Here is a 104,600-nt window from a genome sequence, read left to right as displayed (position 1 = left end):
ATCTACACTAAAGGGGAAAGCTGACTTAAGGTACGCAACTCCAGCTATGTTAATTATGTAGCTGGAGTTGACGTATCTTAAATAGTGTTTTCAGACTGTCCACACAGTGGAAGGTTGACAGGAGTGTTATTCCTCATGAGAAGCAGGACTACCGGTGCCAACGGGAGCACCCACTCAGTTCGAATTAGTGGGTCTTCACTAGACCTGCTTATTTGGACCCTGGTGATCAACTGCAGCAGCAGCATTGATCTTCTGCATAGTGTAGACGTGGCCTTACTTGAGCATCAACTAAAAAGCAAAGGAAGAGAGAAGTGGAGAAGACCAGAGGACAGAGAAAGAGGGTGAAAGGAGATGATAATTAAGAAACTAAAGAGGAGGAATGGGTGGAGGGGTGGAAAACGGGAAATTTTTAAATGTAATTCAGTCTGTTGCCTGCACATTCTCCCCCAGGAGTTTCCTGGCACATGGGCAGCATCAGCTTTTGTTTATTTTTAAGGTATCCACAAGTCATAAAGGGCCTGAACTTACAAATGTTCAGCACCTCCAGCAAAGTAAGGAGCACTCTCAACTCCACTGAGTGCCAGAGGAGCATGAGGACTCAGCCCCTGGTACAATCCAGTTCAGAGCCTGTTTGTAAACGGTCAGTCACTTAACTCTGTACCAAGGCCCCTAAATATCCATTTTGGACATCTACAATAAGTGCTGGCACTTACCACCACAAAATGCTTGCCTCAGCCTGCTCTCGTCGACTAACATCCGCATGGAGCTCATGCTGTACAGAGTCATTCCCACAAAAGGAATGCACTTGAGTGCTGAAAAGAAGGACCAGAAGAAAAGGAAGACAGACAATTGACTGTTATCTGCCTTCTTACTATCGCATTTAGAAACACCGCTGGGTCGGATGCTATGGGCTCCTAGGTCATTTTGTGCTGCGTACACAAATGATAAGGCAGCAGTAAAAAATCAGTGGGGGATTTACTCTGAGGAGGAGCATTCTCCACCAATGTGCAGCTGTGCCAGATGCCCAATCCTCTCCCAGAGTAGGAGAGAGAGCACTGGGGAGGGATGAGAAATGGAATGGAGAAGAGCTCCACTAGACCTGATTTTCCTCAATCCTGTCCTTTAAGAACTTCAAATGGGGCATAAGAGCTTGCACCTTGGTGTGGATAGCTCATGGTCTAGCAACTGGAACCAGCCACAGCAGTTCATCTCATACCCCCCAGATAGCACTTTGTGTAGCTGTACAGAGCGTGAACCTCTATCCTTAAATGGAAGACAATAACTTTGAAACAAAAGATGGAAGTTGACATACTATAGGCTGATGATAGGTTGCCCAGTGTAATCAAAGTGAACTCGTCAGACAGCTCCAGTGGTTTCAGATGACATTGAAGCTCATACATCACCTCATTGAAATAGCAGCGTGCCAGAGCCACTAATGTGTTGCTCGCTGCCACTTTTAGTTCATTTGTTGCTTCCTTAAAAAATACAAAAAGAGAGAGACTGAAGTGATTAAAGCCAACTACACCAGCCAATGCTGCTCAAATGAATCAAGTTTTTATTTCTGTTTTCCACCCAACTTTCTGTGAACAGAATCATTAGTCATAAATAATCATTGAATTGTTTGGCTAAACACTTGTCAGCCTTTCAGTTGTTTGCAAGCTACTTAGACTATTCGCTATTAGCTATTTGTGGTGGATGATTGGCTATCATAGTGACATGATATTTTTCCCTCAGAGGAGGTGGGCAGCTTCAAGATATTCAGAGAATTTTCCTGAATAAACTATACCCTAAATCCAAATACTGCTACTTTTGGAAATAGCTCAGATTCTGTTTTAAGGTTTCATCCTGCTGCTTAACACCATACTATCAGAGCACCTTCCACAGAAAATCAGTATCAATAATGAAATCCCTAGTAGACTTCACAAAAAACTTGCTTGTTAAGAAACGGTAGGCCTCTCTGCATCTGATATATGTCACAATATCCTGACCTTAAAAAGCACATAAGCACATGTGTAACTTGAACAAGATGAAACTAGTCACATGCTGCTTAGGACCTGGGATTTCTGGAGGACGGTGTGGGGATCTGTGGGCCCCTAGCAGTCATCAATCCTGGAGTTTCAGTATATAGTTTACAAAAAATGTTTTAATTAGTTTAAGCTTTCATTCCTGTCATTAGCATATAGGGAAAACTAACTTACCTGAGTATCAGAGAGGTAGCCGTGTTAGTCTGAATCTGCAAAAGCAGTGAAGTGGGTCTTTGACCACAAAAGCTTATGCTCCAACACTTCCGTTAGTCTAACTTACCTGAGTCTCTCTCATGTGGTTTGAGGCAAGTGTTATTATTTTTCTCAGTAGCCTTCTCTCTAGGACCTGGCCATCCTGCTGAAATACTTTCTCCAGGATACAGTACATGTCTACTCTGTTTTTCTGGGGACAAAACATAAAAGAACAATTGGGGAAAATGTTTCCTTGATGACAATATAGTAATGCTATAAGCTAATATAGTAACACAATATAGTAACACTTACGCTAATAAGCTTCTGCCCAAAAGAGTTTACAATCTAAACATGAAACAACTAGCCCAGGCTAAAAGAGCAGATCAATAGCCAGGAAAATAATTCAGGTCTTCTGATTCACTATCTGGAGTCCTCTCCACTAGACCACACTGATTCCACAGCCTGCATACTCACTCAAGTAACCCCTAGTCTTCATTTGTGTAAAACTTGCTATGCCCTCCACAATCACCCCAGCTAGCAGCACTTCAGAAGAAGCTGAGCAATTTACAAATTTTTTAATCAGAATAAGGGCCCTGCACTGCCCCCTTATCTAATTTTGTTTATTATTATTGTTATTGTTATTATTATTGTTATTGTTGTTGTTGTTATTATTAGCATCTTGCCCTTTTTTATCTATTCCAGACAGAATTTGTAAATACAATTATAAAATACCCAACTCCTGCAGTAAATCTTCTGCAGCTTTTAGGGAAAATTAGCTCAGGAGTTACCTCTACATTGACAGTCGCACATTTGAAGGTCTCTTTTATGGGGTCCATCAAAGTTGAAATTCACAGATGATACTAAATATGGAGGAGTTGAAGGTATGAGTTGTGACAGAGAAATAATAAAGAGGGGCACAGAGAAATTAGAAACCTGAGCAGAACAAGACTGATTTCAGAGAACTGCAAACTAGCGCACCTAGAGAGGGGGTCAATATAACTGACATAATGAGAGGGAGAAAAGTGGGAAACAACAAGTGACCTGGAGTGACAGTGAAAAAAAAAGTCAGCCATCTGGGTTGGGTTTGTTACATACAGGAATCTTGTCATAAAGCAGGAAGTTTCTCATTGTTCATCTGAGGTGTGACTGCTTCTGGTTTATTTCACTTTTTTGGCACCACATTCCCCAGAAAAGATCAACAGATTGGAAGTAATTCAGGAGAAAATTTTAAAAAGTGCAGGGAGGCCAGCAGAACTGACTTTTAAATAGAGACCTGCAACCTCTATGGGATCTGACCTCATGCATCAGGGTGAGGTTGGGTGGGTGTAGGGGAGCCTGCCTTGACAATAAATGGCCATGTCTCCCTTTAACACGTGCAGATCTCTAACAAGCAAAACCCAGGCCTGTCTCAAGTCTGGTGCACATAAGCATGCAGGCAAGGTCATGGGAGAAGCTGTGAGAGGAAGGAATGTTTTGCATAACAATGCAGATGAAGCATGGTACGTGAGACTATGTCAAGAACACATGGCAAGCAATCTTGTACAGATACTTCTGTTTCTGATAACCACAAATTACAGATGCAGCCATACAACTGTCAACTATGCACATAGCAGCAACATCCTGAGTGACAGGATGTACTCCAGATAGGGTATTGGGCATGTTACATATCCTACACAATACGTAATCAATTGGTAAATATTATTAGAACAACCAAGTCTCGCTTTGCTATAAAATGGGCTTAGTAAGAACAATCAGTGGGAGGGAATGAGCAGGATTGACCCACAGGTACTGCTCGATGTAACTAGAAGTAAATAGGCCCTTCACACCGGTGATCCAGTGCATGGTGTTCCAATGCATGGGAAGAAAAGGAACCATGACCTCCTGCCTGCTACTGTAGGTGGCATACGGGTGAAGTGTAAGTGAACTAGTCTTTATTATTGTATTATAGTAGCTCTTTTATTAATTGCTTTTGCATTGCTTTGCACTATATTATTGCTTTAGAATGTATGGCATTTAAGGTTTAAATTGTGTAGTAATTGTTTTTAAGGCTTGTAAAACTTAAACAACTGTAATAACTGCTTAAAGCTTGCAATAAATAAGAAAGTGGTTAAGTATCCCTGGAGTGTCCTGGTTTCTCTTGGATCTAAAATAAATCGAATCACATCACAGTGGGAAAACAACTGGACTCCCCTGGGCTCAGATCAGGTCAGCTCTCCTCCACAGAGTCAGCACAACCGTGACTGCCTACTCCAGCCAGCCACCACCTCCTTGCTGCATAGCATGCACTGTGGAGTGAGGATGCTTAGGAGTCAGTGTTTCTTACCCTGCAGCACGTACATTGCACAGCAGGGGGCAGTATCAGAGACATAAAATTTAGACTTTAACATCAGGAAAAATGCCCCAGCTATAAGACATCTATCAGGTTATTACATAGTCTTCATTGGAAAGTGGTGGAAACCCAGTCACTAGGAGCTTTTAAAATTGGTTTGGCCCAAAAAAATGAAAAAGGCACTGCTGGGAAATTGGATGATCCAACAAGCCTTTCCCATCTGTCTCCTGTGAGTCTATAACTCTGAATTCAGGCAGCTGAAGGTGTGAACTGCCTGCTAAGGTCATAAAGCACTTTGGAATGTTCAAAGCCAATGGTTGGCTACACATTCCAGTGGTTGTGCTTTTAAAGGATGCTGCTGCAAACTGCTATTATTACTGCTCTAGTGGGGAGAGGCTCTGCCTCTTTCCATTCATTTTTAAATGTAAGGAGGATTTTTAATTGAAAATCATAATTGATAACTTATGAATACAAGAGCCCCACACTATTCAAGCGAGCCAGAAATGAACTGCTTGTCTTGGCTTCCTGGTACTTGAAACTAAAATCCTTCTGTGTTGACCCTTAATAGAGAAATGGACTTTGCTGGATGCGAGTATTAATAAAAGAAAAAGGGCTTTGGATTATTTAAGAACCCTTCAAAGCTATAGCCCAATCATATGTCATTATAATTAAGAAGTGTTGTCTTGGGTTTAGAGCAGAGAGTCAGTTCACATGGGTTTTATTCACCATTCTTCTACTAACTCACTATGTGGTGTTGAGCAAGTTATTTAATTCCCCATGACACAGCCCATCAGTAAATGGGGATGTTTATCACTCTCCCAAAGGTGCTGTAAAACCTAATTCATGAGTAAGTAGGTAAGTGCTTTGAGGTTTTTGGATGAAGATGCTAAAGGAGGACAAAATACTGCTATAAGAGATTATAGATACCCCTACAGTGCACTTTTATAATATACAGCCCATGTACTCCAGTGTGTACAAAAGGACAGTGCTCCTCTGAGTGTCTCTTTATTATATCATCCTGATCTGTAACAGAATTTTGCAGGATGAGTTTTGCATGAAGACAGAAGGGTAAATACTGATTACACTGAAGGTGGGCTGAGCCAAGTTCTGTATTGAATTACTTCCATGAAGTCAAACAGAATTTGGAGTGGAAACATGGAAAACAGATGTGATTTGATGAAACTGCCCTACCTCATCCTGCTGAAGTTTTTCTAGCAGAACAGTCACAACGACAGCCAGTTTGGTCTCAGCTATCTTGACAATCTGAAGGGCAACAGAGGCCTTATCTTGATCATCCATATGGTCCAGGAGGAAAACAACCTCGCTGTAAACAGCTGAAATTAAAGGAAAGGATTCTGCTGGTTATCATTGATGTTGGGATTCAGTGCTTGTGTCTTTAATTCACTATCTAGTAAAGACTCTGTAGGAGACCAGACATGGTGATAAGTGGACCTGGGTATCATGCAAATCCTTTTCTTCCCTCATGGTGACCATGTCTGTTTGCAGAGCTATTGTGGGGGGACGGATTATAATAAGGAAAAGCTGCTCCTTTTAAATAAGATCCCCACATAAAATAATCTTTTCCACCTTTACTATTAATTTAGGCATTTTGATAGCACACAGAATAATTTATAGCCAAGATTTTTAAAACTGGGTGCCTAAACTAAAACTCCTAAATCCATATTAACACGCCTACATCCTGATTCAACAAATTAATCACATGCCTAACTCAATGCCAACAAATAAATCTAAAGTTAAACACATGCTGAAGTGTTTTGCTTAGTCAGGGTGTCATTTCCAAAAGTGCTGAGCACCCAGAATTACCTATGGATGGTGCAAAGAACTTCTAGGGGTTCAGTATCTCTTGAAAATCAAGCCACTTTTTAAAGACCCCACTGTATGAATTTAGAAGTCAAACTTTATGCACTCTGTTTTGAAAAAAGGCTTCAGTTTTATTTTACGGTAACTTAAATACTTGCAGAGAAGACACATGGAGTAGGTATTTGTCCAGTTGCCTCTAGAGACCCTAAATGATTTTCCCCCAATGCACAACATAAGAACATAAGAACGGCCGTACTGGGTCAGACCAAAGGTCCATCTAGCCCAGTATCCTGTCTGCCGACAGTGGCCAGCACCAGGTGCCCCAGAGAGGGTGGACCGAAGACAATGATCAAGCGATTTATCTCCTGCCATCCCTCTCCAGCCTCTGACAAACACAGGCCAAGGACACCATTTTATCCCCTGGCCTTTTATGGACCTAACCTCCATGAAATTATCTAGCTAGGTGTTTTCCATGGGTAGGGTGATTGCCCCATACCTTTATGTGAAGCCTCAGAGATTAAGTCTTGGTAAGTCTTGCTCACATAGTCAGGATCAGTGTTACCTGTAAACTGAGCACTTGGGTGGCAGACATGTGTTTCTAATGGTTGTACACATCCGTACATGCCTCAATGCACATAAAATGTATTCTACACGTAGAATTGGAGAGAACATTGGTCAGAATGCAATTGATCTCCAGATCTGAGGGTGGGGAGTAATTTTCCCTGGGTCAGACTAGCAGGGATTATTGTTTGGGAGGTTGGGAATTTGTCTTCTTCGGGAGTATGGGGCACTGATCAACCACCAGGATCATCAGGGCTTTTCTGACCTAATCATTTCTCTACCATTGCAAAGGCCTCAGGCATTGGTAGCATTTCAGTTTCTCCTATCCTCTGTCTGCAGCACACAGCATCTTAGTCTCCTAGGCCTTGGGCACATCTACACAGCAGGGCTAAAGCAGAAATAAGCTACACAACTTGAGCTATCAATTGTGCAGCTTAAGTTGAAATAGTTTATTTCGGCTTTTGGCGCTGTCTACACAGCAGGAAGTCGGGGAAAGAGCACTCTTCCTCCTACTTCCCTTACTCCCCATAAAATGCGGGTTATAGGAGTCGGAGAAAGAAGTCCTCCAGCTTGACATTATTTGACATTATGTTGAAATAATGGCTTGCTGGGTAGATGCGGACTATGTTATTTTGCAATAACATCAGTTATTCCAAATTAACACTGCTGTGTTGACATACCCTTCAAGAGTGACAATTTTTAGTCCAAGACAAGTTTTGGTTTCAGCATAGGGTTGCTAGGTGAAACGTAATGGTTTGTGACATACAGAAGATTAAAGTACATGATCTAATGACCTACCAGCCTTAAACGCTATGAAACTGTGAAATAGTTGATGTATTAATAAAATCAGGATTTTATCTCCCATGTGTCTCTCAGCAGAAATTCTCCTGGAGACTTAATATTTAACAAGAAATCTGAAATGCCATATTTATCTGTCTCCATTGTAACAGCATTCCAAGGCATGGAGGAGGAATTGATCAGAATTTACCCTTCCCATGAAAGATTGCTCAAGATTAGGCGATTACCCATCCTTACCCTTCGATTCCAACACCCAGATGCAGATGGAATCAGAACTGTAACTTACATTGCCCATACAGTTGCAATAGTAATGGTGAAGGATTAAGAGCACTAGTGTTGCTAAGAAACGCTTTGTTATCCTCCATTTAATATGCTAGCTATCCACTTAATATCTTAAGTAGACAGCAGGTACATCTAGACTGCAGAGTTTTTCCAGGATACCAGAGATATCCCAGAAAAGCTCTGCCACGTCCGAGGAATGCGTCTGCTTTTCCAAAAAAATATTGGAAAAGCAGACATGTTTTTTCAGCATCTCAGTAAACCTCGTTCTACGAGGAAGAAGGGATGTTCTGAAAGGGGCTTTTTTTCTGACATTTGGCCCAGTGTAGACGGGCCAACTGTCAGAAAAGCCTCTTTCAAAAGAAAAATTGATAGAACTTTGTAGTCTAGACACAGTCAGCTAGAAGAGAAGTCCTTCTGTGTTTTCTCTTCTAATTTCTCCCATCTCTGATGCTTTGCACCACTAGATTTTGGCTCCAAGGATGCAGAAGTCATAAAATAAGGACCCATATTAAACATAAAACAACTGGAGAAAGGAAAGAAGACCTTCCCCATAACATCCAATAGTGACACAGGTTGTCAGGAAAGTTTCCAGGTTCAGAGGCTGTAGGCCAGTCCTTCAACTCAAGTCAATTAAAAGGGAAGTCAGTAGAGGCTCACTGGATTTACAGCAGCTAAGGATCTGGTCATATAAATGGAGACTATTACACGTTTCTATGCACCCATGCTCTTGAATGTGTATGTGTGGATACAGGTTGGATATAAAAAATACAATAGTGACCCTTACCTCTATCAATTACCTCCTGTTCACTCACAAATGTATTCATGGTTTAGTCTTTCCTCTACACCTTCTCTCAATCCTTTCTCCAACTAGCTCCAGTACTGAGAGATAGATGGCCTCTCAGTCTGTCAACCAGAACTTCCAGTTAAACTTACACAAGCACTATTGTGACATCCTTGTGACCAAAGCAAATTCCATAAACTGTTGATGACCAGTTAGGCACACAGGGACTCTGTCACTTTGCTGGAGAGAACTATGGTTAAGATGACCTGTCACCTGTCTATGACTTTTACTAAAAATGGCCCTAAATAAATTTTAGGTGCTGGGGAAAGGCAGCACTCCAGCAGACTCCACTGCTCTGAGAGCAGGCTAGGGTGCCACTACTACTTCCACTCCAGGTGGGTGAACTGCCCAGGGTACCCTGACTGCTCTCCAACCAATGCTCCAGCACAGCATCTGGCCCCAGGGATGCCCTGAGATGTACCACGCCAACTACTGTGGAAGTCACAAAGGTCCCAGAAAGTCACAGAATCCATGATTTCTGTGATAGAAATGTAGCCGTGTTAGTCTCGTGTAGCTGAAACAAAAAACAGGACTATGTAGAACTTTAAAGACTAACAAGATGGTTTATTAGGTGATGAGCTTTCGTGGGCCAGACCCACTTCCTCAGATCAAATAGTGGAAGAAAATTGGCACAACCATATATACCAAAGGATACAATAAAAAAAATGAACACATGAAATTTGATTTGTCCTTTTCATATGTGTTCATTTTTTTGATTGTATCCTTTGGTATATATGGTTGTGTCAATTTTCTTCCACTATTTGATCTGAGGAGGTGGCCCACGGAAGCTCATCACCTAATAAACCATCTTGTTAGTCTTTAAAGTGCTACATAGTCCTGTTTTTTGTTTCATGATTTCTGTGATTCACAGCCTTATTCATGAATGAATGATTCACAGCCTTATTCATAATCACTTTCTCCCAAATAGTCCTCTACCTACAGGTTCACAACCATCTCCTCCCTGTTGGTCAGAATCAATTCTTAAATGCCTATGCCCTGGGTTACTTCCTTCAGTTTCTGAAACAAAGCATTGTCCCCATGACATTCCAAGAACTTATTGGATATTTTGTGTTTTATCATATTACTTTTCCCACTGATGTCTAGGTAGGTAAAGTCCCTCATTACTATAAGGGTCTGGATATTTGTTTTATTTGTTCTAGAAATGCCTCAACTCCCTCCTCCTCCTGGTTTGGATGTGTTTTCCCCACTTCGTCTTTACCCAGAGACTTTCAGCTGGTCTGCCTCTTGCCTCTTTCTGGAACTCAGAACAAGTGTACAATACAACACCACCTCCCTTTTATTCCTACATGCTCTTCCTGAACAAGATGTACCCCTCTATGCCAATACTGCAGTTATGAGATTTATCCCATCAAGTATCTGAGATGCCACTTAAGCTCAGTTATGACTTGTCTATTAGTACTCCCAATTCTGACTGCTTAGTCCTGTTATTCCTTGAATTTGTGAGTAGACGTCTAAAGCAGTGATACTCAAAATGGTCCATGAAACCACTTTGAGAAAACTGCTAACTGGCTACCCTGGTGTGTTTATTTACTGGTGCCGCAGCCACAAAGCCTCGTGGCTCCCATTGGATCCGATTTGCTGTTTGCAGCCAAAGGGAGCCATGGGAAGCAGCAGCCACAGCTCCTTTTGCTATGACTGGCTAACCAGAGCCAAAGGGACCTGCAAGGCTCCGTGGCCTCAGTGCTGGTAAATTGTAGGGTAAACTGAGGCAGCCCTAAATGTGCTAGTAGGCCTCTAAACAGCATAACTCCATTCTAGGATTAAGGCCTGGGAACACCACAGTCAGGATAAGAACTGCAGACAGTAAAAGACCCTGGGCACCATAGCAACCACGTTCTAAAACACTCGAACTGGGTCTCAGTTGGTAACGTAACACATTTTGCTTGAGATAACATTCATAACATTTGCTTAAACTGTCTTGCTTCACTCCTAGATAATAAGCCTGAGAACCAAGTGCTGCACCAACTCAAGGCCATACCCGCCTCCTATAGCAACATCATCATCTATGGAGACTAAAATGTTATTACTGTTTTGCTGACATGTTTTGGCATTTGAACAATAACCACCTGTATATTAATTAACGAGCTGTTACTTTGCAATGGGCAAGATATTATGTAATCTTGAGTAGTTCTATTGGCTTATGTGCTCATTTCGTCTTGCTGCTAGACTTATCAAATCATTTTTCCTCCGTCCACCTGCTGACTATATAATCTATTGTATTGTGTTAATTAACCAGTGTTCACCAGGGTAACCCCTGCGTGTCACTCCATCAGCTGATGTATAATAAATCCTCTGCTTGTTTTCACCTGCATCCAGAGTGTCCTGGCTTATTTCCAACATAAATAAACACACCGGCGCGGCCAGTTAGCAACTTTCTCAAAGTGGTTTCACGGATCACTTTGAGAAACACTGATCTAAGGTATTGATCAAATTCCCCCCAGGGATTTCCCTCTTGTTGCTCCTGTAATTCTCCTCTAATTTTCCATATCTGATTCTCCCCAAAGAACTAGTCCTCTATTAAAGATACCTTTTGAACCTAGTTGCCTTTTGTCACCTGCCCCTACTCAACTTAGTTTAAAGCCCTTCTAATAAGATTGGTGAGTCACTGCATTAAGATGTCCTTCCCTTTTGTGGTCAGATCCACCCTATCTCTTCCCAGCAAACCTCCTTCCTGCAACAGTATGCCATGACTAAGGAAGTCAAAACCTCCCATCCATCCATCTTCATCACACTATTATGTGGACATGCTTACCATTTAGTGTAAAAAGCAGAAAAAACACTCAGTGCAGGAAACAAGGGGACTGAAACTGAAGCTGTCAAGTTCACATGCTTCCATTTTCACTAACTGATACATCTGGATCTCTCAAGCTAGTGGGGATGTCCAAGGCAGAAAAATATTTCTGTAGATCAGCATGTGATTATTTGTATTGCGGTACTGCCTCATAGTCCCAGTCATAGGCCAGAATCTCATTGCCTTACGACCTGTACAAACTCAGAATAAGATGGTCCTTAACTGTCATTAAGTAATATTTATTCACAGCACAACAGAGAAGATAATTAAGCAAGAAGATAAGCCTACTTTGACCAGGTACCAACATGAAACTAGTGTAATAATACTACATATTTAGGAAACTTTCTCCCTGATTCAGGGTCTGTTGTGGCTAAGCCCCAGTTCCATACCATTGTGCAAACTGGGGTCTTATACAACTGCGCTAGCTAGAAAGTGTACAGCAGTACAGTTCAAGAGTACTCCATATTTAATACATGCACAGGAGGTCACTTCCACAAGAAGCTAAGGGCATGGTCATCACAGAGAGACTTCCTGTCTCTGCTAGTTTTATGCATCCCTCACTGTCTACGCCTGCTCCATAAGTTCAGGCCTTTCAAAAACACCGCATCATGTACAGGTAACTGTAACAATGCTTGTTCGTTGTATCTGTTCACATGAGGGCAAGGCATCCAATATCAGTCCACTATGGGTGGATCAGCAATAGGAATAATGTTTGTGCATGTGACAAATAACCCCAGGACCACAGAACAGATTAAGGACACCAGTGTGTGTGGCAAAGTCATCACAAAGACCGTGCAGACGTCAGGGAACTCATAAGTTAGCATATAACCTTAATTCAGATCTTGGTGCAATAGTATATCCTCAAAAGGAAATTTTACTTATTAATTGGTTGTATTTTACTTATCAGTTGGTTGTATTTTACAAGATAAAAAGCTGAATCGTTGGTTGAATGTTAGTTTATTTGCCCAGGGCCAGATTTTTACAAAAACAAGTCATGTGCACATACACAACTAAGAGTTCTGCAGCAACGCACACTGTCCTGCAGCAATTAGTAGTGGGATCCTGCCCTTAGCAAGTCCTGGGCTTACAATTCACATGCTTATCTCACTAATAGGTATCAATTGATCAGCCTGTACTGAATATGGCTTGACAATTTGCCATCACTCAAAACACATTACAGTCAGAGAGGATGATAAATATACCATTTATTCACCATTATGTACAAAGTCCAACATGTCCAAGGAGGCAAGAAAATAAAACTGGTGAATACAGAAAAAACATTACAGCCTCTCTCCGAGTTACAGACCAAACACTTGGCTGTAACTCGATCAGTTTGTAACTTGGACCCCATTGAGTTACACGTGACCGCGCTGTTTGTAAGCGCGGGTCACATTCGTAACACGGGGACTGCCTTTACGACTGCTCCATGGGAGCTTTGGTCGTAAGTGCGAACGGTCGTAACTCGACCATTTGCAACTCGGGGAGCAGCTGTACTGCAAAAAATAGACTGATAGCAAGAAGCTTTTGTACAATGTGCAGTAAGATGCACACCTTAATCCCGCTCAGTGTTTGACTGACTCTAATTCAACCTAAGTTTTGTCAGAGTAGGGTATGAGGCCCAGATCTTCAAAGGTATTTAGACTAATTTCCATTGAAACCAATGGGAGCCAGGAACCTCAATACCTGGGAGGATCTGAGCAAGGATGGCAGAATTTGATGCAACAACAATATGCATTTCTAGAGAGATTTTCTTTTTAAAATAATTTTACTAACTCTCTGATTCAAATATAAGCCATTATTAGCAAATAATTTTATTTTTTCTATCCCTATTAGAGCACAGACAAATAGGAGAGTGGAAATAACATGATTTATTTAAAAGATTTTAACCAGGTTCTTTCATGGAAAAAAATTAAAGATCCAGCACTGTACAGATCACTCTGCTGAGATGTGAGCCAAATGACTTAAAGCAGAATTCCAATATTACTTCTCTTTTTTGAAAGTTTTCACACAAACTCCTCAAAATATCTACCTCCACCTAGTGGTGTGGGTTTGCATAACTTTTGTTATTTATATTCCCTGTTGTAGAAATACATCAAATTATACTCCGCATGATTCTATGATTCTATCTGTAGGGACAGGGACAGGGACAGGGATAATCCTGGGAAGAGGCTCTTTTTTCCTTCACTACTCTATAGAGGTTCTTATACTGCTTGTTGTCAGCAAGACATGAGAAGTCATTCTTCCACTCTACTCTGCGCTGGTTAGGCCTCAGTTGGAGTATTGTGTCCAGTTCTGGGCACCACATTTCAAGAAAGATGTGGAGAAACTGGAGAGGGTCCAGAGAAGAGCAACAAGAATGATTAAAGGTCTAGAGAACATGACCTATGAAGGAAAGCTGAAAGAATTGGGTTTGTTTAGTTTAGAAAAGAGAAGACTGAGGGGGAACATGATAGCCGTTTTCAGGTATCTAAAAGGGTGTCATAAGGAGGAGGGAGAAAACTTGTTCATCTTGGCCTCTGAGGATAGAACAAGAAGCAATGGGCTTAAACTGCAGCAAGGGAGATTTAGGCTGGACATTAGGAAAAAGTTCCTAACTATCAGGGTAGTCAAACACTAGGGCTGTGTCTAGAATGCATCCTTTTTCCGTAAAAGGGATGCAAATTAGACACATCACAATTGCAAATGAAGTGGGGATTTAAATCCCCACCACTTCATTTGCATAAACATGGCTGCCGCTTTTTTCCGGCTCGGAGCTTTGCCGGAAAAAAGCGCCAGTCTAGATGCGGATCTTTCGGAAAATAAAGCCTTTTCCAAAAGATCCGTTATACCTCTTAAAAAAAGGAATAAGGGATTTTTCGGAAAAGGCTTTATTTTCCGAAAGATCCCCGTCTAGACTGCCGCTTTTTCCGGCAAAGCTCCGAGCCAGAAAAAAGCGGCAGCCATGTTTATGCAAATGAAGCAGGGGGGATTTAAATCCCCGCTTCATTTGCAATTGCGATGTGTCTAATTTGCATCCCTTTTACGGAAAAAGGATGCAGTCTAGACACAGCCTGGAAGAAATTGTCCAGGGAGGTTGTGGAATCCCCATCTCTGGAGATATTTAAGAGTAGGTTAAATGAATGTCTATCAGGGATGGTCTAGACAGTATTTGGTCTTTCCATGAGGGTAGGGGCCGGGATTCGATGACCTCTCGAGGTCCCTTCATCCATAAACATTTTTACAGACAAAGGGAACGTGATGCAATTGACCTGACTTTGGGATCCCCTCCCGGAGGCCCTATGGTCCGACCATACCCTGCCTAGAGAGACAATAGAAAAGTCCTCCAGGCAGACTGGAGTGGCTGTGGGAGAAGCAACCAATCAGGGCCAGGAAAGTCCTATAAAAGCAGCTGAAAGACCAGTATCAGTCAGTGTCTCTGGAGGCCACAAGGTATGCAGAACCAGGAGACAGGCTGCCTGAGAGAGTGGCAGCACTGCAGACAGCTCCTTGTGAAGAGCTATTGGCGAGTGCTGGACTGTGATGGGACTTTGAAATAAAGCCCTGAGGTAAGGGCAAAAATGCTGTATTTTGGTGGGGTAGCTCTGGGGACACCACTCTCTTTGAGTGGGGAACAAACTTGAAAGGACATAAGAGAGCTAACCAAGATAGGCTCCGATTAGATGTGTACCCTGGAAGGGGTTTTGATGAGCACACACAATGAGTGAGACTCGGCCAGAGACTGTGTCACCGAAGTCAGACAAGAGAGTGCAGGCACATGTGCTTAGCCAGAAGGGGTACTCAAGAGAGGTGAATGCTGCTCTGTTACAGAGAGCAGTCCAATATTGTCATTAATTCCTGTTCATGGCTTGTTCCTTCATTAAAACCAGTTGTGTCTCTGCATATGATGTCCTTTGTGGACCCCGGGTGAGGTGAAGGGACATGGCTTCGCACATAAGGGGTGTGGCACTCCCTGCCTCCGAGCTACCCAAAGTGTGTGGTGCTCCAGCAGCAATTTATAGGGTCTTGGGCTCTGGCTCCTGCTGCATTAGCAGCAGCCCTTATTGGAAAACTTGAGAGCCCCAAGCCCTCTCTATCCCTTCCCCCAAATCCCACTCCTGCTTCACCCCACTGGGTACTGAGACTAGGGCCAGGACACTCTGCTTCCCGGCCACCACCATAGTGAAGTAGAGCAACCCAGCTGGGAGATGGTGGAGCACAGTAGGCTGTTGGTTGTTCCAGTTCCCACCACTGTGGTGTGTGCTTGGGGGCATGACCCCCTCTGACCGCCCTGTGCTAGATTTCCCCAGATAATTCCCTGGGCACCATGGGTCCCATCCATCAGATGGTTGAGGCATCCACTGTGGGGCCTGGACAGCTCGCATGGGCCAATACAAACTGCCTCCTGTGTTGCATCATTTAATGAAGCATCTCTTGTACACAGGCAAGACTAGGAAGAGCTGACAATTACGCTTACCATTTTTCCCAACTGGATGGACTGGACGCCATTCACAGCGATGGTGTCCCATCCCTCTGGTCAGAAAAGATGATAACCCTAAGCTGAATCAATGCAATGGTAGCCACGTCAGCTGACAGAACAGTAGCACAAAAGAGTGGCAGGGGAAACTCAGAACAATATTTTTTTTAAAAAAAAAAGAGAAAATTGAAAGTTTCAGTAACAAGACAAAAAACAGGAGAAAATGACTCAAGTGGAGAATTAGGTGGGAGTGAGGGAGTGAGGGTCCGTCTACACTACAGCGCTAATTCGAACTAACTTAGTTAATTCGAACTAAGGTAATTCGAACTAACGCATCTAGAACTAAAAACTAGTTCGAATTAGCGTTTTGCTAATTCGAACTAGCATGTCCATATTGAGTGACAGGGCTTCAGGATGGCCGGAAGCAGTGCCGGCAGGGCATCAGAGGAGGACTTAGAGCGTGGAGATGCTGTCTCAGGCTAGCCGAGGGCTGCACTTAAAGGGACCCGACCCCCACCCCGGACAGACAGTTCTCAGGGGTGCCCTGGTTGAAAACCAGTCCTGGCTTGGAGTGCCCGGAGTGCCCACACTGAGCACATCACAGCACTCGGCCATCAGACTGGCTGCACTTGCCGCAGGCTGCCATCTGGGGAGAGGGAGCAATTGGGGGGCTGCAGGAGAGCTTCCACCCCCAGAAGTCCGCAGAGCCAGCCCAGTCCTACCCATCGGTGGCTCGTACCCCATTCCTCCCTCACTTCCTTCCACTTACCCCTCCTTAGCCCCCCTTCCTGATGTACAAAATAAAGATAACGTTTCTTCCAACATTGACTCTGTCTTTATTGAACAAACCTGGGGGAGACTGGGAAAAGGAGGTGGGAGAGGAGAAGAGAAAGGCTGGGAGAAGGGAGGGCAACTAACATGATCAGGGGTTGGGAACAGGTCCCAGATGAAGAAAGGCTACAGAGACTGGGACTGTTCAGCTTAGAAAAGAGGAGATGGAGCGGGGACAGGATAGAGGTCTCTAAAAGCAGGGGTTGGGTGGAGAGGGTGCATTCAGAAAAGTTCTTCCTGAGTTCCCATAAAGAAGGACTAGAGGACACCAAAGGAAAGGAATGGGTATCAGGCTTGAAACTAGTAAGAGAAAGTTGTTCTTGACAAAGCAAATAGTTAACCTGTGGAACTCCTTGCTGCAGGAGGCTGTGACGGCTACAACTAGAACAGAGTTTAAAGGGAAGTGAGATCAAGTCATGGAGGTTGGGTCCATGGAGTAGTCTTAGCCAGGGGATAGGAGTGGTGTTTCTGCCCAACGTTTGTGGAAGACTGGAGAGGGATGGCACGAGACAAATGGCTTGGTCACTGTCTTTGGTCCATCACCTCCAGGGTCCCTAGGGTTGGCCGCTGTCGGCAGACAGGCTACTGGGCTAGATGGACCTTTGGTCTGACCCAGGACGGCCATTGTAAGCTCAGAGCTCAGGGTCAGGGGTCTCAGTGGACCCCCTTGATTATCATGCACACCTGCTCCTGGGTGGCCAGGCTGGCAGCTCTCCTGCCCTAGCTGGCCACTTTCCTGTGCCTAGTGCGGAGATCGTGGATGAGATCCACGATGTCCGCACTAACCCAGGAAGGTGCCCGCCTCTTGCGGTCCCGGGCAAGCTCCCGGGAGCCGCCAGCCTGGTCCCGGGAAGAGGGGGTGGGCTGGGGGACATCGGGTGGGTGGCTCTGTGCCATGCCAGGTGCAGGGTCTTCCGGCTGGGTGCTGGCAGGCTTGCACCTGGAACGGGCACCGTAGCCAGCCTGTGCCCCTTTAAAGGGTCCGGGGCCGGGAGGAGGGCATAGAGTTTCCCTGGTGTTGGCCAGAGTGGCCACCAGGGAAAGCTGGGGAGGGCTAGCCTCCCACTAGTTCGAATTAAGGGGCTACACACCCCTTAATTCGAACTAGTAAGTTCGAACTGGGCTTAATCCTCGTAAAATGAGGTTTTCCTAGTTCGAACTAAGCGCTCCGCTAGTTCGATTCAAATTCGAACTAGCGAAGCGCTAGTGTAGCGGCTATGAATGTTAGTTCGAACTAACGTTGTAGTGTAGACATACCCTGAGGGAGTCTTTCTTAGTATACCTGCGGGGCAGGAAACCCTATTCAGACCTAAAGGGCAGACACCAAGTCTAAGGGCCTTATGCCCAGAACCTCAGAGGTATTTAGGCTCTTAGGGTATGCCTACGCTGCAGTGTTTTTCCAGAATAACTGCCGTTAGTCCAGAAAAAAAGACTTGCGTCCATACTGCTATTGCATTCTTCTGACAAAAAGTTGAAAGAACGGAGGGGTTCTTTCACGAGGAAGACGTCTTTGTCTGAAAGAGCAGAAGAGGGAGTTCTTTTGAAAGAAGAGGCCTCCAGGAAATAGCACAGGTGCCCTGGTGGCCACTCCGTCCAAACTAATCAGAACTCTATAGTCCCTGTCTCCGGCCAGCTCTTAAAGCTGCAGGCACCTGGGACAACACTTGTGGCAGGGGGCTGGCCCAGAGAGCTGCACCTCACTGCGTGGCTGTGACTGCCACACTAATTGGGACCCATGGCCCAGCCACAAGCCTCCTGAGACCTCTCTGGCCCTCACAGGGAGCATGACCAGGGCTCCCAGGACTCAGCCAGAGGCCCGAAGAGGTTTGTGCCATCGTGGTCCGGGGCAGAGATCCTGGCCTTCCTGTAGGTGTGGGGTGAGCAGGAGACCCTGCAGGATCTCGGCTCCCAGTGCACAACGCCGACATATATGGTCGGATGGCCTAGGCTCTGGCCACAAGAGGCCACCACTTCCAGAACCTCATACAAGTATGGAGCAAAGTGAAGGAGCTCTGCCAGGGCTATGCGAGGGCAAGGGAGCACAGCTCTCTCTCTGGGGCAGGACTCCACTCCTAGCCCTACTACGCTGAGCTCCACCACATCCTGGGGGGTGGTTCAGCCCCTTCCTCACCCCTGGTGGTGGACTTGGGGCTGGAGATGCTCATCTTTGCCAATCCAGGGCTCCCAGGACAGGAGGAGGAGGAATCCGACCCCGTACCCCAGGGCCTGGATGTCTTACACGCATTCTCTGAGCACGGGGAGGAATCATCAGGTGAGTGCTCTGTTTTTCACACACACAGGGCAGGGAAGGCGGGCGCAGAAGGGATGGGATGCAATCATCGCTTGGTCATCTTGGCCTGGATATTGGGCTACGCTCCGTGCACGTGGAACTACATGCAGCGCCAGTCTGCAACATGCAGCCCCAGTAGGCAGCCCCAAAGCACCTCCAGGCATGCGGCGCCACCCCCAGGGCGCTAGGGCGCTAGGCGCATGCGCGAGCTGGTCACGGCCATTGGCGCGCAGCCTGGGGCCTGCCCCCAGGGTGCACAGAACATGCGCTGCCCAGCCTGTCCCGGCCAGCGCTGCTGGCACGCACGCCGGGCCGTGCAGGGCCCCGCAGCCATGGGTGGAAGGGTGCTGTTGGCCAGTGCTGCGGGGCCGGTGCTGCGGGATCCGGGCACATGGCTCCTGATGGCAGGTGTAAGGGATGCCACGCACCCCTTACAGCTGCCATCAGGCGCCCCTCATCGGCTGGCGCCTTGGGCAGCTGCCCGGCTCACCCATGCCTCCATCCGGCCCTGTCCCCAGGGTCCTGTTCACGGGCTCTGGGGAGGCCACACACACATCTGACCCCTGTGGGAGATGGGGAGATGCCCTCCCACCACGAACCACTGCTGGAAGCAGGCTGGAGACAAGGGCACACACATGGCTGCACACAGACTTAGGAGTGCCGCACACGACACACGGGAATGCCTGCACACGTGAGGCACCACCCACTTCCACGGACAGCGCTGGCAGGTCTGCGTGCAGCCCCCATGGAAGAGTAGACTGCTCCAGGCCCCGCTCCTGCCCATGGCATCCCACTGTGGCCGACCACTTCCCTTGCCCTGCCTGTCTGTGGGACGAGGATGGGGGGGGGAGCAAGAAGCATGGTCCCCTGGGCACCTCAGGGCCTCTGTGAGGCAGGGCCGATGTCCAGGCCACACATAGCCTTGCTCCAGGAACATTCCTGCCCTCTCTCCTGAGGACTCTTGTTCTCAGCTCACAGAGGAGGGCACGGTCTCAGGGACAGTGTCTGCATGGATGACTGACCGCCTCTTCCTCTTTATTCTCCACAGCCGGACTAGCATCACTAATGGGCGATCACCGCCAGCTGAGGCAGCCACCTGACCCTGGGGGAGCCACAAGTGCAGGAGGGTCCAGGGGGACCTGATGAGACAGCACGTGGTCATCCTCCAAGGCATGCAACGGATCCTGGCCCAGAAGGACCAGGAGGACGCTCAGGGGCCGTGTCTACATTTGCGAGATTTTGCGCAAAAACTTGCCGCCTGTCTACACTGGCCGCGAGTTCTTGCGCAAGAACTATGATGCGCCCGCTCAGGAATAAGCCCTCTTGAAGAAGTGTTCTTGTGCAAGAGGCCAGTGTAGACAGGCAACATGAATTTCTTATGCAAGGAAGCTCGATGGCTAAAATGGCCATCGGAGCTTTCTTGCGCAAGAGAGCGTCTACACCGGTACAGATGCTTTTGCGCAAAAGCACATCTCTTGCACAAAAGTACATGCCAGTGTAGACGCTCTCTTGCACAAATACTTTAATGCAAAAACTCTTGCATTAAAAGTATTTGTGCAAAATCTTGCCAATGTAGATGTAGCCAGGGTGTGTCTAGACTACAGGGTTTTTTCCAAAAAAGTGGCCTTTTTTTGAAAAAACTTCCCCTGCATCTAAACTGCTGCCATGTTCTTTTGAAAGTAAATCGAAAGACCATGGCTGGTTTTTTAACTATGGAAAACCTCGTTTTACGAGGAATAACGCCTTTTTTCAAAAGTGCTCTTTCAAAAAAAGGCACTATGTATTGCAAACTGTGCTTTCTCGAAAGAGAGCATCCAGACTGTCTCGGTGCTCTCTTTTGAAAAAGTGGCTTGCTTTTTCAAAAGTACCGGTTGTAGTCTAGATGCTCTTTCGAAAGAGGCTTGCAGTCTAGATGGGACCCAAATATGGGCTCAGATGGTGCAGCAGAGCCAAAACATGTGTGCTACCATATATGAAATGATGGCACACCCAGCTCCTGTCCCTGTCCCTGTCCCCGCTGCTCCCACTGCCCTCCCTGCTCCAGCTTCTCCTGTTGTCCCAGGCCCCACCCACCCCCCGAGGTTGCCGAGGTCCTGAGACCTGAGGTGGCACTTCCAGCTGCACCACGCACCACTCCCAGCCCTGAGTCCCCCTCCTCCTTGGCCCTATCCAGAGAAGAAAAGGAGGAGTTGCACTATATGTAAGAGAGCACTATGACTGCTCTGAACTCCAGTATAAAGAGGGAGAAAAACCTGTTGAGAGTCTATGGGTTAAGTTTAGAGGAGCAAACAACAGCAGTGATGTTGTGGTTGGTATCTGCTACAAGCCACCGAATCAGGTGGATGAGGTAGATGAGGCTTTCTTCGGACACCTGAGAGAAGCTTCCAGATCTCAGGCCCTGGTTCTTGTGGGGGACTTTAATCACCCTGACATCTGTTGGGAAACCAATATGGCAGTACACAGGCAATTCAGGAAGTTTTTGGACAATATTGGGGATAACTTCTTGACCCAAGTGCTGAAGATCCAACCAGGGGCCATGCGCAGCTTGACCATCTGCTCACAAACAGGGAGAAACTAATAGGGGAAGTAGAGGTGGGTGACAACCTTGGAGGCAGTGATAATGAGATGGTAGATTTCAGGATCCTGACCAAAGGAAGAAAAGAGAGTAGTAAAATACACACCTTGGACTTCAAAAAAGCAGATTTTGACTCCCTCAGAGACCTGATGGGCAGAATCCCCTGGGATGAAGGGGAAAGGAGTCCAGGACAGCTGGCAGTATTTTAAAGAAGCCTTATTGAAGGCACAGAAAGTAACCATCCCGACACGTAGCAAGAGAGGCAAACATGGTAGGAGACCGGATTGGCTTACAGGGGAAATCCTTGGTAAACTTAAGCCCAAAAAGGAAGCTTACAAAAAGTGGAAACTTGGACAAATGACCAGGGAGAGCTATAAATGTATAGCTCAAGAATGCCGGGGGGTTATCAGGAAGGCGAAAGCGGAAATGGAATTGCGATTGGCTAAGGATGTGAAGGATAACAAGAAAGGTTTCTATAGGCATGTTAACAAGAAGAAGGTGATCAGAGAGGGTGTGCGGCCCCTACTGGATGAAGGAGGTAACCTAGTGACAGATGAGGTGGGGAAAGCTGAAGTACTCAATGCTTTCTTTGCCTCTGTATTCACGGACAAGGTCGGCTCCTGGACTAATGCGCTAAATGACACAAGATGGGATGAAGATGGACAGCCCTTGGTGGGTAAAGAACAGGTTTGGAACTATTTAGAAAAGCTAAACGTACACAAATCCATGGGTCCAGACTTAATGCATCCGAGGGTACCGAAGGAGTTGGCAAATGTCATTGAGGAGCCTTTGGCCATTATCTTTGAAAAGTCGTGGAGGTCGGGAGAAATCCCGGATGATTGGAAAAAGGCAAATGTAGTGCCCATCTTCAAAAAAGGGAAGAAGGACGATCCAGGGAACTATAGGCCGGTCAGTCTTACCTCGGTTCCTGGAAAAATCATGGAAGGGATCCTTAAGGAATCCATTTTGAGATAGTTGGAAGAGAGGAAACTGATTAGGAATAGTCAGCATGGATTCACAAAGGGCAAGTCATGCCTGACCAATCTGATTAGCTTCTATGATGAGGTAACTGGCTCTGTGGACGTGGGAAAGTCAGTGGATGTGATATACTTGACTTTAGCAAGGCTTTTGATACCGTCTCCCACAATATTCTTGCCAGCAAGTTAAGGGAATGTGGATTGGATAAATGGACGGTAAGATGGATAGAAAGATGGCTAGAAGGCCGGGCCCAGCGGGTAGTGATCAATGGCTCAATGTCAGGATGGTGGTTGGTTTCTAGCGGAGTGCCCCAAGGTTTGGTTCTAGGACCGGTTTTGTTCAATATCTTTATTAATGACCTGGATGAGGGGATGGATTGCACCCTCAGCAAGTTTGCAGATGATACTAAACTAGGGGGAGAAGTAGATACGCTTGAGGGCAGAGAGAGGGTCCAGAGTGACTTAAACAAATTGGAGGATTGGGCCACAAGAAATCTGATGAGGTTCAACAATATGGAAGAATCCAAAGCATAGTTACAAGCTGGGGACCAACCAGTTAAGTAGTAGTTCTGCAGAAAAGGACCTGGGGGTTACAGTGGATAAGAAGCTGGATATGAGTCAACAGTGTTCCCTTGTAGCCAAAAAGGCTAATGGCATATTAGGTTGCAATAAGAGGAGCATTGCCAGCAGATCCAGAGATGTCATTATTCCCCTTTATTCGGCTTTGGTGAGGCCACATGTGGAGTATTGTGTCCAATTCTGGGCCCCCCACTACAAAAAGGATGTGGACGCATTGGAGAGAGTCTAGCAGAGGGCAACCAAAATGATTAGGGGGCTGGAACATATGACTTATGAGGAGAGGATGAGGGAGTTGGGTCTGTTTAGTCTGCAGAAGATAGGAGTGAGGGGGGATTTGATAGCAGCCTTCAACTTCCTGAAGGGAGGTTCCAAAGAGGCTGGAGAGAGGCTGTTCTCAGTAGTGACAGATGGCAGAACAAGGAGCAATGGTCTCAAGCTGTGGTGGGAGAGGTCCAGGTTGGATATTAGGAAAAACTATTTCACTAGGAGGGCAGTGAAGCCTGGAAGGGTATGTCTACACTAGAACGTTAATTCGAACTAACTTAGTTCGAATTAGTTAATTCGAACTAAGCTAATTCGAACTAACAGATCTAGACTAAAAAACTAGTTCGAATTAGCATTTTGCTAATTCGAACTAGCATGTCCACATTAAGTGGAGCCTGAACCAGGCTTAAGGATGGCCGGAAGCAGTGCTGGCAGGGCATCAGAGGAGGAATTAGAGTGTGGAGATGCTTTCTCAGGCTAGCCGTGGGCTGTGCTTAAAGTGTCCCTACCTCCACGCCGGACAGACAGTTCTCAGGAGTGCCCCGCTTGCAGAGCAGTCCTGGCTTGGATTGCATGGACTACCCACACTGAGCACATCACAGCACTCGGCCATCAGACCGGCTGCACTTGCCGCAGGCTGCCATCTGGGGAGAGCGGGCAATTGGGGGGCTGCAGGAGAGCTTCCACCCCCAGAAGCCCGCAGAGCCAGCCCAGTCCTCCCCATCGGGGGCTCGTGCCCCATTCCTCCCTCACCTCCTTCCACTTACCCCTCCCTAGCCCCTCTTCTTGATGTACAAAATAAAGGACACGTGTCTTCCAAAATGGAATCTGTCTTTATTGAACAAAAGTGGGGGAGACCAGGAAAAGGAGGTGGGAGAGGGGAAGAGAGAGGGTGGGAGAGTGGAGGGCAACTACAATGATTAAGGGTTTGGAAAAGTCCCATATGAAGAGAAGCTAAAGAGACTAGAACTTTTCAGCTTAGAAAAGAGGAGAGGGAGGGGGGACAGGATAGAGGTCTCTAAAAGCAGGAGTGATGTGGAGAGGGTGCATACAGAAAAGTTCTTCATTAGTTCCGATACTAGAAGGACTAGAGGACACCAAAGGAAAGGAATGGGTAGCAGGCTTCAAACTAGTAACACAAAGTTGTTATTCACAAAGCAGAGTCAACCTGTGGAACTCCTTGCTGCAGGAGGCTGTGAAGGCTAGAACTAGAATAGAGTTTAAAGAGAAGTGAGATAAAGTGATGGAGGTTGGGTCCATGGAGTGATATTAGCCAGGGGGTAGGAGTGGTGTCCCTGCCCCAAGTTTGTGGAAGGCTGGAGATGGATGGCAGGAGAAAAATGGCTTGGTCATTGTTTCGGTCCATCTCCTCCAGGGTCCCTAATGTTGGCCACTGTCGGCAGACAGGCTATTGGGCTAGATGGACCTTTGGTCTGACCTAGTACGGCCATTGTGGGCTCAGGGTCAGGGGTCTCAGTGGACCACCTTGATTTTCATGCACACCTGCTCCTGGGTGGCCAGGCTGGCAGCTCTCGTGCCCTAGACGGCCACTGTGCTGTGCCTAGTACGGAGATCGTGGACGAGGTCCATGATGTCCGCACTAGCCCAGGCAGGTGCCCGCCTCTTGCGGTCCCGGGCAAGCTCCCGGGAGCCGCCAGCCTGGTCCTGGGAAGAGGGGGAGGGCTGGGGGGCTCGATCCGTGCCAGGTGCAGGGTCTGCTAGCTGGGTGCTGGCAGGCTTGCACCTGGCACGGGCACCGTAGCCAGCCCGTACCCCTTTAAAGAGTCCGGGGCCGGGAGTGGGGCAGACGAGTTTCCCTGGTGTTGGCCAGAGTGGCCACCAGGGAAAGCTGGGGAGGGCTAGCCTCCCACTAGTTCGAATTAAGGGGCTACACACCCCTTAATTCGAACTAGCTAGTTCGAGCTAGGCTTAATCCTCGTAAAATGAGGGTTTCCTAGTTCGAACTAAGCGCTCCGCTAGTTCGATTTAAATTCGAACTCACGGAGCGCTAGTGTAGCGCCTATGAAAGTTAGTTCAAACTAACGTCCGTTAGTTTGAACTAACTTTGTAGTGTAGACATACCCTTAGAGTTCTTTGAAGAGGTTAACAAACATGCGGACAAGGGGGATCCAGTAGATATAGTATACTTGGATTTTCAGAAAGCCTTTGACAAGGTCCCTCACCAAAGGCTCTTGGGTAAATTACATGGCCATGGGATAAGAGGGAAGGTCCTTTCTTGGATTGCGAACTAGTTAAAAGACAGGAAACAAAGGGTAGGAATAAATGGTAAATTTTCAGATTGGAGAGGGGTAACTAGTGGTGTACCCCAAGGGTCAGTGCTGGGACCAATCCTTTTCAACTTATTCATAAATGATCTGGAGAAAGGGGTAAGGAGTGAGGTAGTAAAGTTTGCAGATGATACAAAACTGTTTAGGATAGTCAAGACAGAAGCAGACTGTGAAGGACTCCAAGAAGATCTCACCAAACTGAGTGACTGGGCAACAAAATGGCAAATGAAATTTAATGTGGATAAGTGTAAAGTAATGCACATTGGGAAAAATAACCCCAACTATACGTACAGTATGATGGGGGCTAATTTGGCTACGACAAAGAGAGCCTTTCTTGATCGGCACAGGTATGCCTCGTGAGACCAGGTTTACCTGTGCCCATCAAGAAAGGCTTCTTTGTCGGTGCGGCGCGTCTAGACTGCCCCGATCTGCCGACAAACAGCTGATCGGCAGAGCGGGGCAGCCATTTAAATTTAAATGAAGCCGCGATTATTTTAATCGCGGCTTCATTTCCCTCTGCCGATCTGGCTAATCTACATGCCTCCGTTGACGGAGGCATGTAGTCTAGACATACCCTATGATATATTGTTTTGTCTGCCGTATTGCTTTAGCCCACAGAAACAGAAGCCACAAAGGACATTAGAATGTATACCTCTTCCCAGCAACCCACATTCCACCCATGTTGAAGATAAAGAACTTTGCCCTATGAGACCCAAGATACCATCATTCATTTGCCTGAGGCAGAGATGAGGAAAGAAAAATCTCCCATAGCCAATATGAAGACACAGAGGGTATGTCTAGACTACATGGCTGTTTGGCGGCACAGCATGGTAGTCTGGACACTCCGCGGTTGACAATGGAAGCCTTTGTCGACCACTCCCGTAAACCTCATTCCACGAGGCATAATGGAGCGGTCGACAAAGGCTTCCATTGTCGATTGCGGAGCGTCCAGACTACTGTGCTGTGCAACCAAACAGCTGATGGGCACAGCACGGCAGCCATTTTGATGTAAATGAAGCAGCGATTATTTAAATTGCTGCTTCATTTTCCTATTTCTAGTAAACTCATCAACGTGGCTCCGTCGACGAAGACATGTAGTCAAGACATACCCAGACTCTGAACACGCTGGTGTTATTATGGAGTAATTATGTGAACTGTGTGGCATGGCTCCAGGTGTATAGTTTACTGAGATAACTGACATTACAATCTGACCCAAATGTGTTAATTTTTGTAACTGATTCCACAGAAAGACCAACTATTGAAACGTCCCTTTCACTGACGTCTTTTCCATTAAAATTAGAACTGTTCATAGAACGATAGCTTCACAATTGTGAATTATAGCCCAGTTCATTGTTATGTAGCCAAAGAAACATCCCTGTTACTGAAGTGTTGCTGGAAGTGGTTTAATTGCAAGTGTAGACAAGATCTGTATTCTTGTGTGTATGTTAATTAATTCTGTTAGCATCCAATTAAACATTCGGGTTTATTTTCAGCTCACTTCCATTGTTGCTTAAGCTGATTCTCTAGCAATCTTAAAACATCATGTAGGAGAGGTACCCTATAATATCTATTATTTGTGTTACTCTAGTGCCTAGAAACCAGTCACCCTGCAGGACTCCACTCTGCTAGGTGTAATACACAAAGATTGAGCTTGCCCCAAAGACCTTACCACATAAAAGGAAAGTTATAGAAGAACTCCCTTGTTGTTATGGCAATTAGCCACTTTGGTTGTATATGGATGCTTCTGCTCTGATTTTCTGAAATTTCATCTCCTTTTTTTTGTGACTACTTGATTTCTTTAGGGCCTGATAGTGTGGCCCTTGGCCATGCTAGTGAGCAGTTACATACTCAGTACCATTGAAGTTAGTCAGACAGTCATGAATTACTGATAGAAATGTAGCCGTGTTAGTCTGGTGTAGCTGAAGCAAAATACAGGACTATGTAGCACTTTAAAGACTAACAAGATGGTTTATTAGATGATGAGCTTTCGTGGGCCAGACCCACTTTTTTTTTTTTTTTTAATCTGAGGAAGTGTGTCTGGCCCACGAAAGCTCATCATCTAATAAACCATCTTGTTAGTCTTTAAAGTGCTACATAGTCCTGAGTATGAATTACTGTTTACTGTTATAGGGGCAAGTTGCACAACTACTCCCCAACTACAGTAGTTTAAAACTATGGCTCTAGGTAGTATTCCCTGGCCTACCCTTATAGAGAACAATGTGCCATCCAGAACTTCAGTGAAGAGAAGAGTCACTCTGAGTCGAGTTCATTTGGAGGGTTTTCTTCTTCATGCTCCTCTGCTCTCTCTAGAAATTCGGGAGTGAGATCTAGGAATCTTTCATTGGATGCTGATCAAATTAATGAAGCCGAATTTAGTTTTAGCTCCTCAATTTTCTAAAAATAAAAGCCCCATAGAATTTTTCAGAATAAATTTCACAACATGGTTGCCAATCAGGATAGTAGGATTAAAAGAATAAATTAAAATGGTGTAACCAGATCTCCGAATGAAAAATCCTGCAGCCACATACTAAAAGTTCCATAGCACTCTCAATATTCACCTTAGCAAGCCACACACTTTGTCTCTTAATAGACAAGCCCAGATCCTCTAGGGTAGGAGTTAGGCCCCTACAGAACTTTCAGGCTTTGGGCCTCTGTGGCTGATTCTGACTATTCCGTATTTGCCAGAGTCTGTAATTTATTTTTGCATTATTATTAATGGTATTGCGGTCATGCCTACAGCCCCAGCCTTAGCCCCCACTGTACTAAGCACTGTATAAACACAGAATCAAAAGGATGCTCATGACCCAAATAACATACTGTCTTTATTTTAGATGAACAGATTTATTTGGACATATGTTTTTGTGGGCAAAGACACACATCTGATGAAGTGGGTCTTTGCCCACGAAAGTGTATGCCCAAATAAATGTTAGTTTGTGAGGTGCCACAAGATTCCTTGTTGTTTCTGCAGATACAGACTAACATAGTTACCCCTCTGAATCTTTATTTTGTAATTTATTTTTAATTACATTGGTGAAATTCCTAATGTGACTCTATAAAGACTAAGAAAATGCTTGCAACTTTTAAAATATGCCAGTTACTTGCTGTTTGATGCACAAAGCTATTTTTAAAAAATTCCAGTATGTAATAGGTACTTTCCAGGCAGAAAAGAAAGAATCATCCCTGCTCCAAACAGCTAATAGTCTAAGCTTAGGTTATTGGACAAATAGACATTGAATTATAGATTCTTTACCATTCCTGCCAATCCTTTTTTGTGTGGCTATTCTTTCTGCTTCCAAATCAAATTTAATACAACAAAAATTGCTTTCCAGAAAAAAAAAATCGTATATAACGCTGGTATGGGTCTGTCACCATGAAATAAAGAGATTAGATGTCTATGTAGATCAGGGTCTTGCCTTGATCTGGCCCCAAGACTCAGGGTTCCCATCTTCCTTTTTTTTTTTTTTTTTGCTTCTCTCTTGTCTGTAGTTCCCAGCTGGCTTTTCTGTGGGTCAATGGCCCCAACCCAACTGTAGATGATCAAGGAAGTACAAAATGAAATAGATAAAATATCAGATCTAGGTATAACGTAGGTAACATTTTCAGGAATGCACATCCTGTTGTGGTTTATTGCTTAATTTGATTATTGCAAAAAGATACTGCTGTATTTAGGCATTTTGTTTTATAGACAAAACTCACTTGCACTGCCATACCTCCATTAACAACAAATGACTGCAAATACGATAAGAAGATTGTGAATCCATAGGGTGAAAGACATTCTGCCCTATTGCTTAATTAGTGAGGGCTCAAGTGTTTCTCCAGTGTCATAGTAACAGGAGTGGTCTCAGAGAAGATTTTGGGGCCTTATTGCAATAGAATGTGCAGAAAGAGGATTTAGGGGAGGCTAGAGGATTTAGGGGAGAAGGTGGCCTCCTTACTAGCCCCCAAACTAGGCAAAGGACAAGCACACTGGCCCATATTCTCAAGATATTTAGGCACCTAATTCCCATTGAAATCCAAGGGGAGTTTGGCACTTAAATATCTTACACAAGCAGGGACAGTGCCTCCAAGCCTTCTTGAGGGAAGGTGACTACTAAACACCTTTCTAGAAGATGAGGCATGTAATGTAGTAAATAATGATGGTGAGAGACCAGCATTGCACAACATCTTGGCTGCATCTAGACTGGAAAGTTTTTCCACAAAACCATGTGCTTTTGTGCAAAAACTTGCCAGCTGTCTACACTGGCCGCTTGATTTTGCGCAAAAGCACTGACGTCCTACATGTCTTCGTCAACGGAGTGCTTTTGTGGAAAAGCGTCCGTGCCAATCTAGACGCTCTTTTCCACAAATGCTTTTAACGGAAAAACTTTTCCGTTAAAAGCATTTGCGGAAAATCATGCCAGTCTAGACGTAGCCCTTCAGCAAAGGATTCAAATCAGTCTTGAGCTTAATTTAGTTAGAGCACAATGACACTCTCTGGTTCTGCTAGCAAAACAGACTATAAAGTTGACACCCTGTTACTTGTCACCTACAGAATCGAACAACAGTAGAACCTCAGAGTTACGGGCACAGTCTGGGAATGGAGATTATAACTGAAATATTCGTACTACTGAACAAAACAATATGGTTGTTCTTTCAAAAATGTACAACTGAGCACAGACCAGTATAACTTTGAAAATTTACTAGACAGAAGAAAAATGCTGCTTTTAATCATCTTAATGCACATGAACAAGCACAGAAACAATTTCCTTACCTTCTCATTTTCTTTAATTTCCCCCCTTTATTGTTTTAGTCCTAAACATTTTTCATGGTACTAGACTGTATTCTTTTGGGGGGGGAGGTTTGGGGGGGGGGGTTTTTTGTCCCTTCTGCTGCCTGATTGAACAGTTTCAGTTCCAAATGAGGTCTGGGGTTTGACTGGTAAGTTTGTAATTCTGGTGTTTGTAACTCTGAGGTTCTACTGTATTTCTAATTGTTAGATAGCTAGAAATGGGCATATCTGCTGAAAGAATGTGAGTTTGAGAAGACAGCTGTCCTTTCCCTCCCTGAGAATCCTTTGGTGTACAGTGAAAGTCAGTGTTAAGTTAATTTTTTTTCCCCCAACATTACTATGAGGTGGTTTACACTAGAATATTAGACCAGTTTAACTACTTCAGACAGAGGTGTGAAGAATCCACACTTCTGAGTGGAGTGAGGTGACAGAACTAGCTACTGCCTCATGGGAGGGCGGATCACCTACTTTGGCACCGTAATCCCTTTGGTTGGCATAAGTAGTATCTACACTTACCTGCTACAACGGGTCTCCTGCAGTGGTGCCACTATAGTTTAAATGTAGACAAACTATTTAAAAGTGCCTCCACACTCATCTGTTCTGTCAATCTGTCCAGTCAAAGCAATATTCACTTCCTTACTTCCCAAAATACATTTTTACCATCTTTAACACCAGGTACCACTGCAATACCAATACAGATATGGGAGAGTCTAATGTGGCTGCCCCGGCTCATCCACTTCTAATGGAGCAGTTAATTAAGTTTCCTGTGCATGTGCTTAGCTTTTCCTTCCCAGCTCCAATAAAGACAATGAGCTTCTGTGGGTGTAACTGAACACACATATTGAAAACAATGGTATTGAATAAGTGTAGCAGAGTTATCATCAGACCTGCAAAGTCTTTATTACTGGAGACAATGAGCAAACTAGAAAGAACATAACCTGAGTTCCTATTCCAGGATAGAATTTGTATGGATGGCAATTAGGAAATAATATATGTACTCATAATTGGCATAAAACCGACATGAAAAACTTTTATTATTAACAACAGCATCCCAGTAATGCCTAGAGACCCCAGATAAGATCAGAGACTCATTCAAATAGGAATTGTACAGGTATGGAAACTACACCTCGCCTGAGGAACTTTCAATCTAAATAGATCAGCGGAAGTGAGGGAGAAAAGAAGCAATCTGATCCCTATTTTACAAATGAGGAACTGAGGCAGAGTCATTTAAGTAACTTAGTCTAGGTCACACGGGAACTTTGTAGCAAACCCAGGCATCAAACCCGGAAGGCCAGGAACAATGATTTAACCACATGCTCAGACTTCTTAGGTAGATTCACCATACTGAAAAAATTACCCCTCCCACGTCATTTATTTTAAACATAGATTTTGTTCAGTTCCATAAAATCTATGTGGGTTCTTGAAAGTCATGAGCTTCCAAAGGCTGCTTCTACACTGTTCGTTTTTTGCAGAAAAGGAAATGCAAGTGAAGTGCTCATTAGCAAATCTTGCACTCTCATTTGCACATTCTCTTCCGATCCTTTTTGTGGAAGAGGTTTTTGAAAAAAAAAAAAAAACCCACAGTGAATAGGAATAAGGGTTCTTGCGCAAAAGGTTTTTTTTTTTTCCAAAAAATGGCCCCATTTACACTGCATTTTTTCCATAAAAACCTCTTCCGCATATGCAAATGAGAGCGTAAGATTTGCTAATGCACACTTCATTTGCATTTCCACTTCCGCAAAAAACGAATAGTGTAGACGTAGCCAAAAGGAAGCTTAAAAACCTGTTAAAAAGGGAAGAATCCTACGCACTGGGGTTATAATAGTGGAGATGTTTGCAACAAAGGGAGACAGTTTACATAGAAGCTGAAGTTAACCTATGGAATTCACTCTTGCAAGAAATAAGTCTGATCACAGACTTCTCCCCACTTGCAGCAAGAAATGCAAACTCATTTATTTGACTGAGCTGCTTGTGACAGATGCAATAATCACAAACAACAAAAAACCCATAAGCCAACTAAACATTTTCTCCTAAAAAAAAGAAAGAAACATTTTGCATACCGTGATAAGGATTAGAAAAACAAACAGAGTAATGAATAAGTGGCACCCAGTGTGAAGTTAATGCATGGGAAATCTTGTGGGGGTTGCCTCTGCTGAAATAAACTTGGTTAAGAATAGTTAGAGAGCACAAAAGCAAAAGTGAGTAAAAAAATTAACAGAATAAGTTCTTCATTTCAGCCTATGGAGGAAGTTCTGAAAATGAGTCACTTTAAACAGGACTCTTGAGTTAAACAGTACTTCAGCCTCTGTTTCAAATATTGCCAGCGCCTGCCTTTAAATATGGGACATTTGAGCCTACCGTAGGTGTTAAAGTAAAGTTCCTGCACCAGGGTCTTTCTAACTAACCTGACAGGTGTAAAAGGCGTGGTCAGGTAGAAAGTACTACCAGTCCTTTCCTAAACTATCACTACACAAATCCCAACTGCAGGAATCAAATTTTCCCCCTTTAACATGGAAACTCAGGTCATTCAAGTAGCAGACTGGCAACCATCCTCCACAGCACCTCAGAGCTATTCAGAGCACACAGGCAGGTGTAAGGGCAGGCAGCCCAGAATGAAGCACTAATAGAGCCAATAGCAGCCTCTGTCCTCATCAGGTCTGGGGTACAGGTTGGAGGAAGTGTCTTACAATCACCTGAATGTAACTGCCTCTCTGTCCATGCCTGCGTACTAACCAGACAAGTGGATCTCTCCTGGTGGTGCAGAGGTGAGCCCTTCCTCTTCAGTTTTCACAGCCAGAGAATGCACTCTCCTGGTCAACGAGAGGACCACATGTACTTTGCCCCCGGGGCTGTGGAGCAAGTTCTTCAGCTGTCACCTAGGACTTTGTGTGGAAATTCTGGGGGAGAAGGACCCACTAGCAGTCCTTCTGGGATTTGGCTTCACATTGTGCCTTTCACAAGGAACCCATTCTGGAAACCATTCACATCTAGTTTAAGGCTAGTTTTTGCCCTCCTCTTATGTGGCCGTGCAAGAGACAGTAAGACCCTGTCTACTCTCAAATGGCCATGGAAAGGGCCACACAGAATGGCAGCCTCTATGCTGAGGCTGCACCCCTTAAAGGGGTACGGGGCATCAGTGCTGCGTCTGAAGTAGTGCAGCTTCATTTGGCACCTAGTGTGTATAAGACCTGCTCCAAAGCTTACTGAAGACAATGGAAGTTTTTCTGTTTACTTCAGTGAACTTTGGAGCAGGCCTATAAAATGGATGAGCCTCATTTCAGGAAAGATCATAAGCATTCAATGAGTCTACTCTACCATTACTTAATTGTACGGGGTCCTAACTTACCACTTACCAGGCCCAAATATGGAATGAAGACCAAACTGAAGGACACAAAAATATTATTCATGTAGAACACTTAAAATGTTGTGAGATTACTGTAATCAGCTCTACATCTAATCTCCCTCTTATGACTCTGCATTTGTAATCTTCGTCATCTCCAGCAATAAAAGTGGAAGGACAGAAAATTTGCCATTTGATGGGTATAAAGGCGAGATTGGAAGGTGAATGACAATTTTGCTCCGTGTAAAACTTCCAGCAGGCTCAGAATGTAGGAGCAGACTCTGAATATAATCTTCATAAATGGTCAATTTTTCATAAATAAAAATGTGAACTGTAGCTTTTCCTGGTGAATTTAATAAATGAAGATATGAAAAATATATTTGTTAGACTGAATACTCAGACAGCATAGCAAAAAGGATTGAATGTCTTAGCTATCAAAAGTCTTGTAATAACAGATGTACAGTATAATAAAGTTCACAAGTGGGCTAACAGAAACGTTTCTCATGATTTCATGACTTTTTATTGTAATTCTTTCTTCTGAGCATCAGCCAATACACTTGAGTCACTCTTGAACTCTTCATTAAGGACAGGGTCAAGTGTTGCCTAAAATACATGTATTCAGAACTTGTCTCAGTTCTCTCATCCAACACAATGACCAGTGAATATTCAACAGTGAATCACTAGATTCTACTTCACTTTTTCACATAACTGAAGAAGATTAAAAACACTGAATGACAAAATATAGAATGTATTGTATCAGAAATTATACATAGTTCCTAGTTCAATGGGGAAATGCTGATAGGCACTTTTGCCTACAGCACTAAAATTCCCTGCTCAGTCAGTGGGACTATTCAACAAGCATTGTTTCTCATAGAATGATTACTTACCAGCATAAAGATCCTAGGTATGAAGCTTTAGATGGCAAGGTCATGAGCTTTTTTTATATAGTATTAAGATGATTCATTGTGTGGAAAATAAATATTACAAAATAAATATCACAGAACAGCTTTTAGTCTAACATGCTATCGCTTTCAATAACTTTCATCTCCGAGGTTGAAATTTCCCAATTTGGGGCCAGACTTTCTACTGCCCTCAGTTTCCATTAAGTACAGCAGAGTGAGGGGTGCTAGTGAGCTGGTTGTGGCTCCCTGATTCTCTGGTTCAGCTTTGGCCCTTGCCCCTGTAAGAGAATCCTAGATGCTGCTCTAATTAGTGTGGGCTAGTCATGGGCTTCATTGACCTTGGAATTTTTCTGATTTGTATGAGGAACAAGATCATTTCCCTGAATGACATTTCCTCAGAATGACAGAGCACAAAGTGGCTTACATCTGTCTTTTAAGTATCACCCATTTTCAGCTGTGCCAAAGCACAGCTCAGCCACAGGCATCTTTGTATTAGCTTCAGTCAGAATACAATGGGGCCCTAGGGGCCCTCTTCTGCAGTTAAATACACGCTTAACTTTATGCATGTGAGTAGTTCCATGGTGAAATACAACAGATACCTCTTACGCAGTCACAGTGCCGGATACTGCTGGGAAGAGGGCTATTTCTCCTTGTGCTGCAGCTTAGCTCCATTGTCACTAAGCTGTGCACCCAAAATGCAACAGTACGCTGATATTCGGCTGAAGTACCCTATGAAATAAATTCATCCATTGCTTGCTGTAGCATTCCATGGAGCGCAAATGAGGCCTGCTGCTCACTGAAATCCACCATAACTGAGTACGGCTCCTTACTCTTCCGTAGAAGCATCTGGGATTTTTTTCCACATAGGATAATTCTAGCTCCTTTATTTTATAATCCTTTTTAAAGACTGATTCATCAGAGCTCATCAGATTTGAGGTCAAAAAACTTTAAGGGACTCCATAATCTTTCCACATATAGAAGTGGCCAGATTCAGAGCTTAGTTAAATCTGGACAAACCTTACTAGCATCACTAAATTTCCTCTGGATTTTCAGAATTTGTACTAGAATGCTTAAATAGAAACTTTCACACGGGCAGGTATTACAAAGCATGTAGTTTTAAGTGATTTCACTCGCACGGCACTTACACTTATGTAGTCACGTCCTCTGCAGTCAATCAACACATGTAGACTAGATATCAAGCCAGAAGTGTGCTGCAATGTGCATTAATGGCACCAAGGTAATGTTGGAAAGCTGAGATTGGTCAGCAAGCAAATGTGTTGACTGAGGTTAAGAAAACTAACATCCCTCTGCCCCTGTGGTTTTTGCACCTGAATCATATGAAAGGGAGATAAAGAAAGTTGGCTGCCTGCTCTGTCAGTGTGACATCAGCTGTGCTGTCATCAAAAAGTTAATGTTTCTTCATTTACATTTTGGAATAAAGACACCTTAAAAGCATTACAGCAAATAACAAAACCACAGAGGAAGCCTAAAAATGACTCATGAAATCTGTTACCACACACACACCAGTCCAGGCCTATATAAGCTTTATAGCTGTGACCATCAGACACAGAAGACCTCAGATTTTCCTTTTTCAGCAGTGACCATCTGATAACACCATGAAATACATCCTTCTCTGCATTGCACCGTTCTTGCCTGGAATTCTTGGTCTTCCAGGTTCGCTTAAGCCAGAGCCATGGAGCTCCAACAACCAGAAGCGTATAGAGGTATGTCATGAATGGGCTATCTGTCAGGCTGTTCACTTAACCCGCAAATATACTGCTTTTCCATTGTAAGTCTACATCTTAATTACTATATTTTTTTCCAGAGAGCAGGTGACATTGTATTTTATTTCAGTGGTATGTAGTTGTTACAAGTCAGTTGACAAAAAATAGAAGGTATAAAGTAAAATTTTGAAAGCCCCCTATGTGAAATTGCAAAAGTGAATTAGGACCAGGTATTAAAGATATAAAATTACCCAAAGATGAGAGAGAGAGAGAGCGAGAGAGAGAGAGAGATCATGGCTATTTTTAATAAAAGTCAGGAAAAGCTTCCATCAATTTTTCTTTTTTGCCCATGTCCTCTCTGTGACTTTTACAAAAATGTCCATGACAAAATCTTATCCTTAATATTATTTATAAATGACAGGGTGGTATGATTCTCATGACCACTAAGGATCTTTTATAATACCAGATGGGTAATGTAAAGGGACATTACAATGAATGTAAATTTACACCCATTTTAAGATCCCTTTACACTACCAAAAGGGTGTACAAAAGGCACTGGTGTAAATGAGAAGTAGGAGCCTAAGTTCTTAGGCCTGAAAAGGTCCAGGCATAAGCAATTACTCAAATCCAGAACTAATCAACCCTTGCACAACACTCTTTTGTGTATTTCATAAAAGACAGAATAGAGCACTGCAGCATTTTGATATGAAGTAAGATTAAATACAGAGTTCTCAAAGGAGAAAGGTAGTGACAATTTTAACACAAATCCACATTGTTATTTTAGAATCATAGAATACTAGAACTGGAAGGGACCCCGAGAGGTCATTGAGTCCAGTCCCCTGCCCTCACGGCAGGGCCCAGTACCATCTAGACCATCCCTGAGAGATGTCTATCTAACCTGCTCTTAAATATCTCCAGAGATGGAGATTCCACAACCTCCCTAGGCAATTTATTCCAGTGTTTAACCACCCTGACAGTTAGGAAGTTTTCCTAAACTTTCCTTGCTGCAGTTTAAGCCCATTGTGTCTTCTCCTAGGCTACGTCTACACTGGCCCCTTTTCCAAAAGGGGCATGGTAATTTCAGAGATCGTAATAGGGAAATCCACGGGGGATTTAAATATCCCCCGCGGCATTTAAATAAAAATGTCTGCCGCTTTTTTCCGGCTTTTAGAAAAGCCGGAAAAGAGCGTCTACACTGGCCCCGATCCTCCGGAAAAAGCGCCCTTTTCCGGAGGATCTTATTCCTACTTCGAAGTAGGAATATTTAAATCCCCCGCGGATTTCCCTATTACGATCTCAAAAATTACCATGCCCCTTCCGGAAAAGGGGCCAATGTAGATGAGCCCCTAGTGTTCATTTATATTGGAAAAGTGGTCTCATATCTGTCTGAACTGTTTCCCTTTTATGACAGAGTACTGTGATTTTCTAGGATCTAGTAATTGAAGTATAGTCAAGGATCTGGATCTTATACTTGCCGACAAATTGATTCTTTAAGGTATAAGAGAACACAACTGGAGATGAACCCTGAATCTAAAGTTTCTTTTTATTTTCAGGATTATCTGCACAGGTTCTTTCCATCTATTAATAAAGTAGGTGGTTGGGACTTAGAAGAGAAAATTAAAGAGATGCAGAAATGTTTCCACCTGACTGTAACAGGAAAATTAAATTCACAAACAGAAGAAATGATGGCACGGCCAAGGTGTGGAGTCCCCGATGTATTAGATTACAGCACATTTCCAGGAACTCCAGGATGGAGGAAGACTGTATTGATTTACAGCTTGGTTATATGCCACTTTTGTGCATTTTGTTTTGTTTTAATGCTGTCATATTATTCCATGCCTTAAATGACAATAATTTCTTTTCTTTTGCTGCTGAAAGGATTCTGAATTATACACCTGATCTGCCTCGTTCTATGGTGGTGAAAGCGATCAAAAAGGCATTTCAGGTGTGGAGTGATGTGACTCCACTGAGATTTCAAAACGTTGCCAGGGGAGAAGCGGATATCCTAATTCGTTTTGCACATGGTGGTGAGGCTACTGCTATGTTTTTAAGAATCCATGAATTACATTTATTTAAAGTTGAAGCTATACTTTAAAAGCTTACATGTTTTCATACCCAAAGGCTGAAGAGAGAACAATTATTTTCATTCTGAGTTCATCCGATCTTTATCATGTCCTGCAGTTTTATATTTGTGTATCAGTTTAACTAATCAACCATCACAAAATCCCTTGGAAGTTCAAACTGTAAAATGAGGAAAATAGTGTCAACGTATATGTGATTGTAAAAGTACTCCTCTGCTAAGATCATTATTCCTATATATGAGCAAACAAGGAGTCTTCACACTTGTGAACGGTTTAAACACCTTGGTCATATGCCTCAAAACATTTTTTTTGCCTCATTAGAGACAAACACAAATACAACAGAGCTTCTTTCCAACGCAAGGGGGACTATTTTGGATTACAGTTTTATTTTAGGCTTCTAAGAAGTCTGAAAGGGGGAGAATGTGTGTGTATACGCACACATGCACATACTTTAGTTCCTCTCTCACTACAACTACAGGGCACCCCTCTTTCACAAAAGCCTATGCAACTGAAGCACCGATTAGCATATTGTCATGCTTCATTTGCATAATTCATTAGTGGCCATTTTTGTGCAAGAGTTTTGTGCAAAAAAGAGCCATCTACACAGCTCCTTTTTGCACAAAAACACCCTCTTGCACAAGAGCTATTCTTTCTGAAAAAATTGAGAAGAATGGCTCTTGTGAAAGAGGGTGTTTTTGCCCAAAAAGGAGCTGTGTAGAGAGCTACTTTTTGTGCAAAAGCCTCTTGTGCAAAAATGTCCCCTGATTAATTATGCAAATGAAGCAGGAAAATATGCTAATCTGCACTTTGTTTGCATAGGCTTTTGTGCTAAAGAGATGCAGTGTAGACATACAAGTGTTAGTCCTCCTCTTAAGTGCTGTTTACACTAGATTTTTATTTTGATAAAGCTATGTCCCTCGGTCGGCCGTGTGAAAAATCCTGACCCTTGAGAGTCATCTATACTAGCCAGTGTAGACTAGTGCTAGGTCAAGAGGAGACTTCTTGCAACCCAGGTCCCGGCCAGCTCGTCAAATAGCTTTTGCTGCAGCTCAGCCAGCTCTTGCAGGAGCCGCATACCAGGGTGCACCCACTTACTTTCACCTCTGCGCAGGACCAGCACTTTAATGCTGCTTTCCTGTTTGCACTGTCAACCACCGTACATGTGTAATTCACCACCCATGCTGCATCACTTTATACCAGGGGCTGCAACTGGTATACATGAGAGCAAGGGGAGACGCATCTTACAATCAAGTCTAACTAGGAATCACATTCTTATCAACCGTGCATTGATAAAATAGACATTAACACATAGGTGAGCCAGATGGGTGCCCAGCCATGCATTGGCCAATGTTCAAGAAGGCCTAAGGCCATTGGAACTGCTTGCCAAGGACTACAGCAGATTTGCTATCACCTGGCGTTTAAGTCATGGTTCCATGGCTTTCTAAATGCACTGTGCTAGCTCAGCCCCAGGCTGGGGGCTTGACACAGGCACTACTGCAGCTGAATCTCTCCGGCCTGTGCCAAGCTGGAGGTGAACCTCCCAGCAATGCGCTTAACAGTTGCATTGGGCCGAAAAACTAAAAGCTGTTCTTACGTGTCGAATGCTGATTGATAGAAAAACAAACCCAGTGCTTATCCCCTGGAGTCCTGGCCATCACTGAGCATAGACAGGCTAAGGGGGTGGAAAAGGACCAGTTCCCAGCTCTGGCCATCCCGAAAACTGAGCTGGTATTGACTTTTGTGTCTGGCCTTGGGCCCATCAGGTTCAGTAGACACTGATAGGGTAGATTTGGAGGGGGTGGGGGTAATTTTTCTAGTGCTTAATGAGACAAAGAAAAATTGTCCTGTGTGCAACTAGCCAGGCCTGAGAGTAGCCAGGCCCAGGGCTAGCCTCCAGTCAGTGTATTGGCTCCGCCCCCTAATGGTAAAATTGCACTAATAATGGCGACTCGCTCAGTACTGGCAGAACCATGCAGCTTCTCACAGATTGCACCAGAAAGTATTACCCTGCTTGCCTCCTCCGCTGAGGCCTGTATGTGTAACAGCCGCTGAGGTTGCGTGTCACCAGGCTGCGGGAGCGACCTTTCATTTAAAAGAGCAATTACACGTTACGAACTGCATGGTCGTATGTTCCAAGGCACGGTGATGGCTTACACCTGGGAAACACTCACATGGCTTGTCCGAGTATTGGAAAGCTGCACTCAGCTGCTACCAGCGTGTGCCAGCAGCAAGCTGGAGGGTGAAAAGATAAGGTGGTGAGACTTTCTAAAGCAGCAAGACAGACAGGGAGGGATGCCTGTACAGCTGCACCCTTCCAAGCAAAGACCAAAGCTGGCGGAAGGGGAGCATAGTCAGTGCACAAACCTACAACCAGACACCCCCTTTACCCTTCTGAGCTTGCCAAAGAGGCCTTCCTTGTCCCCCACTCCCAGCAGGCATAATGCACACTGCTGGGTACCATGGGCTAGCCCCTTGCACCACCCCCATGGGCTATGGGTCTCTCAGGCCAAGAGAGGTTAAGTGGCCTCTGACCCAAGCCATGGCCCTGTTCTCCCACCCCCTGAAGATGGTGGGGGCTCAGTTCCACCAATGGCTGGCAGCCATGGGCTGGAGTGGCCAAGGGCACCCACATAGGGTTGCCAGCTGGTTACAGAAAAAAATACCGAAAAAAAAACACGACAGAAAACATTTGTTAAGTAAAAAAACAAAACAAAAAAAAACACCATGGCCCCTTTAAAACCACGTGGTGAGGTCCAAACAGGTTGCCTGCACCAGGCCAGACAGCTCCCTTGTGGAGCCCAGTAAGCATTAGCATTGCCAGGCTGCCTCCATATTGAGCTGGATAGCCTGGGATTTTCACCTCCTGGCCGGGAAAATAATCAGAAAGTATCAGACATTTTAGGTGTCTGGTGTTTTCTGATTTTTTTTTGCTGGACAAGAGGTGAAAATACCAGATGTTCCGGTTCAATACCGGACATCTGGCAACCCTAGCAGCCACAGGAGTGACAGGTTGACTGGAGCAGTTGGGGGGGGTTGGCCAGCAGCTTGGGGCAGACGGGCCGAGGCGTTGGGGAAGGGGGGCAGCTTGGGACTCCAGGGGGAAGGAAGGGGAGCTTCAGGCAGAAGGGGCAGAGCCAGAGATTAGCAGCCAAAGGGCACAGGTCGAGAGGGGAGTGGTTCATGCCCCACCCGTGACCATGACCATCCGTGTCTGTGCTGTACTTGGTTTGAGAAACATACAGGACTCTGGCCTGGCCAACCATTTGCCAGCATGCGGAAGATCACTTCCCTCCCTCTTCCCACGCCCACAGCAGCATAGAGAGGCTGTTAAAGTCCCACAGGCAGACACAGATCCTGAATACAGCCCAGGCTCTGGGCTAACAACTACATGGAGAAACCCCTGGCCTTACCAGTCCCTGCCCTGATACTAGCATTTCAACCGTCTGGCTGTTAATTGCACCGTAATGCCTGGCTGCATGTCCTGCTGTGTGTACAATGCAGGCAACGGACCCCACTCTGCGTGTGCAGCAGCCACGGGGCCTGGGAGGCCGGCGTCCCAGTGGAAACTGCCCCGGGGAGTTACACGCCCGTTTCTCATTGCCACGTGGGAGTCTGGCCGCTCGCTCCACTGCTCTCTTTCCCAAGGCTGAGTAAGGAAGGGGGGGTCCATGTGCAGCCCTCCCCCCACTGACACCTCAGAGCTCCTGGCTTCCAGCTCTGACACAGGGAAGGGCCAGCGGACCTCTATGTGATTGCTGGGAAGGGGCAAGACTTGCCCTTTTCAACACACTGCTCCTCACCCCTCCCTTCCCTGCCACTTCTGAGCCCTACAGATGATCACTCTGCAGGTGGGTTTTATTTCCGCCATACAAAAAAAACCATCAGCTTTAAAGCCACATATTAAAAGTTGTTTTTCTGGGTGTTACAGGGCCAGCGATCGCACAGAGACGGACTCCATTCTGCTGGGAGGTGCATCTGTCGGTGTCCAGCCACTGCAGCTGCTTGCCTGTCCCGGTCTCTTGCCAAGCAGGCCCTGGGGTCTTTGGCTAGGGAGAGGCGTGTGGAAGGGTTTTAGGCATTTGTGGAGGGAGGGGCACTTCACAGCCATGGAGCTGAGTCCCAGAGACAGGTGCTGGCAATCACAGTGTTAAAAGGCACCTCTGGCTCATCCGAACGCCCCAGCTGTTGTCAGGCCCTGACCGACAGGACTCCTCCGTCTGGAGCCAGCTCAGCTAACGACGCAGCAGCCATAGGGCTTCTCCAGCTTGATCCAGGCTCAGTGTCTGTCCAGCGTCACGGCGTCTCAGTCTGGGGCGGGCTGTTCTCCCGATGACAAGCAGGACCTCATGCTCTCTTAGGCCACGACCATTGGCAGATCATTGAGCTCTGAAAAGAGGATACGGGTTGAACCAGAAACCACCTGCAGACCTGTGTGGGCTGTCCCAGGAAAACCAGCAGTGGCCCTTAAAAACAACTGTGTTTGCTCCAGGGTTCAGTCAGTTTGTTGTAATGAGGCTTTAAAGCTCTCAACATTCCAGTTTCATTTGCGGGCTCAAAAGCAAAAGCCCCCGCTGGTTTGGTCATGACCTTACAGCTCCCAGCTTTCATTTGCAAAAGCCCCCGCTGGTTTGGTCATGACCTTACAGCTCCCAGCTTTGCCCAGCCCAAGCTGCCGGCCGCTGGGGCATTCAGCTGAGCTGTGAATGTGGCACCAAGCTGTAATGTTAGTTCGGCCACATTGCTCTCAGTTACCTTCAGGTTTTCACTGATGTAATGCCAGCAAAATCACTGGTCTTACCGTGCTGTAATATTGGGATACATGAGTGGTGAATCAGGTGCTTTGGGTGTATACATTTAGAGGAACCACTAGCTAGAACAGTATGTTCCACGTGGATGAACTAACCAATTTTTTTCCTAGTTCCTGACTCTCATGCGTTGAAACTCATGGCCTTAAGGCTGCATAATCCGTGTTCGCTTTATACAGAATAACTCAGGACACAGGACTATTCTCATTATAGCATTATTCTCACTGAACCACCAACCCAATTACACTGTAAGTCTGTGGCACAGGCAAAATTAGGGAGTAAGCTAAACATGGTGCAAGCTGCATACACAAAATATGAGGGGACGCTCCAGAGCTCATGACCCAGCTGAGGAAAACTGTTGATGCTCATGACCCAACGTAATTTGACTAAAGTGTGGACTCCTGGGTGGGGCTGAGGATAAGAGCTAAATCTGCATCACACTAGCCTGCTGTGCACTGCCCCACACACTGAACAGGCCCTCACGGGCTTTGCTGTGCTCTCCTCGGCTCTGACACCAGGGGCAGTCAATGGGAGCAGTCCATGAGTGGCAGCAGGATGCCTGTGGACAGCCAGCATGCAGCAGGCGTGAACCCTGTTAGATTTGCACCCCAGGCACTGATCTTTCAGCTACACAAGCCCCCATCCAGGCCCCACGCTGGCCTCATTGCAGAGTGCTGGAGCCGCAATCCCCACGAGCACGGGACTCACCCGTTCGGAATTTGTTGTAGGTCCCATTCTCGAGCACTGCGCCGCTGTTATCTGCGCAGCAGGCCAAGCCCTTCTCTCTCCACCTGGAAAGAGTTAAACCAGCGATGAAGCCACAGGCACAGAGACTGGGTCAGGCAGCTGCTCCACCTGCCCACTATTGTCTGATGATTTCCTTGTGCGCCAGCCCCGTGCCCAGCAGCTGGTTCTTGGTTCTCTGCAGTGCCGAGCACAACAGGGGCCCAACCTGACTGAGCCCACGAGGCGCCAGGGTGACACAAATAAGGGTTTTCAAAAGTGCCTCAGTTTCAAAAGAGCCTAAATCTAAGATTGTCCTAGGCTGCTAAGTGGCACGTGACACCCAAACGGCAGCAGGGCTGTGAGGCTCCCTTCACTACGCCCCGGCTGCAGTGAGACCTCTTTGCTACTGCTGTCAGCTGAACAGCCGGACACATGCGAGGTGCCCCATGAAACAAAGGAAAGTGTAGGCCCTGCCCAGATGGTGGCTGGAGGTGAGATAGGAGCCATAAATTCATCCCGGTTGTGGGGGAGCATAGTCCCAGTCAAGGGGCTAAGCCGTTTGGCCCTGGCATACAAAGGAAGGTCTGGGTTAAGAAGTGTGAAGGGGAAAGCCAGGCTAAGGGGTGAGAACAAGGTGGATAGTGATAGTTGAAGGCCTTTTTGGGTTGGACAGGTCAGCTAGTTCATTCCCCTCCATCGCAGCAAGGCAGAGTTAGCTACGTCTACACTACACAGGTAAGTTGAGGTATGGCACCATGAACCCACTGTTGGATGGCCACACTAAGCTCCTTGTGTCCCCAGAGCACATGCGTAGTGGCAGCTCTTGCGTGGGCACAGAGAGCAGTGCACGGAGAGTAGCTATCTCACTGTGCAGCCGGGCTGGGGGAGGGTTTGCAATGCCTCAGGGGAGCGGGTTCAGCATCACATGAGACAGGTTTTTCAATCCCATCAGTCCTTGGGCATGTTTGTTTTCCAGCTGCACGGCGACTGCTTTGGTACCTTGCAAGCCAGCCAAAGCATGGGTCCGCCACTGCGCTTTCAGTATTGTGCCATGCATTGGAACACAAAGCTCGAAGGGGCACCCAATTGGGGGAGGAGCTATTCATCTGGGGGAGGCCTTGATGGAGCATTTTAACACAGGGCCAAAGTAACATCTAGCTGTAGCATGCTGAGCCTGGCACTGTTTGTTTGCATCCTGCTATGAACCTGGCCACTCACAGGCACCTATTTCTATCGTCTGTGAATGGTAGCATGTGATGGGGAATAATAAAGTTACATTCTGTTTCCAGGCATAGATTTTTAGTCCACACCCATATAAACTGAGGGAAACCTTGTACATGCAGGGGGATGGCTCTTTAAAGGGGAAGAAACAGGACTTTCACAAGTACATACACCAATGAGACTCTCACAGCGGGGTGGAAGTGTGGCTCTCATTGGCTGTGTCTAGACTGGCAAGTTTTTCTGCAAAAGCAGTAGCTTTTGCGGAAAAACTTGCCAGCTGTCTACACTGGCCACTTGAATTTCTGCAAGAACACTGACGATCTCATGTAAGAAATCAGTGCTTCTTGCGGAAATACTATGCTGCTCCCGTTTGGGCAAAAGTCCTTTTGCGCAAAAGGGCCAGTGTAGACAGCTCAGATTTGTTTTGTGCAAAAAAAGCCCCGATCGTGAAAATAGCGATCGGGGCTTTTTTGCGCAAAAGCGCGTCTAGATCGGCACGGACGCCTTTCCACAAAAAGTGCTTTTGCAGAAAAGCGTCCGTGCCAATCTAGACTCTCTTTTCCGCAAATGCTTTTAACGGAAAACTTTTCCATTAAAAGCATTTGCGGAAAATCATGCAGGTCTAGACGTAGCCATTGTGTTTAATCGCCCATGAGGGTGGAGCACCTTCCATACCGCTGCAGTCCCAAGAACATACATAGAGTGGGAGAAGGGAGCACAGAGAAGCCCTGGAATTTACTCAAGTAAAAGGTGTGTTGAAAACGAGGTTTTGTTTTAACACAAAAACCTTCCTCGGGAGAAATAAACTCTTTTCTTTAATGAACCATTTACACTAGAGTCGTACACACATTTCCCACCCTCCATCAGTAATTTAAACCTGCACAGTTTTCATATATAAAAAAATAAACCAACACAGGGGTTTCTGGTTTTACTTGCCCAGAGAAAGTTTTGATTCTGGTTCTTTTCATTCTTCCCTAAAGCCATGCTGTAGTTTTCCCGCAGCGTGAGGCTAAGCACCTTGGCCCCTACCCAGATTGCTCCCAGCCTCCCGCCCATACACCACCTCATGTTTGGAGCCCCACCTTGTAAAAGCAGCATGTCTGCAAAGCCGCAGCAGAGGGACTATTTGCCTCCCTGGCCTTGCTGTGCCTACTGCCGCTCTTTGATTTTTGAGTCACTCGTCAGCCCTTTTTCTGCAATGTCTCAAGCAGGGTCCTGGAGCAGGAGTGGATCTGTGCCTGCACATCCTCCTCTCCCCATGGACCCAGGGGATCCCCTGCCTCCCATGCACTCCAGGCAGAAGTGCCTTTGCTGCAGGGAGTCGGCCGTGCTCAGCTGGACAGCTGCTAAGTGAGCTTTCCACCTGTGCAAACAGGAAGATCAACTTCAAAACTTCCCGGGGCTTTAAACAAGAGAAGGGACATTCACCCGCGTACCTGGCGGTGGGGCAGCAGAGTTCAAAAGGGTGACCAGCGAGGTCATGGTGGGCATTGTGGGACACCTTCCTGGAGGCTACTTGGAGCAACATTAATAACACAGGCATTGCCTCACCCTTGCTATGCCATCCCAAGCATTAGGCCAAGATAGTTTTAGTAGGTCTGCATAGCAGGTGAGTTAAAGCGACAGGGAGCATTACAGTGTGTACACCGCATAGCTAGGTTGACATAAGCCGCCCTACGTCAACTTATCTTTGTGATGGAGACAGGCCCCTAGCAGCATCATTTCAATAACTCTAAGAGGTTTGGGGCCATCAATGTCCCTGGAGATTTTAGCCACAGGATATTTACCAGTGGAAAGCAAATATGAGTGAGATGAGCAGAGCAGCCACCACGTCTGTGAGAAGCCACATGACTCTGTATTCCTTTGGCGTCTGGAAGAGAACAGAGAAGGTGGCCAGCAGCAATAGCTTCGTCTAAACGAAAATCTGATTTGCAATGTCATTTGGGGGATTGTCCTGTGACGCTTGCAGTGCCCCTTCCTGATGTTTCAGTTATTTGAGAGGAGCAGCCACCTCGCTGGGTGTGGCCTCCTGTCAAGGAGTAGGCAAGTGCTCACCCTCAGACTCAGAGATGGGGCCTGCCACGTGCCTGGCAGCAGGGAAGAGCCTGCACTCGGTGGGAAGGAACCGGGTGGGGATCCTTTAGTGAGGCGGCTGGACACAGACTGAGCCTGTTGTTCTGGGACTGCCCAGCTCCTGGACGAAACACAACCTGCGATGTCACCATTCAGACACTCCCTAAATCCTGGCTGGCTGATTACTCAATAGGCCAAAGTGCCCAAACCGTGGGGTGTGCCCTAGAGGTTAGAGGGGAAGGAACATTGCGGAGGGATGTGGGAGGGCCCCAGCCACAGCTCACAGCACCACACCTGGCCATGTCCCCAGTCTGACGCAGCTCTGCACCCAACAGCAGGCCTGGCTACAGCTCTGCTCACAACCTCGGCCCCACACTGCAGCTCCAGTCCCAGCTTCTGCCCCAGCCTAGGCATCATACCTGTCTGCTTCCTCCCCTCTCTCTAGTCCTGGGAGCTGTGGTCCTGCTCCCAGCCCCAGCTCAGGGGACAGGGGGAGGTGTCACAGACAGGGGTAAGGATAAATTTGGGGACCGTTGCCCTGTATCAAATCCCTAAGTCTGAAAGCCCCTGACCACTGGGAACGTCCCGATTTGTGTCTAAACTTTGCAGGTTTTGCCTATCGGTGATTATGTCCCATTTGTGAGCTTGAAGGCGGCCCGATGGCTACCTAGAAAATGTAGTAATCTTCGGGGTGGGCAGATTATGGGTGGGGCCCACAGTGCAGGAGACCTCTTAACCCAGCAGTGTATTCAGACGCTCTGGATGAATACACTGGGATCCCCAGGTTTCTCTGGCCGATTTCTTGGAGTGGCAGGAGGAAAACACAAGCGCCTCACAGCAAAGTCACGCATGAGCAGGAAGCTAGGGTGCTGCAAGACCACCAGCGTGGTTGAGGACATCTAGACAGAAGACCTCCCTCAGCAGGCGGGAGGCTGTCTCGTCAGGTAAGTGTGAGCCCTGGCTCTTCAGGGGCTCTCTAAAATAGGTTTCTTTTCCCTCCTCTCAAGGCCTGGGTTGCTCAGCTCTACCAAGCCGTGGCTCAGCTGTGTTTCTCAGCCACACTGGGGACGTTTTGCCAGAGGGTACAGTGAGTTTTAGTCCTATGAATAGTCAGAATGTGTCACTGGGTCTGAACCATCATTGGCTCACAGTGCCCCTTAGTGCCAATGTGGTTGGCACCAAGAGATGGCAGTTGAGGGATTAATTCCTCACCCTTTCTGTTAGGGAATACTGGTGCTGAGGGTGAGGATGGGGGGGCTTTACACTGCCTCCATGGCACCTCCACGTCTTCAGAGGAACAAGGAGAGAGCAGGGCTTGTCCAAACCTGGATTCCTCCTCCAGAGGCCAACAGGGCCCATTTAAACAAGGCTACCAGAAAGGACATCCCCTTAGCTTGTGTCAGGTCAAGGGGCCTCCCCTCCATCTCCATTCCACTGCAGGGATGAACCTGTCTTGCAATAGACACAGGTAACCACGACCATCCTCTCCAGCCAGTCACTTCTAGAGAGCAGGCCTGGGTTTTTCTCCTTACCATGAGGAAGAGAGGTCGGTTGATATTCTTCAGGATGTGTATGGTGTTGGTGGTCACAGAGTGTGCTCCGGCGCACCAGGCCAGGGAGAAGAGCCACGGCTCACTGATCACGTAGAAGTTGGTGGTGATGTTGGCCTGAGCATATTTCCTTTAAAATACAAAGACATGTTTACCTCCATCAAAAAGCAATGGTAAGGGCAAATGGCCTCTCTTTGGGCCAGTTCGGTGGACTGCTAACAGTGCATTGAGGAGGACTGCCTGGGGCGTTTGAAAACCTAGAAGTGGAAGGAGCCAAGACTGGCCAACCAGCTGATCTTATGACAAGTCAGTTATTATTGGACAGACTGGAACATCTGATCCTTTGGGGACAGTCACATTCCAATAATAATGTAAAAACAAGGTTCTTTCAGTCATGCTTTTGTATTAACGCTCAGTTTATAATGAGTTAACGATTAGATGTTTTAATCAATAGTTAATGAATTGTATAGGCCACTTATAACCTTAGCTTGCATCCATCTGTAACACCTTTTACAGATGGCCCTTATAACCATCAATAACACTTGGTTCTCATAGAATCATAGAATCAGAAGAGACCTTAAGAGGTCATCTGACAAGTGTCTGTTTAACATACTCTTAAATATCTTCAATGATGGAGATTCCACAACCCACCTAAAAATTAATTCCAGTGTTTAACCACCCTGACAGGTAGGAAGTTTTTCTAATGTCCAAAAGGCTTATAACCGCCATTCATCATTTACTAACCCGTTATAAAGTATTCCTAAATGGCACCTAATAAAATGTAACCATTCATCCTAGATTGTTAAAGCAAATGGTGCCTGTTCCAAATAGATATATTGTCAGTATCAATACTTGTTGTTGTTCAATATCACTGAATACAGTGAAACACTGATCTGTTTTAGTGCTGCTTGAAATTTTGGAACAAGCATTGTTAGAAAAGACTGCAGCACCTTCCCATTCAAAGCAATAAACTGCTGCTTTTTTGACAACTGAAGTGCTCTTGCTGTTTGAGAAAAGCAGAAATTGCAACTATAGAGAGTGAACAGAACAGCAGAGTTGAGTTTTCTATGAGACAGAATCATTCTAGAAATTACTCACTGAAACATGAGCCCTTCCATTTGAGGTTTTGTGTTTTCAAGGTACTGTAAACTTGTAGCAGTGGTAGCACTAGGGTTATATCTCCTATAAACCATCCGCTAGGAGACAGTGGTCAGTTGCCAATTCAGTATTCACCCATGCCAATGACATTACTATCAGTAAGGCCCTTCTTGATTCATGGGATGACTTTTAAATATTTGCAGCTGAGTTGCAAACAAGACATGGAAAATCATGGGAAAAGTAATAACAAACCTTTATTAATAGTGGCAATTTGAAAAAGCTAGAGTTAATCAAAAATTGCTGGAATAGTATCAATCAATTCTCAAGTATTATGTTATCCCTGCTAATTTTTTGATGATCATACATTTTGCTACAACTATTTTACAGTCATTAAAAAAGGTGACCAGTACAATATAAGAGCTTGCCTACACTGGCTACTTTTGCAAAAGCGACGAGGAGTCCTGTGGCACCTTCTAGACTAACTGAAGTGTAGGAGCATAAGCTTTCGTGGGCAAAGACCCACTTCGTCAGATGCATCTGACAAAGTGGGTCTTTGCCCACGAAAGCTTATGCTCCTACACTTCAGTTAGTCTATAAGGTGCCACAGGACTCCTCGTCGCTTTTGCAGATTCAGACTAACACGGCTACCCCTCTGATACTTGGCTACTTTTGTCACCAAATCTCCCTGTTTGGTAACAAAACCTGGAGAGCGTGCACACTGCAATGCAACAAAAGTCACAATAAATGCACAGTTTTGGCGACAAAAAGCTTCCCCTTTGCAAGAGTCTTTTGTCTCTCCCACTCCCTTTACCATCGACAGTCATGCAGTGTGAACTACAGACAGCATTTCTCGAGTTTATTGAACTCCAGGATGTTTCCCACAATGCTCGATTGGACACTTTGGCTTTGAACTCCACTGCTCTGCAGCCATGTAAGCAGGTAAACAGAAATGACTCTCCCACTTGCAAACTCCAGGAACTTTAAAATTCATTTCCTGCTAGCTGACTCATTGTTTAGTGGTCCTCCTGGTGTCTTCTTGGAGAAACAGAGGTAGCTATCACTCAACACGCTTTCCTACTTGAGCACCTGAGAGCTTTTGCATCTTGTCAGTGTGTGGGGTGACAAATCAATGCAATCAAAGCTGAGTGTGACCCGTAGGAACCAGGACACGTACAGTCACATTTCTTGAGCCCTTTATAAGAAAGGGTACAATTGAGACATCCAGCAATGCAGAGCCAAGATGAAGGACCTCTGACAGGACTACCAGAAGGCAAAGGAGGTAAACAGCCAGACTGGTGCTGCACCCAAGACTTACCATTTTTATAAAACACTGGATCCACACCCTGCATTTATGTCTGTGAAATACCTACAGTGAAACACAAGTGTCTGAAACACCATGAAGAAGTACCCAATCTGATTGACGTATTCTGTGGCAGAGTGGGGTAGTACTGTAATGGGAATGTGCATGCAATCAAATGTCCCACCAGTTTGGAAAGCCCACTTCAGCAAAGCCAACCAGAGTTACAGTTCTATGTAGCAAAATGTGATTTATTACCCCGCACACCTGCATAAGCACTGCCCCGATGGTCAACTTCCCCACTCCAAAGTGATTTGCAACTGAATGACAGCAATCAGGAGTCTCCAGCTTCCACAAAGCAATGGCAACATGCTTCTCTACCAAGAAAGCAGCTCTCATTCAGGTGTCCTTGTGCCACAATTCAGAGGCCAGCTCCAGCAAGGTTGCTTTATGCACCCTGAAGTTCTGTAGCAACTGCTTTTCATCCCTCACCTGCATGACAACGTGATCCCACCACTCAGTGCTGGTTTCCCTAGCCTAAAGCAACAGACTACTCTGCCCAGCTGCTCTGTGACAGCCCAATGCCCTGCCCCTTCACTGCTGCCCATGTCACACCGTCGTCCACATCCGAGTCGTCGTCTTCTGATACTGAGTTCGTAAGTAGCTCTGCTGCAATGTGAGATGTCCTAAGCACATTGAACACACCACAGGAGAGAAGTCTGGGATCCATCCATCTCACAGAAGATGCTGCAGTGCATAGCAAGGACTGTCAGTTTCAAAGGGTGCGGAAGGAAGCCGGAAGCCCTCGGAGGTCCATGAAGCAAACTGGTGGCTGACAGGATGTTTTTCATGTTTCCAAAATGCCTTGCACTACGTTGCAAGTTCCCAGAGTGCCTAGAGGCTGAAGGTAACACTGGGCACTCTGGGATGCTTACCCACATTGCTTTGCTCTTTCTGTTAATGGGGGAGCTAACAATGTTACCATAATATGTTGACAAAGGGCGGCAGCGTGAACATGACTTAGCAACTTTCTTGTTGGCAACTTATGAATGTCAACAAATCTTTTCAGTGTAGACATGGCTTGAAATTCAGAAGACTAAAAGTCTTAAAACACTGCTGAAGAAATCGAGCTTTCACAGGCATTGAATGCTAGCGCACTAACAACTATATACTCAAAATATATGAAAAGTAAGAGAGCTAAACTCAAAACTGCAGCAGAAGCCAAATCTGACCTGCGATTTCCACAATATCATGAATTAAGTAGGGCCCCATATATTAGTTTCTCCTTTTCTATAATAAAGCCCCACCCCTTTACATGTAATCTACATAGCAAATCTAATTACCGTTAGAACAACTACAGTGCAGTTTCTGAAGTACCAAAAGGAAAGGTCCCTAGATCTGGAATCTGCAAATGGAGGTAAACCCATTAGGCTCCATAACTGTGATTCCACATGGCACTTGAGTGTAATCTGGATGGAGTTTTGCTGTGCACATAAATAAAGTCATAGGATGCCAGGCAGTTGAATGGTTAATTCTATTCAACACTCTCTGACTTTGGGGATGATTCACCACCTATTGAGGTCAGTGGAAAAATCAGGAAATGAGAACTCCAGGGTTCGCCTTACATTACCACCACTGATTCACTGGGATCTCAGCAAAGAGTCACCTATCATGACTTCAGCGGTAGTCGCAGTTGAAATTATAAGCACCAGTTCATGCCCACATACATACAGATGCTCCGTGGGTGGCATGTATAAGAGGTCTAGGGAGGCTAAGCCTCCCCAGAATAAATAGGATGGCCATACAGGGAGCAATGTCAGCTGTGAGTCACCTCTTTTTGGAGGCCACCAGCCCACCGCCTTTGTGGCCTGGGCGCAGGAGTGCTAGAAGCTCTCTAGAAGTGGGAAGGCCCCCAGCACATAGACCTTGGCCCTGTACCCCCAAGACCATGCCTGTAGTCCACCCCTCCCCCCTTGTGACCCTACCCATGCTCCGCCTCTTCCTGACCCCACTCTGCCTCTTTCCCCATGGCCCTGACCACCACGTGGCCTCGCCACCTCTTGCTCACCCTTAAGGCAGGAAAAAAGTGGGAGAGTCCATTTTTCAAAGTGATAGGGGTGCGGCCGCAGGCAGAGAGGTGAAGTGAGGGTGGGGCCTTGGAGGGAAGAGGCAGAGTGGAGCAGGACCTCAGGGGGGGAGGGTGGGTGGGGAAGAGCGCAGGTGTGGCCATGGTTGGGGGGAAGGCATGGAGTGCAGGTGGGGCCTTATGGGGGAGGAGTGAATTGTGAGGCAGGGCCACAATCCGGGTGCTAGCGGCCCCCCACTTCCAGGGAGCTTCCAGCACTCCTGGGAGTAGCCCCCCAGGCAAAAGACTTAGGCACCATCTATGCAGCTGCTCTTCTGTAGGGACTGAGTGTGAGACTGTAATGGAGCTACTCCTAGAGCTAGGAGGAAGTGCCAGTCTGGGAGAGTCACTGACGCCAATTGCTGAAGGGAGACATAACCATATGCACTAAGCTGGCCTATTACATGTGCAGGGTTTTTTTGCAATTCCACTGAAGCGTCTTGCCTCCTATATGAGGCTTATGCAGCAACCTACCGGATATCTTCACTGGACATTACAGAATAGGCGAGATTGCGCTTGAAAATATTGCGTCTCAATAGCTCCTCAACTGGGGCCTTACCGCCCGTGATGTGCTGAAACCCAGGAATTGTTGACTGAATATAGGAGCGCAAATTGTTGTCCAGCCACAGGACCTGTGAGGAACAGCAGCAGCTAGTGAATTGACAGGAATATTCCTGAACAGCCTCCTGCCTTCTACATACTCCCATAATACAAGGAAAGAGGGGTTCACTCAGTGACTTGTCACATACTTTCAAACACAAGTCTGCAGGGAGTAAATTTAAAATAAACACACATACTCAAATACTACAGAGAAAGGACTTGGACTCATTGACAGAGCACGCTGTGGTGTGCCTGTGGAACTCCTTGCTACAGGAGATCAGGGCGTCAGATACTGTATCCGGATCTTTAAAAGCACTGGATAATTTTACAGACCAATATTTGTATTTATACCTGCTAAAATAAGGGGAATAAGGGTGGCAGCACCCAGAGCCCAAGGCCCTTTAAATCGCCACCAGAGCCCCACATGGCATGCTCCATGCAGCTCTAAAGGCTGTGGAGGTGTGGCGTGGCGGGGCATGCTACAGGCGGTGCTGTGGGCTGGCTTCCACCAGTCCTGTCCCTTTCACCCAAGGCCCTGCCCCCATGAGAGCACAGACCAGGAGCTCCTCTCATCTACCCCAGGGACCTGGTATGGCTGTCAGCTTCCCTAGCCTCATGTAAGTCATTGCACAATTACATGGATTTTAACATCCCCCAGAAGCCTCAGACATTGATCATTAAGGGTATGTCTACACTACAGCGCTAATTCGAACTAACTTAGTTCGAATTAGTTAATTCGAACTAAGCTAATTCGAACTAACGCATCCAGACTAAAAAACTAGTTCGAATTAGCGTTTTGCTAATTCGAACTAGCATGTCCACATTAAGTGGACCCTGAACCGGGGTTAAGGATGGCCGGAAGCAGTGCCGGCAGGGCATCAGATGAGGACTTAGAGCGTGGAACTGCTGCCTCAGGCTAGCCGAGGGCTGTGCTTAAAGGGACCCGACCCCCAACCCGGACAGACAGTTCTCAGGGGTTCCCTGCTTGCAAAGCAGTCCTGGCTTGGAGTGCCCTGAGTGCCCACACTGGGTACATCACAGCACTCGGCCATCAGACCGGCTGCACTTGCTGCAGACTGCCATCTGGGGAGAGGAGGCAATTGGGGGGCTGCAGGAGAGCTTCCACCCCCAGAAGCCCGGAGATCCAGCCCAGTCCTCCCCATCGGGGGTTCGTACCCCATTCCTCCCTCACCTCCTTCCACTTACCCCTCCCAAGCCCCCCTTCCTGATGTACAAAATAAAGAAAACGTGTGGTCAAAAATAGAATCTCTCTTTATTGAACAAAACTTGGGGAGACTGGGAAAAGGAGGTGGGAGAGGGGAAGAGAGAGGATGGGAGAGGGGAGGGCAACTAAAATGATCAGAGGTTTGGAACAGGTCCCATATGAAGAGAGGCTAAAGAGACTGGGACTTTTCAGTTTAGAAAAGAGGAGACTGAGGGGGGGATAGGATAGAGGTCTATAAAAGCATGAGTGAGGTGGAGAGGGTGCATCAAGAAAAGTTCTTCATTAGTTCCCATAATAGAAGGACTAGAGGACACCAAAGGAAAGGAATGGGTAGCAGGCTTCAAACTAGTAACAGAAAGTTGTTCTTCACAAAGCAAAGAGTCAACCTGTGGAACTCCTTGCTGCAGGAGGCTATGAAGGCTAGAACTAGAACAGAGTTTAAAGAGAAGTGAGATCAAGTCATGGAGGTTGGGTCCATGGAGTGCTATTAGCCAGGGGGTAGAAGTGGTGTCCCTGCCCAAAGTTTGTGGAAGGCTGGAGAGGGATGGCATGAGACAAATGGCTTGGTCACTCTCTTCAGTCCATCCCCTCCAGGGTACCTAGGGTTGGCCGCTGGCAGCAGACAGGCTACTGGGCTAGATGGACCTTTGGTCTGATCCAGTACGGCCATGGTAAGCTCAGGGTCGGGGGGTCTCAGTGGACCACCTTGATTTTCATGCACACCTGCTCCTGGGTGGCCAGGCTTGCAGCTCTCCTGCCCTAGATGGCCACTTTCCTGTGCCTAGTGTGGAGGTCGTGGACGAGGTCCACGATGTCCACACTAGACCAGGCGGGTGCCCGCCTTTTGCGGTCCCAGGCAAGCTCCCGGGAGCCGCCAGCCTGGGCCCGGGAAGAGGGGGAGGGCTGGGGGGCATCGGGTCGCTGGCTCGAGCCGTGCCAGGTGGAGAGTCTGCTGGCTGGGTGCTGGCAGGCTTGCACCTGGCACGGGCACCGTAGCCAGCCCATGCCCCTTTAAGGGGTCCGGGGCCGGGAGGGGAGCAGTAGAGTTTTCCTGGTGTTGGCCAGAGTGGCCACCAGGGAAAGCTGGGGAGGACTAGCCTCCCACTAGTTTGAATTAAGGGGCTACACACCCCTTAATTCGAACTAGTAAGTTCGAACTAGGCTTAGTCCTCGTGGAATGAGGTTTACCTAGTTCGAATTAAGCGCTCCGTGGAGCGCTAGTGTAGCGTCTATCAAAGTTAATTCGAACTAACGTCCGTTAGTTCGAATTAACTTTGTAGTGTAGACATACCCTCCCAGAAGCTACATTTGTCATAATTCTTGGCACTTCCATCCAATGCTCTCTATGCACTTTAGGCCCACACAGCCTGCTGAGATGGGTAACTATTGAATTTAGCCCCCACATGCCTGCTGAGATGTGTAACAACTATATGTCTTTTGCCCCTTGGAAGTGTGCACTTGTCACTGCTGCACACGGCAGCATATCTAACTGCATATGGCAAAAGCAGGGATAGAACTTGGATCCTACGGTTTCAAAAAAACAGTCCCCTATCATGTAAGGTCAGGGAGAATCTCCATTAGCACCATAGGACCTATGACACACAGGCAATTCTAACCCCATACAGTAGATGGCAGTGGTAAACAGCTAGCTAATTCATTATGGCATTCAGATCTCCACAAAACAGGCAGGGGTGGAAAAGAGGCCCAGAGGCCCTGTGTATTCAAACTTTGTAGCCAGCAATCTCTAAGGCCCAATCTACACTAAAGCTTGCCCAGTGGAGCTGCACCCAGGGTGAATGACAAGTTGGCATCACTCCACTGAAGCCCTTAGAGCTAGGCCCATTGTCATCTGCACTAGCCGGGAACCGGCCCAACCACTGAAATTGTTTTGGGAGGGGCAGAGAGGCCAGGGTTGCCCTTTCTGATTGTTTTAAAGAGATACGGGTCATGGAGTCCTGATACTGACTAGGGGTTCGTAGGTGCGGCAGTGATATAAATCATCAAGGTGGGACACAGCGTGTAGGCCTCCCACTGCTACAATGGGCGATACTATTCTGAAGTCGTGGGGCCGGATCCTCAACTGGTATAGACCAGCCTAACTCCTTGGATTTCCCTGGAGCTACACTAGTTTTCACCAGCTGAAAATCTGGCCTTTGGGATAGAGCCTGTTTACTGAGGGATCTCAAAGCAATTGACAACTACTGATTCCAAGAACACTCATCATCTTAAGGCGTATAACTAGCATGGGGAATGACTGCAACACCTTCCTTATTCCTTTCCCCACAAGCAATCCCATTAAAATCAATGGGATGATTTGAGATCTAACTACCCAGCATGGGGAAGGGTAGTGCCATATGGCCCTGGGGAAATGCATTTTTATAACTGGGCTAGGCCAGGGCTCTGAGCCAACTAGCCACCAGTGGGATGGCAAGGAAGGACGACAAACTGGAGCAGGGGGAGTCGTATCACCATACCAGATGAGGGTTAATCTTCGAGTCAAGGATCACTTCCAATGTCCTATAGATCCAGGTGTGCCTGTAAGGATGTTTCTCTGGAGGGCGGTAGAGATCAAATATCACAAGTTTACTCGCACTGTCTGCAAGTCTCAAGAAATTACTTAGCTTGTAAATTGACTGATTCTTTGCCAATTTTTGATCTGCACTTGACAGTGAGCCCATGCATGAAAATGGTTTGTCCTAAAAATAAATAAATACACAAGGAGATAAATGAAAGTCAGGCGGAGTTAGCTGCATACACACAGTTCCTGCATCGCTAAGGGGGAAGTAGGTTCCCATCAGCTCTCAGTGGGGTGAAAAAGTTAATTTCTGTTTCTCTCTCCTGTAGCTTTCATATTCTATATGCCATAGGTCTCTGTGTTCTCCCCTTTAACTCACAATGAACATTTTAATCCTGGTTCTTTGATTCCGTACATCGGCCTTGCAGCCACATTAAAAAAGCAGGGCCGGGATTGAGAACGAATTAATTCTGCAGCTGCTAGCTGGTAAAAAGTGGGTGGGGATGCCCTGCTCTCCTGCCCCCTATGGGCTGTGTCTAGGCCCTGTCCGAATAGCCTACCTCTTTTTCCTCCACCTCCTCTACGCAGTTACCACAGTTGCGTAAGTGAGTAAACAAAAAGACACCTCCTCTTGCTGTCTCCTGCATAGTTATTGGGACTTATCCCAAGACTCTCATGGACTTCAGTGGGTTTGGGTTCATGCCCACAACTTTTATCCCTTCAATTAGGCACTTTAAGACAGACCTCAGGACAGGGGAGCCGACAACCAAACCGGGCCCCTGGGCAAGGTGCGGGGGAGAGTGGCTCTGCCGTCCCGGAAGGGGCGAGACTTTGGGTAGAAGGGGAAAGGCCTCCGGTAGAAGGGTCAGGGCCGGGGGCAGCCAGGCCCTCGGTGCCACTCCCCTCCCCCAGCGCTCAGTGCGGCACACCAACGGCGATTTAAAGAGCCTGGGGCTCCGGGCACCACTGCTGCCACAGTGGCAGCTGCATTGGCTGGAAGTCCTTTGAAATCGTCAGGCCCCAAGGCATCTGCCACTTTCTTCCTCCTCCCTTGCCCCTCCAGTCGGCCTCCCTGTGAACTACCTTACCTTGAGGAACCACTTTCCTGCATTCAGCTTTTCCAGCGCATCCCAGGAAAAAAAGGCAGGATTTTGAGTGATGTTATCGGGAAAGACCTCCCGGATGTTTGTTGTCCTCTTCAAGTTTTTGTCGTGCATCAGGAAGGGAATCCCGTCATAGCTGTGATGAAAGGAGAGGGCTTTTGGCAACGTGGACGATGTCATTCAAAGCACGAGCGCCGTAGAACAAGGCCACACTTATACGTGAAGGAGAGGATGGAAAGGGCCCCCTCTGCAATACAGCACCTGGCGTAGAATGCTCTCTCACATAGGTGATCGCATGGGGCCAGACACTAGCCTGCACCGTGTACACTGCAATCAGGGGTGAGAGTGCAGCATGTGCAGACAGACACAAGCAAACTTTGATCTAGCTAGGTCAGACAACAGCACTGTAGCCACAGCAGCACAGGCTGCGCAAGACCCTGTAGGACCCAAGGTAAATACTTTCATGGCTAATTCATGCAGCTGCCTGTTCTGCCCTGGCTTCAGGACTATTACTCAAGCTATCTAGATTGAAGCAAGCTCAGGTAGCTTGTTATGCTTCTGCCATACCTCGGATTGCAGTGTAGACGTACCCTGGGAGTCAGGAAACCTGGGTTCTATTCCCAACTCTGCATTGGTCGTCTGGTTGACCTCAGAGAGGTCATGTTGCCCAGTGTCTCAGTTTTCCCTTCTGCAAAATGGAAATAACGTTACTTCGCTATGACTTGACAATGACAATGGACCATATTCTGCTCTAGCGTACACCGGCATAATTCTGGAGTTGTTCTGTCAACTTCAGCAGAGCAAAGCTGGATTTACAAGGATGTAAGTGGGAGCAGAATTTGACCCTGTGTAAAGCCCTGACTCTGTGGAGGTCTTGGGCACACGTTTCAGCGTTTGTGCTGATTTGGGGACCTAAATTCATATCTTCCACAGCACTACATAAGCACCAAAAAGCCGATCACCCTACCCAACAGTATAAGGGCAAGGATTCCAGAATGGCACATGAAGAACCTGGCAGTAACTAATCAGGTCCACCGACAGGGTGGGCAGAGGGGCCAGCAGCCCTGGGGCTTGTAGCTGCAAACGCCAGTGCTGCTGAAGTAGCAGCTGCACTGGCTGGATCTTCAGGCCCCTTTAAATCACTGCCAGAGCACTGTGCCACGTGCTTCCAGCAGCACTAAGGGCTGGGGGGGGGGGGCTCCATCTGCCCTCAGCCCTGCCCCTTCTGGAAGTGGGTAGCCAGGTCCCCCCACACCTTGCCCTGGGCCCACGGAGACTGTCGGCTCCGCTGTCACTATTACAGTGCTCTCGTATGCCTTTACAACTTGACTGTGCTCTCTGCACCTCATCCAAATGTCACTGAGGTTTGTAAGCACATTGGGCTAGAGATGTGTCTTCTGGGTGTTTTTTGTGATGTGTCTAACAAACTTGATACACGATAAAGTTTGATTGTAAGCTCCTTGGGGCAGAGACCATCTCTTTGTTCAGGGTTTGCATGGTGCTTATCACGATGGGCTTCTGGTCCCTGACAAGGGCTCTTAGCCACTACCTAATGCAAAAAATAATAAGTCAATACCAAACTCCCACTGTGACAGTGGGAACAGGAACAGGCTTGACATGCAGTTGTGTGAAATGCTAGCTGATGAGGGACTGGACATAGCCCTTAGCCGTGTCGTAGCCAAGTGAAATCTTAGCCAGAGCAAGTTGCTTGGTGAGACACAGAGCTGCCCTCTTACCTAATTGCGACGTCTGACTCGAGACCATCCCCACGGTGCTCAATGGTCTTCTGAAAGGACATCTCCGTGTTTTCCGGCGCCAGCTAGGAAGATGACAGAAGGGAAGGCCAGTCTGACAGGCACCAGATGACTCCCAAGGATGCTTTCAACCACCCTCGCTCCCCCACCCCACTGGGATTGACAGTAAAGATCACTTTGCCCAACATCTGAAAATCTGTTTTACTTGTTTCATGCCTATAAGTCCCATCAGGGCTCTAGGAGCATCTGGGATCATTTACAAATCTGGAAGGCAAGCCTCGGGCCGGACAGCTCTTTCAGCCAGTCTGTAACAGAGCAGGAGGCATCCCTCCCTAAATCAGTACTTCCAAGGCAGAGTTCAACTGCACCGCTAGCCTTTGCTCTTCTCCTGTGGCTGGTGATACTAGCTCCACTCTCCCCATTATACAGGCTTGTAGCCTAACAGTCAACCGTGGCTATTTCATCTCACATGTAGGCTCTCACCAAATCATGCTGCTGCTTTTTAGTGCATTCCTTTTTCTCAGCTCCAACTGCCAACATGCTAGTCTGCCCTCCAATTAGCTCAAGCCTCGACTCCCATTACCTGCACCTCCCCGGCCTACCACTCAGCCACTCAACACATCGCCACCAAAATCATCGTCTCACCACATCTTTCATCTTCTCCCACACCCCTTTTAAGCTTCTCCTCATCACCTTGAAGCGTCTTCCAGTGTCTGCCTCCATCTCATGCTGTGAACTATCCCCATTCTTCAGCATTTTTCCCAAGAGTCACTTTGAAGTGTTCCCCGGCTCATTTCCACACTACCCCCAGTGCCTGCGTTCTTTGACCTTAACCATCAGAAAGCTCTGGGGAAACTGAGGGTGCTTGCTAATGAAACCAGGAAGTCATTTTCTGTATGCAAATCCAAAACAAAGCCAATCCCCTGTGGGCTGTCAGCAGCTGATTGCATAGATCTTGGGGTGGGTTGGGGGAACCTGCAGTCCTCAGCACAGATCCTGAAAGAATAATGCCAAACATCTCCCCCTCTCTCCAGACCTACCATTGGTGCTCCTCTGTGTCCAAGGAGGGCTGGTTTGGGCCCCAGAGTCCCCAGCTCTCTGATGCAGGGTGAGTACATCCCCAGAGGTACCAAGAAAAGGAGCACAAGGATCGCCAGGTATGGACCAATTATTATTGCCTGAAATACTGAAAGAATGCAGAAGGCTAGAGTTAATCCATTTCATAACAGTCGAGTTTGCCTCTGGGACAGACAGATCCGAACTGTTGGGCTCTTGGGCCAAATCTGGTCCTCTAAATCACTAAATCCTTCCCATTAGTTAATCCTCTTCTTTTCTGTGCCTCATGCAGCTCTCCAAACTAAGCCCTGTGCCAGTCTGTCTAGTCGTCAGAGTAGATAATTGGGATTCAGCACTGCTGGGTCAAATGCTTGGTTTGTGTCTTAACTTGCTGTGCAACCTTGAGGAAATTACAGTCCATGCCTCAGTTTCCCCTCCCTGCAACTGTGGAAGGACTAGGATTTACCCAGCGTCATAGGATAGACCCTGAGTGGGTTGATGCTGTTTGTGGGTAACGCTGAAATAGTATTTAGTATTAGGCAGATGATGTGGTAGGAGGCATTTACACTCAAAAGCAGGATGATGCCATGAGAACCTTTCTCTGTGCCACTTTATCTGTGCATCCTGAGGGCGTGGGGGAAATGCGTCCCTTGTCATTCAGCTTTCTAATGATGGTTTTCCACAGCAGGATTCATTTTTACCTAGAGAGCTGTGGCCTTTTTTTGAAAAAACTTCCCCTGTGTCTCGACTGCAGCCATGTTCTTTCTAAAGTAAATCCAAAGAACATGGCAGGTTTTTTGACCACAGAAAACTTCATTTTACGAGGAAGAATGCCTTTTTTTAAAAGTGCTCTTTCGAAAAAAAGGCTCTATGTAATGCAAACTGTGCTTTTTTGAAAGAGAACATCCAGACTGCCTGGGTGCTTTCTTTCAAAAAAGTGGCTCGCTGGCTGTAGTCTAGACGTAGCCTGAGAAGTTTTTGCAGATGGGCCAAGCTTCCTGTTACAGCACCTTGGAGAGCGTCCCCTTCCCCTTCATGCTGCCCAGTGAGACTGTGCGCTGCACTTCAGATACAAATTCATACCCTAGAGACATGGCTGTGTCTCTGAACAGCACAAATGAAAGCCGCAAAGATCAGGGAGCCAGTGAGAATGTTCAACATCTTTGTTTGCATTAGCTCATTAATGCTCACAACAGCACTGGCAAAGAGGGCAAATAAGCGTAACTGTTTTGCAGATGGGGAAGGCGCGCCAGAGAGGAGGAGATAGTGCCAGAGCTAGAGTTCATACTCGGGAGTTCCTCGCACTCGGGCCTGCCTTCCCACCAGATAAAACTTCTCTGAGCAGCACATCAATCCTTGGAACATTCCAGTAGGGGGGAAATAATTAGCTCGCAAGCTCATCAAGCCATACTAAGGGCTACACTCACTTGTTCCATTTCAGGTGGGTTCTTCTAAAAGCCCCTTCCATGATGTGGAGTAATTGGACAGGCTTTCAGAAGCACTGGCTTGGGATAGGGTTGCAAGCAGGAGCCAGACAGGGAAGGGGATTGGCAGCTTTTCCCCTCAGGCCCCATGTCTGTATGGGCCAGAGAACATCCGGGCTTGTGCTAAACCCTCTCAGGCATGGCAGATTTGCAAAACAAAGGGGCAATTATGACCTTAATGCTTGTCACAATGAGGAAACCCATGGCAGAGAGAGAAAGCATTGTAGCTGCAGGTTTTAAAATTCAAAGATGCAATTATTCCTTTGTGTATTAAGAGGGGTACAGAGGGGAAGGTTGCAAATATTACAGCATCATAAGTATGAGACACTGGGGACAGACGGGATGACCCAATTTCTAACAGAGCAGTTTGTTCACTTATGTCGGTCATGGTATTTCTTATGTAATAAGCAAGTTTCTCCTCAGGCCACAAGAAACAGGGAGGCTGTTATTTGCTGAGAGCCTATTACGTGTTCAGTGCCATCTGTCCAAGCTAGAGACACAGCCCAGCCCCTATCATCTGGGGACAGCGCAGATTAGACATGCTGGACACCACTAGCTCAGGTTTGTCTGACTTGCTCGCAGGCTTTGAAGAGGAAGCATGTTTTAAGGGGGCCAGTATGTGCGCGTCCCTGGAGAAGGGGAGATGTGTGAGAAATGGTTTATCTCAGCCGCCACTCCCGGCACTAGGGCTGCCATGAATGTTGCTGTTCAGGGCAGCCACACAAGTATTCCCCCTCCAAAGCTGACCAACAGCACCCGCTCTTCAGCTCCTCAGCCACGACCTCTCTTGGGTGGAGACTGTATCTCTCTCCCAACGTGGGGTTTGCAGGCTGCATGGTTCCCTACCTACGAGTGCTATTCAGCAGGCCAGCCTGCATAAACAGGCCAGTGTCAGAACTCGTCTCTCTCTTCAGAGGCCAGGAGCAGCTGTAATCACCAGTGAGTTACTTCCCGGTGCTTTACAAACAAGCGCTGATAGGAGAAAGCACTGCAGAGCAAACATTGCAACCAGTAAAAGAACCAACACACAGGCTCAGAAGTAAGGCTGCAATTGAGTCATGGGTGCTTTTAAGAAAAGTCATGGACAGATCCAGGACAAGAAACAAAAATTCATGGCCTGTGACCTGTCTTGTCTGGGGGCAGGGGTTGCTGCTCTGAAAGAGGAGGCCAGGAACCAGCAGCACCAGTTGCCTGGGGTGACCGAAGCCAGCAGCTGCTCTGGGCCACCCATCCCCTGCCTCTCCCACTGCCCCCAGGGCCGCTGCTCAGTTGCCCGGGGCTGCCGGAACAGTGGCCAGCATGGCTAGCCCCGAGGCCACTTTGGGAGTGCCAGCGAGACTGGCTGCAGAGCAGCGGATGTCACAGAATCCATGACTTCTGGGACCTCCGCGCCAGACACAGAGCCTTATTAATAAGCTGAGCAGAGATGACTAACTCCAGCCTTGGGCCCTGGCAGGAGTCTGCCTTTCAAAGCCCACATAGGATTGTTTCAAGGTTCCAAGCTGAGAGCAGCCCTGGCTCAGAAGCTGCACCCTGGGGAATAGTTTGCTCTCTCCTTTAGAAAGCTTGGGGATGGAGCCTGGCAACAGGTAACAGGTGATTAGCAGCCAATGGCTCACTGCTTCAAAAGGCTAAGGGCGCGGTTCACAAGGGAGGCTAAGGGAGATTTGTACTCACCTCTCCCGTAGGTAAGAAAAATCACTTGACCTATTTTGTTCCAAAGGCCCACTCTTGTCTGGCACAGCCAGGATAGCTGTTTGAAGCCCCAGGTCTCACATGTGACACGCCTTCCCCGCAAGAGGTTACAGACCCTTCCAGGCCCACAATAACACAATCTATTTGTTTCATACAGTGGACACCAAAAGCACTAAAAGTTGGTTCAGTAAGACCTCCCTAGGCAATCCCTAGAGAAGGGGAGAGGTGAGCAAGCAGAGCTGTCGTACCTGGCATCAGGGCTGCCATAAATCTGACCTGGCCACGGTCAGAACTGACCTCTCAGCCTGAATAAAGGGGGCAGAAGAGGTGAGCCAGGCCCTGTTCTCTGCTGCTATTGTGTATTTGGACAGAATGAAGAGTTGCTGATGTTGCAACAAAAGGCCCCCATAACAATCCCTCCCATTAAGCCCTGTTATAGCAATGCCCCGTCCCCTCCACAGTTTGGGGCTGCAATAGAATCAGTGGGACTCTGAGCGATCCACCTGGCTTGGTGCCTTAAGTGGTTTAGAAGCTCCATGTAGCAAGGACACAGTGTTGGCAGAGCAGACTGGCGAGGGACTGGACTCCTTGCCATTTGCTTTCTCCCTCGGATCAAAGTTCTTTTTCATAACCTCGAGCAAGCAAAGGAGACAGCCTCACTGGGCAGCCAAGCTGTGGGGTATTAAGTGGGCTAGCTGGAAGAGTCCCTTCTGTGACCCTGAGTATACGGATAGGCTGATGTAAGCGTTCAGGGGCTGTGAACCTGCATGCTGACAATCTGGCTGTTTTAAGAGGTCTCAAGGCACCCAAAAACTGAGGCACTGAAAACTGTTCCCTATTTTTGAAAGTCTGGGCCTATATTCCCCAGCTCTCCCCTTGACACAAAGCAGAGCACAGAGGTTCCAGGGGGAGGCTGCACCTGCAGAGCACAAAGCAGAGCCACGGTACCTTTTCTATTCATTCGGAAGGCATGCAAAGCCACAGGCCAAGACAGTAGGACCATGGCTGCTATGGCACCTACGTGGAGATAGGGAGCTGTGACCTGGAAAGGAGACAGGAGAATTGCTGTGAAAAGCCGATCCATGGAAACAAGCAGCTTTCCTTTTACCCTGTAGTTTTTAACTACAATACTGACATGGTTGAGTTAGTGCGCTGTACAGAGTCAATACTGCTAGTAGTACAGGCAGTTTTCCCCCAATCTTACACCCAGCTTGGGCCCTTTGAGAACTTCTCAGGATCCATAAGCAAGTCCCTCTCCCCTACATTTTCTTTATCCCCAGGGCAGGTCAGCTGAAGTTTACTGATGCGTTCCTCAAGCGTCCGTCAAACTTGCTCCTGAGTGAGCCCCAGAGGATGCAGGATAGCTATGCAAGGAACTCCTTTTCCCCAGGGGCTGAGCGCAGCATCTGAACTCAGATCCTTCTCTCTGATTTGGTTCTTATATGGCCCCCATCACCGCAGTACCTGACTGTCTTCCACCAGACCACCAGGCCATTCCAGCGAGCATCAGTTCCAATACTACATTACAAACGTCCCCAGTTATGGAAATCAGACCACTAATTGCATGGTGACTCACTTGAATGATAATGTTTAATATCAAACTGTACTACCATTGTACTAATATAACTGCAGCAGCTGATTACTTCTGCATGTATCAAATCATTTTCCCAATCTTGCTAGACTACTTTATTAACCTCACTAATATTCTTCAGCAGCCAGTTCCACAAATTAATAATGTATTTATTTACTCCTGTTTATTTAAATAAAGCACATTAGCTCAGATCAGAGAGTTTAGGTTCACAGTATTTCCAGTTGTGTTTCTATTTTTGTTTGTTTCAGCTTCAAGCCTGGGATTATTCTTCATGCTTTACTAACCCAAAATAACCGATTTACCAGATTACTGTTTTTGAAGGACTGATATACAATTCTAATCAATTTGACTGTAAAGGTTAAACAAGCACTCAAAGATGCAAAAGTGGCATGGAAATCTGACAAAAATATGGTGGTTTTGGCTAGGGTGACCATATTTCCCTATGCCCAATATGGAACACCAAGTGGGGAGGCTGCCGGAGCTCAGGGCTTCAGGGAAGATATTTTTTAGGACTGGCTGGCAAACACTGTTTTCCTCTCACAGGAAATGTTGACATTTCAGAATTAGTTTCCATTCCAAATCAGAACAGAAAGTAGAAATATAAACATTTTGCACAATGAAAAATGTGAAAGGATTTGAATTGGAAACATGGAAACCATTTTTTCATATTTTTGATTGAAACAATTCAGCATTTCAAAATGAAAAATGAAGTTTCTGATTGACATTCGGAAATGAACCAAAATGTTTCATCCCCATTCCTCTAAATCAGAAAAAAAATAAGAAGTGTCATCAACACTGAGATTTTATGGAAAATGTTGATGAATCACATCTCTGACAGAAAAAAAAATCAGCTGTTTCCATGTTTTCCATATATTTCCTGTTAAGGCTGTTGTTAACACGGGCTCTTTTTTTTTTTATGTAGCACATCTGCATTCTTACCTGAAATGACAGACGGACGACTTTCCATCGAACTTTCCACAGTTTAGAAAATACCGTGATGCCAGCTATGGAGAAGGCCAATACAACAAGAGTCCCAATCTGGGGAGACAAATAGATAGTGCTTCAGAATTACTGTACGGCAATTGCAGTTCATATTTCTGTGTGTATTACCCTTGACTACTCTTTCATGGTGGGTTATAAAGATGGCTTGGATTCCACAGGCAGAGAGTATTTTCTATGCAACTGTGATCTTCATGAACATCACCACTTCAATTGACCTAATTGAATTAAGTTAGGTCTACGCTACTTTGTAAATCTGAGCTAAGACTTGGGTTTGAGCCCAAACAGCCACCTACCATCCACACAGAAATCTTTCTGACTCTGCTCAGCAAGCATTCAGGTCCTAATACCTAGCTGGGGTAGGAAAGGTCCAAGTCAGAGCTTCTCTGTCAAGCTCAAGTGCTAGATCAGAGCAGAGCCGGCCCAAGCTAGCCCAGGGTACCCGATTGTAAGGGGCGCCGTGCATTGCTGCCGGGCCGGGGTCGCATATGCACCGCACACCCAGGGTGCAAGAATGGCTCAGGCCAGCTCTGGATCAGAGTCAAAAGGTCTGAATAATGTAGCATAGACGTTAGTATGGCTCTCAGACCCCAAGTCCTATTATTGTAAAGCCAGGTTTACAAAGCAGTGTGGATGCTTAAGCATGGGCTTGGAAACACTGAGTCCACAAATGTGGATCCATAGGACAGTTCAGGGTGGCCACCCCAGGCCTCGTGGTTTGTGGGGGCCCCACAGCAGTCACCTCAACCATCCTATTGATGGGCCTCAGGGTAGCCCTGGAGATTTCCTGAGGGGAGCCGAACACAGCGGGCTGGGACAGAGAAACCGATTGGACATATGAGCACTATTTCTCACTTCCTGTCTGTAGAGACGTTGGCTGTTTTGTTTGCGGAGTTGCAGCAGCCAGTTACAAAGGAGATGCCTACATTGTGCTCTCTCCTGAAGGCTTTCCATTTTTTTTATTCCTTAACCTTGAAGAGAATAGTCATGTTAGACCGGGGGTAGGCAAACTCCAGCTTTCAGCCGGATCTGGTTCACCAGGGTTAGTCTCGAGTACGCCCCCACTGTTATATTTACCTGTGCCTCTACAGGTACTGAACGATCACAGCTCCTGTTTGCAGCGGATCGCCATTCATGGACAATGTGAGCAGCAGGACGTGGTTCCCGGTCTATGCTGCTTCCCACCACTCCCATTGGCTGCAAATGGCGATCCACAGCCAATAAGAGCTGCAATCGCCAGATACCTGCAGAGACACAGGTAAACATAATGGTGGCCACTCACCAGGGACTAACCCTGGTGAACCACTGCATTTTTTTTACCGCCCACCCTTGCATTATACTGAACATCTGTTTTACAAAGCCCTGGCTGGGTTGATTTAGTTGGGATTGGTCCTGCCTAGAGCAGGGGGCTGGACTTGATGCCCTTCTGAGGTCTCTTCCAGCTCTATGGTTCTATGATTCTATGATACTCTATAGGGAACTTTCCCATAATTGACCTTAATTGTAAAGTGAGGATACAGAGTTATGGAGATGACTCAAATATCCCACCTTGTGACTCCAGTGCAGGTCCAACTGCTGACTTTCTGATAGCAAGCACACAGCTAGCACCTGTGAAATCAAATGGAAACCATCACATTCTAACATGACTTCTGCCTGCAGGGTTTTGAAGGCAGATGTAGAATTATATTGCACAACAAAGTCACTTGAAATGAAACTTTCCAAAGCTGATATTATTGCACCAGGAGGGACCATCTATATCCTATGCCGCCAGTTCTAAGAAATAAGGATGATGGAACTTTTCTTTTCACTGAACTTATGTCTTATTGCTTAACCCCAGGATGGTTAGAGGCCCATTATCCGTGCAATGCTTTGAAGGAATACAATCAATCAGTTTCCAGGGGGAAGAAATTTAAGTAATATGCAACTGAGCTGGGACTGGGTGAAAACTGGTTGAAACTAGCGAACATAACAGCAGCTAACCTCCCAAGCAGTTAAGTTTCTTTTTGCCATAGAAAGCTGAAAGAATAGGAACTACCACCCAAAATACAGGCAATAAATGTGGCTGCTCTGGAGTCTGATCTGTGAGGAAGAAGGGCTTTGACTGGGTGCTGAAATGCAGGATGCTGGATATTGTTTGAGGGAACAGTGTTTGTGTATCTGTGTGTGTCAGAGTTGACAACTCGAGTCCCACGACTTCAACTCGAGTCCAGCTTAAGTCGCCTAGGTGTCTCGACTTGAGACTCGACTCGGGTTCATTGTTTGTGACTTGAGACTTGACTTGAGACTTGCTAATTTTGTTAAATCGACTTGGTGAAAAAAATTGTCTGAAAATGCTGATATTGATGGTTTGTACAAAAGCGACTTGACATTTTTTAAATTAAGACTTGAGACTCGACTTGGGACTTGACTCAAAAGTGACTTTAGAGACTCAAGACTCGACTTGAAACTTGAACTGTAGTAACTTGAGACTCGACTTGGACTTGACAATGATGACTTGAAGACACCACTGGTGTGTGTGTCTGTGAAGAGAGGCAGGCACGCCATCGCCACACAAGGAGCAGATAGCCAGAAAGCATTCTTGTGGGCAAAATCTCAGAGCCTCTTGGCGGGCCGAGTGCTAGCTGGAAAGGGACTCGAAATTATGAGCAAAGAAACAGTCTGCTATTTGATTCTTACTACGTTTGGGGAAACAAGACTTTGTGTACATCCTTGACAACACCACAAAAACTGCATCTGGACTGACATGCTTCTCCTCCTAATGGAAACACTCCCAAGGCCACAAATATTGATTCATCACTTGGGCCAAAAACGGGTAGCAATATTCTGCCACACAAACGCACGTCTTTTCAGACAGCAGGCACCTCTAACTGCATGATAGAAACCCAAAGGAAGAATAGGTTTTGATGTGAGACATTCATATCAGCCAGTCTAAAACCCGGTCAAAACCCCTGACTGTGGCTCAAAGCCAACTCTATAGTCACCCTTTATTGCAGGATAGAGCCTGAAGGTGGAAGATTCTATGCTGGACTTTCAGGCAGTGGAGCACAGAACAGAGCCCAGCAGGAGAGGAGACCAGGCTGCCTTTATGCCACCTACTCGCCCCAGGCATCATGTAGGCAGAATGGAGACATTTCTTAGGCCACAGCAGTCCCAAGATGCTCAAGAACATCCCCTTCTTACCCTGTGCACATCCCCCTGCACCAGAACTTGCAAGATGACTTGCATAATACACCCATAAGCTGTTCTATGCGGGGCATGTGCTGGGGGAATACTGTGCCAGCTAGATGCATAGCTTTTATGGCTGCACCGTAGGAGGGCTGGACCTTACCTACTATCCAAAGGTTCATAAGAATGGCCACAATAGGTCAGACCAAAGGTCCATCTAGCCTAGTATCCTGTCTTCCAACAGTGGTCAATGCTAGGTGCCCCAGAGGAAATGAAAGAAGAGGCAATCAAGTGATCCATCCCCTGTCTCCCATTCCCAGCCTCTGACAAACAGAGGCTAGGGACACCATTCCTATCTATCCTGGCTTATAGCCATTGATGAATCTATCCTACATGAATTTATCTAGCTCTTTTTTTAAACCCTGTTTTGATCTTGGACTTTACAACATTCCCTGGCAAGGAGTTCCACAGGTTGACTCTGCATTGAGTAAAGAAATATGCTGACACTGGGAGAAATAAGGGGAAAGGTTTTTGGGTGAGGCGTATGGGCTAACAGAGTGCTCTAGGAGCTGTGAGCAAAAGGACCATTTTTCTGCTATTTGATTCCCTCTGTGTTCAATGACACAGGACTTTGTACATAAACAAAACTGCATCAAGGACACACCTGACTACCACTGATGAATAGAGCTGTACCAGCAACCCCCATTTTGTAGTGATGCTTCCAATAGGTCCATAAACAGAGCAAGCTATACTGACAGCAGGACTTTTTGCTGGTATAACTGCATCTTCACTAGGGCTTTTGCCCACACAACCATATTGGTAGAGGTATTATATTTCACCCTGTCTACACTACAGAGGCCCAGCAACAGCACAGCAGCTGAGCCACTGAAGTGTTGTAACACACACAAAAGGGGGGTTTCCCATCCAAGAGCCGACAGATAAATAAACACAAGAATCCTTCTCTTTACCTACCGACATCTACAGTAGGGGTTAGTTTGACCAAACTATGGTGTTCACAGTGCAACATTTTTCACAGCCCAGGGCCACGTGCCTAATCTTTAAGTATGGACCAGACCTAAGCCAATCTAACTGTGCCCATATTAGGAGTTGTAGAGAGGTAACTCTATTACTAAAAACACATCACTCACCTAACCAACATAGTTACACTGGTACAGAACCTGTGTAGACCAGACTTGCGGCTTTGGGATAGCTCAGTGGTTTGAGCATTGGCCTGCTAAACTCAAGCTTGTGAGTTCAATCCTTGAAGGGGCCATTTAGGGATCTGGGGCAGATCTGTCAGGGATGGTACTTGATCCTGCCATGAGGACAGGGGACTGGACTCCATGACCTCTCAAGGCCCCTTCTAGCTCTGTGAGATTGGTATATCTCCATATATTTATCCCAGATACCTGCCCCTTTTGCGGCGTGAGGGAGAACCTGGCGCACGCCTACCTTGAATGCGCCAGGTTGCAGCTCCTATTCCGGCTCCTCCAGAACCTCTTATTGAGGTTCTGGCTGCACTTTTCCCCTCACCTTTTCATTTACGCACACCCAATCCGTGGCCCCACAAAGTCGCGAGACCTCCTCGTCAACCTCCTCCTGGCCTTAGCGAAAGCTGCCATCTATAATAGCAGGAGGAGGATGTTAGACGAGGGAGTTCTCTGCGACTGTGGGGCCTATTTCCGCTCTTCCCTCGTGTCACGAATCCGGGCAGAGTTCCTCTGGGCGGCGTCCACTGGCTCCATTGACAGCTTTGAGGAGCAGTGGGCGCTGTCCGTGGTTCTCTACTCGGTGTCCCCATCCGGCTCCCTTATTTTAAACCTGTGACCCGCACTCCTTGACCCTGTTGTCATTTTTTGTCCTGCGGATTCAGTTGAACATGGGTTCAGTGTCCCTCCCATAAGGTTGGGAAGGGGCTTTTAGAATGTGGGCGGGCTTTGCCTGCCCACCTTCCCGTGATTTCAAATAGGCCTGCTAAACCCAGGGTTGTGAGTTCAATCCTTGCAGAGGCCATTTAAGGATTTGGGGCAAAAAATTTGTCAGGGATGGTACTTGGTCCTGCTGTGAAGGCAGGGGGCTAGACTCATGACCTTTCAAGGTCCCTTCCAGTTCTAGGAGATAGGCAATCTCTCCATTAATTAAAAAAAAAGCTGCATGGAGCAATATCATTAAATTAAATTAGACCGCATTAATTAGGGCACCTACCATTAGAAAAATTCTGCAGCTTCACTGAGCATTTTGCAAAGCAATACAGTCCAAAGCTGCTTCTGTCTAATTGGCAACCTGACCAGCTACAGAGAAACATCTTAGGTATCCTTGTAGCTTTCATCACCCTGGTATTTGGCCACCTCCAAGTCTTCAATGCATTTGTCCCCTGTGTGGTAGGGCAATGCTCTTATTAAAGTGGGAAACTGAGACTAAGTGACTCAACCAAGGTTACACAGGACATTTGTGGCAAAGCAGGGAATTGATCCTGGATTTTTTTTAAGCCCCAGATGAATAGCCTAGCCTAGCCCATCCATCCTTTGTTGCCTTTTTTTATTTAGAATGTTAGAACAAAATGTTATTATTTATTTGTACTACAGTAGTAGCCAGGGCCAATTGTGACTCGGGACCTCATTGTGGAAGGTACTGTACAAACACAGAACAAAGTATGCTCCCTGTCCTGAACAGCTAACAGTCTAACGTCTACACTGCAGGGCTTAACTTGAAATAAGTTACGCAAATTGAACTGTGTCAATTGCATAGCTTATTTCAAAATAGGGAGCATCTCCACAGCACTTATTTCGAACTAGAGCACACTCTTCCTCTGACTTCCCTTATTTCTCCTACAATGAGAGGGTTACAGGAATCAGAGTAAGAAGTCCTCCAGCTTGACAGTATTTTGAAACTATTTTGAATAACTGCCTGCTGTGTAGATGCGGACTAAGTTATCTCGGAATAGGGCTAGTTATTTTGAAATAGTTTTGCAGTGTAGACATACCCTCAAGTATTACATGAGAGGGACAACATGAGAATGCAAAAAACAGATCATGTAGATTACTAATGGCATAAATGAGTCCAAGATGTAACACAGACCCAGACCCCTAGAATTTCAGTGTGTTGTGTGGGTGTGTGAATTCAGACTCGGGTATCCAGAACTGAACTGGTTTCTTACATTTTGGTTCTGGATCTAGAAGATGGTCATTTTCTGAGTGTGTTTTGTTGTTAGTTTTTTGCTTTCTTTTTTGGGAGGGTGGGAGATATTTCAGGATACCACCATCTGTTCTCATAACAGTTCTGTCATTATAAATAGTTGAAATCACAAAAGACCAGTGCCTTTTGCACTATGTCTACCTATGGGGGTAGTTGGGACGGTCTCAGGAGATCAGTTAGGATCTTGTGAGATTTTTAAAAAGTAAGATCCCAAGTGTTTTTTGCAGTTGTGGGCATAATTTTCAGGAGATCTGTTTGTGAGGGTGTGCACCCTTTTTGTTTAAATCTGTAGCAGGAAACCGGGAAGGGCCGGGGCAGAGCATGTTTCTAACTAGAAGGCCTGCCAGGAAAGAGAGACAAGCAAAGTAGTATGGATAATAATAGTTTCCGCATACTAACCAATGTCCCTTTGTTTTTAATATTTTTGTGCTGTCAAACCCAGACTTTGCTTGAGACTAAATGTAGATGCAAACACTGCTTGCTTGGTCCATAACTAGCTGTCAGGCAACAGCACTGTTTAAAGATAATGTTACTCACCAGTAACAGCGTGACATACGTAAACAAGACAGCAGCTACAATCAGAAGAAACACAGACCAAAGAAACCAGTGGCCTACATTTCCATAGTGGTACCTAAAAAGCAATAAAATCTTTTAAACTGTCTGAAACTATTAAGTTACAATTAAATAAATGTCTCAGAGGGGCAGCCCTGTTAGTCTGTAACCTTAAAAAAAGGGAACACAAGTAGTCCTATAGCACCTTAAAGATTAACAAAACATGTAGATAGTATCATGAGCTTTTGTGGGCACAACTCACTTCTTCAAATGAGAAATGTATTTGTCTAGAAACTAACAAATACATATATATTTGTTATATATGATATATATATATAGTATCATGAGCTTTCATAGGCACAATCTACTTCGGATGAGAAGAAGTGGGTTGTGCCCATGAAAGTTCATAATAGACACACACACACACACACACACACACACACACACACGTATAGTATATATATATATATATAGACACACACACACTTTTGTTAGTCTCTAAGGGTATATCTATACTGCAGGGAAAAAGTCGAATTGAGATACGCAACTTCAGCTACTTCAATTGCGTAGCTGAAGTCAAAATAGCTTAATTTGGCTTTTGGTGCTGTCTGCATAGCAGGAAGTGGAAGGAAGAACATTCTTCTTTTGACTTCCCTTCACTCCTCATGAAATTAGGAGTCAGAGTAAGAAGTCCTCCACCTCCAAATTATTTTGAAATAACGGCTTGCTGTGTAGGTGCGCACTTTGTTATTTTGAAATAATGTCAGTTATTCTGAAATAACGCTGCTGTGTAGATATAGCCTAAGGTGCTACAGGACTACTCTTTTTTTATTTATATAAATGCAAGCAATAAATTCCCTTCCATCCCTCTACATGCCTCTCCTGAAGGAATAAGGTATCCTGAAGGATAAGGTAGGGATAAATTGTATTTGCGAGTACTGGCCCAAGAGCATCGCTCAGATAAAGTTTCTGATCCTGAGAGTATTTGTATTGATCCAGCAAAGTGTTTCTCCTGACAGGCCGTACAATATCATATCTAAATGACCTCATTTGGAATACCATCTTGCTTCCCTGACACACCTGCACCCCATTTCATCCTGACATTACTTTACTAGCCAACGTCTCACAATCTGTTCGCCTTAGAGATGAGGACTATGTGTCACTTGCATTTCCATGCTTTCACCCTTGTGGTTTCTAGCACTAGTTTTTTAAGACAATGCCCAACAAAATACCAGAATTCAGCTTTCTTTGCATCTGGCCCATGAACATGTCCCTCTCTGCTGGGCTAGACTTAGCCTTTCCACAATGAATTGCTCCATTCCCACTCCTTAAGCAACCAAAAATGCACCAATTTGGGGCTAGGTGGAGAAAGGCACAGGAGTGTTTTATTTCCTGTCAGAACTCAAAAAGCACCCAGAGACCAAAATGCTGAACCACATGTGCTATAAATACCCAGATTGAGATTAGGAGAGGAATACTGCACAGACAATCACTGACCCAAATAAATACTCTAACAATGTTACAGGGTTTTCCCCAATTGTGCAATTCACTGAACTCTGCTTGGTTCTGGGGGTCTAATTTGCATTGTCACTTCATGCATATTTCAGAGTTCAAGGATTTGCATAGTCATCGGCTGATTATTTCTCAATATCCATGCTGTGAACACACAAATCTCTCAACTCTGATTGGCTATGATAATCCTTCTGCTCTGCTGTATTCAGCAGTCAAGCTCTTTGACAGAAACAAAGTTGCCTTCTCAGTTTGACCTTTTTAGATGAAACCGAAAAAAATCCAAGAAAAGGAACAGGGATAAACCAAACAGCATTTTCATTCATTTAATTTAATCTTCCCATCCCCTTCTGTACACATGTATCCATGTAGCTAAAATGTAGATTCAAGCAATGTAATGTGCCTCAATGTACCTTACCAACCATCCTTTCTAACTTGCAGAAAGGAACAGCCTAGTATTGTTTGTAACAATGCATTAAACACTGTTTGTGTTTGTTATTAATGTTAAAGGGTCTATTTGTCACTAGTGTCACTCTTTCAATCACTGTTAGGATTGTTTTCTTTTTAATTTAAGAGTGTAAGGATGATTTTTGTACTAGAGCTGTTTTTACATAAGCGACTGTAATTTTTGTGTTTGTGAGTGCAGAATGAGGAATGTGTGTTAGAAGATAAGTGAGAAGGCCATCACCAGAAACAGAAGTTCTAGAGAGGAGCTGAGGACAAATGTGAAGGTGTCAGGAGATTGCTGTAACCCCTAGCAAGATGTGGATGAAGGGCAGATGGATGACACTAAAAGATAAGGCAATCAATCTGAACAAGATAGTTAAGATAGGGGAAGAACAACTTAAGAAAATGAGTGCTTGTCAAATGGTGATTGATTACAGCATTACAGTGCAAAACTTACTGATCTCAGTAAAGGAAAACTACCATAAAAAGGTGATAGAAATGTAGCCGCGTTAGTCTGGTGTAGCCGAAACAAAAAACAGGACTACGTAGCACTTTAAAGACTAGCGACTAACAAGATGGTTTATTAGGTGATGAGCTTTTGTGGGCCAGACCCACTTTCTCAGATCAAATAGTGGAAGAAAATTGTCACAACCATATATACCAAAGGATACAATTAAAAAAATGAACACATGAAAAGGACAAATCAAATTTCAGAACAGAAAGGGGATGGGAAGGGGGGGGGAAAAGGTAAATGTCTGTGAGCTAATGATATTAGAGGTGATAAATGGGGAAACTATCTTTGTAATGGGTAAGATAATTGATGTCTTTGTTTAAACGTAGGCGCAAAGTATTGAATTTAAGCATGAATGACAGTTCAGAGGATTCTCTTTCAAGTGTAGTCTTACAAGGTCTTTGAAGCAGGATGCAGGTAATCAAGTCGTTGAGAAAATGTCCTTTCTGGTTGAAATGGCAAGAAACTGTTTTTTCTTTTGTGATCCTGTCTAATATCTGTTTTGTGGGCATTGATCCTTTGGTGAAGTGTCTGAGACGTTTGTCCAATGTACATAGCAAACGGACACTTTTGGCACATGATAGCATAAATTATATTTCTGGATGCGCAAGAATATCTGTTCTTGATCTTATAACTCACTTGGTTAGGTCCAATAATGGTATCAGCAGAGTGAATATGTGGACAAAGCTGGCAATGGGGTTTGTTGCAAGGGAAGGTACCAGGGTCATTCATGCTTAAATTCGACACTTTACGCCTACGTTTAAACAAATACATTAATTATCTTACCCATTACAAAGATAGTTTCCCCAATTATCACCTCTAATATCATTAACTCACAGACATTTACCTCCCCCCCCATCCCCCTTCTGGTCTGAAATTTGATTTGTCCTTTTCATATGTGTTCATTTTTTTAATTGTATCCTTAGGTATATATGATTGTGACAATTTTCTTCCACTATTTGATCTGAGGAAGTGGGTCTGGCCCACGAAAGCTTATCACCTAATAAACCATCTTGTTAATCTTTAAAGTGCTACATAGTCCTGTTTTTTGTTTTACCATAAAAAGGGGCTGCTTTGCTAGTTTTTGAGTGTTATCCTGCCAAGATCTTGGAGCATCTGTCTGGACGGATAGAGCCCTGCTCCTCCCTCCTTCAGCCTACCTGGCCAGCAGGCTGATAAAAACAACAGACTGGTAACTATAACAACATTGGCAGGAGAGACAGACAGACAGACAGACAGACAGAGTGAGAGAGAGCGAGCACATGCATATGCTAGCTGCTTTATTATTGTATTCTCGATAAACATCTTATATTGCCTTTTTCCCCTAAAAAGATCTTGTGTGCTTCTTATAAGCATAACAGAGAGGCAGGCAAGTTGTGTGTACCCAAAACAATTGTGATGCTTGAGTAACAAACATTTTTGTATCGGAGAGGAAGGATGTGATTGTGGTTAAGTCTCAGATCTGGTTTAAGTTCCTGGCTTTGCAGTACACTTTCCATGTGATCTAGGGTAAACCACTTTACCTCAGTGTTCCCATCTTCAAAATGGGGACAGCAATCCTTCCTTTCTCCCACCCATCGGTATTGTCTGTTTAGACTGTGAACTCTTTGGATAACAGGCTGTCTCTCACTCTGTGTGTGTAGAGCATCAAACACAACGGGGCCTTGTTCTGGGTTATGGGCTCCAGTGACAACTGTATTATGGATAATGGCAATATACAGTGGGAGAATCCTAGCCCTCCACTCACTTTTGAAGCCAGGTAAGTATAATAAAATACTTGGGGAGCCAAAGCCTTACTGAGTTGTGGCGTGAAGAGGGAAGGTGGAAGAAGGGAGGAAAGAAAAGGAAGAAAGTGTGAAAGTGAGGAGGAGAGGTAATGAATGAGCACAGGAAAGGAAGAGAGACCAAAGTACTTGCTTTGTTGACATCTCATTTTGATTTTTGTGGGTGTTGTCTTTCACTACACAAGTAGTTTAGGGCCAAAATTTTCACCTGCAGGGGCCTAAAGTCAGGTCCTAAATACATATTCACACTTATAGCCACCCAAAGCTGAGATGCTCAGCACTGGTGAAAATCAAGCCTCTTTAATTTAGGTGCCTTATTATGGATTTAAGAGCCTGACTTTGAAATTTTCATATCCAGATACTTAGTCTTAATATTTAAATAAGCTTTTCCATCTAACAACGTGAGGATACTTCCTGTTATAAAGCAGGGATAATAGTTCCTCATGGGAACGAACACCAGAGCCTTGGCCTTGGACTACATTTTCTGTAAAAACCTTGCTGTTCTGCTTCAGAGCTTATTCAGACCAGGAGACTGTCATGAGCATGTCAACAGGCAGCACCCTTGTGACATTCTCTGAATAAAACTCAGCCCTCGACATCCCGTAAGTGCCCTGTGTGTATTATTGGCCTGTCTATATCTATCCGGAGATTGACACTCGGGAGACCAATCTTCCAGGGTTTGATTTAGTGGATCTAGCAAGGACTCACTAAATCTAACGCTGATGGCACTCCCGTCAGCCCCAGTACTCCACAGGGTCATGAGAAGTACGGGAAGTTGACTGGAGAATTTCTCCCATCAACCTCCTGCAATGGGAATGCCACAGATATTCAGTTTAAAGTACGTCAACTCCAGGTACGCTATTCTCATAGCCGGAGTTGCGTGTATCAAGTCGAATTTCTCCTTCGGTGTAGACCTGGCCTATCCCTCTCAGTCTGATGAGAATAAGCAAGAATAAACCCGTTTACAATTAAAAAAGGCACCATCCCCAATTGGTTAAGGAACTAACATGCTGGGCAGCTCCTATGACATGCTGAATGTTCTCAGTTCCCCTTACAGCCTCTGGGCCATGTCCAAAATGACAGTATTTAGCTTCACACTGCTGGTTGTCACCAGAGCTGAGAGGAGACCTCTGGCTCTCCCGATGCTGAGTCCATTAGACCATGCTGCCTAACCTCATGATTCCTCCTCTCTCTCCAGGCTCACAACCTAATTTCACGTGGCTGGAGAAGGAGGGATAATGCAGTACTTACCAGTCAAAGTTAATGTAGTCATTCTTTGCTTCCCCCCACATGTACAGAAAGACCAAAGAAAGGCAGAATGCTCCAATGAGAAACGGGAAGAACAAACATTCCCACTGGAAATGAAGAGAAAGGCCAGGTGGTTAAAGCTTTGTTTATCCAATGACAGACAGCGTATACTGCAGATATATTTGTGACCCTGAATTTATCCCTGTGCTGCCGCTGTGTGGAATAAATTTTGGTATGAGCATGTGCGGATGTGCACCACCAGTAGAAAGACGTGGTGCCATCTGTGGGCACTCTGCTAATCAACTGGGCGGCATTTGAATTTCTCCTGGGTGGCTGCCAAAGTGCTCAGCTTACAGAGAACACTTCTCTCAGTCAATCCTGAAACACAGGAACTTCCTGTGTGATGGAAAAATTTCTACATGGAAATATTCTTCCTTCATGTGAAAAGCCATGTGTGATGGGACCTCTGTGGTGCAGCCTGAGATTGTGGAACCGCTGTGTCCCCACCCTTGCTCCCCCAGCCTGGGCTGTCTCTCTCAATGCTTTACTAGTGACAAGCAGCAAACCCCTCCAGGTCCTGTTATCACTCAGTACAACAGCATGTGCAGCCCCACACCAAGCCAAATTGCACATCTGCTCTCAGAGCTACTTATGAATCACACAGAGAAAGACATCAGTCAGATCCCCCAGGTTCCCAGTTTATGATCCAGAGTGCTCGGAATTAGCGACCTGGCCTCTTCATTAATTACTCTCCCCAGGTTTTGTGGAACTTCACTAGTGATGATTTTATATTTTCTTCTGGGTCATCGATAAATAGCATAGAACTGATCTCTGAGAGCACCCTCTGGAAATACACCCACTTGATGACAATTCCCCTATTTGCAATCTCATTTTGATACCTATCAGTTAGCCAGTTTTTAATCCATATAATGTGCGCCATGTTAATTGTATAGCAGTCTAGCTTGTAATCACAATATTGTGTTGTACCAAGTCAAACCCCTTACATAAGTATACGTGTCAACACTTCTTTTACCAGTCCTGTAAAAGCCTCAAAAAAATCATGTCAGTTTGACAGGAGCTATTTTCCAGAAATCCATGTTTATCTGCAGGAAATACATTACCCTCCATTAATTCTTTATTAACTGAGTCCTTTCTCAGCCTAGAGTTATTTCAGACTGACAGGCCTGTAATGACCTGGGTTATCCTGTTTACATTTTTTAAAATACTGACACAACATTAGCTTTCTTCCAGTCTTTTGGAACTTCTACTGGGCTCCAAATAAACAAATACACACACACACACACACAGAGACACACATTAATGGTCCAGAGAGTTCATCAGCCAGCTCTTTTAAAACTCTCTGAGGCAAGTTAACTGGACCTGCTGATTTTAAAATGTCTAAAGTTCAGTATCTTCTATTATCCTTCAGAGATACTAGTAATTTCCCTGAAGCATAAATCAGGACAGATTTTGGCCCAAAGCACCTTTTGGATACAAGCATGATGATGGACTTGTCCTGTAATTTACATTTCACAGTAACAGTAGCATGGCTCACGTACCAACTTGCAGCAGCATTGCCCCGGCTCAGTCCTCCTTCGCTGGTATCGCTTCCACCGGCAGCTGTAGAACCCCGCTAGGCAGGAGATGAAGGGCTGATGTTCGTACCGCTGCAGCAAGTGCCGACGCACCACCTTCAACTTCCCAGACTTGAGCTTCTTGAGTGCAACAGAACGTCTGTCCATCTGAGGGGGCTTATCTCATTTTCCCTCTGAAATGAGACTGCAAATCATTAGCAGACAGTTGTCCCATATCTGCTCTTGCCTCTCTAGATCACACATTTTACTTAGCCTGTCTGACCAGCAGGCTTTCCCCGAGTTAGAGCTACTGTGTAATCCCATTAGGGCAAACATGATCTTGAATGTAGCAGACTGAATGTAAAAGGGAATTTTCAAAGAACAAGCTACCAGCCTCCTCCACTGGCCTGCCAACACTGGCAGGGGAAGATGGATGTGAAGATATGTGCACTGTTTCTTTAAGACTTGGCAGGAAGGGAACTAGGGAAGATTCTGTGCAGAAGCTCTATAGTAAGGGAAAAAGAAACGGGGTGGATAATATTATTTCCATTATCCTAATGAAGTCCCTTGTTCAGTGACAGCAGACAATGTCTCCTTCTGTGAGTCTTCATACATCATCCCTTGTTTTCAGAGCTTATTGAAGCTTTTCCATCAAAAGGCTTTTAGATGAAAAATACACCTTTTCAACAACACAGTAGACACACCCTTAATGATCTCAACTTATTGTCATATACATCGCCTTGTGGTCAAGGCAAATCTGTGGTTATGTATCTGCAGATTTTCTTCTTACTCGGCACTGTCCAAAAGCTGGTGTCAAGTGCATATTCCAGTGTAGTTACTTGGCCTTACACATAAATCTCCTAAACTTGATATTCTCTGTTCCCTAATAGCTCAGGGTAACTACTGGGTAACTCAGTAATACTTAGGCACATAGGTGGCAAAATCCTATGCTAACTGCTCAAGCTATAGCTTGCAGGCTCATTGCTTTACTGCCTTTACTTGTCTTGCCCAGCAAATACCTACAGGCTACCAGGCTCAGGCTCTTGGTTTTGTGAGCAAAATAAGCTGTTTCCTGCAATGTAATCCCTTCTGCGTTCAGAGACACAGGACTTTGTAAATAAACAAAACTGCATCAAAGAAATACCTGACTATTGCCTCACACTCAGGGCCTCAGACATTGACTATCTGTGTGGGTCAAAAAGGGGAAACATTGTAACTGTAGAAGGCTATGTCTACATTGGCACTTTTGGTTGGGATTAAGACTGCAGATGGACATTGTGGCCCTCCAGGAAACAAGGCTATCGTCCTCTGGATGTCTCTGGGAGAAGGATTTTTCCTTTTTCTGGCACGGGAAGCCTCCAGAAGAGACCAGGGAACATGGTGTTGGCTTCACAATTAGAAACAACCTAGTTGGCTCGGTCATACCACCAAATGTGGGAACTGAGAGAATGCTGAAAATCCAGCTTCAAACATCAGTGGGCATGGCCAACATCTTCAGCGTTTATGCGCCTACTTTAACTTCTGCCCAGGAAGATAAGGACAAGTTCTACGATGAACTTAATATTGCCATCAGTGAGGTATCTTCCCATGAGCTGCTATTCATCCTTGGCGACTTAACGCCAGAGTTGGCAGCGACCATCACAGCTGGCCATCCTGTCTGGGACAGTTTGGAACAGGGAAGATGAATGAAAATGGACAGCGCCTCCTTGAACTCTGCTCCCAATATGATCTCTGCGTAACCAATACCTTTTTCAATGTCAAACCCCAGCACAAAGTTTCGTAGCGACACCCAAGATCGAAACATTGGCACCAGCTTGACCTTGTCCTCACCAAACGCAGCCATTTAGGTAGTGTCAGGATGACACACAGCTACCACAGCGCAGACTGTGATACTGACCACTTGCTTGTGTGCAGTAAGGTGTGTATCCAGCCGCGAAGATTTTTTTGCTCCAGAAAGGAAGGGAGGCCGCACATTGACACGGGTAAGACTTGTGACCCTTCAAAAGTATGTGAGTTTGTCCAAGCACTTGAAGAGGCCTTGCCCCATTGGGATGACACTGATCTCAGCAAGAGATGGGAACAACTACGGGATGCTATCTATGATACTTCAATATCTATCTTTGGGAAGAAGACAGTCAAGTCTGATTGGTTTGAAGCCCACACTGAAGTGCTGACGCCCCTGATTGAGCAGAGGAGACAGGCACTGGCTGCATACAGGTCCTCTCCCAGTGAGGAGAACCTGCAGGCGCTCCGGTTTGCTCGGAGTCAAGTGCAGCAGGTTGCTCGGTGGTGTGCCAACGATTACTGGCTCCAACTCTGCTCCAATATTCAGCAAGCCGTGGACACTGGTAACATGCGAGGAATGTACAATGGGATCAAGCAGGTCATTGGTCCAACACAAAGGAAGACTGCCCCACTTAAGTCGGCCACAGGCGAGATTTTGAAGGACAGAACCAAGCAGATGGAGAGTCCGTAGTTACAGAGAGAGCCCTGAATGCCATCGAACCTCTGCCCACCATGACTGAACTTGATGCTGAACTCACCATGGAAGAACTTAGCAACGCGCTAAAAGCACTCTCTTCTGGAAAAGCCCCAGGGAAAGATGGTATTCCCTCGGAAATCCTTAAATGCGCTAACGGTACCCTAGTCTCAGAGCTGTATGGAATACTCTGCCAATGCTGGAGAGAAGGCAGCGTACCGCAAGATATGAGGGATGCTAATATCGTTACTGTCTACGAGAACAAGGGAGACAAAAGTGATTGCAACAGCTATCGCGGCATCTCCCTTCTCAGCTCTGTGGGGAAGCTATTTGCACGTGTTGTCCTGAAGAGACTCCATGTTCTTGCAGAGAGAGTCTACCCTGAGTCTCAGTGTGGGTTCAGACCTGAACGGTCTACCATAGACATGGTTTTCTCTGTTAGGCAACTACAAGAAAAGTGCAGGGAACAGAACAAACCTTTGTATATTGCTTTCATCTATCTGACCAAGGCATTTGACCTTGTCAGTAGAAAAGGTCTGTTTGCAATTCTGGCTAAGTTCAGCTGTCCTCCAACTCTGCTCAGCATTATTAGGGTCTTCCATGATGGCATGAGGGGGACCATCATATACAACGGATCCACATCCGAACCCTTCGAGAGTCTCAGCGGAGTGAAGCAGGGGTGCATGCTGGCTCCAACACTGTTCAGCATCTTCTTTGCAGTTTTGCTCAAATATGCCTTTGGAACTGCTACAGAGGGCATCTTCCTCTGCACGAGAATGGACGGCAACCTCTTCAAACTGTCGAGGCTTAGAGTAAAGACCAGGGTGCTTATGAAGCATCTAAGGGAGTTCCTTTTTGCTGACGATGCAGCTATTGCTGCTCACACTCAGCAGGAACTACAGTCACTCATAACTCGCTTTGCGGACACATGTATGGAATTCGGCCTCACCATCAGCTTAAAGAAGACCCAGGCGATGGGCCAAAGCTTGGGTAACAAGCCATTTATCAGTGTGTTAGATTACGAACTGGAAGTCGTCCATGAGTTCGTGTACCTAGGCTCTACGATCTCGGACAACTTGTCATTTGATAGCGAGATTTACAAGCACATTGGAAAAGCCGCCAAAACATTCTCCAGGCTGACGAAGAGAGTATGGGCCAATAAGCAGCTCACTGTACACATCAATGTGCAGGTCTATTCAGCCTGTGTTTTGAGCACACTGTTGTACGCCAGTGAAACATGGACTTTGTGCTCAAAACAAGAGCAGCGGCTCAACACATTCCATATGCGCTGCCTTAGGCGTATACTCGGTATCTCATGGCAAGACAAGATCCCCAATAGCGCAGTGCTTGAGAGGGTGGGCACCATCTCCATGTTCACCCTTCTCAAGCAGAGGCATATTCGCTGGCTTGGCCGTGTCTCACGCATGTTGGACGGCTGAATAGCGAAGAACCTTCTCTTTGGCAAACTGGCGTCTGGAAAGAGGCCGAAAGGGTGACCTAAATTGCGCTATAAGGACACGTGCAAGCGGGATCTCAGCGCTCTCTCTATCAGTGTGAACACTTGGCATTCGCTCGCCTTAGACAAGCATGCTTGGAAACAGGAAGTGAAGGAAGCTCTTGCTATGTATGAAACTATCTTGGTGAAGGAAGCAGAAGACAAGAGAGTCCTGCCTACTGTTGCTCACAGTGCGGAAAGGACTGCCATTCCCGGATTGGATTGCACAGCCACAGAAGACACTGCTCGAATGAGTCCAACAAGGGCACAAACCCATGATCCTTCAGGATCGAAGGATGCCTGGGGGGGGGGGGGGGGGGGAAGGGAATTAATATTCAGTGTATGGGAATTAACTTTGCTATATAAGGGTTTATGGTCCTGCTTTGGGCAGAGGGCTGGACTCAATAACTTCCTGAGGTCTCTTCCAGCCCTAGGGTTCTATGATTCTATGAAAGTAGTGATAGGCATGTGAATTAACATAACAACATGGATAAAGGAGTGTAACTGATGCATAATCATTGCCACTCAGAATGTTGTGCTGGGGGTCCGAGGCTAACACACATGGGCAATAAAGCAGTTCCATTTACCCCATCTGCTCCTGGGTCACCTGTTTCTCCTCTAACTCTTTCGCTAATAAAACTTTTGTCATTCAGGGGCAAATGACAAGAGGTTTAACAATGAACAGCACCGGTGTGGACAATGCTTCGGCAGTGGGAGTTGCACTCCTGTCGACAAAGCTACCGCATGTTGTTAGGGATGGTTTTACTATGCCACCAGGAGAGCTCTCTCGCAGAGATAAAGAGCAGCCATATTGTGTGCCTTACAAGGTTGCAGCTGCAGTAGCACAGCTGTACAGTGGTTATATGGTGTGCTGTGCAGCCATAGCCTCAGACATATTTATACAGGTACAACTGCAACCACATCAAAAGTTGTACCACTATCACTATATTAGTGTAAAAAAAAATCCCAGCCATGTGTACTGGTACCACTTTCAAGTGTAGACTGGGCCTTTAGTAGCAACAAAGAAGATTGCATATGAAGTTATTCAGTGTGTAGGGTTTTAAACAGGTGTGTTGTAAGCAAAACTCGTGAAGTCATTCTGCCACTCTACTCTGCACTAGTTAGGCCTCAGCTGGAGTAGTGTGTCCAGTTCTGGGCGCCAGATTTCAAGAAAGATGTGGAGAAATTGGAAAGGGTACAGAGAAGAGCGACAAGAATGATTAAAGGTTTAGAGAACATGACCTATGAAGCCAGGCTTCATGAACTGGGCTTGTTTAGTTTGGAAAAAAGAAGATTAAGGGGGGGACATGATAGCGGTTTTCAAATATCTAAAAGGGTGTCACAAGAAGGAAGGAGAAAATTTGTTCCTCTTGGTTTCTAAGGACAGGACAAGGAGTAATGGGCTTAAAGTGCAGCAGGGGAGGTTTAGATTGGACATTAGGAAAAAATTCCTAACTGTCAGGGTGGTCAACTATTGGAATAAATTGCCAAGGGAGGTGGTGGAATCTCCCTCTCTGGAGATATTTAAGAACAGGTTAGATAGACATCTGTCAGGGATGGTGTAGACGGAGCTTGGTCCTGCCTTGAGGGCGGGGGGCTGGACTCGATGACCTCTCGAGGTCCCTTCCAGTCCTATTATTCTATGACTCCATGATTCTATGACTTCCAGAAAAATTACAACTAATGCGTGAGTTCCGCAAGTGGCACAACAGTATGAGTTAGGGTGTGTCTAGACTACAGGGTTTTGTCGACAAAAGTGGACTTTTGTCGACAAAACTATACCTGCGTCCACACTACCGCTGAGTTCTGTCGACATAACGTCGACAGAACTCAGCAGTTTTGTCGACGCTGGTAAACCTCATTTTACGAGGCATAACGCCTTCTGTCGACAGAGTTTCTGTCGACAGAAGGTGTTATTGCATCTAAACTGTCCTTTGCGTCCACACTACCATGTCGACAAAGCAGCTTGCTTTGTCGACAGAACTCAATGTAGTGTAGACGCTCTTTGTCGACAGAAGTTTTGTCGACAGTATCTGTCGACAAAACTTCTGTCGACAGAAGCCTGTAGTCTAAACGTACCCTATATGAAGAAGTATTTCACCTGACAAGAAAGTAGTGACATTATGGTGCAAGAAATAGGAAAACAAAAAAAGACCTGTGGGAGAACACAGAAGCACCATTGAAAATGCCTCTTATGAGCACTAAGTAGGCAAAAGTGATTTTGTTATACTAGAGAGCTTAGGAAGTGATTGTTTGTCACTTCATACATATTACCTGTTCTGATCTGAAATCAGGAATGTCTCCTGCAAGGTTTAGTAAGTCACTCAGGGCTTTGGCTTCTTGACCTAATTTATAAAATACAATACTAGTTAAAAATAGATATATGCAGTTTGCACTTTCCATCCTTATGCATGTTTCCACACAATGAGCTGCTTGTGAATGACTGACAGAGCAAGAGTTCATTTTTTTATTTGAAGTTATTTGATAAATCATTCGAAACAATAGATCCATTCAAAAATCTCCTGAGTCATTCACAGACTATTTGCCAACAGAAAAAGAGGCAAAATTGGTCAAATTAGTTACCAAACTCTATTGAACACATTCTGTGTTAAATTCTCCCTCCTGCAATGATGCAAATGACAGTGAAGTATGGCAGTGTATGTTTCATGCAACTCAACCTATGAAAAAGATTTTACATATATCACTACAGCTCTGCCAATACCAAGCATTCAAAAATCATTAGTCAGACCTCAAAATAACAGGAAAATAGCTTAAGCAAGTGCTGGATTTTTTTCTCTCTTTTTTAAGCCATTAGGTTACATTCCACAACAATTTTCTTTAATAAAGCCAAGATTCTCAATCACTTGCCTCTAAGGCTTGCAGCTTTAAGCCAGACCCTAAATATCACTAGAATAGCAATAAAATTGAAGAACTGGATGTTATTTAGTGTCAGAAACGAGCTGTATAGATTACTGACAGGCCTGACCATGACCTCTGTCCAGGAGCATTACAGCAGATTTAATGCTCTTATTCTCTTTGCATAGCTTGCGTGTTTTGCATCTTTTCATTAAGCTCCAGTTCTTGGCTATTGTGGGAACAGGTTTTTTCCTCGGTCCTTACTTGAGAAGCTTTATTCCTGGCATCAATGCAAACAGGATTAGACATTTAGGAAAAAATTGAAAATTTGCCTAACAGGAACCTCAGAATTTGGGCCATTTTTACTTCATACATTCCCAGAGCAGTCTTAGAGCTCCCAAATTGACAACTATGGGTGTGCCATAGGGCAGAATCCACATTTCATGTGCGCACCATGCCAATGACTTGATGCCTTAGTTTTTCCTTGTCAATCATTTCCACCATTCTCAACCCACTACTATTTTTTTCAGAACTAAAAAAAAATAGTGGGGTGAGCAGAAGCAACCAAAAGACACAAGGTGCCTTCTAGTCTGAGCTCCCATTGTGTAATCTGTGTATAAAACCCAACATTTCATTCACTGTTTTACATCCATCTCACATCCATTCATCAGCCCTTATTGCCCCTAGGTTTCAACCTTACTGCTGCTTGGGTTTCTCCTTCCCAAGTAGTATGACAGACCATTTGTCCCGAAATCTCCCAGCTTCATTTTCCCAGGCTGAATCTGCTTCTCCTTGCCCAGTATTGACACCAGCTTGTTATTAACTCTCTCCCTGGTCTCTATAGCCTTTTCACACTGCATTGCCCCACAGCCCTTGTCTCGGTTTGCTCTGTCCCTTCTCTCTCTCTACTCAGAGACCTGGTTTGCTGCATCTCGCATCCCAGTAGCTGTTGCCCAACAGACACAGAACTTTCCAGCCGTGGTTCCAGGGAGGCCCCGATGGAATGTCCTCAAGCCTCAGATCAGCTTATCTTAAAGGGCCGGCAACTGTTAAAGGGCCATAAACCCTGTTGCTAATCTATGAACTGGTGTAAATTGGTGTCATGTGTCAGCTGGTGTAAATCTAAAAATATGCCAACTTGCACATTAAGACTCAAGTAACCAACAATAATCCTTCCCGTTTCGGTGTTTTCAGGAAGATGAAGTTGTGCAGCCTTTGTGAATGGGATTTCCTGTGCCTCTCCGACTGGTCAAACTAGACATTGGTTAGACTGGTGACCTACTGTGACCTACAAAACTCTAAGTTATGCAAACCTATCTGCATTTATTGTTACGTGTCTGTTTAGTTGCCTGTTACAACCCTAGAGCAAGTTTTGTCAGATAGACACTGTCTTTATTTGGATTGTTGACAACAGGGGCAACATCAGCCCTACTAACAAACAACAACAACAGAGAAAGGACTCCCCTATCCTAGCTCCTAACCACCTAAGAAAGGTGATTCATAACTAAGGCTACTCACCACATAAGCTGTCTGTGTTTGAGCTATGACCAGCAGTGATGGATTATCCAATGGTGACTCTAAAAACCCATCTCCTGTTTTTCAGTTTTCTGTAAGAAAGAGTTAAAGAGCAAAGTTAAGGTTATTTAGGTGTTCATGAGTCTTTTTCTTTAAGTTTCACCTTAATATGGAATTTCTAGGATTTCTAATATTTCTGTTTTTCTGAGAAAAATGACAAATGTTCCCTTAGAGGTTTTTAGTAGAATACAAATCTTAATTCCAGGCACATTATGTTTTGCCTAGACATTTCTTTAGCATTTTGAATAGGCTTGAGATGAAAGTCCTTGATATTAGGATATCCACTGTGGCCCAGATCTTCAAACATACTCAGTGCCAAGCAACAACTACTGGCATGTACATTAAGTGGCCAGATTTTCAAATGGTACCTACATTAATATTTCATCTAGATGGCTAACTGGAAACAGCTCTTTAGAAAAATCATACTTTATCCATATATTGGATAGCTGTGTAGTGCTAACAAAATAATATTGAATCAGTCAATAGAGGTCAGTAGGAATAAAGCAGCGGATGCCTCTTTGCCTCTTTCCAGGGATTGGAGTAGCAAGGTAAAGTCTGCAGGGGGTAAAGGAAGGCCTTTCCAAAAGTTCTGGAGAGTAGCCCTTTGAGTGCAGATCCCAGATCAGCCAATGTGCTCCAAATGCTACTTTATTCTGCAATTGCATGGGCCATGATGTGGTTAAAAATTAAGCTTTTGGAGCCAGGAGAATGAAGAATAAAATGATTTAAAATAAAACTGAATGACAGCAGCCAAGAGGAGGAGAATGAACTTTTGACAAGCTTTAAACAAAATAGGAAGAAACCATTTTCTCCTAGGCAGGAACAGTGGAGACGCCATGCTGGAAGGTGGTGTTGTATGAATTTAAATGGACTAAGCGTTAACATAACCCAGTCCCCAACCAATATTAAACAGAAGGAAAAAATAGTTAAAACATTTGGAATTAAACTATAAAATAAGGCTTCCATTTTAACACCAGATCTTGTTTCCTCTCCCTTTACCTGGAGAATTTAGGGAAGGAAAAACCACCTTATATGACCGTCTCTGGTGATACTGTCTTTTTGGGTAGAAGAGAAGAAGTTGGTTGAGATGAGTGGGAGCTGCTGTTGCTGCTGCTAAGTCTGATGCTGTTTCATCTCAGGTGGTGGCTGGGATTCAGCTGGAGTTGGTAGGGACAGCGACATCACCTTGGCCCCTCTCTCTGGCCCCATGTGGTCAGGACACCCCTTTAGGGTTCAGAGGAAAAGGGCCTTGAGCAGTTGGCTTTTGCCAAAAAGTGGAATGCTGACCATGACACACCTAAAGAACTGCAGTCTGTTCCTCCACAACTTCCTCCCATCTTCTGCCTGCAGACCCAAATGGACGGTTTCTTTCCCTACAAAACTCCAAAGCATCCCTTGCAGTCCTGAGAGCAACTCCAACCATTGAAGTGTTTGCCCTTTTCGCACTACCAGCATTTCTGCATTATCTCAGTTGCTCTCCCAGATGGCTATGTTCATTCTAGACAAATGTAATAGAGAGAATGCCATACAGTGCATCAAAAAACAATCAGAAGAATTAATTCAGTAGGGAAATGAATTCAAAAAATGAACATATTTTAGCTGCAGCCACGGTCAGGACTTGCAGCGTCTAGTCTAGTCGCAACCAAAATCCTCACATTACAGCTTTCTCCAGAACCCTGCATGTCACAATAGCTACAAATACCTGAGGCAGCACTAATACTATGAAGCCCTCAATTCTTTAGTCGATATTACCCTTTAGACTATGTCTACACAGCAGTGTTATTTTGGAATAACATTATTCCGAAATAACAGTCTGCGTCTACACACAAACAAGATAAGAAGCATTCCATACACGCCCATCAGAAAGTCGATAGGTGCAAGGTCCCCTCTTCTCAATGATTTCAAGTGGAGATGTGAATTTATGGTCCCCTTTGCATAGGATTCCAGGTTTTCTTACTCTAACAAAGGAACCACACTCAAACTTTGGTTCCTTAGCACGCCACCATTTGTCTGTGAAAGCCTTATATTTTTCTTGGTTCTATTCAACTGTTTTTCTCACATCATCCTCTTTTGGTGTATCAGGTCTTGACTTTAACAATCCAGCAATGTACAGTTTAGTATTAATCTGTTTTCCATGCAGTAACTCTGCGGGTGATCTTTGCATTGTGGCATATTATGTAGCCCTGCATGCTTGCAAGAAATCAGTAATGAAGGTTATCCACGATCGCCCTTCCGGTAGCCATTTGCAAACTCTTTCAGGCTTCTGTTAAACCTTTCTATTTCCCCATTGGCTTGAGGGTAATACATGGATGATCTTCTATGTAACATGTTCTTCTCTGCTAGAAAAGTTTCAAATTCCAGGGAAGTAAATTGACTACCATTATCCAAAACCAGTTCTCTGGGGTTACCTTCCCTGCTAAAAACTGTAGAGAGGAACTTAATTACCATAGAAGAAGAGATTTGTGATGTAAACGCTACTTCAGGCCATTTACTGAAATAGTCTATTGAAGTGATGGCATAATGACAGTCAGTTGGAGCAGTATAAAAGGGTCCTACAATGTCAATCACAACTTTTTCCCATGCAGAATCAGGAAGAGGAACAGGCTATAGTGGAGGGGTACATGTCACTGTTGTCTTATCATGCATTTGGCAAATTACACTGGATTTTATGATTGTTTCAGTCTGGCCACCAATACAGACCCCGTAGTCGTTTGCTTCTGACAATTCCTTCATGAGTATCATGTGCCAGGTGTATGAGTTTTGACTATAATTATTCTGGCACAAGTAGCCAGTGTGTACCTCATAGCACGTAGCCATCAAGCAAAGAAAGTTCATCCTGAACTCTAAAATAAGGCAGCAAAACTGGGTCACGGTTTTCAGGGTTACTGGGCCATCTCTTTGTCAGAAATTCCCATAGCTTTTGTTGAATTGGACATGCTAAACAAGCAACTTGGAATTGCTCTCTTGTAACTGCAGTAAGAGTGCTTGTAATAAGCGCAACTACTTCATCCTCATCCTCCAGTGAACCATCAGGTGAAGACAAAGGCAGGTGAGAAAGGCAATCAGCTTGGTTTCCAGGCTTATATTCCAGTTCATAATTGAAAGAGTAGTCTTGCAGACCATCTAGCACTAAGATTTCCTGCTCTTCCTAGTCCTTTCGTGGTTGGCAATGTTGTCAAAGGGCTGTGGGCTGTGCGTGACTTGAATGTGCGGCCCCACAAGTAAGTTCTCCATTTTTCAGTAGCCCAGACACAAGCAAGTGCTTCTTTTTCAAATGTAGAATATTTTCTCACAGCATCACTCAGTGTCCTTGAAGCAAATGCAACGTCCTCTCTGTGTTGTCCTCATGAAGTTGTGTGAGAACAGCCCCACGTCCATAATCAGAAGCATCAATAGCCACAATTGTGGGCAATGCAGGACTGAATAGGGCAAGTACTGGACTATGTACAATCAAGTCTTTCACAGGTTCCAAACTAGCTTGTGCATCCATTGTCCACACCAAGATTGAACAAACAATCATTGAGTTACCTGTCCCGTCGCCCGTTCCAGGTGAGCGTCTCTAACTGGACTGTTGGTTTCTCACTATTTGAGTGAGGTGATAAAAAAACGACACACATACTCTCGATGGGGGAACGAGACACCTCCATTAAGTCACATAGCCAAAGGGAGACTTTACTGTGAATGGGACCCTTTTGAATGAGTATAAGAAAAACCTGCTTCCTTTTTTAGTACAGTCTGTGCTGAGGGCCCATCGAGCTTTGTGGGATCACTGGGGTACAAAAGGGGGAGTTAAAGGAGTACTCTTATTCAGCTAAGGAAGTGCTAACAGCTTTTTTACTAGGGCTTCCAACCCTGCCCATCCCACAGCAACACAACCCCTCCTCCCATCTGCTACAACATTTGGCAAGTGGGTTGGAGTGGCTTTTTCAGCCATTCATAACACGCCAACAGAATACACATGGCCACAGTGTTGGATTGTAAACAATAACAGATAATAGTCACCAGGGAGCTGTGGGCGATCTCAGCACCTCTGACACATCAGGCCAGTCCTCTGGCTGGGTCTGAGATAACGAACGTTAGGCACCCAGCCAGGTTTAATGCCTAGAACAGACCATTGTCCTTCATTTCTCGGATGCCCAGTTTGGTACACCTTACAAGGCCCTGATATTCAAAGATTGGGCACCCAAAACAGAGAGGTGCCCTTGTAACCACCACCAGGAGGATTTGAACCTGGGATCTCTGAAGTGGAGTATAGGAGCCTCTACCCTTTGAGCTAAAAGCCAGCTGGCTCCCAGCCCCTGCTGTAGAGGTCTCTTGGTCTTAACTGTTGCCCATGGTCTAGGTACCACTTGCATTACTCAGTAACCACACTAGGGCTATGTCTACACTGGCGGCTTCTTGCACAAGAACATCTTGCACAAGGGTTCTTGCACAGGAAGTCTTGCACAAGAAAATGTCCTCACTGCCATATGCGAGATGTGCTTTTGTGCAAGAGCATCCATGGCAGTGTGGTTACTCTCTTGTGCAAGAAAGCTCTGATGGCCATTTTAGCCATAGGGATTTCTTGCGCAAGAAATCCCTGCTGAGCATCCACACTGCCCTCTTGCGCAAGAGCTCCTGAGCAAGAGGGCTTATACCTGTTAAAAAAGAGCATAGCTCTTGCACAAGAAGCCCTCTCTTACCACACTGTACTGTAAATCTTCTTGCGCAAGAGCGGGTGGGTAGTGCGGACGCTTTCCAGAAGAACGGCCATTCTTGAGCAATAACCCGCCAGGGTAGACATAGCCCTGGTGTGTGGGTTACACCCAGGCTTTAAAGATGTCAAGAATGGGTGGATTTTGATTCACTCCCCACCTCTAGTTTGAAAGAAAAAAAACCCACAGATGAAACTGCAAGCAAACAGCCAAGTTACACACTGTGTGTCTTGGCGTCAGGTTCTCTGCTGTAGCCATACAACACAGAGAGTGAAGACAGAATTATGCCTCACTAGGAGCATAAGGGGGAACCCTTTCCCTAGTGCACCTGTACAGAGCTGTAGCATATTCTGCCACACTCTGATGTGCCGTGAAGGGTAAATATATGGGTGGTAATGCTGCCGGCAGAACTTGTGTCGCCAGAAATATCCTTTCTGGGTAGGTTCCATACAGGGCCATTCCCAATCACACTGCCTACCAGGCCATAAAAGATACTAAGTACAACTGGCTGGTTTTTATTTATTTGGGAGAAGGAGGCAGCAAAACTTTTCTGACCAAAAAGAAAAAAAAATCTTTCACTAAAACATATGTTTGCAAAAGAATGTTCATCTTCATCAACACTTTTCAGGTTTTGACCAAAAATCTCCAAACTGAATGTCTGTGTTTTCAGCAATCAACGTCCCCTCTTGTGTTTCCATGTTTTAACCACAAATTTCTGTTTTTTGATTAAACAAAAAATGTCAACAAAAATAAATACTATTAAATTTCAACAGAGAAAAATAAATAATTTCCTGGCTAACTCTAATATTAAGCATCAACAATAGGAGATTTTTTTCAAAGCCATATAAGCTATCCTGCCATTTCCTTGCCATTAAAATGAAGTCATAATTATTAACCTTAAGAACAAAAGGTATTTTAGGAACATGGTCTGAGACTAATCTAACTGTTCAAAACTGTGCCAAACCCAAGTAATTTCTCAACAACAAAAAAACCCTCCCAATTCCTAATGATTTATTGTCATTCAATTCACAATTCCTCTGCATTCCTTTAAGGCTATTCTTTGAAAGGGAACTCTTTAGGGCTGGAAGGTTGGCTATAGGCCTCATTTAATAATAATCATTAGAATTTATATAGCATTTTCGCCTGCAAAGTGCTCTGCTGTTGGTAGTAATGAAAGCTTGCTGGGGATAATTAGGGGTCAATGCACTAAGCATTTGAGGCAGGTTGTACATAAATACGTTTAACTTGTGTGTGTCAACAAGCAAGCGCAAATCATTCTGTTTTTGAAAGAGTGTCAAGTGGCCAGAATAGATCTCCCCCACTGCACAGTAAGGGCAAAATAACTGTTCTGAATACAGCGGGTTGAATACTCGCTTTAAGACTTTCACAAATGCTAGGGTTTCACTTGATTCAATTGCATTCCAGTCCTTTGTGTGCATGAACCACTAAAATGAGGCTGGGTAACTTCTCTCTTCTCTTCTCAGAGCATCTTACAGTCATACCATCAGTGACTGAAGTTTGTCAAGTGTGGTTGTTCTTTTGCTCATCTTCTGGCCTGGGGAAAATTGTATGTGCGGTGGAACATTTTGTTTGGTAGGTTGTGGGATTGGTTTGGTTTCATAAAGGTACCTGCTGCTCTGTGGTTATGTTACAGATGGCAGGTCACAGAAGAGGGCCTGGCAGTGGGTGTGGAAAGTGGTGAGGTTTGGGCTGGTCCCTAGTTCACTCCAGAGGCTCAGTCCAGCTGCTAAAAGCTCTGTCTCGCACAGCTGAGTTTTGTCCTGACTCTGAAGAGTTCCATGACTGGGACACCTAAGTGCTGGAGCAATTCATATAATGTCGTCTTCACAGAAGAGTCAGCTGTGAAAATGCAAGATGGAAACAGAAGCAGGTAACTTTCAGCAAAAAAAAGCTTGGGGAGGCAAGAGAGGAAGTGAACTAGAAAGAGCAATCGCACACTTGCTGGTTTTGGTGCAGCTGAATGGATGATGTTCTCACAGATCACACAGAAGGGAACATGAACGCTGCCCTATAAAAGCCAGACCCTGGTTTTTCCAGGGTTAAGATCAGGCCTATGAACAAGCAATGTGTTATGCTGGTTTGTGAAAGGCACCTGCTTGCAACACACACCCTGTCCCGTCACCTTCCAAACGTCCCTTTGTAATGAAACCCTGCCAGGCAACTGCCGTTTCCCAGGACTCTGCCACTTGAACTGGAACATCCCAGGGGATTGCCCGGGAGCCCTCAGCCACCTCCAAACCTTCAACCTCGGTGAGAAAGTTGATACACGTTCCCCCGCACTTGCTTGGCACAGGCTGTGGCAAAGTGCAGTTGTCTTTTCAGCTTGAATTCCTGCACTGCCTGAGGCTACATCTAGACTGCAGGCATCTTGCGCAAGAAGCTTTTTGCAGAAGAGATCTTCCGCAAAAACATCTTGCGAAGAGGGCGCCCACACAGCAAAAGCGCATGGAAAAAGAGATGCGCTTTTGCGAAAGAGAGTCCAGACTGCACAGAAGCTCTCTCCAAAGTAAGCACTGATTGGTATGCCATCAGGGCACCTGTGCTTTTTCCTCTTTCTGCACAATAAAAACCCTCTTCCCCATCCACTCGCCTTTTTGCAAAAGAGCTCTTTCAGAAAAAGGCATTCTTCCTCGTAGAAAGAGGCAGAGCCGAAACTAAGGTTTTCTGCGCCTGGGGCAAGCTACTGAACTTCACTCTCCCTCCCTCTGCCCCCCAAAAATGATAAAATTCTTAATTTTTTGTATTAATTTTATTCATTGCACATGTTAATTGCACATCTATTGAGATTGCAAATAGATGATATTAAAGATATAAAATGAAATAATATTTTAACTTTCTAATTTTTAATTTTGTGCCCCTAACTGTACTGCGCCTGTACTTGCCCCACCCTTGTTACAGCTCTGGAAAGAGGAATACCAATTGTGCAAAAACCCTCTGTTTTTTCGATTCTCTTGCGCAAAACCATGCTTGAGGTGTGGACGCTCTGCGAGTTTTTGCAGAAAAATGGCCATTTTTCAGCAAAAACTCTGTAGTGTAGACATAGCCTGAGCTGGGCATGACTTTCCTGGATGGGAGAAGCAAAGACAGGTGCTGGCAGGTTGCAAACGCTCTCCCCTCCCTTCCATGGCCACATGCTCCATGAAATGCTACATGCGGCCCAGGATCAGCTGGAGACTTCCTTGCTGACCGGGGCTCTGTGCGGCGCTGCTGCTTTGAAACGCCACGAGGAGCTTGACGCCAGGCTCCCTGTAGCATTTCAAAGTGGCAGCACCACCTGGAGCCCGGGTCAGCGAGAGTCCCCAGCTAACCCCGGCTTCCATGCGGCGCTTTCACCTTTGAAGTGTAGCAACAGCATCGACTACTCGATAAGTTAATTGCTCGATATTTAACATCCCTAATCAGAATCATAACTAAGGTTAAGATTCTGTTACAAGTATTTTTAGTTATAAAAAAAGGGGACAAGATGTGGGCAATAAAACAAACCTCTGGCATCTGCCCCAACCCTGCTACTGCTGCAGCCCTAGGTGGTGGACACACCCTAGGTGCTGCTCCAGCAGCCCCAGGACGGACTACCAGCCAGCTCTGTGGTGCCAGGATTGTCTTTTTGTTCTGTCACGTACAACACCGAGCTAGCACAATGGGGTCCCTGAGTAGGTCTCGTGATAAACTCAATGATGATTTGTATTATTCCAATGCAAGTTTGGGTGCAGACCAGCTCCAAAATGGTAATTTCTGTCTTCCAAGCTCACGTCTTCCTTCTTCTGATCCATGTTGAATGTGTAGAATGTGACCAGTTCAGTTTCTTACCATCTATTACACTCTGTAACCCTCTGGCTGCTAGGATTGAAAGTTTTATTCTTTTTTATATTTGTGCTTTAGGTTTAGTAATGTAGTAATGTAAGGTAATATTTATAATCATATTTAATACTGTACTAGTCAAATCCTTTAGTTAAGTATATATTTCCTATATTTCCTTGTTCTAAAATGTAGTGGGTAACATAGTTTTGGTATTGTGTCTGTGTTAATGAGACTAGAGGAATGTTGAAGGCTAAGGCCTTTAGTGTTTGATTTACAATGCCTTTCTGCTTTGCCCAATGCAGATATTGATGTTATGCTCTTCTTCGAAAGTCCTTGTAAGAGATTGTTTGTGTGTGAAAGTGGCATGTATGTGTCGAGATAAAGGTGCAAAAGTTATTGCTTAGGACCAGATGGCCAAAGGAGGGGTGAGCGTGGGTGAAAACTAGATGACCCGGCGTCAAAGAAGAACCATCTATAATCATCGATGCATACCCCTACTCAGAGGATAATAGGCAGATTGGCAGCCTTAAAGCAGAGCCAGCACCCCTGAAAGACAACTGATTACAGGATGAGCTTTGGAAAATGTTTTGCGAACACTGACATCAAAAAGATAACACTCCGGTCACAGGCTGACACAGCGGAATCCATAGACTTCAACAGAGAAAAAGATTATAAAATCAGGGTGCTTTGCTATGGAACTTTGGGTTCATCTTGCCACCAACTCCAGGGAGCATCGGATCGATCGACTGACAAAGGCCCTGCTCTCCCTCTGTGATCAATCTAACTGGCCACTAGATTGGTACAGAATCTGGACTGGTAACTGTGACATCGTCTGGCGGGACTGCGTATGCATGATGTTTGCGTGTGTGTGAGTGATTGAAAAGCATATGCAACTGTTGTAGTCTCAATAAATGCAGCGTACTGCCTTTTCCCCTATAAAAGATCTTGTGTGCTTTGTTTAAGCATAACATGGCAGACAAACCCTTATTCCTAGTCCATCCGAGTCTTTCCAAAATGTTGTGAAACTCTCAAGTTTGGAGTCAGTGGATTTTATCACTTCTCCATGCAGTCAGCAGCTAAGCTCATTGCTGCAAAAAGGAAACACATTTTCTCTTAATCCTGCTCCTTGTGGCATCTTCAGGACTGATGCTCCCTGGATCTCTTCTCGATTTATGTATAATGGTCATTTCACTCCAGGCCATCAGGGCATGCCTTCATTACAGGCTGGATCAGCGGGCAGCAATCAATCCAGCGGGGGTCGATTTATCATGTCTAATATAAACACAATAAATCAACTGCCAAGTACTTTCTTGTCAACTCCGGTGCTCCACCAAAACAAGAAGAGTAGGCAGAATCGACAGGAGAGCGTCAGCTGTTGACTTACTCAAGTGAAGACACTGTGGTAAGCAAACCGTCAGCTACATTATTCCTGTAGCTGAAGCTGCATAACTTAGGTCAATGGCCCCGCAGTAACACACCTCTTCCCCAACAGGATTTATACATTCATGGAGCAATCGTAGAGCATGACCCTGCACCAACGATCCCCGCACAGAGGGACCTTTGACACACAGATCCCACCCTTCAGCCTCCTTTGCACCACTAGCTGCCCTAGGATCCCACAGGAGGAAGTGTAGATGGAGCAGGACTGAGCATGGTGTTTTGGCCATCCTCTGGGTTGTGGATTGAAAGAAGTGGGAACCACCAGCCTCACTCACCCAGTAGGTCTCTTTCACCTGAATTTTGTAACTTCTGTGATCCCTTCATTCAACACCCTAAGGAGAATTCCAACTGGTACCTTACCCTCTGCACTATGCTGCTGTTTTGTTCTCCAGCGGTGGAAATGTAACCACCACAGGGTGGATTTGAGCTTGGACCCTCTGGAGTTTAGTAGAAGAGTCTCTACAGCCTGAGCTATAAAGCCAGCTGGCGCTCAGGCTAGGCTGTAGAGCTCCCTTGTTCTTAGCTCTTGCTGTAAGTGGTCTAAGTGCTAGTACATAGGACAGTGAACTTTTGTGCTTTTTGTGATTGGCTCTTTTTGTGCAAGAAACCCTTATTGAGTGTCCGCACATATCTTTCTGCACAAGAGTTCTTGCACAAAAAGGAGTCATTCCTTGTGGGGAGAGGAACTACTCTACCGGCAAAAGCCCTCTGTTCTGTCGATTTACTGTTTGTTTGGTTTTTGCGCAAAAACGCGTTTGAGATGTGGACACTTCACGGGTTTTTGCATAACACACACAGAGCCAGAGGTGGGAACTGAATTCCTCAATGCCATGCCCCCCCCCCCCACCTCCTCAGGAGGCCCATCCTACAGACCATCCTTCCACCCAGGGAACCCCAGGGTTGATTCATCTAGGGGCAAGACGAGCTCACTGAGACACAACCAGGTGTTCTACCCAAAGGAACAGCCGGGTCACTTCCTCAAGGTGTTTGGCTGGTTATACATCCCTGACTGGGCCTACAGGTAAGCCAAGCTAGAGCGGCTTCCCTCATTATTTAGCATTTCTTCATATCATGGCCAAAGGGTCTCAGAAAAGAGCCAACACAAGCTCTCAGCAATATCCATTGCACAGAAATGAGTATGGGGAGGGAGAATCAGCCAGGGCTGGAGGGAACCAGCTTTCCACTCTTGCAGGCAAGAGCTGCCGAGGTGACGGCTCAGTAGCGTCACAAAATGCTGTTTGAGGCATCAGCTGCGTCTCCCATATGTCTGTACAGCTCGTATGTCTGTACGGGTCAGAGGTGCTCAGGCTTTTCCCTCTTGCGATGTGATGCCACAAAAAAGCAGCATTAGGACCCCTCTACCATCTATCCATCAAGCTGGGGGAGAAGAGGAGTTCACGACCCCTGAAACCTGATCCTGAGCTCCTGGGACAGAACCTAGCACAATGAGGGCTCATTTCAGCCTCTTCTCAGCTGGAACAGGGTTGCAGTACCAGGTCCTCATTTCCCTTCTAAACAGTCATTCTGCTGGAGGGAGATGCTCCATCATAAGTCAGTATCACGGTCACAAGTATCTAGAGATGTGCACTGTGGGTGGGGGGTTGAGAAAACCAGATGCAGCCGTTCATCCAGAGCTGCTCTCCAATTTGTTCTATTCAAGTTTTATTCCTCTCTCCTCTTTTGGTTTTTGTAATGAACCTCCATCATTCATCTGTCTCAGTATATTTCTTTGATATATTCCTTCAAGTCTGCCTAGTTAGACACGAGGCAGGAAACAAAATGTGGGCTGAACCCTGTGCGCAGCTCTTGCTAGCGTAAACCTGATGCAACACCATGGAAGACTCTCTTACTACAGTGTTACACCGACGTCAGAGCAGCATTTGGCCCTGCGGGTAGAATTTATGCTACGCTGAGACATCCATTTAAAAGAAATAGTCTTACATCAAAACTCACAGAGCAGATCGATTTCCCATAGGGAAAGTTACACTGTGCTATTACCTTCCATGTCAGTTTTAGGTTTTAGAGGGAGTGCTTAGGATTTACACCTATTCCTGGATGTTAATGTGTCATAGATTATTTATTCCCGTATCAGCTTCTCTGCTCACACACTGGGCAAGCTGATGGAAAGAGAGAAACCCCTTCCTGTCTTTCCTTACCCCTACCCCCTTACTACCAAAACAGTCTTTTAGCCAATGTATTATAATTGTTTCACTGCCAACTCCCTCTCCTCAGTCGCTCCCCTCTCAAACAATTCACCCATCACTTAAGTTTTTTTCCCATGCCCCTTTGTTTCCTCAACAGGTTAGGAAGAATTTGGCTGCCTCATATCCAGGGAACTGACCAGGGCTGTAATGAAACACAGGTCCTTTTCATTTCAAAAAGGCAGTTTGGGGTTGTTTTAGGACCATACAGAACCCTCTGCTTTCAAATAAACCATTCACCCTCTAGCTCAAGCTTTGTCACTGGTTCCCCTCCATTCTCTGGCTCTGCCAGGCATTGTTTCTCCCTGCAATTCACGCAGGGGGCAGGTCACTCATTAGCTGTCGGATCACATTCAATGCACTCAAAGTGTAAAGGAAAAAAAAATCAGAAGGAAATTCCAGCCCCTCCCCTTCCAAGTTTAAAGCAGGCAGGAAAGAGCATTGATCTATGTATTTAATCGAGCAAGGCAGCATCTTTACAGGCATAAGGAACAAGCCAACTTACCTCTTCTTCAAGCCCATGTGTTATTTTCATCTGCTGATTCCCTTGAATTGCTCTGGCCTTTGCATGCCACACTCCTGTAATTGAATAGTGACACCAGTGTATTTCTGAAAGTATTTAAGAAAGGCTGATGGAGGAGCCCTGCCCACAGTGGGAGGGGCCTTCTGCCATCAGAGACTTAAATAAATTCAATCCAAACGCTGAAAAGTAAAATATAAACATACAAATCCATCCAGCGTGGGCAGCTGCTAACCATATGGCTCTAGGGGAAGAGGGAGGGGAAATAGCCGGAGAATTTGAGGTTCAATCTTGTCTCACCACACACAGCCCACACAACACAGAAAAAGATGAGTATTAAAATTCCGCACTAACAGAAGGAGCCCCCAAAAGCCCTTTGTCTAAGGAAAGATTCCACAGAAGATTTGGGAAAGAGATGTCACTGCTGATCTCAAAACCTCAGTAATAAATAATAATTACAAATAATATTTCCTGTGACCCCCCCTTTTAATCTACATTGTACCAGATTTTAAGAATGTTGCATTATTAATTATTATTACTTTCTGCTTTAATATCTAAATCCTATTAGCAAATAGCTGTGTTTGGAAAGAGGCCGGGGAAGGGTCAGAGGAACAAAGTCGTTTATGCATTGGCATTTTGTATCCCTCATTGAGTTTTTGAGCTTGAATTTGCCATGGCCTTTGAGACAGGCACTTGTAAAGGTTCTCAGACTAGAAAGCTATGCAGCTTCAGCCAGCCCTCAGCTTATCAAGAGTCTAGACAACCCAACCCTTTTGGCCCCTTGAGCACTGGTTTAGAAGCACTAATTGTGCAGTCCTTTTGTCCTTGTTGTCACACACAGAGCTGGATCAGAGTTGCTCTAAAGCAAGCTACACGAGGGGGAATGGGAGGACTGGACTCTGGGAGCATGCCCTTTCTGGTGGACACGGCAATACCTGCAATAAATTAAGCTTCTACCCTATAGTAGTCTGATTGCCAAGGAAACTTTCTAAATGCAACCTGAGGCAGACTCCAGACTAAAATGGTAATTTTGAGAAGTATGGATGGCCATGGTTTAAGCTCATGTGTATGTTCACTCTGAAACCTAATGATGACAATATAAACTGTAGTGCTCGCTTTTAATTGTTCTCAGCATGCCACGATTGCTAAGGTACCAGAGTTTCCCTTTTGACTTAGAATAGAACAAAACTGTGGAAACGTGCATGGCATCTGTTGAACAGATTTCTATTATTGATGATTTGTGCAGGAACACCCAGGTATTTTGAGATCATGGCCATTGCTTGGAATTGCATGTGGAATCCGAGTAGCATCACTGGTTTTAAAGGCTCGCCTCTGGAAATGGATGTAAACATGGCTGGAAAATGCAAGCTCAGCGAGAGACTATGAAGTTGAAAGAACAATAGTGCAGTTGCTATTTCAAGTGGCCTAGGATTGTGACAAGTAGGTAACTGACCAGATTCAACCTACTGTAGATTAAAACGGTTAAAGTCACTATTGGTGATGTGGACCCAGGCCACACTGGGTCCCATCTATAGAGCTGGCCCCTCACCTAGGGCAGTCCAGTACACAGGCCTTGCTGTGTGAGTGGCTCCCAGCCAGCCGGTCCCACTTGCCTCAGAGGGCTCGCCACCTCACAGCCCATCGGACAGGTCACCTCCCTGAGGGGTAGTGGGTGCAGCCAGGAGGCTGGGCACGGGGGCCGCTGGGCAGTGGGGAATGGGAGACGTGTGTGTTTTGGGGTACGGGTCACAGGAGGTTCTGTGATGGGATTTGGGTGGGAGGGTGCTGTGGATGGGACCACTGAATGGAGGGTGTGCAGCGCAGGGTGCAGGTGTGGTGGGGAGCGTTGGACATAGTAAATCTGTTGAGATGCTGGGCAAGGGGGTC

General features: G+C 45.7%; 1 protein-coding gene across 7 annotated transcripts; it reads right to left on the bottom strand.

Annotated features, from left to right (window-relative positions):
* Positions 1-42,569: 42,569 nt before the first annotated feature.
* GDPD4 (glycerophosphodiester phosphodiesterase domain containing 4) lies at positions 42,570-102,810 on the bottom strand. 7 transcript variants are annotated; one of them, XM_025189119.2, is made up of 18 exons: positions 102,699-102,810; positions 89,983-90,071; positions 87,883-87,953; positions 81,620-81,839; positions 80,064-80,167; positions 74,547-74,640; positions 69,198-69,257; positions 67,590-67,688; positions 66,008-66,101; positions 61,865-62,010; positions 60,807-60,889; positions 59,056-59,206; positions 57,927-58,148; positions 54,102-54,259; positions 49,090-49,237; positions 47,272-47,354; positions 44,246-44,328; positions 42,570-43,118 (listed from the first exon to the last, which is right to left on the bottom strand). In XM_025189119.2, exons 4-18 carry the CDS (start codon positions 81,800-81,802, stop codon positions 43,087-43,089), a joined length of 1,740 nt encoding a protein of 579 aa, XP_025044904.2. In that variant the 5' UTR covers positions 81,803-81,839; positions 87,883-87,953; positions 89,983-90,071; positions 102,699-102,810; the 3' UTR covers positions 42,570-43,086. The 7 variants fall into 7 exon arrangements, with proteins under 7 accessions (XP_025044904.2, XP_006131991.2, XP_025044907.2 ...); XM_006131929.3 differs by having other exon boundaries at positions 81,620-81,828; XM_025189122.2 differs by lacking the exon at positions 47,272-47,354 and having other exon boundaries at positions 81,620-81,828.
* Between the last annotated feature and the right edge of the window lie 1,790 nt (positions 102,811-104,600).

The sequence above is a fragment of the Pelodiscus sinensis genome, chromosome 1 (genome assembly GCF_049634645.1).
Source record: "Pelodiscus sinensis isolate JC-2024 chromosome 1, ASM4963464v1, whole genome shotgun sequence".
Taxonomy (NCBI): domain Eukaryota; kingdom Metazoa; phylum Chordata; order Testudines; family Trionychidae; genus Pelodiscus; species Pelodiscus sinensis.
The sequence above is the reverse complement of the archived record's forward strand: the minus strand, read 5'-3'. Positions and strand labels throughout refer to the sequence as shown.

Bases quoted from the DNA above. Each gene is read 5' to 3' on its own strand.
- GDPD4 (XM_025189119.2), bottom strand. From the start codon at position 81,802: ATGGACAGACGTTCTGTTGCACTCAAGAAGCTCAAGTCTGGGAAGTTG. The intron at 74,641-80,063 runs GTAAGTACTGCA...ATTGCTTTTTAG, and splicing joins GACTACATTAACTTTGACTG to GTACCACTATGGAAATGTAG. The intron at 66,102-67,589 runs GTAAGAATGCAG...TCTCCTTTCCAG, and splicing joins TCGTCCGTCTGTCATTTCAG to GTCACAGCTCCCTATCTCCA.